Here is a 144,179-nt window from a genome sequence, read left to right on the forward strand (position 1 = left end):
AATCCAACATGAAGAGCAACTTCTGTCCAAATCCTTTCTGTGGAAAAGTGGGTGAAAAAATCCTAAAATATGACTCAGACGATAATCACATTTTGTTTTGTGAATGTCATGAATCAATATTTAAAATCTTTGAAACCAGTTTCTCAAACGTGTCCAAAGAGATTCATTGAATGCAACATTAAAGCATTTGTAAGCAACATTTTTACGAAGTTCGCATAACACAAGCAGATATACTTGAATATACAAATTGAACGTTTGGCATCATAGGCTCTGTAGATAGTTCACACTCCCATTGTTTTGAAATTAACAAGTCAGTCAGTTAAGATTAATGAATGTGCACCTGCTCCCTGTCTATGGCTTTAAAAACATACTGAATCCTCAAAAAGGATATAATTACCAAGATATCTTCAGGGCCTAATATTAATTCTATAATCATTATTTAAATGCTTGGTAAACACTTGAAATGATTGTGCTATTTTATGTTTCTATATTATGAACCTTTGTTGCAATTGCACTGTTTGAATTACTGCTGGATGGCATCTAATTTTTTTTAACTGCTGTGGCCAAACTCAATATTCAGTGCTTTTAATAACTATTAGCTATTAGTTAATATGTATGTACTGTCTCCAACACTTTCAGAAGAATTTAAATAGGCACATTAATAACTCGTGTTTGCTAATTGTGTCATATACACAGACACTGAACATTTATAACCAATGATGTGCTTTGACTTGTTATTCCCACATTACAATCATTGCATTGATTTGGAATTGCTGTACACTAACTAATGTGAAAAGCATTTTACATTTTAAGTTATAAATTAAAGTCAGCTGACTATTGCATTAAAGTATTGCAAAGATGACTTGGCAGACATTACAATGTAAAAGGTGGTCATTCCCTCCATCGTGTTCATTCCGCCATATCTTGTTGTCACAGCATCTTGAATGATTTCAGAGTTTTGAAATAAAAACAGAAAATGCTGGAAAAGGAGCTGGAAAAAGAGTCATATTGGACTCAAAATGTTAACTCTGTTCGTCTCTCCACAGATGCTACCAGTCCTGTTGAGTTTTTTCAGCGTTTTCTGCTTTTCTTCCAATTTCCAGCATCCGCAGTATTTTGCTCTGATTTCAGAGTTTTGCCTTACTACCCTAACTAAAACTACCCTAATGGAAGACATTTTCAGGTACTAGTCACCCTCTATGAAGAGTTGTTTCCTTATATCAATCCTAAAGTTACCTTTTATCAGTCACTATCTCTGTCTCTTTGTTCTGCAGTTCAAACTTAATTTAGAATATTGCTCTGGATTTATCTTATGCTTATCAAGGTGTTAGCCTTGGCTCAGTTGTACCCTTGCTGCCTTTGAGGTAGACAGTTGTGGACTCAAGCCCCACTACATATATAATCTAGGCTGGCACTTCAGTATACTGCTGAGCGAGTGCTGCAACATTGGAGTTGTCATATCTTGGCTGCAATGTTAATCTGAGGCCCTGTCTTACCTCTCACATGGTAAAATATCAGGCAGCACTATTTGAAGAAGAGCAGGGTGTTCCCCTGGTTTCCCTTCAATACAACAATTGTCTACACTTCAGAAGTGCTTCAGTGGCTCTCGAATACTTTTAGAACATCCTGAGGATCTGACAGGTAAATGAATGTAAATGAATATTTGTTTTTGTTCTGCATACATATGTCTCATTTATCCTCTTTCAAGGAGTAAATGTAATTTTCAGTATATAAATTGTTATGACCAGGAGAGAAGGGGTGAACTGGCTCCCCTGTATTCAACTTCCTCGGTTGGTCACAACAAAGAAAAAGCTAATTTCTTAACCTCGAAACCTGAGAAAAATAATAAAAGTGCAACATCAAGCGTTCAGCTGTGTTGCAGTCATTTGGACACACACACGCGCGTGAGTTAGGGTCCAATAAAAAAAGTAGAAGAATATATTGTTAAGTGTCTTTTGATTGTCCTTGAGATGTAGATTTTAAACGCTGCAGCTGATTTAGGTTAGCTGGTTTCTTGAACCTGGTCAGATGTAGAAGGTATTGCAATTATTATGAGATCTTGGTTCGCTGGTAAGTTTCTGGTGGAGTTGGCTTCTTGAACAGGGCAACACACTTATTCCAAAGGAGAAGGAGAGAGAGCAGCTTTCAACCTGTTTCCTCTGCTGAAGACTTTCTTGAGACCACCTGTGACACTTGTAATCTCTCTCCAGTGGCTGGTAATCTTGCCTTGAAATACTTCACTTATTTTGTATTTCCAAGAAGTTTTGGGTGTGCCTGTGACAGCTATTGTTTCAATATCCAGTGTTTTGCAATTTTAATGTCTCTTCCTTACAAAGCTATGAGTTTCGATGGGTGCCTGGATTATATGAAATGCCTCTCTCTTCACACTCCCCTGAGGGTGATTTGTTTGTTTCTCATCTTGGAATGTGGCCTTGCATTTTAATCAGTTTGCTCTATATGAGCTCAAATTACAAAATTTCTATCAGTTGAAAGTTGAAAAATCATGTCCCATAATTTCCAAGCCCCAGGGCATTGTACTTGGGGGGGGTACTCCAAAGATGCCATAGGGGCAACCCCCCCAGGAAGTTCCCATGCAAGGATTACACGACAATTGCCTGGGAAGTTCAGACTTCCCCTGGGTAATGGGGAATATCTGAAACTGCGACTTAAATTGCAAACTTTGGATGGTTCCAACTGTCTTGCAGCAATAGTCACCAAGAAAAAGTTAGAGGAATTAAAACCACTTCAGCAGCTGGGTAACTATAGCACTGACCCACCCTTATTCCCCACGGGACACCCCCCACCATCTACCCGACCCTCCACAGGACCCCCTGACTAACCCCGCTGCCCCCAATTAACCTGCCCAAGCCCCAAAAACAACCCCACCCCCTGAATATCCCCCTCCCCTCAACTACCGTCCTGACTACACCCACACTCAGACCACCCTCCCCACCCTCAGACTACATCCCACCCCAAACTACCCTCACCACATCCTGACTACCCTCCTCCTCAACTACCCTCCCCACCCTCCAACTATAACCTCATCCACACCTTCACCCCAACTCCCCGACTACACTTCTCACACCCCCACTGACCACTTGACCCCTCACTAACCTGACCACCTGACCCCCTCATCATACACACACTGATCACACCCCCACTAACCACCAAAAACCTCCCCACTGACCACCCCCTAAAAACCACACAACCTCCCCACTGACCACTCCCCACTAACCACCCAACCCCCCTCTGACCACTCCTGACCACCTGACGCCCACCCACTGACCACACCCCAGTGGCCACCCGACATCCCCCACTGACTACCCCCCAAATGACCACTCGACACCCCCGCTGACCACGCCCGACCACCTGAACTCCCCACTGACCAAACCACCACCGATGACCTGACCTCCCCACTGACACCACCCTGACCACCTGACACCCCCACTGACCTATTGACTCCCCCCCACTGACCATTGACCACCCACCCATTGACCCTCCCTGACCACCCGAACCCCCAAAGACCACCTCTCAACTGACCATCCCCAACCCCTGTCCGCCCTAACCCCCCTCCACCCCACCCACACACACCTCAACTTACCCACTTACCTTATACACTTACATTCTTCCTGGCTCAAAGTGGCTGGACCTTTAGAGCTACCTGCTTTATGGCAGCTATGCCGTAAAAAAGGGGTGTGGCCTCCTTACCTCCGACAGCTGCTGTTGACACAAGGCCTTGGGAATCCACTGCACTGCATCTTTCACACCCGGCCTGAGTCGGAAGGTCAGGTGAGAAAGGTGTGGTTGCATTTCAAGGCAATTGACTAGGAGTAGAGTGGCAATCCAACTGTGATTGTCACTTCACAGAAGGTACGGCTCCATATTCTTAAAAATAATGGGGCACAACCTCGTCACAAAACGTTGTAAAGGATGTGCCCTAGTTTTATGTATTATTTTCTCTCTGTCTCATTAAGTTCCCCACTCAACAATCTGTAATTAAAGAATGGGTGGGGTACTATAAAGATAATTGTCAATGCTACTCTTCATCCCTTTGTAAAAAGATGTGCAAGATCTTGTGGGTTCACTCCCTTCTAAGTTTCACACCTTTTCTTTTATGAAGTGCATTATTTTCATACTCGGCACCACCTTGAAGTGGAATGATTGATATGATTCTAACCCTCAAAACCAGGCGTGATTGGGTTGGCAGAATCTTAAAATGTAAAAATTGTCAATCCCGAACCCAATCTGCCTCAAACTTGTCCACTTCTGGTTTTAATGGAGGCAGGATGGGGGATGGAATATGAACTCGCTCCTAGGAGCCAGTTACTCACTTAACTACTTTAATGAGGCTGTGTGCCTCAGATTTAATCTGTGTTTTAAGTTTAAAACCCAGCTAACTGGCTGGGTTTCTCAGGCCTCGTGAACATTATTAGCTAAAAGGAGGCAAGGATTGCTGCATGGTAGAGTTAAGTGGGTTTTCCAGATTTCCTTGTGGGTCAGGAGAAGCAGGAGTGTACTCTCCCAGATCCCCAAATGAACCTGTATCCCATCCTTCCCATGATAGAATCCCCTTGATACCAGCTCCACCAGAATCACTGACACTGTGAACCCCAATCCCCTACAATCACTGAGATCCCTGCAATCACCAAAGCCCCAACTTCAGGTGATTTGTTCCCCAACTTCCCATCTCCCTCTGATTTCTCTTGAACTCCACTCTGTTCTCACTCCAAACCCCCAACATGCCTCCCAATCGTACAGTGACTCCCCAACTCTCTTCTGATCTCTCCCAGAGTCCCATCATTGCCTCCAATCCCCCAACCCCCCAAACCATTCTGTACCCAACCCCACCTTGTGATGCCCAATCTGCCGAAAATCTATCTGCTCCTGAGCTGGAGCCTCTTCTCGACCAGTACCTGTCTGATAGGAGCTAAGCCTGTCAATCAAGCTGGCTTCTGGGTGGAAAATCTTTTAAAAAAAGCCATTTGATTAAAACTCCAGTGTGTGATGGGACCCAGACTTCTGGGGACTTCTCCCCCTAACCCCCAACCGAACCTTGGAAACCTCACTCCAGTAAATATTGGAGCCTTTGTGTAGGGAATTACAATCTATTTCTACACCTGGCAAATCAGCTTAATGCGTTAGGTCACTATGAAATAACCTAACCTTTAGTCATTCTTCAAACAGAAATGGTCATCAACTGTAGGGTGTGCACATAGATTAATTCCTGTTATTAAGTTAAACCACGGGAGATGTATTTGTGAGATAAAATGCCTGTTCCCTTTGTCAGAGAGCCTTTCCATAAATCTGACTGTATTGGTGAATCTGGCCAATCGTTTTTGTCCTGAAATTAAACAACAATTACAAATCAGTCCTCACGTGCAGGAAGACAAGTCAGAATGCTTTGTAATAAGGAAGGAAACAACGCGCACTGAGCTAGTCAGTGTAAAATAATGATGAGGGGAAATTGAAGATATAGTCGATCAGGGCTTTGAAGAGGTTTTGAAAGCAAGGAGGCAAGTAGCAATGTGGAGGGAAATGGGGCAGAAAGCTCCAAAGCGCAAATGCAAGAGATGGGGAAAAGTCAGATGTGAGGTACCAGTAGGAATGCATTTGGATATGAGTCAAGAAGGGATCATGAAGGTAAGGGTGATTTGAGCAATTATATGCTTTTTCTTTAAGTTTGATACTATCTTTAACTGTTTTAGTTAACCACGGATGATGAGCCCTCATCTTAGAATTTTTCTTTCTTGTTGGAATGTATCTATTCTGTGTACTCTGAAATATCCCCTTAAATGTCTGCCACTGCATCTGAATTGACCTATCCCGTAACCTAATTTTCCAGTTCACTTTAGCTAGCTCTACTTTCATGCCCTCATAATTGCCTTTATTTAAGTTTAAAATACTAGTCTTAGACCCATTCTTCTCTCCCTCAAATTGAATGTAAAATTCAATCATATTATGGTTACCTTGGGGCACCTTCACTATGGGGTCATTAATTAATCCTATCTCATTGCATAATACCAGGTGTTATGTTGTGGCAGATGATATGTGCCAGACAGATCAAATCCACAAGGGAAACTTGATCACACAGTCACAACAGTTTTGCAATTTGTATTTTATTTCGAGATGTGCACCTTGGATTCAGTAGTAATAAGTCCACCAGATTTTTTAGAAAACTAAAATAAACATTTATTAACAAAAGAAAAGATTTCAAGCGCATACATAGGTCTACAAATTACCACTATAATAACTCCTAAAACCCCTAATTAATCTGGCTTCCAGTTACAGCCACATTAAGGCAATGGTTAAAAAAAAAGATTTAAATAGATCCAGGCCAGTCAATACAATACCCTGGACAGTAGAATTCAAAGTGTCTTTTTCTAGCTTCAGTTTCTATAGACAGCAGCTTAATGCAAAAATACTGGAGGCTCTTCACACTTCTGATAGATCTTACAATGCCTTCCCTGACACATAGCCTCATTTTGCTTTATACATGTTTCTCCCTTTTAATGCAAATTCCATTGTTCCCATATATCTTTGGAACTTTACCTTTCTCATAATATAAGTCTTTACATGGTGCTCATATTATCAGTAGCCTTTAGGAAAAATAAACATACTGCTCGGCCTAGCTTCTCTGGTTAGGCGTAACATCCTACCGTCTCTTTGAAATTCAAACTACCCTGATTTATCTAAAAATGCAAATTCTCCTCACCTCACATTCTAAAACTTCAGCCGTGTTTACTTATTTAACATTTCAAACCTAGCTTCTGTTGATGAGTCAAAGCCTCTAGACCAGCTGTCTCCAATTCAGTTAAATCACACACACTCACACTATCCAAACCCCTCAATTAACCTACTTTTACAATAAATCATAATAATACTATGAGACTTATTATACTTTTGTGACACAGGTCTAGTATAGCCTGCTCTCTGGTTGGTGCCAGAACATGCTGTTCTAAGAAACTATCCCAACATTCTATGAATTCCTTATCTAGGCTACGTTTGCCCACCTGATTTTTCCAAATCCCTCATGATTATCATCATACCTTTCCGACATGCTTTCATTGTTTCTTTATACTCTGTCCTACTGTGTGGTTACAGTGGCGAGGAAGGGGATGGTAACGCATAGAACTTAACATAGATCGAAACAAACTAGGATATTTCTCTAAGCAATGACTACTACTTTACAAAAAAGATTGTAATGCATCTTTTGGGAGCCAAGAGATTTTGAAGTAAAGAAGTTTAAAATAATTTACATGTCAGATATGGGGCTGGATTTAATGGTGGGAGGTGGGCTCCTGTTGGCTGAAGTGGAAGTATGCGAAAGCCCTGCTGCCTAACACTTTTCCCTCAGCTCCATTAAGCATTGGGTGGCCAATCAAAGCCCGCCTGGCACAATTAATACTGCAGAGTCACGGATTCCACCGAATTATGTCCCAAAGGTGGGACATCCAGTGGCAGTGGATTTGGCCATGGCCTGGAAAGACGTTCTGGCCTGTCATTTAAGGGTTAGCATTATTGTTCAGGCAGTCGCGTGGCCACATACTGCAATTAAGCTAAAAAGGTTTTAAATTGTCTGGTCACATTGAGCTCATGAGCTGAACAGGTGACTGATAACTTAACTTTGAAAATGTGTTATCAGCTGCTCTCCCATTATTTAGCAGTGCAGGATGAAAGGAACAGATCCACCAGGGCACAACCCCCACTGGTTGACCTGCAGCCAGTCTCACACTGAAAGCAGCCAGGCACCATGGAGGATTCCAGAACCTGGATGGCCCCATGGTTCAATGATGACTCCCTGCATGCCCTCCTCCAGGCTGTCACTGACAGCTGTGATGTGCTGATGCCGCAGGCTGGAACAAGAATACCTCCCAGACAGATCAAGCAAGCCTGGATGGATGTGGCAGAGGGGGTCAAGCAGCGTGGGTGACAACCAGAGGACATGCTTACCATGCCGCAAGAAGTTAAATGACCTTCTCCATTCCATGAGGGTGAGTGATTAACACTATTTGCACAGCAGGCACACACATTTGGGAGGTTATGTAAGTGATGGGCATATTGATTAGGAAATGGGCTAATTGATTTTCCTTGGTCACACAGCGTCATTAAGGTGCCTCTGCACTGAGTATAATGGAATTGGACAACTGGTTGTATGGAAAGAAGAAGCCAGAGCAGGGAATCATGCCAGTTGCTGTATTAAGGCAGCTCATGATGTGGTGTCAATCACAAGGGCATGGTCCTTTCTGAAACGATAATAATTCTTTTCCCATTTTCTGACCAGGGCCCATAATGCCAGGGAGAGGTCAAGGACCAGTTGGGGTGTGTCCAGCTTGGCTTAAGGAGAAAATAATAAAGTCTAAATCAGCATTACTGTGCATGTTTGTGAATGCACCGAGTGCGGCAAATAAGATGGGTGAGTTACAGGTTCAGATTTCTATGTGGAAATGTGATGTTGTGGCTATAAGAGAGACCTGGCTCAAAGCAGGGCAGAACTGGGTGTTAATATTCCTGGATACAAAGTGTTCAGGAAAGATAAAAATGGGAAAAAAAAGAGGGAGGGATGATGGTATTGATTAAGGAGAGCATTACAGTGCATGAAGAAAGAGGATGTCCCAGAAGGGTCAAGGACAGAATCTATTTGGCTACTGCTAAGGAACAAAAGAGGTACAATTACTTTGTTTGTTGTGGTCTATAGGCCACCAACTAGTGGGAAGGACGTAGAGGAACAAATGTGCAAGGAAATTACAGAGAGATGCAAAAATTATAGGGTAGTTATATTGGAGGACTTTAATTATCCAAATATAGATTGAGATAGGAGTAGTGTAAAGGGCATAGAGGGGCAAGAGTTCCGAGAATGTATTCAGGAAAATTTTCGACAGTGATATGTTTCCAGCCTAATGAGAAAGGAGGCATTACTAAACCTGGTTCTTGGGAATGAGGTGGGCCAAGTGGATCAAGTGTCAGTAGGAGAACATTTAGGGGACAAGGATCATTGTATCATAAGGTTTATGCTGACTATGGAAAAGGACAAAGAACAACCCAGAGTAAGAATAATTAACTGGGAGAAAACCAACTTCAATGGGGTAAGAATGGATCAGGGTCGAATAAATTGGTGACAAAGGTTGGCAGGAAAAATGGGAGCTGGATAATGGGGTACCTTTAAAGAAAAGATAATTTAGGCACAGTCAAGGTATATTGCTTCAAAAAGGAAAGGTAGAGCAAAAAAATCCAGAGCTCCCTGGATGACAAAAAAGATAGAAATTGACATAAAGAAAAAAAAGTGTGCTTATGACAGGTGTCAGGTAGAAAATACAATTGAAAATTAGGCTGCATATAGAAGGTTCAGAGGGGAGGCATAAAAGAAAATAAGAGAAGCAAAGAGTGGGTATGAAAAGAGACTGGCAGCCAATATAAAAGGTAATCCCAAAGTCTTCTATGGGCATATAAATAGTGAAAGAGTGGTAAAAAGATGAGTAGAGCCAATTAGGGACCAAAAAAAGGGAATTTATGCATGGAGGCAGAGAGCATAGCTCAGTTATTAAATTAAAACTTTACATCTATCTTTACCAAGGAAGAAGATGATATCCAGGCCATGGTGAAAGAGGGGGAATTCAGGTGCTAGAATGGTTTAAAATTGATAAGGAGGAGGTATTAGATAGGTTGTCTGTACTTAAAGTTCACAAGGACCAGGACTGGATGGGATGCATCCAAGAATATTCAGGGAAGTGAGAGTGGAAATTGTGGATGGATAGGCCATCATTTTTCAGTCTTACTTAGACTTGGCAGGGTGCCAGAGGACTGGAGAATTTCAAATGTTACACCCTTGTTCAAAAAAGAATGCAAAAGGTAGCAACTACATTCCAGTGAATTTAACTTTGGTGGTAGGGAAATATCTGGAAACAATATTTTGGGACAAAATTAATAGCCACAAAGGCAAATGTAGGTAAATTAAAGAAAGCCAACATGGATATCTTAAGGGAACATCTTGTTTGGCTAACTTGCATGAGCTTTTCAAAGAGGTAACAGAAAGGGTTACAAGGGCAATGCTGTTGATGTGGCGTATATGGACTTCCAAAAGGCATTTGATACAGTGCTGCACAACAGACCTGTGAGCAAAGTTATAACTCATGGCATAAAAGAAACAGTAGCAACATGGATACAAAATTGGCCGAGTGACAGGAAACAGAGCGTAGTGGTTAATGGATATTTTTTTTGGCTGCAGGAAGGTTTGTAGTGGAGTTCCCCAGGGGTCAGTGTTGGGACACTTGATTTTCCTCATATATATTAATTACCTAGAACTTGGTGTACAGGGCACAATTTCAAAATTTGCACATGATGGCCAGGGTTTTTCCCTCTGCGATTTGGGGGTGGGGCCCGCTTGCCGAGGGGAGAATGACGTGGGAAGACATCGGGAGGAACCTGCGACATCAACCCGGTCCATTTAAACCTTCAGGAAGGCAGGCGCACAGCGAAATCAGCCAATTAAGGCCATCGACAGGCTAATTAACCTTGTTAAAGACCCTGCCCGTCCAAGCTTAAGGCTGGCGGGCAGGCCAGGAGCCCGAGCGGGCTCCAGATTATTCATGAAACTTCATCCACTGGCGGGATGAAGTTTCATGTCCGTTTTTTTAAAATTTAATAAACTTTATGTGTTTCTTATTAACATGTCGCATCTCGTGTGACATTGTCACATGAGGGAGACATGTTAATAATTTTAATATTTCTCTATTTTTTGACATTTTGTACCTGTCAGTAAACTCCCTGAGACAGCACTTTGTCTCAGGGAGCAGTGCGCTCTTTCGCGCACATGCACGAAAGAGCGCACTTTGACAGCATAGCGCTTCCTGTCCGGCAGGCTGCTGGGTGGGCCTTAATTGGGTGGGCCTTAATTGGCCCGCCCACTCAAAATGGCGGCAGGCCCTGTTTCGGCGGCGGGGGTCAGCTGCCTGCCCACCACCGAGCTGGTGGGGCCCGCTTGCCCACCAAGGGCAAAATTCTGCCCAATATGAAACTTGGAGGCATTGTGAACTGTGAGGAGGATAGTGTAGAACTCCAAAAAGATATGGACAAGTTAGTGCCATGGGTGAACAGGTGACAGATGAAGTCCAATGCAGAGAAATGTGAAGTGATTCATTTTGGCAGTAAGAACATGGAGAGACAATATAAAATAAAGGTACAACTCTAAAAGGAGTGCAGGAGCAGAGAATATATATGTGAATAAGTCATTAAAGATAGCAGGATAGGCTGAGAGAGCAGTTAATAAAGCATACAGTATCCTAGATTTTATTAATAGGGGCATAGTGTACAAGATTAAGGAGGTCATAGATAAAAGCAAAATACTGCGGATGCAAATCTGAAATAAAAACAGAAAATGCTGAGTACTTGCAGCAGGTTTGCAAGCATCTGTGAAGAGAGAAACAGAGGGCAGAAATTTTCGCTCGGTGGGCAGGCACGTGCCCGACCCACTCAAGTGTGAAATGATGCGCATTGACATCGGCGTGCCGACATCAACGCGCAGTTGCATGGTAATTTGGTCAGCAGATGCGTACCGGAGTCGGAAGTGTGCCTGCCGACAATTAAAAGGCCTGTTAAGGCCATTAAATAATCAATTAAATTACATTTATCGCTGTCCGTCCAACCTAACAGTTGGCGGGCAGGCGAAAAGGCCAAGTGGCCTTTGCATTATTTTGGAAACCTCATCCACGGGTGGGATGAGGTTTCCAAAAGCAAGTAATAATAAAATAAAAGTTTTAAAATTTAATTAACAACATGTCCCTGCTCATGTGACAGAGTCACATGTTTTATTACATTTTTATTTACTTCATTTTCTTTTTTAAAAACGCTTCAGCTCCCTGAGGCACAGAGGATTATGCAGCATTCACTTGTGCGCATGCATGAAGTTCGCGCTCGGCCCTCTCGCCCGCCTCCCTCCCCCGCACTGGCAGCGCTCCGTGCTGCTGCTCACGTTTCACGCTGGGCGGGCCTTAATTGGCCCGTCAACATGAAATTGCAGTGCGATGCCAATCATGTGTGGCGGTCAGCTTCCAGGTGCAAAATTCTGCCCAGAGTTAATGGGCAGGATTTTACGCGTCAGCGAGCAGGGGCAGAGCCCACTCACCAACACGTAAAATGACGTGCGGTGATGTCGGGGGAACTCCTGATGTCACCATGCCCCATTTAAATTTTCAGGAAGGCGGGGGCTCAGTAAAATCGGCTGCGACCCTGCCGACCTGTCAATGGCCAATTGAGGCCATTGACAGGGTCAATTAAGTAATCAGTGGACCTGCCCGTCCAACCTGGCAGGAACTAGAAAAAACATGAAACCTCATCCACGGGCAGGATGAGGTTTCATGTAGGCTTTAAAAATTTTTAATAAAAGTTTTGTAAAAATTATGGACATGTCCCAACTCATGTGACATTGTCACATGAGGGGACATGTTCGGGAAATTTTATTTTTCTATTTTTACCTTTTTTACATTTACAGCCGAACTCCCTGAGGTAGCGCTTAGCCTCAGGCTGATGAGTGCGCTCTTTCGTGCGCATGCATGAAAGAGTGCACTCTTGATTTTGGGATTACTCCCTCACCCGCACAGGGAGCGCATAGCGCTTCCATGATGATGTCACGCTGTTGGGCCTTAATTGGCCCTCCCATGTAAAATGGTGGTGTGCCTCTGATCGGGGGCGCCAATCGGAAGCATGCCTGTATGCGCCCGCCCTTCAACTTCCCCCCCAATGGGGGGAAAATTCAGCCCAATGTTTCGAGTCCCTATGACACTTCTTCAGAGCTAAAGAGTAGAAATGTGATGGATTTTATACTGTTTAAGAGGGGTTGGAGCAGGTGGAGCAAAATAGAAGGTCAGGGATAGGTGGGAGCTCAGGAAAGATTGACAAAGATGCCATGGACACAAGAAAAAGGGAGTGTTAATGGTAGTGTTAAAGACTAAATAAGGTGCTGATAGTGGCACAAAGGTAAGATAGCAGAATGTGTTAATAGCAGAACAAGGGCCAGCACTCTGTGAAAGCACGCCATAGAAACAAGTGATAGATTGCCCATTGGAGGGGAGTGAGGGGAGGGGGGAGGGTTAAAAAATGAATGAATAAATAAAAATAAATAAAACTAATTTAAAAAATAAAAATTGGATTTAAAAATGGGTAAAGATGGAACAGAGTTCATGGTCTAAAATTGTTGGACTCAACGTTAAGTCCAGAAGGCTGTAAAGTGCCTAATCGGAAGATGAGGTGCTGTTCCTCCAGTTTGTACTGGGCTGCACTGGGACATTGTACCAGGCCAAGGATGGACATGTGGGCATGAGAGCAAGATGGTGAGTTGAAATGGCAAGCAACAGGAAGGTCTGGGTCATGTTTGTGGACTGAGTGAAGGTGTTCCGCAAAGCGGTCACCTATTCTAAGTTTAGTCTCCCCAATGTAGAGGAGATCGCATTAGGAGCAGCTAATATAGTAGATCAAATTGAAGGAGGTGCAAGTGAAGCACTGATTCACCTGAAGTGAAGCACTGATTCACCTGTTTGGGGCCTTGGACGGTGAGGAGGGAGGGGATAAAAGGGCAGTTGTTGCACCTTCGGTGATTGCATGGAAAGGTGCTATGAGAAGGGAATGAGGAGTTGAGGGTTATTGAAAAGTAGACCATGATGTCACAGAGGGAACAGCCCTATGGAATGCTGATTGAGAGGGGGCGGTGAGGGGAAGATGTGTTCAATGGTGGCATCATGCTGGAGTTGGCGGCAATGGCGGAGGATGATCCTTTGAATGCAGAGGCTGATGGGGTAAAAAGTGAGGACAATGGGGACCGTATCCTGGTTCTGGGAGGAAGGGGAAGGGGTGAGGGCAGAGGTGCGTGAGATGGGTTGGACACGGGTTGAGGGCCCTGTCTAGCACAGTCGGGGGAGCCCTCGGTTAAGGGAAAAGGAAGACATGTCAGAAGCCCCGTTTTGGAAGGTAGCATCATCTGAACAGATGTGACAGAGGCAGAGGAACTGGGAGAATGGGATGGAGTCTTTACAGGAAGCAGGGCGTGAGGAGCTGTAGTCGAGGTAGCTGTGGGAGTCGGTGAGCTTGTAATGAATATTGGTAGACGGTCTAGCACCAGAAATGGAAACAGAGATGTCAAGGGAGGGAAGTGTTGGAAATGGGCCATGTGAAGGTTAGAGAGGGGTGGAAATTGGGAGCAAAATTGATAAATTTTTCCAGTCCAGACGAAGCATGAAGCGGCACCGATACAGTCATCGATATACCGAGAAAAGAGTTGTGGGACGGGGCCCGAGTTGGATTGGAACAAGGAATGTTCCACATACCTCACAAAAAGACAGGCATAACTGGGGGGCTTATGTCGGAACTCATAGCCATACTTTTTATTCAGAGGAAGTGAGACGAGTTAAAGGAGAAATTGTTCAGTCAGAGAACAAATTTAGCTAGGCGGAGGAGAGTAGTGGTGGATGGGGATTGTTCAGGTCTATATTCGAGGAAGAAGCCTATATTCGAGGAAGAAGTGGAGAGCCCTCAGACCGTCCTGGTGGGGGATGGAGGTGTAGGTGGATTAGACGTCCATGGGGAAGAGGTGGTGGTTGGAGTCAGGAAACTGGAAATTGTTGTTCTGACGTAGGGCATCAGAGGAATCACAAATGTAGGTGGGAAGAGACTGAACAAGGGGAGAGAGAATGGAGGCAAGATAGGAAGAAAAGAGTTCTATGGGACAGGAACAGTCAGACATGATAGGCCTACCAGGACAGTCCTGTTTGTGGATTTTGGGGAGGAGGTAGAAGTGGACTGCATGAGGTTGGGAGACTATGAGGTTGGAAGCTGTGGAGGGAAGATCTCCAGAGGAGATGAGGTCAGTAACAGTCCTGGAAACAATGGTTTGATGTTCAGTGATAGGGGAGGTAGGAGGAAGTGTCTGCGAGTTGGCGCTCAGCCTCTGCAAGGTAAAGGTCAGTACGCCAGACAACAAAAGCACCATCCTTGTCGGCAGATTGATAACAAAACCAGGGTTGGACCTGAGAGAACGGAATGCAGCAAGTTCAGAAGGAGACAGGCTAGATTGGGTGAGAGGAGCAGAGAAATTAAGATGGCCGATGTCATGCTGACTGTTCAATGGAAAGATCAAGAGCAGATAAGAGGCCAGAGGGAGGGGTCCAGGTAGAGGGAGAATACTGGAGGTGGGTGAAAGGATCCATTGAAGGGGGGAGGGGTGGACCCCTGCCCAAAGAAGTGGGCATGGAGATGAAGACGATGGAAGAAGAATTCAGCATTCTGCAGAGCCCGAAATTCACTGAGGTGAGGGCTTAAGGGGATGAACTGAGTCCTTCGCTGAGTACAGAGCATTCAGCATCACAGAGAGGAAGGTCAGAGGGTATCGTAAATACACAGCAAGGGCTGCGATTAGAAGAAGGGATGGGGTCAGAGGGACAGGAGGGATGGTTGGTATCAATAAGTTGTTGGAGCTTGCTTTCCTTAACACCTGAACGAAAGAGAAAAAGTTTCTTGTTAAGGTATCGGATGAGATGAAGAATAAAATGAAATTGGAAACAAGGACAGCTTTGGGATAGGGGGATTCTGCTCTGCTGGTGAGAAAGGTCGAGTGTGTACATATGGCAGCGCATGGCACTGAGTGTGGATCTCAGGATGCGGCGAGAACAGCAGTCTGAGGAACGTTGCATGTCCCGGAGATACCTGTAATCCTGGGTAGGGTTCGAAACATGAAGGATGGAACTTCAGTTGGAATCCACTTGGGGTAGTTGAAGCTGGAGACAGTAACTGAGGAAGGAGTTGTGGTTGTAAACGTAAGTTTTAGTGAGCACCTTCAGGAGGGAAATGGAAAGCAATGAAGGCGAACAGGATGAAAGACACAAAAGGAAATCCTATCGGAGAGAAGAGCAGAACTTCTTCAAGGTAGGCATTCCTGGAAGAGAAGTGAGAGTGAATTAAATACTAAGGATGCTGCCAGACCTGCTGAGTTTATCCAGCAATTTCTGTTTTTATATCAAGGAGGTTCTGTTGAACATGTATAAGACACTAGTTTGGCCTTAACTGGAGTATTGTGACCAGTTCTGGGTGCTGCACTTTAGGAAAGATGTGAAGGCATTGGAGAGAGTGCAGAAAAGATTCACGGAATGGTCCCTGGGATTAGGAACTTCAGTTATGAAGATAGTTTGGAGAAGTTAGCACTGTTTTCCTTGGAGAAAAGAAGACTGAGAGGAGATTTGATAGAGTTATGCAAAATCATGAGGAGTCTGGACAGAGTAGATAGTAAAAACCTGTTCCCACTTCTGAAAGGATCGAGAATGAGGGCACACAGATTTAAAGCAATTGGCAAAAGAAGCAAAAGCGACATGAGAAAAAGCTTTTTCACACAGTGAGTGATTAAGTTCTGGAATGCACTGTCTGAAAGTGTGGTGGAGGCAGGTTCAATCAAAGTATTGGTAAAAGAGAATTATATTGTTATCTGAAAAGGAAGAATCTGCAGGGTTACAGGGAGAATGTGGGAGAATGGCACAAAGTGAAATGCTCATTCAGAGAGCCAGCGCAGACATGATGGGCTGAATGGCTTTCTCCTGTGCTGTAACAATTCTGTGATTTTGGAACTCCATGTTCCAGCTAACCTAACCCTCTTTAACCTAGCACTGTTGGACACACATTCAGCAGCAGGGAGGAGCTCCACCAGTGCTATTTAAAGGTATATTCAATTAATTTCATGTTATTTGCTGAGTGATTTCGCCTAGCTCTTGGTGTGATTATAGAAGTGTTTGGTGGTTTCTAGAATTATTTGAAGTTGCTGAAGTCTACAGGAAGTGATGTGGCAGTGTTGAAGAGCTTTGTCCTGACTTCAAGTATTCTGCACAAACCAGTTGCTCCCAGGCATGGGCTCATTAGTAGGTATTCCCTTAGACTATAGAATGATCGGCAGAATGAGCAGAGGTGACACAGAGCAGGACAAGCTGATGGAAGGGGGAGGAAAAGGAGGGGGAGAATGGCTTTCAACAGCAGGTCATTTCTGCCTGGAGTGTTCAGGGAGCAATTCTCCTACCTGAACCTCAGCGACGAAGAATCTGTCAGACATCTGACCTTCACTAAGTAGGTCCTCAATGATACATGCCATTTGTTGCCATCACATTTGCAGCTTCAGAGCAGAACAAGGATGGCAGTGGTTGCAAAGGTGACTGTGGAGATTAATTGCTATGCTTTTGGTTGATTTCAGGCTGGAACAGATGATATTTGCATCAACTTTTATGTGTTCACTGTCACCTAAGGGATGTCACTTAGACTCTGTATTCTAAGACAGCTGAATACATTTCATCTTTTTTGCAAAACTTATGTTCCTACCTTGCTAGCTCTGTATCATCAGCAAACTTGAATACATGGCTGCTGCTAATTTGCACACAACAAAACAATAATGGCCAAAAAGTTATTCATGGCTGTAAATAGAAACAACAGGCAGTGTCATTGGATAGTTAACAGGAGGAAGTTTTCCTCTCCTTAGTCATGCCACTCAGATAAGGCGTAGATATGCTTTGTGCATCAAAACACATTGCAACGTGGAAAACACAAAATTCCTGAATGAAATAAAAGTTGTCCATTTTATAAGTAGAATTATTTTAAAACATTCAATTATCTTTGTACAGTTTACCAATGCCTATGTCCCTTCATTTATTAAATTTAACTCTATCCCTTTATGTTTTAAAAATTGCATGGCCAATGAGCAAGGATCTTATTTCATGCCATACTAATTTAATTAAAACAAATATTAAGTATTTATAAAGTTCAATATTCCAACTGCTGACAGTATCAAAATGGAGAAAGACATCTGCAGACTATACCATTCTCTTTGGAAAAAAGTAGCTAAATCAATAATTTCGATGTTTTGCACAATATATAGTTATTAAAATTAAGCAAGTGATTATTGCAATTATTAAGGAAAATTGGTTGGAAAATGACTTTTTCTTACACACTCAAGTAGAATAATATAGATAAAGAGCAATGGAAGATCCCATTGGTATATAAATAGTTGATCACCTCCATTTTGTTACATGGTCACAATGGCTGGTTACATTAAACCTGTAGACAGTTACAAGGATGAAATTACTTGTTCTATCTGCCTGCAGGTATTCACATACCCAATAACTCTCACCTGTAACCACAGCTTCTGCCTAAGATGCATTCAAGATCATCTGAAGCACAAGTCGTCAGATGACAATTATATGTGTCCAGAATGTCATATTGAATTTGCTGAAAAGCCAAGGTTGCTTAAGAATGCCAAGCTTGCTGAAAAAGTTGAAAAACTGTCAACATTCCAGGAAAGGAAAACTGTCTGTGACTACTGCTTTGAAGAAGATGTACCTGCTGCAATGAGCTGTGTCCAGTGTGAGACTTTCTTTTGCGTAACCCATCTTCGCCCACACAGTGAGAAACCATCACTAAAGGATCATGCTTTGGTTGACCCCACAGAGGCAAGGGCTTTGCGAAAGTGTGAAGAGCACAAGGAAACTCTCAAGCTCTATTGTAAACAAGATCATGCAAGCATTTGCAGTCTTTGCAGTATTATAGGGAAGCACAAGAACCACTCCATCCTGACCATAGCAGAAGCAAAAAGTGAAATCCAGGTGAGGATGAATTAAGCTCGCTTGATATTAAGGTGACAGATTTGGACACCTACACTGACTGACTTTAGATTGTTCAGGCTATACAGGAAATATTTTGTCAGTTTTTGTCTAATAAACAAGATAGGGTGACATAGGCCAGGATCTTAACCGCTCACACGGAGGTGGGTTTGAAACTGGGACCAGGAGGGAAAATGGAAATTAGGGCACTGGGTTGGCTGGCTTACGCATGCTCGCATCTGGGAAGTCAGTTGGAGGCAGGGCATCAGTGGCAGCACTACCCTCCTGGCAGTGGCAGGTAACCAATAATTACCAATTAGGAAGCTAACGATGGGGGACGGGGAGGACACTGCTGGGATCTTCCCAGCTTCAGTGCAGCCTCCAGCTGAGGGCTGAGCTCGCACATCTGTGGAGATGGCATCCGGCAGCAGTCTGGGTGGGACCACCGGGGCTAGAAGCTCCATGCCCCAAAGATGGGGCTGTGGGCAGGAACTGCTGTACCCTTGGCCAATTCCTGCAGATAGGCTTCCCTTCCACTCTGAGGGCCTACTGACTTTGTCCTAGTCAGGTTTTCTATTTTATGCACGCGTCTGAGGTTGCCTGTTCAGCACTTGCCAAGGATTGGGGTGGAACTTCAGAGCAATTCTTTATAATTTGATTTGAATTTAGACTTACCATAAATCACAGTATATAAGCAAACCTCATTTTACTGCCCTCAAAGATCATGGCAGAATTTTCACCTCAGTGGGCGGGCGCGTGCCCGACCCGCTCGAGCGTGAAATGACATGCAATGATGTCGGGCGAGCGTCCCAACATCAACGCGCAGGCCCGTGCGGGAATCAACAGCGTGCCCGCCAACAATTAGAAGGCCTGTTAAGGCCATTAAAGTATTAATTAACTTAAATTTTTCGCTGCCCATCCAACCGTATGGTTGGCGGGCAGCCGAAAAGGCCAAGCAGCCTTTGCACTTTTTAGAAAACCACATCCACGGGTGGCATGAGGTTTCCAACATCAAATAAAAATAAAACATCTCATTCATAACACGTCCATGCTCATGTGACAGAGTCACATGAGGGGGCATGTTTTTTAACATTTAAAAATTCTTTATTTTTGATTTTCAGAACTCTTCATCGCCCTGAGGCAGCTCTGTGCCTGAGGGAGCTTTTCCAGCATGCACCCGTGCGCATGTTTGAAGTTCCCCACTTGCTCTCCTCCCCCCGTCGCACAGGCAGCACTGAGCGCTGCAGCACGTGTTTCACATTGGCCAGGCCTTAATTGGCCTGCCAGCGTGAAATTGCGGTCCGGCCCCGATTGCAGGCGGCTGTCGGCTTCCCGACCGACCTGCCCCACCCTGCTGAGCCCACCCAACAAGGGCAAAATTCTGCCCCATGTTTTTGTGTATTCACAGCTTATATGTTTATCACCCCCCCAATTCAGACTTACTATAAATCACAGTATACTAGACAAACCTATTTTTTCCAGCCCCAAAGATCACATTTTCATATACATGGCTTATAAGTCAACCCCACTTTTCAGCCATGACGTGCTATACAGATATTAATAGTCAGTCTCAATTTTTCACCCCATAAATGCATGTTTTGCTTTTTAACTGGGTGCAAGGGATCAAACAGGTGATGCAAGCTGTGTTGCGAAGATGCACAGGAGTTTAAGACATGCCCATTCTTTGCGTTGGATGCTGATGACATTTCAAAATGGTGATCACCCACACCCAGGTCAGTGGTTCACTTTTATACTGGGTGTATATGTTGACCCCACTATTTTGGAGGGATTTTCTGAAGCTTGAAAGATCGACTTCTGCACCGGCATTTATGGTAAATGTGCGTTCAGTGTTAGGGAGACCAGCCTCTTATACCTGAGAATGATAATTCTAAAACCTTAAGATCAAATAGCTATGAAATAATTTTAATTCACAGGACATAGGCATCGCTTTTATTTATTGCCCATCCCTAATTCCCCTTAACTGGCTTGCTAGGCCATTTTCAGAGTGCAGTTCAGAGTCAACCGCATTGCTATGTGGCTGGAGTCACATTTAAGCCAGACCAGGTAAGGATGGCAGATTTTCCTCGCCAAAGGGCATTAATGAACTTTGCAAGCTCTTACGATATCCTGATAGTTACACCATTACTGAGACTCACTTTTCATTCCAGATTTATTTATTTAATTAACTCAATTTAAGTTCCCCAGCTGCTGTGCTGGGAGTTGAACTCATGGACAGAATTTTAATTGCCGAGGGGAGGTGGGTTTAGGTGTGGGCGGGGATTAAAACCCCAAAATGTGATGTCAGGTTAGGAACTTGACATGTTCCCGCCCACTTATGTGTTTAACTTGGATGGGTTTGCAGGCAACAGGAAACTCCTGTGGAGTAGTCAGATAATTAAATAAAATATTCAAAGAGGCAATTATCTCAGGATTTCACAGAGAATTCTGGCTTTAACTGCCAAAGAATGGATTTTCAGAACTGTGTGGAACTCACCAGGGTCAACCTGATGAGTGCACAATTGTAGGGGGTGGGTGGGTTGGGGGGAAGCGGGGTACATCTTCAGTGAAACTGACAGGCTGGGAAGCCTTCAAACAGTGAAACTGAATAGCTGAGGGCTGAGCTGTCATATCTGTGGAGGTGGCTTCCAGCAGAAGCTTTTGGGGGGCCATTGCTCCTTAACACCAGGTGCCATAATTAAATGGCACCCCTGCACAGCGTTTGCACTCTCTGCCGCAGCTCCAGTGAAGACATTGCTCTCAAAGACAGAAAGTATGCTGTGCTCAAATTCAGTTACGTCTCACCGGTGCGCCTGTGCAACGCAGCCAAGGCCCACCTCAATGTCCTTTACCCCTGCTCTGGCCACAGGCCTTCCACCAAGGTAAGCAATTCGGCTTGGGAGGCAGTCACAGCTCAGCGGTGGCCAGTGCAAATGCCCTGCAGAAGAGATCAGTCACCCAGCACAGGAAAAGGATGGATGATCTCATCTGTTCTGCCAGGGTAAGTCAACCATCTCATCACTCTCAAGTCTCACACTCTCAAGCCCAGCACTTGTTACCACCTGAAGGGACACCACCACTCACTTCCACAAGCACTCACATCTCTTCTGGAGTTTGCATCCTAGTCCTGTCTATCTTCATGCAGGATAAGCTGGCTCACAATAAGGACAGGTCCACCAGCGGTGGAGTTCCCAATATCAAGGTTCTCATAGACTTCGAGAGCCATACAGCTGGCCACAGAGGATGTAGACTGTGCCTGCGTGACGGTGAGATTGGCGGCGCACACCCAACTGAGGATCCTGCACTAGAACATCCATCAGACAACCATACTGTGAGTGAATTCTCCTGTTTCAGGGTCACCTGCCATGCACTAATTGTCTCTCTTTGCTTTTGTAGGTGCCTCAGGGAAGCTGCAGAGGGCATCACAAGCCAGGCCCTCAACACCAGCCCCGACAACGCCTCGGATGAGGAACCTGATGACAGCATCTTTGAAGACCCATCACAGCGCTCACCCACACCCTCCACCAGCTCAGAGACATACCTCAGTGGGACCTAGATCTAGAGTAGCCTCGGGGTCACAATCTGGTGAGCCCAGCACACCATCTGCTCCACAATAGGCGGAGGCAGGGACTTCAGAGGTTGTCAACGCTTGGAGGACTGCTGGAGGCTACGATTCTGCTGAGTCCAAGTCTGATGTCAAGCCTCCGGACTCGGTATTAAATCAGTTGCTGGAGCTGCAAAGACAAGCACAGGAACATCAGGAAGGGATGTCAGCGGCACACCTCAGATCGCAACGCATGATGGAGGAGTCCATCCGCCTTTAGTCTGAGGTAATAGCGCCGGCATGCCAACACACCGAGGTCAACACTGGCAGGCTGCCATGGAGGTCCAGGGCATTGGTCCTGCAATGCTGCTGGAGCTGCACTCCATCGCGTAGCCATTGGTGGGATCCATCAGTGTCAACGTGAGAGGGCTGCAGGGCACCTCGATCTCACTCCAGCTGCCACCTCTCCTCAAGAAATCAGCCAGGGGACCTCGGCCACCGATAGGGAGGAGGACCAGCAGCTTGACACCCCGGGGCCTTCCACTCAGGTGACTCTGGGAGCGCCTGGCTGATCCAGATCCCCCCTTCCTGTGACCCCATCAGCTCCAGCTCCACAGGCCAAGGAGGGTGAACCTGCCCCACAGCAGGACACCTAAAGCAGGTCGGGGCCCACCAGGTCTTGGCTCTCCAGAGGACACCTGGCATGATCACCACAGACAACAGAGCATAGCAGGTAGCAGGCTACCTCCACCTCCTTTGTGGATGTCGGAGGAGCACCAAGACTTAGCAGCAGGGTAAGGAAAGTTAAAAAGATGTAGTGCACAATATTGGCACAGGGTGTTAACCACATGTATATAATGTTCACAAATGTAAATAGTCTCGCAACCATTTCATATCTCCTCTTGTCTATGCCTCCTTCTTATGATGAGCTGTGTTCCTGTCAATCACGTGTGATACCTTGGTTCTTGTACCCGCCTATAACAATTGTCTCTATCCAAGGCCTCTCTTCTGTGCAGTATGCGACCATCTCACCTCAGTGAGTGTCCCCTTTCAACACAATGCTCCATATCAGTAATGCCTGCGCCTTCATGTTAACTGTGCTTGTGGAACGAACCTCATTCCCATGCCTTGTAGGGTCCCGTCACATGCATTGTTGGCACTGAACAATTGAGACAGAGGTGTGCCTCTACCTCGTCTACATTCTTGAGAAATGAAGGTGTGGTGCTTAAGGCGAGATGTACTAACACATGGAGAAAGCTCATGTACCTTACAACTCCATCTGTCCGCTGTCTCTCGGCAGGGTTATAATGATATGAACGTATACTCAGAGATTATGTGCGCTGCCCTCAGCCAAACAGCTTTTTGATTTCCCTAGTGTCAATCTGCTGAGTTTAGCAAAAACTGGGACAAACTTGCCACCCCAAAGTAACGAAACAGTTGCATATTTGTATGCAGATGCTGAGATGTCCAACCTCAAGCCTTTCTCACCCTGTAGTTGTAACTATTGAGGGGAGAAGGGTCTGATCACAAAGTTGGTAGATAGCGGTGCGCATCCCATCACCTTGACATTCTAAGAGGTTACTGATGCTACTTCCAAATGCTGATTTCTGGAGGCCAAAACAGTCATTGAGCATGCTCTGGAATCGTACATCGTTGCCCCAGACAAGATGAAGGGGTGCAAAGGGATAGGAGCAAGTAAGTGACAAAGCAGAGCAGTGCTCCTCATTAACAATGGCACATGCCCTTGAGGGCTTCATGTTCTCTGATCATGTTGGACTTTGCTAGGGCCAGGGCTGGCCATGAGGGCACACTGGTTGTGTGTAAGAGGAGGTATGCGAGGAGGCAGGCGACTATGCCGGAGTGAGATGGAAACTGAGTGAGTAGCAAATTAGGTTCATGTGGGAATTCAGTGCTTGAGGGAAAAAGGTGCAGTATACATAGTAATTATTCTAAGTTAATTAAGTGAGTAATTAAATTAAGTTAATTGAATGACATATGTAACAATGACAGGACAGGTATTATGTTGCAGCTGTGAAATGCGGCAACTTTTGGAAGCCAAGGAGATCGATAACAAATAGATCTGCAGAAAGTGTAAGCAGCTAGAGGAATTCTGCGTCAGGATTATTGATCTGGAAGCTGAACTGCAGACACTGTGCAACATAAGGAGGGGGAGAAATACCTGGATGCTTTGTTCCAAAAGGCAGTCACGCCTCTTAGAATAGAGTCGTCTGTTTTGGTCAGGAGTGAAGGACAGGAGGATGTGACCTTGATTGAGGCAGGTAAAGGGACTGAGCAGACAGGAGTGGACGAGTCTTAGACTTTGCAACTGTCAAACAGGTTTGAGGTGCTCACAACCTGTGTGGATGAAAGTGAGGTCTGCAAGGTGGATGAGCAGGCTGGCCCTGGCATTATTGTACAGGAAGCCATTCAAGTGGTGGGTACAAGCAGGAATGTAGTGGTAGTATAATGAGGGGGATTGACACTGTTCTTTGCAGCAAAGAGCGAGAGTCCAGAAGGCTGTGTTGCCTGCCCAGTGCCAGGGTTCAGGACATCTGCTCACAGCTGCTGAGGAACTTGCAGTGGGAGGGGGAGGAACCAGTCGTCTTGGTCCATGTGGCCACTAATGGCATAGGCAGGCAAGGAGGGAAGTTCTGCATAGTCAGTATGAGGAGCTAGGTACCAAATTAAGAAGCAGAATCTCAAAGGTAATAATTTCAGGATTGTTACCTGAGCCATGTGCAAATTGCCATAGGGCAAATAAGATTAGAAAGATGGATGTGTGGCTCAAATACTGGTGTGGGAGAAGTGGGTTCCAGTTCGTTGGGCACTGGGACCAGTACTGGGGAAAGTGGAGGCTGTACCGTTGGGACGGTCTACACCTGAACCATGGTGGGACATGTTTTTGCAAATCGCATAACTAGGGAAGTAGAGAGGGCTTTAAACTAAACAAGGGAGGTGAGCTTGGGTAATTGTGGCAAATCAAGGGGTAGTTTCAAGGTAGGACACCTTCAAGGTAGTAATATGGGGAGTGGGGATCATGGAATAGTAGAAAGGGACAGAGAGATAAAACCTAAGAATACACCAATAGTCAAGACTAGATGTTTCAAGGATAACAAAAAGACAAAACTAATGGCTCTGTATCTAAATGCGTGTAGCATTCAACAAAGTAAATGAATTGATAGCGCTCATCGAAGTAAATAAATGTGATCTGATAGCTATTACGAAGATGTGGCTGCAGGATGAAAAGGACTGGGTCCTGAATATTGAGGGGTATATGATAGTCAAGATGAATAGGAAGATAGGTAAAGGTGGAGGGGAGCACAGTTGACCTGGGATGGCATTGGTGCGATAGTTAGAGATGACCTTGATTCAGGAGGTCAGGATGTAGAATTGGTTTGGGTGGAGATGAGGAATAGTAGGGGAAAGAAGTCACTAGTGGGAGTGATCTACAGGCCCCCTAACAGTAACCACAATTTAGGACAAAGTATACAAGAAGAAATATTGGGTGCTTGTGATAAAGGGGTGGCAATAATCGTGGGTAATTTTAATCTACATATAAACTGGAAAAATCAGATTGGCAGTAGTAGCCTGGATAAGGAGTTCATAGAATGTTTTTGAGATGGTTTTTTTCAAGAAGCACATTCTGGAACCAACCAGAGAGCAGGTTATGTTAGACATGGTATTGTGTAATGTGACATGATTAATTAATGACCTCAGAGTGAAGGCACCCCTCGGTAGCAGCGACCACAGCATGATTGAATTTTACGTCCAGTTTGAAAGGGAGAAGAATGGGTCTAAGACAAGCATCTTAAACTTAAGTAAGGGTGGCTATGTGGGCATGAAAGCTGAGCTAGCTGAAGTGAACTGGGATACTAGGTTAGGGTATACATCAATAGAGAAGCAGTGGCAGACATTTAAGCAGATATTTCAAATACTCAGAATAAATATATTCCTATGATAAAGAAAATTTCTAAGGTGAGTACCCACCATCCATGGTTAACTAAAGAAGTCAAGGAAAGCATCAAACTTAAGGAAAAAGCATATAACTGCACAAAGATAAGTGGCAGGTCAGGTGATTGGTCAGAATATAAAGAAAGGCAGAGAATGACAAAAAGCATAATCAGGAGAAAGAAATTAGAGTGTGAGAGGAAGCTAGCTAGAAATGTAAAAACGGATAGCAAAAGTATTTAAAAAGGAAAAGAGTAAGTAAAGTGAGTGTTGGTCCTCTAGAGAGTGGCAATGGGGAGTTAATAGTAGATAATAAGAAAAGGGCGGATGAAATGAAAAAATATTTTGCTTCTGTCTTCACTATAGAGGATATAAAAAACATTCTAGTAATAGCTATAAATCAGGAGGTGGAAGGGAGAGAGGAACTTGGTAAAATTACAATCACTAGGGAAGTGGCACTGAGCAAATTGATGGAGCTGTGGGCTGTCAAGTCTCCAGGTCCTGATGGACTTCATCCTAGGGTCATAAAAGAGATGGCTAATGAGGTAGGAGATGCTTTGTTGTTACTTTTCCAAAATTCCCTAGATTCTGGAAGGGTTCCATCAGACCTGGAAGTAACAAATAAAACCTCTCTATTCAAGAAGGGAGGGAGGCAGAAAACAGGAAATTATAGGCCAGTTAACTTGACGTCTGTCATGGGGAAAGAGTTAGAATCGATCATTAAGGAGGTTATAGCTGGGCACTGAGGGAAACTCAAGGTAACCGGGGACAGTAAGCATAGTTTTGTGAAAGGGAAATCATGTTTAACCAATTTGTTGGAGCTCTTTGAACTCTATGCGCTGTGGATAAAGGGGAGCCTGTAAATGTGCTGTACTCAGATTTCCAGAAGGCATTCGATATGGTGTCACATCAAAAGTTATTGTGGAAAATAAAAGCTCATGGTGTGGGGGTAGCATGGATAGAAGATTGGCTGGCTGGCATAAAACAGAGAGTATACATAAATGGGTCCTTTTCTGATTGGCAGGACGTGACAAATGGAGTCCTGCAGGAGTCTGTGCTGGGGCCTCAACTTTTTACAATTTATATCAATGACTTAGATGAGGGGAGTGAAGGCATGGTAGCTAAATTTGCAGATGACACAAAGATAGGTAGGAAAGTATGATGTGAAGAGGATATAAGGAGGTTGCAGATGGACATAGATAGGTTAAGTCAGTGGGCAAAAATCTGGCAGCTGGAGTATAGTGTATGAAAATGTGGGGTTGTTCACTTTGGCAGGAAGAATAAAAGAGCGGAGTATTACTTAAATGGAGAATGGCTGCAGAATTCCGAAGTGCAGAGGGATCTAGATGTTCTAGTGCATAAACCACAAAGAGCTAGGTCTTTTTAATTCATTTACAGGATATGGACATCACAGGCTAGGCCAGCATTTATTGCCCATCCCTAATTGAGAATGTGGTGTTGAGCTGCATTCTTGAACCGCTGCAGTCCATGTGGTGTAGGTACACATACAGTGCTGTCCGGGAGGGAGTTCCAGGATTTTGACCCAGCGACAGTAGAAGAAGGGCAATATATTTCCAAGTTAGGATGGTGAGTGGCTTGGTTGGGATCTTCAAAGTGGTGATGTTCCCATGTATCTGCTGTCCTTGTCCTTCTAGATGGTAGTGATTGTGGGTTTGGAAGGTGCTGCCTAAGCAGCCTTGGTGAGTTTCTGCAGTGCATCTTGTGGATGGTACACACTGCTGCCAATGTTCTTCGGTGTTGGAGGGAGTGCATTTTTGTGAATGGGGTGCCAATCAAGTGGGCTGCCTTTTCCTGGCTGGTGTCAAGCTTCTTGAGTGTTGTTGGAGCTGCACTCATCCAGGCAAGTGGAGAGTATTCCATCATATTCCTGGCTTGTGCCTTGTAGATGGTGGACAGGCTTTGGGGAGTCAGGAGGTGAGTTACTCGCTGCAGGATTCCTATCCTCTGACCTGCTCTTGTAGCCACAGTATTTATTTGGCTAGTCCAGTTCAGTTTCTGATCAATGGTAACCCCCAGGATGTTGGTAGTGGGGGATTCAGCAATTGTCATGCTATTGAGTGTCAAGGGACGATGATTAGATTCTCTCTTGTTGGAGATGGCAATTGCCTGACACTTGTGTGGCACGAATGTTACTTGCCACTTGTCAAGCTCCTATAGGTATGTAAATAGAAATAGATTAGTGACGACAAATGTAGGTCCCTTACAGTCTGAAATGGGAGAATTTATAATAGAGAACAAGGAAATGGCAGAACAATTGAACAACTACTTTAGTTCTGCCTTCACAGAGGAAGACACAAATAATTTCCCAGAAATACTAGAGAACCAAGGGTCTAGTGAAGAGGAGGAATTGAAGGAAATTAGTATTACTAAAACAATAGAGCTGGAGAAATTAATGAGACTGAAAACTGATAAATCCCTAGGGACTGATAATCTACATCCCATGGTGCTAAAGGAGGCGACCATGGAAATAGTGGATGCGTTGGTTGTCATCTTCCAAAATTCTGTAGATTCTGGAACAGTCCCGGCAGATTGGAGGGCGGTACATGTAACCCCACTATTTAAAAAAAGGAGGGAGGGAGAAAACAGTGTATTGCAGACCGGTCAGCCTAACAGCAGTAGTAGGGAATATGCTAGAGTCTATTAGAAAGGATGTGATAACAGGACACTTAGAAATACCAATGGGATTAGACAAAGTCAACATGGAATTATGAAAGGGAAATCATGTTTGACTGGAGTATTTTGAGGATGCAACTAGCACAATATATAAGTGAGAACCAGTGAATATGGAGTATTTGGATTTTCAGAAAGCTTTTGATAAAGTCCGATATAAGAGGTTAGTGTGTAAAATTAAAGCACATGGGATTGGGGGTAATATATTGGCATGGATTGAGAATTGGTTAGCAGACAGGAAACAGAGAGTAGGAATAAATGGGTCTTTTTCAGAGTGGCAGGTGGTGACTAGTGGGGTAACACAGGGATCAATGCTTGAGCCCCAGCTATTCACAATATGTACCAATGATTTGGATGAGGGAACCAAATGTAATATTTCCAAGTTTGCTGATGACACAAACCTTGGTGGGGATGTGAGGGGTGAGAAGGGTGTTAAGAGGCTTCAAGGCATTTTAGACAGGTTGAATGAGTGGGAAAATACATGGCAGATGCAGTATAATGTGGATAAGTGTGAAGCTATCCACTTTGGTAGGAAAAACAAAATGGCAGAGTATTATTTAAACAGCGATAGATTAGGAAATGTTGATGTACAAAGGGACCTGGGTGTCCTTGTACATCAATCACTGAAAGCAAGCATGCAGGTGCAGCAAGCAGTTAAGAAGGCAAATGGTATGTTAGCCTTCATTGTGAGAGGACTTGATTACAGGAGCAAGTATGTCTTACTGCAGCTGTACAGAGCCTTGGTGAGGCCACACGTGGAGTATTTTGTGCAGTTTTGGTCTTCTTACCAAGGAAAGGATATTCTTGCCATAGAGCGAGTGTGGTGAAGGTTTACCAGACTGATTCCTGGGATGGCAGGATTGTCGTATGAGGAGAGATTGGGCTGACTGGGCCTACATTCACTGGAGTTTAAAAGAATGAGAGGCAATCTCATTGAAACGTGTAAAATTCTGACAAGGGTGGACTGACTGGATGCAGGGATGATATTTCCTCTGGCTGGGGGGTCTAGAATAAGGGGCCACACTCTCAGGATATGGGGTAAACCATTTAGGACTGAGATGAGGAGAAACCTCTTCACTCAGAGGGTGGTGAACCTATGGAATTCTCTACCACAGAAGGTTGTGGAGGCCAAGTCACTGAACATATTTAAGAACGAAATAGATAGATTTCTGGACTTTAAAGGCATCAAGGGCTATAGGGAGAGCACAGGAGTATGATGTTGAGATTATGGATCAGCCATGATTATATTGAATGGCAGAGCAGGCTCGAAGGGCCGAATAACATACTCCTGCTCCTATTTTCTATGTTTCTAACCCAAGCCTGGATATTGTCCAGGTCTTGCTCGACTTCGACATGGACTGCTTCAGCATCTGAGGAGACGTGAATGGTGCTGAACATTGTGCAATCATCAGCGAACATCCCCACTTCTGATCTTATGATGGAAGAAAGGTCTTGATGAAGTAGGTGAAGATGGTGGACCTAGGACACTACCCTGAGGAACTGCTGCAGTGATGTCCTGGAACCGAGATGATTGACCTGGAGCTGAGATGATTCGTACAGCAAGTAATTAAGAAGGCTAATAGAATGTTATCCTTTATTACGAGAAGAATTGAACATGAAAGTAAGGACAAAAACAAAAATACCTGGAAAAACTCAGCAGGACTGACAGATCTTGTCTGGACCTGGAAAGATTTATTAATTTTGCTTCCAATTTCCACCCCTCCATCATTTTCAACTCTGACATTTCCCTTCCCTTCCTTGACCTCCCTGTCTCAATTTCTGGTGATAGACTGTTCACCAATATTCAATACAAGCCTACTGACTCCCACTGCTACCTTGACTACAGCTCCTCACACCCCGCTTCCTGTAAGGACTCCATCCCATTCTCTCAGTTCCTTCGCCTCTGTCGCATCTGTTCTGATGATGCCACTTTCAAAAACAGTTTCTCTGACATGTCTTCCTTCTTCCTTAACTGAAGTTTTCTACCCACGGTGGTTGACAGGGCCCGTGTCCGGCCCATCTCCCGCGCATCCGCCCTCACACCTTCTTCTCCCTCCCAGAAACATGATAGGGTCCCCCTTGTCCTCACTTATCACCCCACCAGCCTCCGCATTCAAAGGATAATCCTCCGCCATTTCTGCCAACTCCAGCATGATGCCACCACCAAACACATCTTCCCTTCACCCCCCTGGCGGCATTCGGCAGGGATCGTTCCCTCCGGGACACCCTGGTCTACTCCTCCATCACCCCGTACACCTCAACCCCCTCCCATGGCACCTTCCCATGCAACCGCAGAAGGTGCAGCACCTGCCCCTTTACTTCCAACCCCCCCTCACCGTCCAAGGGCCCAAACACTCCTTTCAAGTGAAGCAGCATTTCACTTGCACTTCCCTCAATTTAGTCTACTGCATTCGCTGCTCCCAGTGCAGTTTCCTCTACATTGGAGAGACTAAACGCAGACAGAGTGACTGCTTTGTGGAACACCTTCGGTCTGTCCGCAAGCGTGACCCAGACCTCCCTGTCGCTCGCCATTTCAACACACCACCCTGCTCTCATGCCCACATGTCCGTCCTTGGCCTGCTGCTATGTTCCAGTGAAGCTTAATGCAACGTGGAGGAACAGCACCTCATCTTCCGACTAGGTACTTCCAGACTTAATATTGAGTTGAACAACTTCAGATCATGATCTCTCTCCTCCATCCCCACCCCCTTTCCGATCCCCTTTTTCCCAATAATTTACATATATTTTTCTTTTCCCACCTATTTCCATTATTTTTAAATGTATTTCCATCCATTGTTTTATCTCTACCTTTTAGCCTATTTCGATCCCTTCCCCCCACCCCACCCCCACTAGGGCTATCTGTACCTCACTCGTCCTGCTTTCTACCCTTAATGTCACCATTAGCACTTTTCTTAGCTAATATCACCACCGTCAACACCTCTTTGTTCTTTTGTCTATGACATCTTTTGGCAATCTCCACCTAACACTGGCCCTCCATACAGCTCTACCTGTCCGTCCCCCCCCCCCCCCCCCCCCCCCCCCCCTTAAACCAGCTTATATTTTACCTCTTTTCTATTTTTCCTTAGTTCTGTTGAAGAGTCATACAGATTCGAAACCTTAACTGTGTTCCTCTCCGCAGATGCTGTCAGACCTGCTGAGTTTTTCCAGGTATTTTTGTTTTTGTTTTGGATTTCCAGCATCCGCAGTTTTTCACTTTTATAAAAGTAAGGATGTTATGCTTCAGTTATACAGGGCATTGGCAAGAACACATCTCGAATATTGTCTACAGTCTTTGGTCTCCTTAGTTAAGGAGGAATGTAAATGTGTTGGAGGTGGTTCAGAGGAGGTTTACTGGGTTGATACCTGGACTGAGTGGATTGTCTTATGAGGAAAGGTTAGACAGACTGGGCTTGTTTCCGCTGGAGTTTAGAAGAGTGAGGGGTGACTTGATTTAAGTATATAAGATCCTGAATGGCATTGACAAGGTGGAAGTGAAAAGGATGTTTCCTCTTGTGGGTAAGTCCAGAACTAGGGGGCATTTTTTTAATATTAGGGATGACCTTTTAGTACAGAGATGAGGATAATTTTTTTCTCTCAGAGGGTTGTGCAACTTTGGAACTTTCTGCCTCTGGAGGCGGGGTCATTGAATATTTTTAAGGCAGCGTTGGATAGATTCTTGTTAGGCATGGGAATCAAAGGTTATCAGAGGTAGATGGGAATGCGGAATTCGAAACACAAACAGATCAGCCATGATCTTATTGAATGCTGGAGCAGGCTTGAGGGGCTGAATGGCCCAATTCTGCTCTTATTTCTTATGTTGTTATGAGGCATCTCCATATCAGGCAGCCAAGTGTCTGACCTCGTCATGCTCAGCTGCTCCACCTCCATAGTAGGGTTTGGAGAATTGCAGCTCAGGGTCCCTCACTTTAACTGCTGGATGTCACTGACATTCCAGGGAGTGTATCACAACCAGCTGAGGCATCTCTAAGTGCAGTCACAGCAGCGGTATTTCATTGGCTGCCTTGTCCCACGTGCTCCATTTCTGTGTCACCATCAATGTTTGTGTGGATGCGTTGGTTCTGATGGATTTCCATGAGGAGCCTTGTCCAGATTGAAGGCATGCAGGCACTAGGCCACTGAGGATCGTGCAAGTGCCCCGACGTTGTTGCGACTGGGATGCTGGATGGATGTGTGAAGAGGTAACACTTTCTGATGTCTGCTGCCGGAATGCCCTCCTCTAAGTAGCACCTTATCTCAGTGCAGACACATGCCCTCAAGGCTTGCTCATCCTTCACAGCATCAGGGCTATGTGAGTGTGCTGTGCAATAATGCACTGTCATCTGGAAGTTCATGGGTGAATTAGAGGAGTAGTTATGCTAGTGTTCATGCTGGCCCATGATGGAGGAGAGTTGTCCAGGAGGATCCTCGGTGCATCTTGTCATCCTCCTCCTGAAGTCTGCTGGCAATGAGGGCCTCACGAATATACCTGCCTCATCTAGCCCGTGCAATGGCCTCTTCGCCTGCATCCTCGGTTTCCAAGACCTCATCACCACCATCCCCTTCAAGGGCCTCTGCAACAGAGGAGACGTGCAGCTCCTCCATCTCGTCATCTGCCAAGTCCTCCCCTCTTTGTAGCACCAGGTTGTGTAGCATGCAGCAAACCACGATGATGCGTGAGACCCTCTGGGGAGTGTCCTGGAGCACTCCATCAGATCTGTCCAGGCATCAGAATCGCATTTTCGGGATCCCTATGGTTTGTTCCACCAGTGCCCGGGTTGCAGCATAAGCCTCATTGTAACTTCTCTCTGCAGGAATCCAAGGCTACCGCACGGGCATCATTGGCCACGTCCCTTGCGAGTAACCCTTGTCCCCGAGATACCAACCCTGCATCCTGTGTGGTCCCTCAAAGATGTCAGGGATCTGAAATCTACTCAGGATGTATGAATCATGGAAGCTACCTGAGAATCTCATGCACACCTGCCTGATAAGTTTGTTATGGTCACACACCAGCTGCACGTTGAGCGAGTGGTAGCCTTTCCAGTTGGCATACAGGACTGCCAGTTGCCAGGAAGCTTTTATAGCTACATCAGTGCAGTCGATGGTACCCTGCACATGTGGGAAACCAGAAAGCTCTGCAAAGCCCAGTGCTCTTGCGCTCTGGCATGCTTGACCTCTGTTGAAGTGGACAAAATTATGGGCTTTTTCAAAAAGGACGTCTGTGACCTCCTGGATTCATTTGTGGGTGGATGCTTGGGAGGTGCCGCAGAGGTCCCCAGTGGAACCCTGGAAGGAGCCACTGGTGTAGAAGCTGAAAACAGCAGTTACTTTCACAGCCACTGGCAATGGATGCCTTTCAAGTCCCCTGGCGCCAAATTCTACAGAATTTGGCAAATGTGAGTCACTAGATACATACATGCAGAGGTGTCTGCAACACTGGTTCTCACTCAATTGCACTAACACATGCGATGTCTATACACCTGGGTCCAGCGAGGTGCCTACAAATTACGGCTCTCTGAGGAGCATCTGGAGGAGGACCCACTTCCCCTTGGTTTTCTGCTCCTTGCTTTTGCAAGCTAGGCACCTCCATCGCCTTCTTCTCATTCTTCTCTGCTGCCTATAAACAATAATGCAAGCAGCAATAACATCAAGATCCATCTTCCTGATGGTCTCCTCACTGCAGTATCAATGAGAAACACGCAAGAGTCAGCATTTGTTGTCAAAGGTCCACTTTCAGTCTGTGATTGTAGGGTCAAGTCCTTTTCATGCATGCCAGAGAGTACTTGCCCCTGAAATGATGCCCAGTGCAGGGTGCGCATGAATGTTCACCACAAACTCCACTCCCCAACTGGCAGCAGCTTCGGCTAGGCGACTGGATGTTTCGCTTTCAGCCCAGGCACTGGATCATCATTACTTGCACTCCAATATTGTGCTGTTTAGACTAAACATGAGCGTTAATGTTCAGTGAGTACATGAGATTAATTTATGGTCCTTAGGGTTCTCCTATGTGAGTGGTGAATGGCCACATTTCCAAGAGGATTCTCCACCTTGTCCAGTCGCCCTGTAGTTCTGCAGTTCCATAATACTCTGATGAATTTGAAGTCTGCAAATGAGGAGAACAATCATTTCCACTTTGAGGATCAGTTTGCATGAAAGAGCATTATTGCTTCACTTTACTGACTCCCTGCATGTCAATTGAACAGCTGCTAACCTGTCTCAACTATGCCTCTGTCCTCATTTTGGAACTATCAGTTCATTGGGTGGCCCTTTAGTGCCCCCCATCCCCCAAGTCATGTGTCTCAATGCAACCTTCCTTGCTCATTGTCTCCATTGGAGCCCATGCTCTGCAGCCTCCTCCCTTCCCTCATTTCTGTCTGGCCCCTTCCCCAGTGGAGGTCTTGCCCTGCAGTCCCTTCCCTTCCCTCATTTCTGTCTGGCCCCTTAGTGAAGCCATTGTCCTGCAGCTCCTTCCCTCCTCTCAGTCCCATCTGGCCCCTTTCCCAGAGGAGCCATTGCCCTGCAGCACATTAAAAGCCACCTCTGCCTTAACCCTGCTGTGGTACCTGTAGAGACTTGCTTTGAGACTTCCCTGACACCGATGTGGTGCAGTCTGTGAAGCCTGGCACTGACCCCCGGGAGCGTTGCGCAATGCAAGGTATTTGAACTCACCTTGGGGTCAGGAATGAAGTGCAGGTCTCCAGCTGCATGTTGTTTAAATCCTGTTATGAAACACATCATTCTAATTGCATGCTGACGTGGGCTCTTAATCCAGCATGGAGGGATGGTTCCGGCAAGCAGGCGTCATAATGAGATGCTGATTTATGCTAGTGACGTTTGCGATGTTCGATGGCTGGAAATGCGGTGCACCATTGTCGGCTGAAGCGCACAATCGCTTCCTCGTTTTATGTCGTCATAAAACCAGTTTTGGGCCTTCTCGCAAGATTTTGCTCTCATGCCTGCCATGATGCCCACCCCGATCGGGAGCAGAAAATCCTGGGCTAAGTCCCATAAAGGGTTAACTGTAATAGTCTGTGATGTCTGAGAAGGAAGTGACACACTCATGGGATGTCAGACTCTGGGACAGTCTAATGTGAAAATAAAAGGAGAGCAAGCCTTGTCAGAAGCTTGTAATAGTGTTCTCAATAACCTGTAGATACATTAAAATAAATGTTAGAATGTTTATAGCTAGCAGTTTTTGGAAATCATTGAAGCTACTCCAACCCAACAACACAATAATATAGCAATCACAGCTCTACTTATGAGACTGTACTCTTACTGTTTGACAGGCAATTTACAACCTCTTGGAAGTCACTTCATCTCTCTTGGACTTTATTCACTTTGATGTACACTTCCCTGCCATCAACCTTCACTGCAGTACAGAAGCAGCTTGTGCTGAAGAGGAACAAGAGGAGCAGTGCTAACAACACCAACAGCAGCAGGAGCAGGAACAGCAGCAACTGCTTCTCCTCACCCAAATACCACTCCATGGGCTTAACTTAATGTTGGCGGTGGCTGTGAAGGCAGGCTGAAAGCTGGGGGCGAAGTTCCCATCTTCAAGAGCTGCCAGCCAGGTTGGTGGCCACTGGGACTGCAGCTGGCCAGGACCAGCAACCATGGAAGAGGCCCTGGAACCTAAGTAAGTGGGTCGCATTTACTGGGACCAGTCAAGCAGGCCCTGGCAATGGATGTGGTTGTTGCTGAGGGCAGGGGATGCTGTTTCAATGGGGTGGCACTTGTTGCCTGGGGGTACCTTCTAAGGGCCACAGTATGCCTAATCAGGAGGGCCACCCCCGAGCCCACAAGGAAGACACCAGCTTTTACTGGTGGTGGGATAAGGCCCTTATTTGGCTCTTAATTGGCCACATAAGGGCCTCAATTGGCCTCTGGGACGGAAGGCCATCCTCACCCTTCCCTGTCCTGGACCAAATGGCAGGAAGCCCGCCTTCCCTCCTATTCTTCTGATTCTATAGCCCCACAACTACCTCCTGGCCTTCTCACATGGGCAGAATTTAATTCTGCCCCATAGGACAGAGAAAATGGACACAGAGATTCAGCTCAAAATAGGCTAGATCCCCAAAACAGGATCAATGAGGCGAGAACCAGCTCACTCAGCATGTTTGAGCACCAGTGTCTCTGGAGGCTCAGGTTTTTCCATCAGATCATTGCTGACCTCTGTAGCCTCCTGGAACATGACCTCCTTTCCCATGGACCAGATGGGCCCACAACGTAAGTGGTTGTCAAGGTGGCTATCACTGGAGGCCCCACCCTCCTCATTCTCTGCCTCTACCTGGAGTTCTGCAATCTCATCTGCCAGAAAAGAAAGTACAAAGTTCTGAATGTTCGAAATGGCTTGTGTGCAGAGGAGTGGAAGGACATCATTTGTGGATAGTGACTGTGAGGCATGGGTGTGAGGTAGCATGCAGATGAGATGGAATGTCATTGTTGGCTGTTCAGATGGGATTTAGAAGGTGCTTGGAGACACAGGAATGAATGGAGCTGCAAGGTATGTTGGTTTGAGCAGTGTTGTGCTGGAGAATGCTGGGAAAGTCAGAGTGTTGGGATTGGAACCTGGGAGTGTTATGCCACTCACCTTTCCTGCTCTCCTGAGATCCTTAAGCCCTCTTGGGCACTGTCTTCAGGTTTGAAGGCCCACACTACTGCTGCTCACTTCCTTGGCCACTTCCGTCCATGCTTGCTTTGTTGGAGAGGTTGGACTCTTTCTCCCATCCTTGGCAAACATCACCTCAGTTCAGCCCTTTAGATCCCATTGCAGAACATTCAGATAAGAGTGAGAGACCCAGGGGGCAGCCTTCCACATCTCCTTTTCATTCTTGTTTTTGCTGAAGCCACAGGAATCAATGTACAGTATAGCCATTCTGAGCCATATTAGTGTCTCTTTAATTAGAAATCATTTGACAGATTCAGTGCATCATTGCACCCAACCTCTCTGGTCAGGAAACCCAGAAATGGGATGTGATTGATGTAGCTGAGTTAAAGAGCCAAGGCAAAACCTTCTTCATTTGAAATGAGCTCCTCACTTGCTTTTGGCTTCCCAGCTGCGTGTGGGTCTATTGAGATGAAATTTGGTCTCATGTCCCTTGGATTATTAGTCCAGGACTCTGGATTACTAGTACAGTAACATAACCACAATACTACTGATCCTGATATATATATTGTTTTCAGTTTCCAGGACTGTGATGTACATAATTTCCCCTTTACTGTACAACATTTATTTATATATATATATACATATTTCAACAGGAATCTGTGTTGACTGGCCTGGGTATTTCTGGAAGCTGATTTCTGAAAGAATACTGCAAAGTGAGCAGCATACCCAGCTGGTGGCATGTTATCCAGGATTTCAACAGTTGTCATCCTACATAGGTCTAAAGTTGTGAATCTGAGTAAAATAAATGGCGACAGGATGGCTCCTCTCCATCAGTCACGTCATAGAGTGGCCTGGAGAACTTGACACTTGAAATGGTTGGTTACCCAGGAATAGGAGTAAGTCTCCTGCCCCTTAAGCTTTTCCACCACTTAATTAGATCAGGGCTAATGTGTAGCTCAACTCCATTTGCTCTGTTTTGTTTAATATCTCTTGATATCCTTATCCAACAAAAGCCTATTGATCTCAGTCCTGAAAATTTCAATTCATTTAGCATCTATCGCCTTTTGCCAGAGTGAGTTCCAGTTTTTCACTATTCTTTGTGTGCAAAAGTACTTCCTGCTTTCACTCCTAAATGGGATAGCTCAAAATTCAAAATTATGCCCTCTTGTTTTGGATTTCTCCCACCAGAGGAAATAGTTCCTCTATCTACCCTATTGAATCAATTTTTAATTTTAAACTCAATTATATCATCCCTGAACCTTCAAAACTGAAAGAAATACAAGTCAAATTTTGCATCCTCTGCTCATGAATTAACTGTTTAAGACTGGTACCATTTTGGTGAATTTGCGCTGTTCTCCTTCCAAGGTCAATATATCTTTTTTTATTTTTTCATGGGATGTGGGTGTCGCTGACAAGGCCAGAATTTGTTGCCCATTCTTAATTGACCTTGAACTGAGTGCCTTGCTCAGCCATTTCAGAGGGCAACTAAGAGTCAACCACATTGCTGTGGATCTGGAGTCACATGTATGCCATACCTGGTAAGGATGGCAGATTTCTTTCTCTAAAAGGACATTAGTGAACCAGATGGATTTTAATAACAATCGATGATGGTTTCATGGCACCTCATTTCTGAGACTAGCTTTTAAATTCCAGATTATTAATTGAATTTAAAGTCCACCAGCTCCTATGGTGGGATTTGAACCCTTGTCCCCAGAGCATTAGTCTGGGCCTTGGTAATTACTAGTCTGGTGACATTATCATTACACCACCGTCTCCCTCTCCATTTTTCCTGAGGCTCAATGCTCAAAGCTGAATGTAGTACTCCAGATGGGATACGATTGAGGCTTTGTACAAACCTGGTCACCCCCATCTGGAGGACAACATTCAAGTTAAGAAATCTATTATTTAGATCTAAATGTTCACAGGCCTCACCAACTCTACTTAGAATATTGGTGTAAAGTTGGTTATTAACCAATAGTGTCTAAAAAAGACCTGATCATGGTTTCATATATTTTTAATATTATAGCATAAAAGTACAGCAGCTGATGCACATAAAATATTTATCAGCATTAGACGTCTCACTGAACCTATTTATCCTTTTTAATGCTCTTTCATCTTCACGTATCTATCAATCAAGGATCTGTAGCAACTAAATGATTACTGATTGGCACAAATCCCTGTGACAGGTCTAGCCAGTGAAGCTATCAATTAATCTCTCCTGTTATACGTTTCATTTCAAAACAACTTCTGAATAATTACCAGCAGCAGACTTCTCAGCAGAAGTTCCTAAGGACACACAGTCCTTATAGACTGCTGTAAAATATTTTGCCCACATTAGTTGTCAGTGTGACTTCTGCAAAGGGTCTTTTGAATCAATTGGGGTAATTTTGACTTTGGGTGATATTGTAAACGGCATGAAATCAATTCACCTCCCATTATACAGCTCTTATGATTTTAATTTCTGGAAGTACCAATTTTAACCCGGGAAAGCAGTAAGTATGGAGCTGGTGGGCCAGGTGTCAAGTTTGGTCCAGTTCTCTGATGTAAGTCCCAGACAATTTAACAGGCTTCATTCAATCAACATCCATCAACATCTTGGGATTACCATTGACAAGATGTTTAACTGGACCAGCCACATAAATGCTGTGGTTACAAGAGCAGTCAGGGGCTGGGAATTCTGCAGTGAGAACCGCTCCTCCTGACTCCCCAAAACCTGTCCACCATTAACAAGGCACAGATCAGGATTGTGATGGAATGCTCCCCGCTCGCCTGGATGAGTGCAGTTCCAATAACACTCAAGAAGCTTGACGCCATCCAGGAAAAAAGCAGTCCGCTTGATCAGTATACCATCTATCACCTTAAATATTCACTGTCTCCACTACTGCACAGTGACAGCAGTGTGTACCATATACAAGATACACTGCAGCAACTTGTCAAGCTTCCTTCGACAGCACCTTCTAAATCCATGACCTCCGCCACCTAGAAAGACAAGGGCAGCAGATTCATGAGAACATCACCATCTGCAAGTCCCTTACCAAGCCACACACCATCCTGACTTGGAACTACATTGCCAATCCTTTGCTTTTGCTGGATAAAAATCCTGGAACTCCTTTCCTAACAGCACTGTAGGTGTACCTACACCAGATGGACTGCAGCAGTTCAAGAAGGCGGCTCACTGCCACCTTCTCAAGGGCAATTAGAGATGGGAAACAAATGCTGGCTTTGCCATCGACACTCTCATCCCATGAAAGAATTAAAAAAATTGCACCAGATCTGGCTCCCGATGAACTTGCTTTCAATGCTGCCAAGCTGGTGGGTGGGATTTGGGCATGCAAGGCAGGAGACAATGGCCAAGGCATCTATTCACAGTTTTGTAAAAATAAATGACTAAATAACACAATTTTTGAGACTAAAGCAAACAGCCTGCTTAGTCAGTGGAAAACTGAATTTTAATGGCAAACAGATCTTTTGACTGATTTTCCTAACTTTGATGATGTTGATTGTAATTGATTGTTTTAATACAATATCAAAACCCACCAATTATTAATGGTATATCTAATCAGCTTTAGACCTATTCTGATTCCCTGCTATGACTACAGCCTTGATCAAACTGTAAAATTCAAATTTACTATGAATAAGTCTGAAAATAAATAAATAAATTTCTGCTTGCTTTCTCAGTGTTTTGCAAAACAATTGGGTTAATTGTATGAGCTCACCCACACTGGAGACTACTACTTATACTACACTTAAATCAAAATATTACCACAGAAAATTCATTGGCATATTCCTCACTGTCTTGCTTGCATTGCCCTGGCCTTTGATCGATTTTGATTTACAGCTGCATACAGTTTTTCAGATGCTGAGACAAAACAGTTTATAATCCATTAAGAAGATTTTGCCATTTACCTTATGATTCCAGATTGTTCAGAAGTGTTAGTTTTATTTTTCCTCCTACTTTTTGTTCCTTGAGGCATGCATTACTTCTACCCAGTAAGGTAGAAGGCAAATCCTGCTTGGGAATCCTGCTGACACCAGCTCTAGAGCCAATTATGAAGCAGCAAGCAACTTGGCCTAGAAAGTTGCTACTTGATTTTCTTTATTCTATGTACGAGAGATTCATTAAGGCCTTGACATTAATTGATTATTTCTCTCCCTAAGCTGCTTTTCCTCCTCCACTCTTATTTTTGAAGACACTACAGCATGATCAAGACTTTGAAAAAATGCAAAACAAGCACCGTAAACCTTCCTCCATGCAATATAACTGACTAACATCACAGCTCCCCTGAGCATAATGACAACTTAGATAACTTACTACAGGATATGGTTACTATAGCAGCTAAAAGGACATTTATCAGGCTTGAACTAATGACTGAATGCTCTTTTGAAAATCTCTTCTATGACTGTGCACTTCATGAAGGCGTTATCATGAAGCAATTTGCCTTATGATGAGGCACAATATAATACTTCTCAGGACTTGTATAAATAACAGGTTACTGGTGAGTGCAGTAATTAATTCCCTTTTCTTTCTTATCAGCTGTCTTTCACGGAAAAAATGAAGGAGCTTAATGTGAAGCGGACAAAAACAGAAGAAGCTATAAAACGGCTTCGAGAATTGAATTCCCAGGTGTTAGTAAGTGTTATCTTAAAAGCTAATTATATATTTAAAGGAACAAATCTTTTTGTCTGAGAAGTACAGTTCGACATATAATTGAGATGATATTATAGAAATGTACATACGGGATAAGATGTAGGTAAAGTTGTGTACCATATGAATAACATATGTTAGGCTTAATTTGAGTGAAGTTGAAACTTTAGTGGTTATTATTGTCTTTTGAGTGAAGACAACCACATAAGAAATAAGAGCAGGAGAAGACCATACAGCCCGTTAAGCTTGCTCTGCTATTCAGTATGATCATGGCTGATCTTGGGCTTCAGCTCCATTTTTCCTCCTGCTCCCCATGTCCCTTGATGCCTGAGAGACCAAAAATCTGTCTATCTTAGCCTTAAATATATTCAATGATGATGCATCCACAACCTACTGGAGGAGAGAATTCCAAAGATTCACAACCCTTTGAGTGAATAAATTTCTCCTCCTCTCAGTCCTAAATGATTGGCTCTTTATCCTGAAATGTGCCCCTTTGTTTTAAATTCCCCAGCCAGGGGAGACAATGTCTGAGTATGCATCCTGTCAAGCCCCTTCATAATCCTGAAAGTTTCAATGAGCTCACCTCCGATTCTTCTCAACTCCAGAGAATATAGACCCTTTCAATGAAGGCTAACATGCCATTTGCTTTCCTAATTGCTTGCTGTACCGATATGCTAACTTTTGGTGTTCCTTCCTTTCTTAACATCAACTTTTACCAGTTTCACGCCTTTTAAAAAATCTTCTGCGTTTCTGTTCTTACGACCAAAGTGAATAACCTCTCACTTCCCCACATTATACTCCATCGGCCACCTTGTGCCCACTCACTTAACTTGTCTATATCTCTTTGCATCCTCTTTGTGTCCTTCCCACAGCTTGCATTCCTACCTAGCTTTGTATCATCAGCAAACTTAGATATATTACTCTTGTCTCTTTGTCTAAGTCATTAATATAGATTGTAAATAGCTGAGGCCCCAATACTGATCCTTGCGGCACTCCACTAATCACAGCCTGCCAACTTAAACATGCTCTATTTCTCCCTTCTCTCCATTTCATGTCCATGAACCAATCCTCTATCCATGCTAATATATTACTCCCAACTCCATAAGCCTTTATCTTGTGTATTAACCTTTTGCTTGGCACCTTACTGAATATATTTTGAAAATCTAAGTAAACTACATCTAGTAAACTACATCTACTGGTTCAACCTTATCTACCCTAATAGTTATATCCCCAAAAAATGCTAATAAATTTGTCAAACATGACCTGACTAAAGGAGGGACAAAACTGGCAGCTAAATATCCCTGGTTATAGAGTCTTCAGACATGATAGAGTAGGAGATAAAAAATTAGGGGGGGTGGGGTAGCACTAATGGTTAAAGAATCAATTCCAGTTGTGAGAAGGGATGATATACTAAATGGGTCAACAAACGAGGCTTTATGGATTGAGCTTAGAAATAAAAAAGGGGCAGTCACACTACTGGGAGTATATTACAGACCCCCAAATAGTGAAAGGGAGCTAGAAGAACAAATATGTAGGCAAATTTCTGCTTGTAAGAACAAGAAGGCAATAATAGTAGGAGACTTCAACTATCCTAATATCAACTGGGATTCAAACAATATAAGGGGCACTGAGGGAGAAAAATTCATGCAGTGTGTCCAGGAAATTTTTTCAATCAATTGGTGACAAACCCAATGAGAGGAGATGCAATTCTAGACCTAGTCTTGGGGAACGAAGGAGGGCAAGTGGGTGAAGTGACAGTTGGTGACCATATCGGGGACAGTGATCACAATTCAGTTAGATTTAGCATTACCGTGGAAAAGGACAGAGATAAGGCAGGAGTAAAAGTCTTGAACTACGGAAAGGCAAATTTTGCAGAAATGAGAAGGGACTTGGCTGAGGTGGACTGGACAGCACTGCTGGAGGATAAAACAATGAAAAACCAGTGGGAAGCACTAAAAAGCGAGATCCTAATTGTACAAAATAGACATGTCCCCTACAAAAATAAGAGTGGTACTGCCAAATCTAGACCTCCCTCGTTGTCTAGAGGAATACAGGGGAAGATCAAACATAAAAAGAAAGCGTACGATAGGCACAAAGAACTAAGCACTGCAGATAGCCTAGACGAATACAGGAAGTGCAGGGACGAAGTAAAAAAGGAAATAAGGAAATCAAAGAGAGGGCATGAAAAAAGATTAGCAAGTAAAGTTAAAGATAACCCAAAGATGTTTTACCAATACATTAATGCTAAAAGGTTAGTTAAGGAAAAAGTGGGACCTATCAGAGATGAAGATGGAAACTTGTGCGTAGATGCAGAGGCTGTGAGAAGGGTTTTGAATGAATATTTTGTCTCCGTGTTTATAAAGGAAAGGGAGGATGTAGATATAGTAGTCCAGGAGGAACACTGCGAGATATTGGACGGGATAGTCATAAAGAGAGAGGAAGTACTCGAAGGGTTGAAATCCTTGAAAGTCGGTAAGTCGCCAGGGCCAGATGGATTGTTTCCGAAGCTGCTGAAGGAAGTCAGGGAGGAGATAGCAGATGCTCTGAGGCTGATTTTCCAATCTTCACTAGATACAGGGGAGGTACCGGAGGACTGGAGAAATGCAAACATAGTTCCATTGTTCAAAAAGGGATCAAAGGAAATGCCAAACAATTATAGGCCAGTTAGTCTTACATTGGTGGTGAACAAATTAGTAGAATCAATCCTGAGAGATAGGATTAACTGTCATGTTGAAAGGCATGGACTAGTCAGGGATGGTCAGCATGGATTTGTTAAAGGAAGGTCTTGCCTCACAAATTTGATTGAATTCTTTGAGGGAGTGACAAGAAGGGTTGATGAAGTTAATGCAGTGGATGTTGTGTACATGGATTTTAGCAAGGCATTTGACAAGGTCCCACATGGCAGATTGGTCAGGAAAGTAAAAGCCCATGGGATTCAGGTTAATGTGGCAAGCTGGATAAAAGGTTGTCTTTGTAACAGGAAGCAAGGGGTAATGGTCGATGGATGCCCTTGCGAATGGAAAGTTGTCTCAAGTGGTGTTCCACAGGGCTTGGTGTTGGGACCCTTGCTGTTTGTGTTATATATTAACGATTTGGACGTGAAATGGTGGGGGGGGGGGGGGGGGGGGTCACGATTGGGAAATTTGCAGATGACACAAAGATTGGCCGAGTAGTGGATAGTGTAGAGGATAGCCATAATATCCAAAACAATATAGATGGGTTGGTGGAGTGGGCGGTAAAGTGGCAGATGGATTTTAACATTGAGAGGTCATACACTTAGGGAGGTCAAACAATTACAGGGATTACAAAATAAATGGGAATATACTAAGAGGGGTAGATGAAGTGAGAGATCTTGGTGTACAAGTACACAGGTCCCTGAAGGCAGCAGTTCAAGTAGACAAGGTTGTAAAGAAGGCATATGGAATGCTCTCCTTCATTGGCAGAGGTATAGAATATAAAAGTAAGGATGTAATGTTGGAATTGTATAAAACACTGGTGAGGCCACAACTGGAGTATTGTGTGCATTTCTGGTCACCACATTACAGGAAGGACGTAATAGCTCTGGAGAGAGTGTAGAGGAGGTTTACAAGAATGTTGCCAGGGTTAGAAAAGTGTAGCTATGAGGAGAGATTGGATAGGTTGGGGTTATTTTCTTTAGAACAAAGAAGGCTGAGAGGTGACTTGATTGAGGTGTACAAAATTATGAGGGGAATAGATAGAGTGGGCAGGATAAAATTATTTCCCTTGGTGGAGAATTCTAGAACCGGGGGACATAGATTCAAGATAAGTGGCAGAAGGTGTAGTGGGGACATGAGGAAGAACTTTTTTATGCAGAGGGTAGTGGGTGTCTGGAATTCGCTGCCCAGTTTGGTGCTAGGGGCAGAAACTTTAAACTCTTTTAAAAAGTACCTGGATCTGCACCTAAAGTGCTGTAAGCTGCAGGGCTATGGGTCGGGTGCAGGAAGGTGGGATTAGAAAGGGCACCTGGGTGTCCCTGGGCTGGCATGGACAAGATGGGCTGAATGGCCTCCCTCTGTGCTGTAATTTTTCTATGGTTCCATAGTTCTATGATTTCCCTTTTGTAAAACCATGTTGACTTTTTATGCCTTTCTAAGTGTATTGTTAAGACTTCCTTAATAATAGATTCTGGCACTTTCCTGGTAATTGATGTCGGGCTAGCTGGCCTGTAGTTCCCTGCTTTCTCTCTCCCTTCTTTCTTGAATAATGGTGTTACATTTGCTAACCCCCAATATGCTGGGACCATTCCAGAATTTAGTGAATTTTGGAAAATCATAGCAGGTGCATCCCTTGAGTTTCTCCAGTACTTTTCTCTGCTGTTAGTAATTATCATAATTTCCTCACTTTTATTAGCTCATAGGTTACTCTTTATTTCTGGTATGTAACTTGTGTCTTCTACTGTGAAGACAGCACAAAAAATTTGTTCAATACCTCTTCCATTTACACATTCCCCATGATAATTTCTCCTGTCTCTGCTTGCAAGGCACCAATGTTTACTTTAGCTACTCTCTTACTTTTCATATACTTGTAAAAGCCCTTACAATCTGTTTTTATATTTCTGGCTCTTTTACGCTCATATTTTATTTTTTTCCCTATTTTCAACTTTTGGGTGGCCCTTTGCTGATTCCTAAAAGGCTCCCATTCCTCAGACTTACTACTATTCTTTGTGACATTACTAAAGGCTTGTCTTTTAACATAATACTCTCCTTAACCTCTTTCAAGAGCCACAGATGGATCTTTCTCAGTGAGTTTTTGTTTTTCAATGGAATGTATTTTTATTGAATATTTTGAATTGTTTCTCTAGATGTTTCCAACTGTTTACTTGCCTCCATACCTTTTAGTCCATTTATCCAAACAATTTTAGCTAGATCTCCCCTCATCCCAATGTAGTTGGCTTTGAAAAAGTTTAAGATTCTTGTTTGTGATTGGAACAAGAGAGAGTCAGCCCATCTCCCCTTGACATTCAATAGCATTACCACTGCTCAATTCCCCACTATCAACATCCTGGGGGGTTACCATTATTACCACCGGGATGGGAGGAGTGCACTGTCTGTATCTAGTTTCATTGCTCCACAGGTCACAACATATATTTAAATGATTCTTCCAGCTAGCTATATGGCCAAAAGTTCTTTACCTATTAATCTCAGAATGACTACTCAATGCTCGGGTTTCTTCAATAAACAAAACAATTATTAGTTTATTATAAAACCAGACTTGTCGAGTAGAAAGGCAAAGTTTATTAACATACAGTATGAAATATGAAAGCTAATAGTTAACTCTTTCTAAATTCCCTAACACACATATAAGCACACACACGCACCAAAATAAAAAGAGGAATTCTGCCAAATGGTTAAAAGTCAATGGTTCAAGGGAAAAGGATGAAATGCATCTGGATTATGCAGTTGGTTTCTCAGCACTATTCTGGGAAACAATTGATGACTCTTGCACTACTTTTCAGACGGACTTCGCGGAAAACTTGTGGTCAGTCGTGGTCAGTCGATTTCAGAATGTAGAGTGACTTTGGAGCAACTTCCATTCATTTTTTGCTTTTGATTGAGTCTGTGTTCTTTACCCAAGCAGGTGATCCTTCTTATTTTCCCCCAAAGCAAAACAGCCAGCAGCTTTTTAACACAGTTTTCAAGAATTTCCCTGTAGCTTTCAGATATCTTGTTCACCTCCCCCACACTCACAGCAATGTTTGTAGTTGGCTTTACAGCTGCAGTCAGAGCTACAGCTTGGTCTGTTGTACTCTTTGTCTGAGCCCCTTTCTCTGCACCAATCTTGAGCACCCTGCTAAGTCCTATAGATTTATCCCATAGCTTCCAGCAATTCACAAGAAGATGTCCTACCTTGTGGCAATAGATACACTGAGGCCTTAAGACCTGACTGCCACACTCAGAACTTTCCTTTCTGTTCTGAGGAGCAGATTCCAGTGCATTCACAGCTAACCCTTCTTATTTCTGGCTGCTTGCCTTCCTGTCCCTCTATTTTTTATTAGTTCATGGGAATCAGGCTTCGCTGGCTAGGCCAGCATTTATTGCCCATCCCTAACTGCCTTTGTTCAGAGGGCATTTAAGAGTCAACCACATTGCTGTGGGTATGCGATCACATGTAGGCCAAACCAGGTAAGGATGGTAGATTTCCTTCCCTAAAGGACATTAGTGAACCAGATAGGTTTTTATGACAATCGGCAATGGTTTTGTGGTCATTGTCAGACTTTTAATTCCAGATTTTTATTGAATTCAAATTTCACCATCTGCCGTGGTGAGATTTGAACCCAGGTCCCCAGAGCATTACCTTGGATCTTCTTCCACCTTCTATCCTTCTTGGGGTTTGTGGAGATGATGGAAAAAGGGTTTGGGCTTGTGCACAAGCTTGTAATCATCAGCCATATTAGTTGCCTGGCTAGCTGTTGAAACCTTCTGGTTCTCTACATGGGGCAAAGTTTTTAGGTTGGCATGCGGGTGCAATTGGCGGTCCCAGGAGCGGGCAGGGAACAGACCGCCGGCTAGCCAGGGGTGTGAGGAGTGTGGGAGGCAGGCCAGTCAGGGAGTGGGAGCTGGGGGGTGTTTGTCCATTCGGGGGGAGTCGGCCAGTCGGGGGTGCTGTCAGCTAGTTGGGGCTGGTTTGTGCTGTCGGAGTGGGGTGGGTGGGGGGGGTGGGTGGGGCGGGGGGGGGCGTCAGGCAGTAGAGGGGGGTCGGGTTGGGCTGGGCCTGAGAAGGGTAGTTGGAAGTTGGGGGACATCCCGTAGGGGGCAGGGTGAGTCTCGTGGCAGGGTGGGTTCTTGTGGAGGACGGTTGTGGGAGACTGGTCTGGTCTGGGGGGTAGGGGGAATTCCCTGAGGATTCGGGGTTGTTAGGGGAGTCCTGTGGGGTGGTTGGTGTGGGTCTGTTCAATAGTTACCCAGAAGCTAGGAGTGGTTTTAATTCTTCTAACATTTTCCGGCTAACTACTGATGCATCATAATCGGAACCATCTGAAGTTTACGATTTAAATCGCAATTTATGGATAGCTCCATGGGGAGGGCACCTGCCTATGAGAAGTTTGCACTTCCCAGGCAATTTCCATGCAATCTATTACCTGGGAAATTCCAGGGGGGGAACCCCAGTGCATCTTTGGGGTACCCCCCCAAATACTCCTGGATCTCGTAAGTTACTGCCCAATATATCCTGGCGAAGAGCTACGGGTACAAGCACCTGTTTTCCATTGAAAATCACGCCCCTTGAAATACCTAGTTCATCTCTGTATGGCCAAAAATATCTGAGGATGTTTGCTGCTTCTTGCATCGCATCAGGCCAACCTTCTACAAAAACTCTCCATAATGCCTTCAATTGTGGATCATTTGCTGTTTCTTCCTGAAGTTGGCTGCACTTATGTTGACCAAAATTTATCAGATTGACCTTGAATATGTCTTCTATGTCAATGTTTACGCCATCTACTTGTAGGTCTAGCGAGACATCCGCAGTTTTTTTGGATTAGGTAACGTGCTCAGTGTGTGTGAAGCAACCATTTTACTACCAGGTTTGTAATGGACTTCGAAGTTGTAGTCCTGTATTTTTATCAGAAGTCGTTATAGTCTGGGTGGAGCATTTGTCAGTGGCTTGTGCCAAATCATTTCCAATGGCTTGTGATCAGTTTCCGCAATGAATCATTCACCAAATAGATATATGTGGAATCGTGTGATACCGAATACTAGAGTGAGTGTCTCAAGGTCTGTGTTTGAATAATTTGATTGAGCTTGCGATAGGCTTTTGGGACCAAGTGCAATTGGTTTGCCATCTTGCATAATGCGCACTCCTAACCCTTTTTGAGATGTGTTGACCTCTAAGATCGTATCCTTCAATTGTCTAGTGATCAGAAACTTGGAAAAGTAGTCAGTGAGTAAGAGAAAGCTGTTGCCATGCTGTGTCCTGGATGGTGTCAAGCTTCTTGAATGTTGTTGGAGCTGCACTCATCAAGGCAAGTGGAAAGTACTCCATCACACTTCTGCCTTGTGCATGGTGGAAAGTCTTTGGGGAGTCAGAAGATGAGCCACTTGTTGCAAAATATCTGCTCTTGTAGCCACAGTATTTAGGTGGCTGGTACAGTTGAGATTCCGGTCAATGGTGACCCCAAGGGTGTTGATGGAGGAGGATTGAGTGATGGTAATGCCATTCAATGTCAAAGGGAGATGGTTAGACTCTCTTTTGTTGGAGATGGTCATTGCCTAGCACTTCTGTGTTGCGAGTATTACTTGTCACTTGTCAGCCAAAGTCTAAATGTTGTTGCATGTGGGAATGGACTACTTCAGTATCTGAGGAGTTGTGAATGGAACTGAACACTGTGTAATTATTAGTGAACATTCCCACTTCTGATCTTATGATGGAGGGAAGGTCACTGATGAAGCAGCTGAAAATGATTGGGCTTAGGGCACTACCCTGAGGACCTCATGCAGCAACATACTGAGGTTGAGTTGAATGACCTCTAACAACCACAACCGTCTTCCTTTGTATTAGGTATGACTCCAACCAGTGGAGAATTTCCCCCCACGATTCCCAGTTACTTCAATTTTACAAAGATTCCTTGTTGCCAGACTCCATTAAATACTGTTTTGATGTCAAGGGCAGTCACTCCCAGCTCACCTCTGAGCTAAGTGGTTCTGGCAGAATCCAAACTGAGCATCAGCCAGCAAGTTACTGGTAAGTAAGTGCCGCTTGATATTACTGTCGACGACACTTCCCATCACTTTATTGTAGCCTGATGGGATAGTTATTGCCTGGATTGGATTTCCCCTGGTATTTGTGGAGATGACATTCCTAAGATACTTTTCGCATTGTCAGGTAGATTATTCTGTCCGTGACATTGGTAATGTCACACACAACAAATGATTGTGTCCTCAGTTTGAAACTGGGACTTTGTCTCCACAAGGACTGTATTGGGATGACTCCTACCAATACTATCATGGATAGATGCATCTGTGACAAATAGATTGGTGAGGATGTGGTCAAGTAGGTTATTCCTTTGTGTTGGCTTGCTCTCTACCTGTTACATGCCTAGTCTGGTAGATATGTCCTTCAGGACATGGTCACCTCAGTCAGTAGTGGTGCTACTGGGCTGCTCTGGGTGATAAACACTGAAGTCACCCACCCATTCCGTGCTCTTACAACCCTCAGTGCTCCTTCCAAGTGGTGTTCAACATGGGGAAGTACTGCTCCATCAGCTGAGGGAAGGTTGTAGGTAATAATCAGCAGGAATTTTCCTTGCCAATGTTTGACCTGAAGCCTTGAGACTTCATGGGTCCGCAGTCAATGTTGAGATCTCTGATGGCCACTTACTCCCGATTGTTTACCACTATACCAGCTCCTGTGGTGCCGATGGGACAGGACATACTTAGAAGTGATGGAGGAGTCTGGGATGTTGGCTGAAAGGCAAGATTCTGTCAATATATCTATGTCAGGCTGTTGTTTGACTGGCCTGTGAGACAGCTCTTCCAATTTTGGCAAAGGTTTTGTGAAGGACTTACGCAGGGCTAACTGAGATGGGCATTCTTTTATTGTGTTGCTGCCCAAGTCAACCCCAAGTCCGATTTTCTCGTGGTTTCCTGTTGTGGTTTGATACAACTGAGTGGCTTGCTGGGCTATTTCAGAGGACAGTTAAAAGTCAGCCAGATTCCTATGGGTCTGGAGTCACATGTAGGCCAGACTAGTTAAGGGTGGCAGATTTTCTACCCTTAGTGAAGTATTAGAACATTAGTCATTCAGATTGTTATTACGACAATCCAATAATTTCATGGTTACCATTATTGATGTTATGGTAATGTTAGACTAAATATTTTTCAAGATTGCCTGATTCTTTATTTTTGTTTATTTAAAAGAGTGCCCTTAAATGAAAATATAAATATCTAAATATTTATTTTTGGATTATTAATTCACATAGGCAGCATACTCTGGATATCTAGAAAAAGCTATGCAGCATTATAAGGGGATTAAAGCACTTATTGAAGATGATGAGCAGCAGACCCTGCAGTTCATTGAAGCTGAACGACTGGCTGCCACACTGTACATTGAAGCACAGACTAAAGACTGGGTGGAAGAGCTTGACGACCTAAAGAGAACGACTGAGCAGATAAATACCATTTTAAATCAGAGTGACTCATTCAGATTTCTAAAGGTAATTTATTTCTAATAATTTTCTTGGAGAATTATCCACTATTATTCTTAATGCATAACATTAAAAGATGGGTTATGCTCTCTTTGAACAGATTTGTTTAAGAGCAATTATTAAAAAGAATATAGAGGCACTGAAGAGAGATCAAAAAGGATTTACTAGGATGATACTAGAATTCCAATGTTATACCTATTAAGAAAGGATCAACAGTCTGGGTTCTCCTTTTTCCTGAAAACAGATGGCTAAGGGGTGATCTAATAGAGGCCTCTAAAATTGTGGAATGTTTTGGTAGAGTAGGCACAAAGAGAGTTTTTCCATGAGTGGTGAAGAGCAATATAGAGGCCATCAAAATAAGACAGCCACCAAGAAATCAAATGCATTTATTAGGACCTTTAACTTAAAAAAAAATGTTCCAGGGGCCTTCAAAGGACCATTCTTCTTCTTGAGGTCTCTATTGAAAGCAGGTCCAGCTGACAACGCCTCGGCCTCCACCATGCACGGGGCAAGGAGGCAGGTCCTGAATCCACCCCAGCCAGAATTGAACCCTGTGCTGTTGGCACCAATACGTTCCACGTTGGCCACCCAGAGGATTGGCTCCCCAAGAAGTCTGAGTTGCTGTGGCAACATATATTTTTACATGCTTGTAGCCTGGAGCTATTGATAGTGATGGTAGAGGCTTCAATATCCTTTCCATCACATGGCAAGAATTTCTCCTGCTCTTACCACCTGCCATTAGCATGGCATTGCATTGGCATTTGGTGGAAGGATTTACAAGTTGATATTCACCTTTTTGGCCACATTTATGAACAAAACTTCTTTAGCTATCAGCTCCTTGAGTGGGACTAGAACCTGGAGCTTTTGGCTCAGAGGCAGGGACACTACTCATTGCACCACAAGACCTCCTATACAGGATCATCATGGAATGAAAATCCACTGAATCACATAAGGATATATTGGGTGAGATAACCAAAAGTTTGGTCAAAGAAGAAGGTTTTCAGGAGTGACTTAAGTGAGGCAAGAGTTAGAAAGTTGGAGTGATAAAAGGAGGAAATTCCAGAGCTTAGGGCCTAGGCTGCTGAAGGCACAGTTATCAATGCTGGAGTGATTAAAAACAAGAATGCTTAAAGCCCAGAATTTGTGGAGAGTAGAGATCCTGGGAGTTTGTAGGGCTGAAGGAGATTTCAGAGATCTCCTACAGAGTGCATCCCTAAATGCCCTTGACAAGGTGGTGGTGAGCCACCTTCTTGAACCACTGCAGTCCATTTGGTGTAGGTACACCCACAGAGCTGTTAGAAAGGGATTTCCATGATTTTGACCCAGTGACAGTGAAGAAATGGCAATATAGTCCTGAACCAGAATGGCGTGTGACTTGGAAGAGAACTTGCACTTGCAGCTGTTCCAATGCATCAACTGTTTTTGTCCGTCTAGGTGGTAGAGGCTGCAGATTTGGAAGGTGCTGTCAAAGGAGCCTTGGTGAGTTGCTGCAGTGCATCTTGTATATAGTACACACTGCTGTCACTGTGTGTTGATGTTGGAGGGAGTGAATGTTTAGATTGGTGGATGGTGTGTCGATCAAGCGGACTGCTTTGTCCTGGGTGGTGTTCAGCTTCTTCAGTGTTGTTGGAGCTGCACTCATCCAAGCAAGTGGAGAGTATTTCATCACACTCTTGCAGATGGTGGGACAGGCTTTGGGTAGTTACTCTCCTCAGGATTCTCAGTGTCTGATCTGCTCCTGTAGCCACAGTATTTATACAGTTGGTCCAGTTAAGTTTCTGGTCAATGGTAACCTGCAGGATATTGATAGTGGAGAATTCTGTGATGGTAATGTCTCTGAGTGCCAGCGGGAGATGGTTTGATTCTCTTTTGTTGGAGATGATCATTGCCTGGCAATTGTGTGGCATGAATAGCGAGGGTCAAGGCCAAAGGTGTATTTGAAAATAAGTGAGAATTTTAAAAGCAATGCATTTTCTAACTGGGAGCCAATATAGTCAGTGAGCATAGGGTTGGTGGGTGAACAGGGCTTAGTGCACGTTAGGACATGGGCAGCAGAGATTTGGATGATCTCAAGTTTACGAAGAGCGGCAGATAAGACACCAGCAAAGGGTGCATTCAGGGGAATCTTAAAACCTAGAAAGTGCTGAGAATGTGGAACTCACTACCACAGGGAACAGATGAGGTGAATAGTATAGACGCATTAAAGGGGAATCTAGATAAGCATGTGAGGGAGAAGGGAATAGAGTATTATGCTGATCAAGTTAGTTGAGGAAGAATAGGAGGCGGCTCGAGTGAAGCTGTAGGGCTGAAAGACCCTTTTCTGTACTATGTAATTGAAACATTTTTGCTATCTTTCCTATAGGGAGCAAACTGCAATGAATATCGGTAAGTAAGAGTTCATTTGGTTTTTCCAAATTATAATTATAAGGGTTACACAATTTAAAGCCAATTGTGCAAACATTCTGATTTATTAAATATAATGCAAAGGGTTGTATATTTAACAGTTTTTTTCCAACAATTTGCAATGGTTTGGAAGACGGTATTGCCCAACTTGCCTAAGTGAAACTGAGGTTCCTCTTCTAGGCCTACCTCATTCAGGGTGGCTACACTGGCCATTTTGTACATGTTTGTAGCCTAAGTACAATCCTTTTCATGTAGCCAGTATGAAGGCATATATAGCCCTGAATGCACTGCAATTGTTCTGTCTGCATGTACATAGATCTTGCCTTGAAACAGGTGATATTGAGTTGGCAGCCTATTTTACATCTCTCCTGCGTTTTACCTTCACTGACTTTAATGGAAGAGAAGCAGCAACACATCCAGTCTGGACAGCAAAAGATCAGTCCGTCTATTTATTCATTTATACATTCACATGATGTGGGCTACGCTGGCTTGGCCAGCATTTGTTGCCCATCCCTCATTGTCCTTGAAAAGGTGGTGATGAGCTGCCTTCTTGAACCGCTGCAGTCCATGTGGTGTAGGTACACCCAAAGCGCTGTTAGGAAGGGAGTTCCAGGATTTTGACCCAGCGACAGTGAAGGAACCGCGATATATTTTCAAGTCAGGATGATGAGTGACTTGGAGGGAAACTTCCAGGCGGTGGTAATCCCATCTAAGTGGTAGTGGTCGTGGGTTTGGAAGGTGCTGCCTAAGAAGCCTTGGTGAAGTCCTGCAGTGCATCTTGTAGATGGTACACACTGCTGCTACTGTACCTCGGTGGTGGAGGGAGTGAATGTTTGTGGATGTGGTGCCAATCAAGTGGGGTGCCTTGTCTTGTATGGTGTCTAGCTTCTTCAGTGTTGTAGGAGCTGCACTCATCCAGGCAAGTGGGGATTATTCCATTACACCCCTGACTTGTGCCTAGTAAATGGTGGACAGGCTTTGGCGAGTCAGGAGATGAGTTACTTGTCGCATGATTTCTAGCCTCTGACCTGCTCTTGTAGCCACAATATTTGTATGGCTAGTCAAGTTCAGTTTCTGGTCACTGGTAACACCCAGGATGTTGATAGTGGGGGATCCACTATGATGGTAGTGCCATTTAATGTCAAGGAGTGGTGGTTAAATTCTCTCGTGTTGGAGATGGTCATTGCCTGGCCACTTGTGCGGCGTGAATGTTACTTCCCACTTGTCAACCCAAGCCTGGATATTGTCCAGGTCTCGCTGCATTTGGACATGGACTGCTTCAGTATTTGAGGAGTCGTGAATGGTGCTGAACATTGTGCAATCATCAGCGAACATCCCCACTTCTGACTTTATGATGGATGGAAGGTCATTGATGAAGCAGCTGAAGATGGTTGGGTCTAGGACCTATTGAATCCACTATCACTGAAGATGGTGGATGAGAAGAAACCAGACCCCAAGAAGGGAGCCAAGAAATCCTTGAAGAAACATGCAGCAAAAGGCGGCAAGAAGTGGCAAAGGTCGAGAAAGGAGAGTTACTCCATCTACATCTACAAAGTGATGAAGCAGGTTCACCCCGATATCACCATCTCCTCCAAGGCCATGAGTATCATGAACTCGTTCGGGAATGATATTTTCAAGCGGATCATGGGTAAGGCTTCCTGTGTGGCCCATTACAACAAGTGCCATCAGCTCCGGGAAGAACCAGACCGCTGTGCGCCTGCTGCTGCCCGGGGAGCTGGCCAAGCACGCCATGTCGGAAGGGACAAAGGCAGTGACCAAGTACACCAGCTCCAAATAAAACTCCACAATAGACTGAAAAACACTCAATCATTGTTGCATTCCTAGTTGTGTTTCTAATCTCCCTTCTCTTGTTTGTTGGTGTTGGCCCCATTGCTTATGTTCTATTTATTCAACATTTCATACATTACAACAGTGACTACACTGTAAAAGTTCTTAATTGGCTATAAAGCAGTTTGGGACCTCCTGAGTTTGTGAAAGACGCTCTATGTGTGATGAAGAAACAGATTCCATTGCACTTGGCCCTAACAGTATGTCACAGCATACACCATCACTCACCCTCTCTCTCCCAAGGTCAGAGAAATCCACCAGAGGGAATACATTCCATGTCCAAAAACTCCCTGCATTTAAAAAAACACCTTAGCCTCCCTCCTCGCTCTCTTAGTTACAATTTTAAATTGATAACTTTTTGTTACTGAGTCTCCAATAGAGGAAATAATATTTCTTTATTCAGCCTAACAAAACTCTTCATACTTGTAAAATACATCTGCTCTTAGCCATCTCTGCTCCAGTGGAAACGTTCCAGCATGTCAAGGTAACCAACCATAGATCTATCTCCAAAAAGATAAAGTTCTGTATAAGTTTTTTCTCAATCTGAAGTCTCAATCAAACAAATTACAAATTGTTAATCCAACTGTATAATCAATATTTACAACCTCACAACCTTATAAGAGACCAGAAAAATATTGGGCCACATTTGGTGACACCGCAACTGCAAAGGGCTCACTTCCCACCCATGCATTGTTGCAGTACCTGTATTAATGATATAACCCCCAGATCCCCTCCCTGAGGCTCCCAGTTCCTGCGTCGCGACTGCACTCATGATCTCCCCATGAAACTGGTGGCCCAGCTCCTAAGCCAACTGCAACTCCAGCAGTGGCGGCCTGGCCATTGGGAGACGGCGATAGGGCCCATGTAATATCATATACCCAATAAATGGGGAAACCTGCGCACATACAGGTGGATGCAATACAAGGCGTGTTTGCATGCATACATTTGGCTTCAAGTCAGCATCAGGAATTACAGTGAAAATATTTGATGTTAATATTTTTCTTTAGCATTTTTTTTATCACATCAAGAATTATTTTTTAAAAGGTGTTTTGAATTAATTTTAAAGCCTTTTTTAAGGTCTGTGACTTCCTCCAATTCTACAGTTCTCTAAGATCTCTTAGTTTCTCCAGTACTGGCCTCTCACACATCAATTATTCCACCAGTGGCGGCTGGGCCTTCATCTGCCTTGGCCTAAAACTTTGGAATTCCTGAAACCTTTCTACCTCTTTTTCCTTCTTTAAGATGCTCCTTAAAGCCTATTTCTTTGACTAAGCTTTTGGCTACCTGTCCTAATAACTCTATGGGGAGAATTTTCGGCTTGACGAGCGGGGGCAAGGCCTGCTTGCTGAGGCGTAAAATGACGTGGGGTGACATTGGGCGTGTGTCCTGACGTCACTGCACATCATTTAGGGCAGGGTTTTCCCCCCGTCGGGGACGAAGTTGAAGGGTGGGCACGCATAGCCTCGCTTCCAATCGGCGCCCCCAATTGGGGGCGCGGCGCCATTTTACGTAGGTGGGCTAATTAAGGCCCGCCCATCGTGACGTCCGCACAGAAGTGCTATGCGCTCCCTTTGTGGGCGGGGGGGCAATCCCAAAATCGAGAGTGCGCTCTTTTGCACATGCGCACGAAAGAGCGAACTCATCTCCCTGAGGCTACGTGCAGTCTCAGGGAGATCAGTTCTAAATGTAAAAAAGCTGAAAATAGAATAATAAAATTTCCCTAACATGTCTCCTCATGTGACACTGTCACATAAGTTGGGACATGTCCATAATTTTTGCAAAAACTTTATTAAAATTTTTAAAAACCTACATGAAACCTCATCCCACCCGTGGATGAGGTTTCATGCTTTTTCTAATACCCGCCGGAGCTCCCGGCCTGCCTGACAACCTTTAAGATTGGATGGGCAGGTCCACTAATTAGTTTAATTACTCTGTCAATGGCCTCAATTGGCCATTGACAGGTCGGCGGGCGCACAGCGGATTCTGCTGAGCCCCCGCCGACCAGAAAATTCAAATGGGGTGTGATGACGTCTGGAGTTCTGCCCGATATTACCGTGCGTCATTTTACGCGTTGGCGAGTGGGCCCCACCCCCTGCTCGCTGATGGGAAAATCCTGCCCTTAGATTTTCAGTTCGGCGAGTGCACAGCCGTCTCGGCTGCGTGCCCACCGAACTGTCAAAGGCCTGTTAAGGCTATTAATTAGCTAATTAAGGCTATTGAGAAAGCTGCCCGTCCAACCTTAAGGTTGGTGGGCAGGCGAAGAGCCCAGGCGGCCTTCGCATTTTTCATGGAACCTCATGCACGGGCAGGATGATAAATTTTTTCATTAAAGTTCATTGACATTCCCAACTCATGTGGCCCTGTCACATGAGGGGACAGGTCTTTAAATTTTTTTTTCTTTATTAAAATTTTTAAAACTTAAAACTTAAAACAGAGGTGCCTCAGGGAGATTTTTGCGCTCTTTCACCCGCATGCACACATGCAAAATGGCGGCGTGCACCGAATCTGGGGTGTCGATTGGGCCCGCACTCGCCCGTGCCTGCCCCTGCACAACCCCCCTGATAGGGGGAAAATTCTCTCCTATGTACCTCAGTGTCAAGTTGTGTCCGATAACACTCCAGTGAAGCGCCTTGAGACGTTTTCACAAAGGTAAATACGAGCTGCTGTTCTTCTTGATCATTTTACTCAAGCAGCTTTCTCCATCCAGTGGAATAAAGTGCAAACAAATTTAACATTTTAGAAATAATGTGTACATGTGAAAAGTGGTTCTTGCCTTTATGTTTCCTTTGATGAAAATTTATGTTTTGTGCGGTTTAGAATCTAACTTGGTGCTTGGCTGCCAGTGACAAAATTGTTCTCTGCATCCCTGAGATGGCCAAAGAACTGACTCCATCACGCTCACTGCTTAGTGGTAGCCTAGTCCTGCTTGTTTTCTAGTATAACCTGACTTTTTACTCTTACTGTCTCTCACGCCTGTAAAGAGTTTGGTTTGACATCAGCATCAGGAAGACAAAGGTCATGGTCTAGGATGTTGCCAAACCATTCATCAGCATTGACAATGTGATTCTGGAGATTATTGATCGCTTCACATATCTAGGCTCCACAATCACCAGCAGTTTGTCACTTGATTCTGTAATCAACACAACCCCTACAGCTTTTGTGATGTGTATTTCCAAGCTGAGTAAGAGAGTGTGAAACAACAGCAACCTGACTGAGAACACCACACTGCGAGTCTACCAAGTTTGCATCCTCAGTACACTGTACATTGATGAGACCTGGACAACATATACTAAGCAGGAGAAAAGGCTGAACAGTTTCCACCTTCATTGTCTAAGATGTATCTCCGGCATCTCTTGGCAGCAAAGGGCACCAACTCAGAGGTCTTGGGGTGTGCTAATTCCATCAGCATACACTCATTGCTAAGCCAACTACGTCTGCACTGGCTGGGCCATGTTCATTAGATGGGTGATTATCGTATACACAAAGACCTTCTGTATGGTGAATTTGTTCACTGGGTAACGACTTCCTGGACATACATATCTCCATTACGAGGGCGCCTGCAAGTGAGAAACGAAGGTGGTGGACATTGACAGTAACAACAGGGAGACACAGTCGTTGATGACCATGACCTCTGGAGGTTGTTTGGAAGGGTGAGCAGAAACTAAAATCTCAGCTAGCCGAGAAGAGGGCCCAGAGAAAACAGAGGCCAGTGAATCATGCACCTTCTCTTCCCACTATCTTCCTCTGCAGCAAATGCGGCAGAGACTGCCATGCCAAAGCAGGACTCCTGAGCCATACCAGGCAATACTTAACACAGAGTTGACCACCATGGTGCGAACCATCATCCTGTGGAAGGCTGTCACTGTCATTGTAGCTGACAGAGCAATTCAGGGTTGGATGCAACATTGCTTAGAGATGCAGCAGCCTCACCCACGTCCATCCCAATCGTGCCTTTGCTCCTCGTTACATTGCTTAACATGCCAACTGATCTGTGTGCAAGCTAATCCATGAGCAACAATGAAAGCACAATGATCCTCTCCATCCATTTCCCTCAGCATATTGACACCCTGTTGTAGATTGGAACTAAAGCATGCAGCAGTCAACCTTAAAGATACTGAGGGAGATGCTGGGGGATTTTTAACCCTCCATGATGAGTGGGGCCAAGGAGGGAAGGGGAGGAAGTGTTAAAATTTGAGAAATCTAAAAGCCGACCTCATGCATACTTCAGGTTTGAATGGATAAGAGTGGAGGGATGGGTGACTAAGGCACTCATGATGGGCACATCAGTTATTTAAATATTTTAATGAAGCTTTGTGCCTCAAATTTTAACAGACTTTCAGATTTAACTGTTGTGGGCTGGGTTTCCCAGGGGTCAGGAAATCTGGCAGCTGAAGGGTTATGTGAAAGGCCAGGTCCATTAGATAAGTGCCTTTACAACACTTTTTGTGGGCCAGGAGGAGTATGAGTGTTTTTCTAGGCCCCTCAAGCAACCCTGTTTCCCTCCCTGCAATTGGTTTCCTCCCCACAACCCGAACATCTCCCCACTGCCACCTGAAGCCTCCACCAAACATACGAATTAGGAACAGAAGTAGGCCACTCAGCCCCTCGAGCCTACTCCACCATTCAATAAGATCATGGCTGATCCGATTGTGGCCTCAACTTCACATTCCTCTTACCCATGACAGCTTCTGACTTACTCGTTAGTCAAGAGTTTATCTATCTCTTTCTTAAAAATATTCATTCATCCTGCCTTCACTGCTCTCTATGGAAGAGCGTTCCAAAAATTCATGAACCTCAGAGAAAAAAATTCTTCTCAGTTTTAAATAGGAGACCCTTTATTTTAAACCGTGTCCTCTATTTTTACTCTCTCCCACAAGGGGAAACATCCTTTCAGTATCCACCCCGTCAATTACCTCAGGATCTTACATACTTCAATAAGATCACCTCTCAATCTTCCAAACTCCAGTGGATACAGGCCCAGCCTGTCCAACCTTTCCTCTTAAGATAACCCTCCCATCCCAGGAATCAGTCGAATGAACCTTCTGTGAACTGCTTCTAATGTATTTATATCCTTTCTTAAATAAGGAAACCAAAACTGTACAGATGTGGTCTCACTGGTGCCCTGTACAACTGCAGCAAAACATCCCAACTTATATATTTAATTCCCCTTGCAATAAACAACAACATTCAATTTGCCTTCCTAATCATTTGCTGTACCTGCATACTAACTTTTCCTGAACATGTACCAGTACACCCAGATCCCTCTGTACCTCAGAGTCCTGCAATCTCCATTTAAATAATTTGCTGCTTTTCAGTTCTTCCTGCCAAAGTGGGTAAGTTCACATTTTCCCACATTATACTCCAATGCCAAATTTTTGCCCACTCACTTAACCTATGTCCCTTTGCAGACTCCTTATGTCCTATTCACATCTTACTTTCCTACTTATCTTTCTGTCATCAGTAAATTTAGCAACTATACATTTGGTCCCTTCATTCCGTTGATTTAGATTTGGGGCAACTGTGACTACACTCACTGGAGCTCTGGTGCAGAAAGCCCTGGACTTGCCATGGACACACATGGTGGTCAATAGTTATGGCGTGCAATCATCCAAGAGTACATTGGCTGGTCCACACTGGTTCTCAAATTTTGCTAGGTGCTTGGCACATCCAGTGACAACAAAAAGCATTGGCTTTCAAATGGCATTTTTCTTTGAAAAGTAGATCCTGTGTGGTTTGGATCCCAGGGTTCTACAACTGAGGAAGGACTCAAGCTGGTACATCATGTGAGGTGAGTTTCGACATGACACAGAGTTGAGGCTAGGGCACAAATTTTCTGCTTCTGTTTTCCTGGCATTTACCCTAAATCATCAGAAATGTCTTCAGGAGACAGCATGCATGCAGCCCTGATTTTTCTATATCTCATAGAAGGAAAACTTTGGCTGTATGTAGGTTATTTCCCAAGATGCAAATAAGGATGATACCAGCAGTGCACAGTGAAGTTAATGATTAGTGAATGAAATCAAGAGCTGATTAAAAAAAGAATCAAAATATTTGTATGGTTACAGGATCCTAAATTTTTCCACTGAATGTTCTCTGGTAGCCGAACTATAAAAGGTGTCACTCTTCCTATTTGGAGCTGCAGTTGATTTTTTAAAAATGGACATTCATTTGGCTATAAATGACATCCATTTTGAAAATGCAAAGTATATTTTCCAAACTGAATTGCAAAGTAGGTCAAACTGCATATTCTATTTTACACAATAGGTCTTTATCAAAATATATGTATAATATTCATGATTGTTTATGATTTTACATGTTGAAAAAGTGTTCATCTGTGCTTATTTTTCACTATTTACTTAGAACTATTCCATATTTTGTAGCAACTTGGCAGAGTTGCTTGGTAGAGCTCTCACCTCTAGGACAGAGGATTGTGGGTTCAGAGTTCGGGCTATGATTTTAGCTCATTATCTAATGTGACATTGCAATGTAGCACTGACAGCATATTGCAGCTTTGGAGTTGCCAATATTCCTTTCTGTGCATGTGGAAGTTAAAGACTCTATGATATAATTTGAAAAATAACAGAGAATCCTCCAGGTGTCAGTTAACTTTTCCCCCTCAGTGTTAGCCAAAATTACAAAGTAACACACTCATCTCATTGAAATCTATTGGGGTAAATTTTTATCTATACTACCCGGGCTTGAATGATTATCTGATTGCGAGCAAGGTAAAAAAAAACTGGGAGTAAGGGAGAGTTGCATGGCTGTAATGGCACCTGCTTCCCTTGATTTAAGCAGAAGGAAAAGTGGGTTGGATCTGTTCTTGACTCATGATTCTTTCCTCTTTAATTTCCCATTTTGTACTCTGCCTAAAAATTTTTACAAATGAAAACATAGCCCAAGAGGTATTTTGAGCCACATACAGAACTGATAAAGATAATTTTAAATAGAATAGTTTGTACCACACATGCAGACTCCATGCTACTAATCTTAACTTTAATTAACACAATACAGTGCACTCTATGACTACCTCCCAGAAAACATCCACAGATCCAACTGAAGTTCTGTACTTTTTCTCTATAATGCATATATACTGATACATAGAAAATGAGAAATTAGTTGAAGAGTTCACTTAAGCTGTAGACAATTTTAATATTGTAATTTAAGAAGAAAAGCTGTGATTGCCACCAATAAATAGTTGTTCAATACTTAAGCTATTCCCTAAAAATACCAATTCAATATGATGGCTGTTATCCCCTTCTGAACCCAGTTGCACTATGGCCCATATTGCATTTGAATTCAAGATTTGAATTTTGGAATCTTCAAATCCAAATTTAACTGCTGAACAAAATAAATCACAAAAGGACAAATGTTATGCCATCAGTACAATGCACTCTGTTTTAATTCACGAGTAAAAGAGAAATCCAGAACCAGTCTTTCCTTAACATAACAGATTTATTCACAAAACCAAGAGAACAAAAATACAAACACCTTTTCCTTCCCCCACACATTTGGGAACTGGTTCCATATATATATATATATATATTATACACACACTTAAGAATAATGCTCTCACTTACAACTAGAGCATGCACTTCATTGTGACAGGACTGCAACATTAACACACACTTTGGGTCATGATCAACTTAGGAACCACTCAATCAACATCATAAACCACACCCTCTCCATATGAAATACTGAATGTGTTGTGACAAGCTGGATGAGAATGGTTTGGGAGAGATGAAATACGGACTCTTGTCAAAACTAGTCTTTCCAGGTTAGCTCAGGTGAAAACAAAACTAGCAAAAGAAAAATCAATCAAAACAGTAAAATCAGGAAAAATCAAAAGAGGGAATCATGTGGTGCTCAATGCCACATGAGGAAATGAAAGGATCTTTTTTGAATGGCTGCTGGGACTAGACAAATTACATCAGGATGCAACCGGTAAATCCCCTTAATGGAGACATCACTGTGGCTTCAAGGAGCGGTGATTCACCCAAACTAACTTTTAAAATAAAACAAATGCACAGAAATAAAGCTAAAATTGTATAGTTGTGCCAAATCAATAAACTAATTGTGGATACAATTACCCACTGATGATCCACTGACTCTGTTTAGGTCAACAAACACAAAATCTGTTGAGTCTCCAAGGAAACACGTGCCACTAAATGCTCCTAAAAAAGGCCAACATGAAGGCAATATGGGCCCTATTTTGAGATAAACCAGTAGAATTGCAGAACAGGTCAAATCTATTACCAGTGAAAATCATACAGTATCTCAGCTTAACTGAGTAATGCTTTCTAGGACTTGGTTGGCCACCCAAGACAACTTGAAACAGAAATGCAACCGAAAGATTCTATTTTATGGTAGACTGGTGAATGTATAGGGAAAGGGAAGGTAGCAAGATCCCCAATTGTAGATGGTGGAAAAGTTTTTGGGAGTGATGATTGACCATGTACTGAAAGCAACTGGTCAGTGGGGAGCACTTGTGAGTACTGAGGCATTTATGCTGTGTTACGATCCTGTTAGGGACCAATAGCATTTAACGAGAAATCTGAACACCTTTTTTTAACCAACATTACTATGTCACAAGATTTCACTTTTTTTTTAAACAAAACACAAACTTACCTGTATATAGAACAAATTAAACAAAGCAAATACAATTAAGTTAACACTACAGCTTATATCCATATATGCTAGGTGAGAGGCAGAAATCCCACACTGCCTAAATTCAGTTCCTCCACAGGATTGTATGGCTGTGGGGCAGGCTGACTTGAAGCAGGTCGGCTCCACGCTGACTTTACTTTCCGGTGGGTGATCCATCTGTCCCCCCTGCTCCTGTAATACGCTGCCCACTATTTTATAACTCTACCTTTATTCTGACCTTTGAAATGTCATAACCTTTCAGTTTACTTATGTTGCATTTATCCCATTTTCTACAGTTAAAACATTAAATCTTAAAACTGCAAATTATACTTTAAAATTAAAAGGCACATTCTAAAACACATGAACTAGATACTTGCGCAACTACAGCTACTGGCTTCAGACGTTGTTTGGCTCCTGTCTGACTGTAACTCCAATTCTTCTGCCTAGGAGAGAGCTCTATATATGCATGGTTAAACACATGTGCTAAGCTCTATCCCAGCAGTTAAATTTTTTAATGTTTAGGCAGTGCTGGTAGGAGCATCTGTACTGTCTAATCCATTATTAATAGTAGGATTCCCTTGGGTAATTTTTAAACCTTGTTTGACACCAAGCTCCATGTGGTATCAAACTGAAGTGGTTAGAAACCACCCCCTGTGGAAAGTCTCACATCACTTCACAGTTGAGTGAGATCAACCATGACTGGATTTACATTACAACCTTAACACGACCTGGAGCAGAAACTTTCACAACAAAACTGAAGTTGTAGTTGAGCAAATCAGGTGCTGGGGATTACCAAAAAGGAATTAAATTGTCAGTCAGGATAAGTTTTACTGACATAAACAGAGTTACCAGTGCAGGTAAGCTTTGATCAGAGCCTAGAACTTAACTGACATTATACAGATCAATGGTAAGGTTATTTCTCGATCATGACATGCAGTTTGAGTCATCCTATCTTAAAAGGACATAGATACAATAGAAAAGACTCAGAGGAGTGATTAGTATGATTACAGGTCTTAGGGCGCAGAATCTCTTCTAGCTCCCACTTGAGAGACTTCTCCTGCCACAGTTTCAGGCAGATTCCTTTTCCCTATGATCCATGTCAATTACCCTTCACAGAGACATTGGGCCAGATTTTAATCCCCAGGTTGGGTGCGCCGAGTCAGGATATTTCTTGGCTCTGTGGACCCAACCTTTAAAAATGTGTGCACGCAGCTTGAATTTTCGTTCACTGGGGCGGTACAGATGGGCTGAAATAGGAGTCAGGGTTGGTGACCCCAGAACAAATGCGAAGGCTGCTAATTACAGAGGCAGGCTGGGCAGAAGGCCTGCCTCTGTGCTCTGGCATTGTGTTTAAATAAATAAAACAAAACACCCCTCCAGCCCTCACCCCCCTCACACTCCCTATGCCCCATCCATGCTAACCTATGGCAACCCATGACCCCCTACATACCTCCCCATGGCTGTTCATACTACTATGCCAACTTACTGCCAACTTGTGCCAATCCATGACCCCACACATCATACTTTGCCTTTACCCCCTCCATGTCAACTTACCTAGTATCCTTGGTCACTCCTGGACAGCGTTGATACTTCCTGGACAGCTGGACAGTTCCTTGACAGCTGGACACTTCCTTGAAGCTGGGCAGTTCCTTGTCAGTTCCTTGGCAGCTTTGACACTTCCTGGACAGCCGGACAGCTCCTTGTCAGTCCTTGATAGCTGGACACTTCCTTGACAGCTGGACAGTTTGTGTGTAAAAAGTGCATAATCATGTTAAATTCTAACAATTCCAAAGGGTACCTTACTTCTGCCAAAGGTATCCTGGGACCCTATCCAAAGGGGTCCTTACCTCTCCAAGGGGGTACCCTGGTGATCCAAAGAATCTACCATCAGAGCTCCTCTTTCCTGGTCTGCTATGCACACTCCAGAATTCATGCAACTAGGGTTCAAAAATCGGAAGTCAGTGGAGTTAGCTGTGGATTTAAATGGCCATCTGCATCTGTGAATTGAGCATGAATGAACCCTGGCCCAATTCCAGTCCAGCCCCCATGACGATGCAAAATGCCGGGTTTGGGGGTGGGACTTAGAAAATTTGGCCAGTTCTGGGGTTTTCATCACAATGTAGAGCCTCACTGTTGTGGCAAAAATATTGGCCATAATGTGGAATACACAGTAGGCTGTAATAATTTGTGATATCTTGTTCAGGCTTTGCAGGAAAGCTCCTTATACGCTGAGGCATCTGTACATTGGATTCAGCATCCCAATGGTCTGTTCTCCAAAAGCCTGGCATCTGTATGTGTCTCATTGTAGCCATCTTTAGGTCTGGCCCCTGATTTTGTGAAAGGTCTCCAATAGTTATCCTCCATTTCAAAGCAACCAATCCATGGGGAAAATAATGAAACCCCTGGTCTCGCGCTGTCAGGTGCATGAAGAAGATATACGTATTTCAAAGATTAGTCAGATACGTCCCATTATTGCTTGGAACAGTCCAGTAACTTAAAAATGCCATGGCAGCAGTCAACCATTGACCTTGCCCTTGAAGAGGTTTCAAAGTCTGGCTACAGGAGGTTGGACAGCTCTATTCCAGATTCTCTGTTTCTATATACAGATCTCCTCAGAAATGGGGAAATATGATTGCCTAGTCCTGTAAACCTGGTGCCAGTGGCTTGTTCTTGATCTCAAAGATGTGAAGATAGCTGCCTTGTGTACTCACTGATACCACTTTTCCTCCTCTAGATTGATAGAGAGAGAGAGAGAGATGCCTGGGGAATACCCATAGGTGCTATTTAGACTCTGTACCAATGCAGTTTCCTTCCAAACATCTCAGATGAATTGCAGAAATGTAACTTTAAGAAGGGGGAATGGCTTCAGCAGAGAAAAAAACAAAAAAAAAGCAATGAAATATACAAATTATTGCTACTACATACAGGTACCAAGCAGGCGCCTCTTTAAGAAAAGGCCCTGACATAACTAACTGCAGCCTACTATCCAGCATCTGTTTCATATGGCTAATAAGCAGCTGCAGTACTGTTCAGGTATTGAGGCTTAGCCTCAGTTTTGACTGGTTAACAAGCTCAGCATACAATTGGTGCCTTCAGTGTTAGGGGTTTGTCTCCACTGTATTACACTGTGCTATACACAATGGGCCCTCAGAAGACCTCAGTAACTCATTAAATAGCCTAAGATACTTTTAAATTTTTCTGTTTTTTGGTTTAAATGTTTTTGTTTCTGTGGTCAACGTTGTAATATTCTGATGACACAACCAGCATATTGACTTATTTTATGTTTTAGCATTAACTCCTTGCTAAACAAGCAGAATCTGGTTATCCATGATACAGTGGTTGACGATGCCAAGCTTTCTTCTTTGATTAAGTCAATCAGTAAGCTCTTCAACAGTTTGTCCAAGAATGATACCTCGGTCAGGAAAGCTCTATTGGCATGTGAGTCTGAGCATTTTGTTTTCCAATATGGCAATTTTGACAATTTTAAAAGATTACAGTAACATAATTTAAATAAGAAATTAAATGTTAATTTTACCACTGAAAGTAATAATATGTTTACACATTTTATTTATGAGTTTCTTATGCTGTGTTAGTTTTTACATGTATGTTGACCATACACAACTCTACCTTACCACCACCTCTCTCGACTCTCAGGCTACTTATCTGAAATCAGTACTGGAAGAACAAAGAATTCCTCCAATTAATTATAGGGTAGACCGAAGCCACTGTTTTCGTTCCTGCTCCAAACGCTGTTCAGTGGCTACTGGCTTCATTCCTCTCCCTAGCAACCATCTAAGATTAAACTAGTCTAGTGTAACCTTAGTATCACATTTGAGTCTGAGATGAACTTCTGACTTCATAATCATGTCATCACTAAGATTGCCTATTTTCACCTCCGTAACGTCGCCCAGCTTCACCCCTATCTCAGCTCATCTGCTGCTGGAGCCCTCATGCATGCCTTCATTACCCCTAGACTTGAGATTCTAATGTGCCTCTGACTGGCGTTACACATTCTACTCTCTGTAAACTTGAGGTCATCCAAAACTCTGCTGCCCATGTCCTAACTTGCACCAAGCCCCATTCACCTAATACCCCTGTGCTCCATGAACTATGTTGGCTCCCTGTAAAGCCACATCTTGATTTTAAAATTTTCATCCTTTTTTCAAATCCCTTCATGGCCATGGCCCTCCTTATCTCTGTCTTCTCGTTCAGCCCCACTGCCCTCCAAGATACATGCACTCCTCTAATTCAAGCCTCTTGATTATCCCTGTTTTTAATCCCAACACCATAGGAGGTCACATCTTCAGATGTCTAAGAACTAAGCTTTGGAATATTCTCCCTACATCGCTCTGCCTCTTTATCTTACTTTCCTCCTTTAAGACACTCCATACAACCTACTTCTTTGACTAAGCTTTTGGTCATCTGTCCTAATATCTTCTTATATGTCTTGGTGTCATATTATGTTTTGTAATGCTCTTGTGAAGCACCTTGGGAGGTTTTACTATTTTAAAGACACCATGTAAATAAAACTTGTTGTTGTTCTTGTTGAGTGTTATGGTCCAACAGATGGAGTGAGGTTGATGGGGTTGGTGGTCCTAAAAGGACCTAAAAGAAAGACATTATTTTGTTTAAAAGTAATTGGCCCAGATCTTCTGATCAGTGCTGGAGGGGGAGCATCCGACACTGCCTGTGGTTTAAGCTGCCCACTTATCATTTTATGCTGGAGCCTTTGCACCTTCCAGTGCCGGCTCCGGCAGGCATGCAGGGATGGAACCAGTCAGAAGGCAAATTCTCGAGCGTTATTCCAGGGCAGTCAAGCCCCCTTTTCTTGTCATGAACTGAAGAGATGCCCCTTATTGTCTGTCTTCAGTTTATTGACTTACATTGTTTTAAATGGAGCTGTCAATCTCTGAAACCGCATAGCCTGACCATGCTGGCAGCGCTAACTCCCTCCCACCCACAGGGCAGAATCGCCCCAGATTTGCACGAAGTGTGGTAGCTGGCGTGAAGAAAGCCAGCAGGTTTTCGTGTGTCCTGCCTCATTAATAAAACATTCACGGGAAACACGCTGGGTCGCTGGTGGGTGGGCTCGAGTTTGCCCACCACATCATGACCTCGTCACTCCCTCACTCTGGGCGCTGTATTTAAAACACACTGGAGCGCATGCCTACTTCATGTATACAGGCCAGGACTGCTCCAGGGGACAGGTAGCCCCGAAAGCCAGGAAGATGGTGGCCCCCCACATTTAGTGATGCCTCTCTGGGGTGCCTGCTGGATGCAGTGGAAGGTGACCACGATGTCCTCTACCCTCGCTCTGGCCACAGGAGGTCCACCAGAATCACCAATCCGGCCTGGGAGGTGGTGGCAGTGATGGTCAGTACCACCAGAGCACTGAGGAAGTCAGCCATCCAGTGCAGGAAGAGGATGAATACTCTCATCCGTTCCACCAGGGTAAGTCAACCACCTCATCACTCTCAACTCACAAAATTGCAAACCCATCACACACCTACAGGAATCTCACACCTCAAAGGACAACACCACTAACTCTCACACACACCCTCACATCTCCATCAGGCTCATATCGTCTGGAGCTCATCCCGTCCATGGCTCCACTCACCACACAAACATTCCATTCAGTGCCTTGTGTCCTGCTCTCACACTCTCCATCTGTTTTCATGCAGGACAAGCTGGCTCACAACACCAGGGAGAGTCCCAGACTGGGAGTGGAGTAGCCCCTATTAGACCCCTCCCTCACTTTGAGGAGTGTGTCTTCGTGCTGACTGGTGAGGACATGGACTGTGCCTGCGGCGATGGTGAGGTCGGTGATGAAGACCCACGTGATGATCATGCACCACATCATCCCCCTCTCAAAGCAACTGTGAGTGCTCTCTCTCCTGCTTTTGACTCTGCTGCCATGCACTAATTATCTCTAATTTGGTTCACAGGGAGCTCTGCCAAGTGACCGATGCCCTCAGCCAGTCAGTCCCTCAGCTGCGTCCAGGTCCTCACCTCTGGCCAAGAGGACACCTTCTCTGTTGAAAAGCTGGAAATGAGCAGCCTGGAAAACCCATCTCAGCGCTTACCCATACCCTCCAGCAGCGCAGAGATACGCACCTTGATATAGCAGGCTTGGGTTCACAATCTGGTGGTCACCGCATTGACACGTGTCCGCAGCACGAGGAGGAGGCAGGTTCAGCCTCGGAGGACTGCAGGGAAGAGGCATCTGTGAGATCCAAGTCAGATAATGGGCCTCTGGATTTGGCCTTCTAACTCATCATGGAGAGTCAGCAGAGGGTGGAGAAACATCACGCAGACCTGTTGGAAGCCCTCAGCAGAGTGGCACGCTAGTCGGTGAGGTGCAACCACCTGCTGTCTGATGAAGCGGTGCCCACATGTGCACGAATAGAGGTCTATATGGGGAGGATGGCAGATGCCATGGAGACCTTGGTCCAGCAGAACGCAGGGATGTGCACAGACCTGCACTCCAATCATGGTAGCCATGGGTGAGTTCTGACAGTGGCAATGTGAGGGGGTAAGGGGGCACCTCGATGTCTTCCAAATGCTCTTCCCCCTCAAGGAGTCAAGCCGGGGCCCTCGGGCACCCGAAGGGAGGAGGCGCGGCAGCTGGACACCCTTGGGTCATCCACTCAGGAATCTCAGATATTGTCCTCTCCCTCCGAGTCCCCTTTGCCTGTGACCCCCTCAACCTCGTCCTCTGCCACCACAGAGGGAGGAGCAAGATGGGCCCTCCAGGCCTAGACTCTCCAGAGGACGCACACCAAAGTCATCAGAGGCAACAGGGCCAACCATTGCACAGGCTGTCTCCACCCCTGTTGCGGATGTCAGGGCAGCACCTGGAAGAAGTGGTAGGCCTAGGAAGTTAAGAACTTCTGATCACAAGTGGTTGTACTGGTGAACACATTTTGTCACTTTATAATCTGAAAATATATTCACTTTCACTGAGTAATGGTGTCTTTCAGCTTCATTGAAAGGCTTCGCAAACCCTTCCCCGCATCTTCCCCCACACCCCACCATTGGCAGTTCAGCTGCACACAACTGAACCATGAGTGATTCTTGAGGGAGAAGTGTGTGTGTGGCAGGGCCTTTCGGAGCCTCATGCAAGCACTCTCCCACACACACAGAGCCTTCATCCATCACACTCATCTCACTGTCCTGAGCATTTTCAATGCTGCCTACTGGGGTTCTCTTTCAGTTGTCTATCTGAGCTGACCTGCATCTCCGCCCACCCACTGATCACACTCCCATGCAGCACCTGTGCCCGTCCAACACGAGGCTCCGCCCACTTTCGATTTGAAAACCATGGTCATAATCAAGTTTTTGATCAGCTACCTGGTCCTTTCCCCTCCCCCAGTCACCTATGTCCTTTCTCCCATCACTGTGCAGCCTCTGGCATCACCTTCCACCTCCCCACCAACCCCAACCATTGTCATTCCAGGATACCCAGGTGAACGTGCATGTTCGCTACCTCCCTGAGAACCCCTCGCCCATCACATTGAGCTCCCTGACCTCCTCCTTCCCACCCCCAAGGTCCATGTCTGCCTCCGTGTCCCCACCAACCACCCTTGCTGTCTCTTCAACTGTTACTAACAAACCCTCACCCTCCCACCTTATCAGCTCCCTCTGGCCCCTCTCATACTCACCATTCCCTCCTAGCATGCCCACCCTCAGCTCACTCCATAGGAGGCAGCCATTGACTCCACAGAGTCCTCCCTTCCACATTCACCTGGACATCTCCCCCCTCCTCCCTCCTTCACATTTACACCCTCCTCCACCTGGACACCTTTCCCTCTTTGAGCTCCCTCCTCCCCCAGAAACCTTCCCCTCTCTGAACTCTCTCCTACCCTGGACACCTTCCCCTCTCTGAACTCCCTCCCTCCTCCCCTGGATATCTTTCCTCCTCTGAACTCTTTCCCTTACGCCTTCCTCCCCCCTTACACCTACCTCCCCACTTTCTGCATTCTCCCCTGTAACACCCTGCCCCCCCATGTACTCCCTCCTCCTCCCAACACTTTCGATCCCCCTCCCAACCTCACTGTCCTGACAAACTCACTCACCTCCCCACCGCAACCTCCCCCCCCTCACCCACCGGTACACCTTCCTTTCCCACTCGCACCTAGACCTTCCTCTAACTCCCCTTCGCTGATGATCCGTAGCAGCCCACGGCCAAGGCCATGTTGAAGCAGACCAAAAGCATCAACAGAGACCATGGAAGATGGTGCGAGCTCATGGCTAAGACTGTGATATTCTGAGGCAGGCCTGGAGCATCAACAGAAGCCTGCCACCTTCCGAGAGCTGCTTCATGGCGGACCCATGTGCATGAGGATCCACCCAGAATGTGATGCACATGTTCCTCCAGGGTCCGCTAGCTGTAGGGCTCCAGCATCTTCTGCTCCTCGGATGTCCACAATCTGAGCAAGGCCCTAACGGTTAGTCCCGACTTCTGCATGTCACACTTGTCCAGACATGTTCTGGGACGGCATGTTTTCCTGCTGGCATAATGGTAAATCGGTCACTGGGGGACAATTCCGATCGGGTCTTACTTTGCATCCCATTAGCGAGATGCAAATCGTGTTCACACAGGCCCCCAGCGGGATTTGCGTTCCGACATGGCAGACACCAACAAATGATCCCACTGTGATTACATGCCAGCGTGAAACTGATTTCTGCCCCTCACGCTGAATTTTCTCCCACCGCCTGCCATGATGCCCCCTGCTGACGGGACCGAACGATTCTGCCCACGGCGTTAGCACCTCCCCAACCCCTGACAATGTTCACCCCCCCCCTCCCTCACCCCCTGGCAGTGTTCACCCACTTCCCTCACCCCCTAAGTGTTCACTCCCCTCCCTCATCGCCTGATAGTGTTCATTCCCCTCCCTCAACCCCTGGTAGTGTTCACTCCCCTGCCTCACCCCACTGACAGTGTTCACCTCCTCCCTCACTGCCCCCAACAGTGTCCACCCTCCTCCTTCACTCCACAGAAATGCTGAATGCCGCACTCCCCGACTATGCTGACTGTTCGGACATTGTCCGATCAGGAGCCAGGGATTCTGGAAAGTGAATAGGGGGTGAGCACTGTCCAGGGGAGGGGGTGGGTGATGAGCTGGTTGGGGGGAGGGGGGGGGTTGGTGGTGGTGAGGAAGTGATTATTGTTGGGCAGGTGAGTTGAACATTGCTGTGGTGTGGTGGGGGGGTGGGGGCGGAGGCACGGTGGTGAGGTCAACATTTCCAGGAGGGACAGGGGGTGTGAATATTGCTGGGTGGGGGATGAACATTGCTCAGGATGCTGGAGTGATTTGACTTAGACTGACACTGTTCAGAAGGCTTTACACCTGCTATAAAAAGCTCTAAGAAATCCTTGTAAATACCAGGGTAAGTATAGAGCAAGAAACAGTCCAAGTCTCCATGGATATGGCCATCTGATCCCACTGTAGTAGGAATTGCAAAGCAGTCTGGGAGGGGTAAACCTGGCAATCGTGACTCCAGGACTGTATGTTGCCTCCCTGATGCCAGGGTCAAGGCTGTCACAAAGTGGCTGCAGGACATTCTTCTGGGGGAAGGTGATCAGCCAGAGGTCATGGCCCACATTGGTACCAATGACTTAGGTAGGAAAGGGGATGATGCTCTGAAAGCAGACTTTAGAGAGTTAGGAAGGAGTTTGAAAAGCAGGACCCCTAAAGCAGTAATCTTAGGATTAGTCCCAGTCCCACTTGCAAGTGAGTATAGAAATAGGAGAATTAAACGATTAAACACGTGGCTGGAAAGCTGGTGTCGGAGGGAGGGCATCAGATTTTTGAGGGGCCGGTACTGGGGAAGTTAGGATCTGTACAAGCTGGATGGTCTACACCTGAACAGGACAGGGACGAATATCCTTGCAGGAAGATTTGCTAGGGCTGTTGAGGGTGGTTTAAGCTAGATTGGCAGGGAGATGGGAACCTGAGGGCAAATTCAGAGCAGGGAACGGGAGGTGGAGAATTAGTGAGTGACTCTGAAATGCAGAAGCAGCACAGGAATTTGCAAAAAGTATACTGCACAGGAATTTGGCAGTGTTAAAAGGCATATATGTTATAAAAGCATATAAAAGACAAGGGCAGCAGATAGATGGGAACACCACCTGGAAGTTCCCCTCCAAGTCACTCACCATCTTGACTTGGAAATATATCGCCGTTCCTTCACTGTCACTGGGTCAAAATCCTGGAACTCCCTTCCTAACAGCTCTGTGGGTGTACCTTCATCACATGGATTGCAGTGGTTCTAGAAAACACTTCACCACCACCTTCTCAAGGATGGGCAATAAATGCTGGCCCAGCCAGCGAAGCCCACATCCCATGAATGAATAAAAAAAAATGCAAGGAGCAGAATAAATAAAGCTGATGAGCTGAGATCACAGATAGACACATGGCAGCATGATATCATAGCTATAATGGAAACTTGGCTTAAGGAGGGGCAAAATGGCAGCTCAACATCCCTGGATATATAATTTTCAGGCAGGTTAGGGAGGGGGATAAAAAAGTTTGGGGTGTAACATTATTGGTTAAAGAATCAATTATAGCTGTAAGGAGAGATAGTATACCAAATGAAGCATCAAATGAGGCCATATGGATTGAGCTCAGAAATAAAAGGGGCAGCCACACTGCTAGGAGTGTACTATAGACCCCAAAATAGTGGAAGGGAGTTAGTAGAGCAAATATGTAGACAGATTTTGTAGTGTAAAAACAATAGAGCAGTAATTGTTGGGGATTTCAGCTACCCTAATATCAATTGGGATACGAGCAGTGTGAAGGGCGCAAAATTCTTGAACTGCATTGGAGAGAACTTTTTCAGCCAGCACGTAACAAGAGAGGGGGTGCAATTCTAGATTTAGTCTTAGGAAATGAATCTGGGCAAGTGGATGAAGTAGCAATGGGGGACCATTTTAGAGATAGTGACCAAAATACAGTTAGATTTAGCATCATCATGGAAAAGGACAAGGATAGAACAGGAGTGTAAGTTCTAAGTTGGGGGAAGACACATTTTACAAAGTTGACAGGTGAGCTGGCAAGAGTGGACTGGATACAGATATTAGAAGGAAAAACTGTGTCATATCAGTGTGAGGCATTCAAAGGCGAGATTTTACAGGCACAGAATAGACATGTCTCCACAAAGTAAAAGGGTGCTACTGCCAAATGAAGAGCGCTCTGGTTATCCAGAAGCATACAGGCCAAGATAAAGCAGAAAAAGAAAGCTTATGACAATCACAAAAGACAATACCGTAGAAATCCTAGGGGAGCAGAGAAAGTACAGGGATGAAGTAAAAATGGAAATTAGGAAAGCAAAGAGAGGATACGAAAAAATATTGGCAGGTAAAATCAAAGAAAATCCTAAGGTGTTTTACCAGTACATTAAGGGCAAGAGAATAACTATGTAAAAGGCAGGGTCTATTAGACGTGTGCATGGTAACTTGTGGGTTGATGCAGAAGATGTGGGCAGGGTTCTCGATGTGTACTTTGTCTCCCTTTTCACTAAGGAGAGGGATGATGCAGACCTAGGAGTTCTAGGAGTGTGAAATATTAGATACAATAAGCATAGTCAAAGAGGAAGTACTGGAGGGACTGGCATCCTTGAAGGTGGATAAATCAGCAAGATGGATTGTATCCCAGGCTGTTGAAGGAAGCTAGGGAGTAAATAGTGGAAGCTCTGAGGATCATTCTCCAATCCTCACTAGCTACAGGCGAGGTCCCAGAGGATTAGAGGTCTGTGAATATTGTACCATTATTTAAAAAGGGTACAAGGGATAGACCAGAAAATTATAGGCCGGTCAGTCTGACTTCGGTGGTGGGCAAAATATTGGAAACAATTCTGAAAGACAGGATAAACTGTCACTCAGAAAGGTACGGATTGATCAGGGATAGTCAGCATGGTTTTGTTAGGGGAAGATCGGGTCTTATTAATTTAATAGAATTTTTTGAGGAAGTAACAAGGGGGATTGATGAGGGTAGTGCCATGGATGTTGTCTACATGGATTTCAGTAAGTCATTTGTTAAGGTCCCACATGGCAGACTTGGCAGGGAAGTGAGATCTCATGGGATACAGCAGAAGTGGCAGGTTGGACTGTTTCATATGAACTTACAAATTAGGAGGAGGAGTAGGCCACTTGGTCCCTCGAGCCTGGTCCAACAAGCTCCCCAGTAAACCCCTTGGCCCCAGTAATCTTTCTGCACCCCGCCCATACAGCCATCTGCTCCCCGTCCCAAGTACCATTGGATCCCTGTATCGGGACTCCCCAGGGCACTGTGGGAATCCACCCATTCGCATTTAATATGCTCTCATGATCTGGACAACCTCCACCACAATAGGAACCCCCACTCCCTGTGCAATTATGACCCCCCCAAAATCCCCATTTCTCACTCCCCAATACACATACCCCTCTCTTACACTTAGTTCCTGTGAAGCAAGTATCCCAGCTGAAAGGCCTCCAGTCAGTCTTAATATCACACTTTGTAGCTCTATCCCTTAAATCTACATCTCTCGTCTCCTTCAACCTTAGAGTCTAATTTTCGATTTTGCCTTCGTACACCACCCACTGGCATGGTTAGAAAGATATGGATTAATCAAGGACAGTCAGCATGGATTTTTTAAGGGAAGGTCAGGTCTTGACTAATTTGATTGAATTTTTTGAGGAAGTAAAAAGGATGATTGATGAGGGTAGTGGCAGGTGATATGGTCTTGCATGGATTTTAGCAAGGCTTTTGACAAGGGCCCACATGGCAGACTGGTTAATAAAAATAAAATCCCATGAGATCCAGGGGAATGCAGCAAGCTGGACACAAGATTATCTCAGTGGCAGTAAACAAAGGGTAATTGTTGATGGATGTACTTGTGACGGGAAGGCTGTTAGGAGTGGGGTTCTGCAGGGCTCAGTATTAGGTCCCCTGCTTTTTGTGATATATATTAATGATTTGGACATAAATAAAGGGGGAAGGGTCAAGAAATTTGCAGACGACATTAAAATTGGCCGCACGGTAGATAGCGAGGAGGATTGCTGTGGACTGCAGGAAGATATCAATGGACTGGTCAGGTGGGCAGAAAAGTGACAAATGGAATTCAACCCAGAGAAGTGTGAGGTGATATATTTGGGGATGTATTTGTGGAGGTCAAACAAGGCAAAGGATGACACAATAAATGGGAGGAGACCGAGAGGAGTAGCAGAAACATAGGAGCAGGAGTAGGTAATTCGGCCCTTTGAACCTGCTCTGCCACTCAAAATGATCAGGGCTGATCCCCTATCTCAGCGCCAAATTCCCGCTTACTCTCCATATCCATTGACTCCTTTAGAGTCAAGAAATCTATCTATTTTCTTCTTAAATATATTCAGTAACTTGGCCTCCATAGCCTTCAGTGGTACAGAATTCCATAGGTTCTCTGCCTATTGAGTGAAAAAGTTTCTCCTCATCTCAGGCCTAAATGGCCTACCCTGTATCATGAGATTGTAACCCCTTGTTCTGGACACCCCAGCCAGAGGAAACATCACCCCGCATCCAGTCTATCCAGCCCTGTCAGAATTTTATACTTTTCAATGAGATCCCCTCTCAATCTTCTAAATTTCAGTGAATACAGGCCTAGCCAACCTAATCTCTCCTCATACGACAATCCTGCCATCACAGGAATCAGTCTGGTGAACCTTCTCTGCACACGCTCTATGGCAAGTATATCCTTTCTTAGGTAAGGAGACCAAAACTGCACACAATACTCCAGGTGTGGTCTCACCAAGGCTCTGTACAACAGTAGTAAGACATCCTTGCTCCTGTACTCAAGTCTTTTCACAATGAAGGCCAACATACCATTTGCCTTCTTAACTGCTTGCTGCACCTGCATGCTTGCTTTCAGTGATTGGTGTACAAGGACACCCAGGTCCCTTTGTACATCAACATTTCCCAATCTATCGCCATTTAAATAATACTCTACCATTCTGTTTTTCCTACCAAAGTGGATAGCTTTACACTTATCCACATTATACTGCATCTGCCATGTATTTGCCCACTCACTCAACCTGTCTAAATCACCTTGAAGCCTCTTAACACCCTCCTCACCCCTCACATCCCCACCAAGTTTTGTGTCGCCAGCAAACTTGGAAATATTACACTTGGTTCCCTCATCCAAATCATTGATATATATTGTAAATAGCTGGGACCCAAGCACTGATCCCTGTGCTACCCATTAGTCACCGCCTGTCACTCTGAAAAAGACCCATTTATTCCTACTCCCTGTTTCCTGTCTGTTAACCAATTCTCAATCCATGCCAATATATTACCTCCAATCCCATGTGCTTTAATTTTGCACACTAATGTCTTATATGGGACTTTATCGAAAGCTTTCTGAAAATTACATCCACTGTTTCTCCCTTATCTATTCTGCTTATTACATCCTCAAAAAACTCCAGTAGGTTTGTCAAATATGATTTCCATTTCAGAATTCCAAGTTGACTTTGTCTAATCCCATTGATATTTTCTCAGTGTCCTGTTATCACATCCTTTATAATAGACTCCAGCATTTTCCCTCCTGCTGATGTTAGGCTAACTGGTCTGTAATTTCCTGTTTGCTTTCTCCCTCCTTTTTTAAATAGTGGGGTTACATTTGCCTCCCTTCAATCTGCCGGGACTGTTCCAGAACCTATCGAATTTTGGAAGATGACAACCAATGCATCTGTTATTTCCATGGCCACCTCCTTTAGTACCCTGCAATGTAGATTATCAGGCCCTGGGGATTTATCGGCTTTCAGTCCCATTAATTTCTTCAGCACTATTTTTTTAATAATACTAATTTCCTTTGATTCCTCCTTCTCACTAAACTCTTAGTTCCCTAGGATTTTTGGGAAATTATTTGTGTCTTCCTCTGTGAAGACAAAACTAAAGTAGATGTTTAATTGCTCTGTTGCTTCCTTGTTCTCCATTATAAATTCTCCCATTTTAGGCTATATATACTTATAGAAGGAACTTTATGTTCCTTGTAAGTTTATTCTCATATTCTATTTTTCCCCTCTTAATCAATCTCTTGGCCCTCCTTTGCTGAATTCTAAACTGCTCCCAATTGTCAGGCTTGCTACTTTTTCTAGCAACTTTATATGACTCCTCTTTGGATCTAATACTATCCTTAATTTATTTTGTTAGTCATGGTTGGGCTGCTTTTCCTGTTGTGTTTTTGCACCAGGAAGGAATGCATGGCTGTTGCAGTGCATGCATTTGTTCCTTAAATATTAGCCAATGCCTATCCAGCATCATGCCTTTTAATGAAGTTCCCCAATCTATTGTAGCCAACTCACCTCTCAGACCTTCGTAGTTTCCTTTGTTTAGATTTAGGACCCTATTTCGGATTGGACTACTTCACTTTCCTAATGAATAATTCTATCATGTTATGGTCACTCTTTCCTGAAGGACCCTGCACAACAAGATTATTAATTAACCTGTTCTCGTTGCAAAATACCAAATCTAGGATAACCTGTTCCCTGGTTGATTCCTCGATGTACTTGTCTAAAAAAAAAATCTGTACACATTCGAAGGATTCATATATTGTTACTGCTAATTTGGTTTGCTCAGTCTATATGTAGACTAAAGTCACCCATGATTACTGTTGCGCCTTTATTACATGCATCTCTAATTTCCCACTTAATCGTCCCCTACCTTACCACTGCTTTTTGGAGGCCTATCGACAACTCCTACTAATGTTTTCCACCCCTTGTTGCTTCTTAGCTCCACCCAGAATGATTCTTGATTTTCTGAGCCAATATTCTCTCTCACTATTCCACTGGTTTCATCCTTAATTAACAACGCCACCCCGCCTCCTTTTCCTTTTTGCCTGTCCTTCCAAAATATTCAGTTCCCAGCCTTGGTCATTGTGCAGGCACATCTCCGTAATCGCAATCATATCATACCCATTAACATCTATTTGCACAGTTAATTCATCTACCTCATTATAAGTGCTCCATGCATTCAGAAACAGTGCCTCTAGACTTGTTTTTTTAACATTTCTACACATCTTTTTTTTGTACAATGGCCCTATTTGCTGCTAACCCTTCTTTTCTCTGCCTTCCGCTTTTGCTTTCTACTTTTCTGTCTTTCATTTCAATCTTTGTTTCCCTCTTCTGTATCTCTTCACTCAGATTCCCATCGCCCTGCCCTCTAGTTTAAACTCTTCCCCCACAGTACTAGTGAGTATCCCTGTGAGGGTATTGGTCCCGGTCCTGCTGGGGTGCAACCTGACCAGCTTGTACAGGTCCCAGCTTCCCCAGAATTGGTCCCAATGCCTCAAGGAATCTAAATCCTCCCTCCTACACTGTCTGTCCAGCCACCCATTCATCTGGTCTATTCTCCTATTCCTGATCACTAGCATATGACACTGGGAGTAATCCTGACATTACTACCTTTGAGATCCTGTTTTTAATTTATTTCCTAGCTCCCTATATTCTGCTTTCAGGACCTCATCCCTCTTTTTACCTATGTCGTTGGTATCGATATGGACCACGACCTCTGGCTGGTCACCTTCCCTCTTCAGAATGTCCTGCAGCTGCTCAGTGACATCTTGATCCTGGCATCAGTGGGGGCAACATACCATCCTGGTGCCATATCTGTGACTGCAGAAACATTTATGTGTTCCCATTACAATAGAATCCCTTATCACTATTGCTCTCCCTCTCTTCCCCCCGCCCCCCCCCCCCCCCGGCAACCCTCATGTAGCTGAGCCACTTGTGGTGACATGGACTTGGTCCTTGCTGCATTCGCCTGAGAAACAATCTCCCCCAGCAGTATCCAAAACAGAAGAGGGAGATAGACCCAGGGGACTCCTGTGCTACCTGCCTAGTACTTTTGCTCTGTCTGGCAATCACCCGTTCATTTTCTGATTTTCTGCTTGTGCAATCTTACCTGTGGTGTGACCAGTTTACTGTACATGCTATCCATGAAGATCTCAGCCTTGCGGATGCTCCACAGCTACACCAGCACAGCTCCAGCTCTGAATTGCGGATTTCAAGTAGCCGCAGCTGGAGACACTTGCTGCACATGTGGTCGCCCTGCACATTGGAAGTGTCCCTGACTTCCCACATTGCACAGGAGGAGCATTCCACTTGGCCGGGCTGCCCTGCCATGACTTACCCTTAAATTACTCCCTTTACTTTTACTTCCTCTAGTTTAAGGAATATTCGATACATACTAGGGGCCTTACTTCATATACTTCAAACACTACTTAATTTTAACTAAAGACCAATTTTTACTTTAAAGATTGGGCAGCAGAAATATCCACCAGATTCTACTTACCGAGGCAGCCGCTCCACTCGTGCTGGCTCTGAGTCCCACTCTCCTGGTCCCACTCTCCCAGTCTCTCCCACTGAGAGACCTTGGACTAAATGCCCACAGATCCCTGAAGGTAGTAGGACAGGTTGATAAGATGGTTAAGAAGGCATATAGAATCCTTGCACTTATTAGCTGAGGCATAGAATGTAGGAGCATGGAAGTTATGCTGGAACGTTATAAAACATTAAACATAAAAAATAATTCACCACCACCTTCTCAAGGGCAATGAGGGATGGGCAATAAATGCTGGCCTAGCCAGCTAAGCCCACTCCCATACACAAATTAAAAAAAAGGTTAGACCACACCTTGAGTACTGTGTGCAATTTTGGTCAGCTCATTACAGAAAAGATGTAATTGCACTACAGAGGGTATAGAGGAGATTTACAAGAATGTTGCCAGTACTGGAAAATTGCAGCTATGACGAAAGATTGGATAGGGTGAGGTTGTTCTCTTTAGGGCAGAGAAGGCTGAGATGTACAAAATTGTGAGGGGCCTGGACAGAATGGATTGGAAGGCCCTATTTACTTTAGCAGGGAGGTCAGTGACTAGGGGCCATAGATTTAAAGTGATTGGTAAAAATGTTAGGGGGGAGATGAGGATACATTTTCTCACCCATAGGTTTGGGGGTCTGGAACTTATTGCCTGAAAGGCAGAAACCCTCAACTCATTTAAAAGGTGACTGGATATGCACTTGAAGTGCTGTAAACGGCAGGGCTACAGACCAAATGCTGGAAATTGGGATTAGGCTGGGTGGCTGGTTTTTCAGCTGGCGCAGACACAATGGGCCAAGTGGCCTCTTTCTGTGCTGTAAACTTTCTATGATTCTAAATCTTCTCCCACTATTGCTTGGTGTCCTGTTATTATTGTCTCTGTGAAGCACTTTGGGATGTTTTATTATATTCAACTTCTTGTATCAGAATGTGCTGAGAGAACTGCTCTGCCCCATCGCACTACCTGACCTAGCATTCTGTTATTGATGAACAAGAATTAAAACATTACATTTAGAACATAATGCAATATAATGTTAAGTATGTTTGTTTTAACAGGCTTTTTTTTTAAACAATACAGATGCGACGACTATTACTTTTGATCCTGTAACTGCAAATGAAAACCTTATCCTTTCAGAAGACCGAACAATCGTACGCTACACTGATGCAATTATAAAGGCTCCATACAGCCCCAAACGATTTGATGACACTTTATATGTGCTTGGTTCTCAAGGGTTTACATTTGGCAATCATTACTGGGAGGTAGTGGTGAAGAGCAAGTCTGACTGGGAGATTGGGGCTGCTTATTCATCCATACCTAGGAAAGGCAAATGTTGGTTGGGCAGGAACAATGTGTCATGGTCTCTAGAGTGCAGCTGTGAGCAGTATACTGCTTGGCACAATAACATACCCCAGAAAGTTACTGCCAGGGGAAAACTTGAACGAGTTGGCGTTTATTTGAATTACACTGGAGGAGTGCTAGCATTTTATGATGCTCAGAAAATGGCACTTCTGGTTCCCTTTTATCACAAGTTTACTGAAGCCCTTTACCCTATTGTAAACCCCTGTAACAGTAAAGGAGGAAATTTTGCACCTTTAAGCATTTTGCAACTGAAAGGAATTTAGCCTTTGGCTGCTGTTCCAAAATTCAATTCATATAATTTCTGTGACATGAACCAAAAGGAAAATTACTTTGAGTGGGGATAATTTTAGTCTTACTTGCCCAGGAGGAAACCCATAGGACTGGGGGGAAGTCGATTTTACACCCTGCCTGATATTACTCACTATCAAGGTTAAAATTGAATGGGATGTTAAAGCAGAATTGCACCCAACCATTTCAATATCCTGTCACGACGAGAAGGCATGAAGAAACAAAAAATCTAATAGAATTTTTTTTCTCTTCCATATTCTCTTGTTTAATTTTTTTATTTAAATGGACAATTGCTGGGCTGATAAAATGGCCGCAGCTAATCGCATGCTGGCAGTTCTGGACAATTCTGAGCAGTTCCAATAGACAAAGGTGAACTCATCAACTTCCTAGAATGTGACTTGTGTTGTATTGTATTGAACATTCCAGCAAAGTCAACACAAGGAACTAGTAGACGAGATTTCTGCACCAGCCAGCTCTGGACAAAGGCAGAGCTATTTGTGACTCCTCGTCTCCAACATTGTGCTAATGGTTCAAAATGCAATGGATTGTAACAAGGGGGCCTTGTTAGCTAAATGGCTCAACCCTGTCACATGACTGAGACTTGAACTGTTTGAGTTGTTTTAATTATACAACTTCTATCTTCAGTTGCTGATTAACCTCAGAAGAGATAACAGGCCTCCAGGCTGTAGCAGCCTGCCTGTGACCTCCGACTCTCTCAAAGCCTGGTCTCCAGAAAGAATCCTGCATTTTGCCTATAAAGTGAACTAATTCCCAGAATGCAAGAACGCTTTTGCTGCATCTTCACCTGCCTCAGACTTCAACTGAGCTCACGGGAAAAGACCAGGATTGCTGCCAGACAAACCAACTAAAAGAACCTTCCTTTTACAGTGACTTACTGGACTCTGGTCTTTATCCTGTACCTTTTTGTTTCCCTTATCCCTCTTTCATTGTGTGAATATATTGGGGTTACGTAGTGACACCCCCTCCCCATATTTTGAGTGTGTGTAAAATAAACTATCCCTCTGATTTTACCCTATATCAATTTTGTTGTGGGGTTATTAATAGAGGATTGGATCACTCCAAAACTGAGGGGTTGGGGAAAATATGCCACCATTTATGAAGGGGGGAATCAAAAATCAAAAACACCTTTTCTGTTTAAGGACAGATAGCGAGAGGAGAAGTCAAGGTTGTTTTATATTTAACACCCTCTTGTCCATAACAATCCCGATAGGTAGATTAGGGGCAGAATATTGAGCTCGGCGGGCGTGCATGTGCCTGACCTGGCCGAGCGTAAAATGACGTGCGATGACGTCAGGCGAGTGTCCCAATGGCAGTACGTAGACCCACGATATTTTGTTTGGCGCACCCGCGGCAGTGCTCCCACTGACAATTAAAAGGCCTATTAAGGCCATTAAAAAGTCATTAAATTCAAATTTAAGCTGCCCATCCAACCTTATGGTTGGCGGGCAGGCGAAAACACCAAGCTGCCATCACTTACTAAACAGTGCGGTTTCCTTTGTATCATGGTTTACTTTCTCCTCTTAAAATGGACCTGTGCTACACACGGAATTCAGGCTCCTAACAATCTGGATAGCTATCTCGAGGATTAGATCTTCCTTCACTTGCAGTAAGTCTGAAAGTGTATCACTTGCTACTCCAAAACTATTTAAATCCTGATCAGTTCAGATTTTAGGTCTCCGTATTTCCAGATTTCAGCCATTCTGTACCAACCATTAATAAATGAGTCGACAGGTTCTCCTGGACACGTTTATTAAATTTAGCCCTTTTGAGCATTTTGTTACTTCTTAGGTTAAAATAAACATTGAATGATTTTAGTACTTCTTCAAATTGAGCAGATGATTCGTTGGTTCCTTGTTTATCAGTAATATAGTCTGCTATTAGGCCTACCGAATAAAGCAGTGTGTTAACATATTCAGCTTCTGCCTTTGTATCCAGACCTGAAGCAATCATGAATCTAAGGAATCTTTTTCTCCAAAGTCCCCAACTATGTGATTGACCTGGGCCTTGGATAAATCCAAACTGGTCTCTGGAAGAGTGGATTTTGGATCCATGGTTAAAAATTTTAAAGTGTATGTTCAGCTTTAAGAAGTTGCTGAAATCCAAGATGGTGCTGCCATTTGTTTGAAGACAAAGGGTTTACCCGCACTTGCCTGTTTTGGTGAGCTCCCACTGCAATGGCGCTTGTGCTCAGCCTTGAAAAAATTTCAACAATGGCTGCTTGGACCAACTAGCTGCACACTTACCCATTTCAGCGCTATGCTTCAGGGTTGCGAAAACATCGAATCTTGGCCTCTGCCAGTCCTTAAAGCTGATTCTTTAGTTACGATTCTTCCAAATTAATTAATTATTATTTCCTTCTCGGAGGGCGCTCGGATGCCATGTGTTCAGGCACCAACTTGGGAATATGGTTTTTGTGACAGAGTTTTTAAACAACAATTTCTGACCACTGAACCAGTGCTTTATTCTGGAATTTAAAAGCTATAGCTCCCCTCTGCTGGAGTGCTGACTTTGCACTCTGGGAACCAAAGCTGGACCTCTATGGAGTCTTCGGCTGCAGTGAGGAATTCTAAATTTCTGCCTTTAGCCTCCAAGCCTTTCTTTGTAGAGTTTCCCTGGCCATTTTCCTCTGCACCTCTGATCTTGAGCTTTTCTTCAGGCCAGAATGCTTCTTCAAATTTTTCTTTGGTCTTGCAGGATTTTAACTTTCCTCTGCGGTTTTTGTAATGTTTTAGGTTTTTCCATTCGCAGGTGCCATGTTGAAGAGTGTTGGATACTGTTTGGTAGGTCTCCATGAAGCTTTTGTAGTTTTAAGTAGGTCAACTGTTTGTATTTATTAATTACAAGAACTATGTACATATAGACAGTAAAGGGTTCAAGCTAGCAGCTGTCTCCATGCTTGCTTGGGCACATGGCTCTGCTCAACACTAGACTGACCCCCAGGTGTGGGTCATGTGTTCTCATACATCACTGTGTGGGCAATGCTGAACTCAGTTCCATACTAACTCTATATGTGCCAGATCCTTATATTACAGTGCAGACCAATGCTGGACCTTCTAGGCCCATAGCTGCTTGCGGTTGTCCTCCAAGATCTTCTGCAGTATTTCTTCACTGAAATCCAGCAGCCTTCTACCAGCTATGCTTCAGCCATTGGGGTAGCATGGTTAGAAACACTAGGAGAGGAAGACAGGAACTAAGGGAATGCACAAGGGTGATTAGTTGACTTTTGGATGCATCATAGTGGTTCAAACTAAGATCACACAGTGGATTGCCACAGAATGGAGGCATCAGAACTGCTTCCAGGATACCAGACATTGACCTGCATGATTCACTGTGTATGGTAACAAACCAGCTGTAGTGGTACATCTCAGACTTGACATGTGCAATGCAATATGTGTGCAGTCAATGGCACCTTGCACCACAGTGACTTCTATAATCCTCATAAAACTGCGTGCTTGCTTCATTTGCTGCTCTTTGGAAGAGAATGAAATGTAATCACCTATCTTTGAATAATGATAGTCAGTGATGTCCTTTATGCAACAGTTGATGGCAAACTGCAAGACAAAGCAAATATCTCCAGCTTCAGCCTGGAAGTATCCAGATGTGTAAAAGCTCATTGCCATGGTTGGCTTTACAGCCACTGGCAGTGTGGCCTCACCCTGCTCTGAGCCTGCAATTGTACCTGCAGCACAAGGTATATTTCAGTGGGAAAGTTCAGGAAGGAGATTTGCAGGGATGAGAAACTTCAGTTACAAAGATAGATTTGAGAGGTTGGGACTGTCCTCCTTGGAGAGAAGAAGGTTAAGAAGAGATATGATAGAGATGTTCAAAATCATGAGGGGACTGGACAGAGTACATAGGGAGAAGCTGTTCCCTCTCTGAAGAGGATCGAGAACGAGAGGGCACAGATTTAAAGTGATTTGCAAAAGAAGCTTTTTCACACAACGAGTGGTTTGGGTCTGGAATACACTGCCTGGAAGTGTGGTGGAGGCAGTTCAATCGTGGCATTCAAGAGGGCATTTGATAATGATTTGAATAGAAACAATATGCAGCAGTATGGGGAAAAGGCAGGGCAATGGCACTAGGTCATAATGTTCATTTGGAGAGCTGGTGCAGACATGATGGGCTGAATGGCCTTCTTCTGTACCATTAAAATTCTGTGATTCGGTAACACCAGGGATGTATATGATTTGCTGCTGCAAGTCCTTCTTTCCCTTTCTCCTCCTTTTTTTTCTACCAGCTTGCCCTGCTCTATGCCAACTCTACTTCTTCTTCCAATCATGCTCTATTCTAAGGGGAATGCCTGTTATTGCGCCCATGTCTGGGAGCAACTGGTTTGTGCAGAATCCTTGAGTAATAAGTCCTTCAGCACTTGGCAAGCCATCCCTGTAGACATTAGCAATTTTAAAGAACTCCAAAAGGCACCTCTTCTACAGCTGTAGCAACAGCCAGGAGAAACAATCAACAACTAACTGAAAGTAGTTGATGATCTCTTCAATTTGTGCAGGTGGGAGATCCTCACTGTTGGTTAATGTGCTCAGCTGTGATCAAGAGAGGATGTTCAAAATTGTGGGACTGGCATCAAAGCGGCGTTACATGTTGATTGGCATCATGATCTGCCTACTTTGCATATTTCCAATGGATACTTCCTGCGTGCATGTTAAAGTCCTAAACCAATATGACATTTGGTGCTACTTACCCTACAAGTGAGCACGTGTTGCAGCCACCCTTATGACTCTGTTAGACCACCTACAGCACCCAAAAGATCAAATCATGTGCATCTGAATTTTGCACAGTGGGTTGTATATTTATTTTCAGCATTTGCTGTTAAATTCCCACTGGAGAGTCCTGGGAGGCAAGACCTAAAACAGTCTCAGAATTAAAAAATGAAACCTTGTTACAAATATGAGATTTTTAAGATTGTTATGTTTCATGACTGTGTCTTTAATTTGGGATAAAATGAAGGAGGTCATGTGATCTCTTCTGCAGTCTCCCTGGCAACATGCCTGTGTGATGTAGCTGTTAAAGATTAAAGGGAGGCGCAGGTTGTTTGCTGGAAAGAAAGTGCAAAGCGTTCACACTTAGAGACAAAGGCAGCAGCATCTGTGTTTACAGCAGTTAGACTGCTTGCCTCCAAATCCCAGGAAGGTGCTGAGAATGTTGGGGTGTCAACAGTTATGCTTGAACTGTTCATTTACAGCCAAGATAAAGAGTTGGGGTCTCAAGAATAGCTAATCAACATTTCTACCTGGGTCCAAGGGCCATGTAATTCAAGTTGCCATGGAGATGGGATTTGAGAAGGGAAAGGTTTCTAAGATATCCCTGAAAACTCACAGACACAAGTCATCTTCCAGGGTCCAAGAGGGAGGGAGTAGAAGAAGGCCGACCAAATTCGTGAGAAATTGAAACGAGGCTGGGAGATTCACCTAGCTTGTGCTAGAGGGAGAGCAATCAGGAAACACACTTACCATGAAATATAATTCTGGGGTTAAAAGGAAAGGAAAAGAACAGAAGTAAAACTTCGGGAGCTAAGAATCGCTTTGAACTGATTTCAGGAAAATTGAATGTCTACCTAAAGGAGAGTATAAAGTATAATTATGAAGTGGGATTTTTAGTTGTATTAGAAGTAAAAGGGGAAATTTCTGTTTGGTAGTTTAAAGTATCCCACACCAATGCTGTTTAGTCAATGTTGCTCCTAGTTTGCTTATTACAGTAAAAGTCTTAAATGTGAAATCTTGTTGTGTCATCCTTTCAGATATGTACTGGAAGTTCAAATTTCATTTTGAAAGTTACAGGCCTCTACAAGGTTTGTAACAACCTAGAAAATACTGTTGTTTATATGATCACAAGAAAGATTTACATATTTTTGTGACATCTCTCTGTCAGCTATTTGAATGCTAGTGGTTGTCCCTTTTTTAAATGGGCCCACATGGCTAGAGAATAGGGCAGTGAAATTAGTTTTTGATTTCCAGAGCAAAGAGCTGGCATAAAAAATGATGGACTATATAAATGTGATTCTATAGATCCTCAAAAATAACAGACAGAGGAATGTTACAGGAACCTTTAAGTGTTAATGTGATAATGGGCGGAATTGTCCCAGATTTGCGCTAAGTGTGGTAGCAGGTGTAAATAAAGTTGTTTTACCTGCTGGCTGCAATGGCGGGTTTTTGTGTCCTGGCACGCCCTGCCTCATTAATAATGCATTCATGTGAAACACTCCGCATTGCCGGCAGGCGGGTTCGGATTTGCCCACCACTCCATGACCTCAGCGCATCCTTACTCCAGGTACCATATTTAAAGTGTACCAGAGCACAGCCTACTTCACGTCTTCAGACCAAGATGGCTCCAGGTGATTGATGGCCGCAAAAGCAAATAAGGCAGCAGCCCCCAAATTTAGTGACGCCTCTCTGGGGCACCTGCTGGATGCAGTGGAAGGCAACCGCGATGTTCTCTACCACTACTCTGGCCACAAGAAGTCAACCAGAGTTACCAATCCGACCTGGGAAGAGGTGGCAGCAGCGGTCAGCGCCAACGGAGCACAGAGGAGGTCAACCATGCAGTGCAGGAAGAGGATGAATACTCTCATCCTTTCTGCCAGGGTAAGTCAACCACCTCATCACTATCAACTCACACACTCACAATCCCATCGCACATTCACAGGGATCTCACACCTCAAGGAAAAACACCACTAACTCTCACATGCACCCTCACATCTATATCAATCTCATATCCACTGGAGCTTGCATCCTCATCCCATCCATGGCTCCACAGAAACATTCCATGCAGTGCCATGAGTCCTGCTCACATTCTCTCCATGTTTTCATACAGGAGAAGCTGGCTCACAGCAGCAGGGAGAGGTCCCAGACCGGGGTGGTGGAGTGGACCACATTAGACCACTCACTCACTTTGTGGAGCATGCCATTGCGCTGACTGGTGAGGACGTGGGCTGTGTCTACGGCGACGGTGAGGTCGGCAGCGAACACCCATGTGAGAATGTTGCACCACATCATCCCTCTCTCAATGCAAATGTGAGTGCTCTCTCTCCTGCTTTTGAATCTGCTGCCGTGCACCAGTTATCTCTAATTTGGTTCACAGGGAGCTCTGCCAAGCAACCGATGCCCTTAGCCAGCTAATCCCACAGCTTCAGCGAGGTTCTCAACTCCAGCCAAGAGGACACCTCCTCCAGTGAACCGCTGGAAATAAGCAGCCTGGAAGACCCGTCACAGCGCTTACCCACACCCTGCACCAGCGCAGAGACACACCTCGGTGGGACCTAGATCTAGAGCAGGCTTGAGTTCACAATCTGGTGGCCACTGCACAGACACATCTCCACAGCAGGAGGAGGCATCTGAAGCCGAGCTCCCCAGCACTTAGAGGACTGCTGGGGAAGAGGCATCTGTAAGGTCCGAGTCAGATGACGAGCCACTGGATTTGGCCTTCGAACTCATCCTGGAGAGTCAGCAGAAGGCGGGGGAACATCACACAGAGCTGTTGGAAGCCCTCAACAGAGTGGCATACGAGTCAGAGGAGTGCATCCACCTGCTCTTTGATGAAGTGGTGCCCACATGTGCTTGCATGGAGATCTCCATGGGATGGATGGCAGACGCCATGGAGACTCTGGTCCAGCAGAATGTGGAAATGTGCGCAGACCTGCACTCCATTGCAGTAGCCATGGGTGAGTTCCTACATTGGCAATGCAAGAGGGAAATGATGCACCTTGACATTCCTCCAGGTGCTCCTTCCCTTCAAGGAGTCAGCCTGGAGCCCTCGAGCACCTGAAGGGAGGAGGAGCAGCACCTGGACACCCCCAATTCATCCATTCAATGATCTCACAGGCTATCCGCTCATCCTGAGTCCCCTTTGCCTGTGACCCCCTCAATCTCATCCACTGTCACTGCAAAGGGAGTAGCTGGCCCACAGGAGGACAGCCAAAGCAAGACAGGACCCTGAAGGCCTTGGCTCTCCAGAGGACCCATGCCGAAGTCATCAGAGGCAACAGGGTCAACCATTGCACAGGCTGTCTCCACCCCTGCTGCGGATGTCAGGGCAGCACCTAAAAGAAGTGATAGGCCTAGAAAAGTTAAGAAATTCTGATCACAAGTGGTTGCACAGATAAACAAGTTATAATCTGAAAATAAATTTACTTTCACTGAATAATGTGTAATGTTGTCTTTCAGCTTCATTTACAGCCTTCGCGAGTCCTCCCACTGCATTCCCCCTCCACTAGCAGTTCAGCTGCACGCAGCCAGACCATGAGTGATTCTGGAGGGAGAAGTGTGTGTGTGGCAGGGCCTTTTGGAAACTTGTGCAAGCACCCTCCCATGCACATGGAGCCTTCATCCATCATACTTATCTTACTGTCCCGAGTATTTTCAATGCTGCCTGCTGGGGTTCTCTTTCAGTTGTCCATCTGAGCTGACCTGCATTCCCGCCCACCCACTGATCACACTCCCATGCAGCACCTGTGCCCGTCCAATTTGAGGTTCCGCCCACTTTTGATTTCAACAACAATGGTAGTAGTGATGTTTTTGATCAGCTCCCCCACTCTTTCCCCTCCCCCAGTCACCCATGTCCTTTCCCCCATCACTGTCGATCCCCCTGGCATCACCTTCCACGTCCTCACCTACCAACCCAAACCCTTGCCTTTCCAGGATATCCAGGTGAATGTGCACGTTCCGTACATTCCTGAAAATCCAACCCCCATCTACATTGTCCTCCCGACCTCCTCCTTCCCACCCCCAGGGTCTGTGTTTGCCTGCGAGTCCCCACCAGCTACCCTCGCTGTCTCTTCTACTGCTACCAACACACTGTCACCCTCCCACCCCAGCGGCTCTCTCTGCCCCCTCCCATACATACCATTCCCTTCTACCACGCCCACCCTCAGTTCACTCCCCAGGAGGCAGTCATTGACTCCACAGACTCCTCCTTTGCACATGCACCTGGACATCACCCCCCTTACTCCCTCCCCCAGCCTTATACCCTCCTCCCCGCAACACCATCCCCCCTCCAAATTCCCTCCTCCCTCCTGGGAACCTTCCTCCCCCCAGACACCTTCCCCTGTTCTAAGCTCCTTCCCCTCTCTGAACTCCCTCTCTCACACTTTCCTCCCCTCTAACACCTACCTTTCCACTTGCTGCATTCTCCCCCGTTACACCCTCCTCTCGCCACACTCCCTCCTCCCCCTCCCAACCTCACCACTCCGACAGCTTCATTCCTCCTCCACCAACCTCAGCACCCCCTGACACCTTCGTTCCCCATTCGCCCCCCCACCCCCGGTACATCTTCCTCTCCCAGTCAAACCAAGTCCTTTTTCTCCTCCCATCCCCTCCATACCCTTCCTCTCCCACTCACAGCTAGACATTCCTCTCCTTCTCCCTCGCTGATCATCGTAGCAGCCCATGGCCAACACCGTGATGTTCCGAAGCAGACATGAAGCGTTAACAGAGACCTCCCACTTTCCGAGTGCCACTTTGCAACGGAGCCATGTGCATGAGGATGCGCCCAGCATGTGATGCATGTGTTCCTCCAGGGCCCGGTAGCTGTAGGGCTCCAGTATCTTCTGCTCCTTGGATGTCCGCAATTTGAGCAAGGCCCCAACGGTTAGTCCTGACTTCTGCATGTCATACTTGTCCAGATGTGTTCTGGGCCGGCGTGTATTCCCACCGATATAATGGAAAATTGGCTGTCGGGGGGCGCGATTCCTATTGGGCCAAGTCGGATCTCCTGACATCGTCTGGCGTACATTCCAACAGAAGACCATAAGATCATAAGACATAGGAGCAGAAATTAGGGCAATCAGCCCATCGAGTCTGCTCCGCCATTTAATCATGGCTGATAAGTTTCTCAACCCCATTCTCCCGCCTTCTCCCCGTAACCTTTGATCCCCTTACCAATGAAGAACCTATCTATCTCGGTCTTAAATACACTCAATGACCTGGCCTCCACAGCCTTCTGTGGCAATGAATTCCATAGATTCACCACCCTCTGGCTAAAGAAGTTTCTCCTCATCTCTGTTCTAAAAGGTCTTCCTTTTACTGTGAGGCTGTGCCCTCGGGTCCTAGTCTCTCCTACTAATGGAAACATCTTCCCCATGTCCACTCTATCCAGGCCTTTCAGTATTCTGTAAGTTTCAATCAGATCCCCCCTCATCCTTCTAAACTTCATCGAGTATAGACCCAGAGTCCTCAAATGTTCCTCATATGTTAAGCCTTTCATTCCTGGGATCGTTTTTGTGAACCTCCTCTGGACCCTCTCCAGGGCCAGCACATCCTTCCTGAGATACGGGGCCCAAAATTGATCACAATATTCTAAATGTGGTCTGACCAGAGCCTTATAAAGCCTCAGCAGCACATCCCTGCTTTTATATTCTAGTCCTCTCGAAATAAATGCCAACATTGCATTTGCCTTCCTAACTACCGACTCAACCTGCAAGTTAACCTTAAGAGAATCCTGGACTAGGACTCCCAAGTCCCTTTGCACTCCAGATTTCTGAATTCTCTCCCCATTTAGAAAATAGTCTATGCCTCTATTCTTCCTACCAAAGTGCATGACCTCACACTTCCTCACGTTGTATTCCATCTGCCACTTCTTTGCCCATTCTCCTAACCTGTCTAAATCCTTCTGCAGCCTCCCCGCCTCCTCAATACTACCTGTCCCTCCACCTATCTTTGTATCATCTGCAAACTTAGCCAGGATGCCCTCAGTTCCTTCATCTAGTTCATTAATGTATAAAGTGAAAAGTTGTGGTCCCAACACTGACCCCTGCGGAACTCCACTAGTCACCGGCCGCCATCCTGAGAAGGACCCCCTTATCCCCACTCTCTGCCTCCTGCCAGACAGCCAATCTTCTATCCATGCTAGTACCTTGCCTCTAACACCATGGGCTCTTATCTTACTGAGCAGCCTCCTGTGCGGCACCTTGTCAAAGGCCTTCTGGAAGTCCAAGTAGATAACATCCATTGGCTCTCCTTTGTCTAACCTACTCGTTACCTCCTCAAAGAATTCTAACAGATTTGTCAGGCATGACCTCCCCTTGATGAAACCATGTTGACATTGCCCGATTTTACCATGCACTTCCAAGTATTCTGAAATCTCACCCCTAATAATGGACTCTAAAATCTTACCAACGACCGAGGTCAGGCTAATGGGCCTGTAATTTCCCATCTTTTGCCTCACTCCCTTCTTAAACAGGGGGGTTACATTAGCAATTTCCCAGTCCTCTGGAACCCTCCCTGACTCCAGTGATTCCTGAAAGATCACCACTAGCGCCTCCACTATCTCTTCAGCTATCTCCTTCAGAACTCTGGGGTGTAATCCATCTGGTCCAGGTGATCCTTGGAGTGTGATCAGAAGTAACACACTGGACAGTTTTTCTCTCCATAATGTTATATTGTGTTTGACAACATCATGAGGTTAGAGCATTAGGTCTCATTGGGGCACAAGTACTTATATAATTAAAATGTTGTCTTAATTATGCATATTGAAACTAGCTCCTCCTTGAAATGGTTGTTTATACCACCCTTCAGGCAAAGAGGCAAGTTTATATCTGAGTGAAACGTAAGCGATATAATGAATTTATCATAAGCTTTGTCACTTAGAAGAACAGTTTATTGGAAATAGTTCTGGGGGTCAACCAAATCCTTTAGTCTGTGTTTTAGAAAAATATATTGGATTGAGGGATTCTTACTGTTGCATCACATTCATGTATTGTTAGGCTTTACCTCATAGTCTATTTAATTCTATGATCCCGTTCAAAATTTTTGTTACTTCCTTCATTTTAACATGAGTATGGCCATGTAACCAAGTACAATTCTTAGGCTTGATTTTCCTTAAAAAGGAGTGTCTATATTATGAACTGATAACAAATGTACAGTGTCACTGACTCCCCTACTGGCTTAGTGAGTTCATCTTTCGAATAGACCAGGAAAGTGCCAGGTTTGGCCTCCATCCTGAGGTCAATTGGCTTATCTCTGCCAGTTTGGCATAAAGATGCTACAACTGACCTGAATGCTCTGACTGACAGCGAGGAATTTTTTTTAACTCAGATTCCTACTCCTGATAGCAACCTAGCAACCCCTGCCTGAAGTCTGCTTGAATGAGCATTAACGCTGGGTGAAGATAAGACTGCACTTGGCTGTGGCACCCATGGAGAATGCATAGTTCGCTGCCATTCAATGTGAAGACTCAAACATGGATAATGACCAGTTACCAGAGGGAATAAAGAGTTATGTAGAATGATACCCCTGCAAAGAAGAAATGCCTTCAGGTGGGAGTTGTGGGGGTGGGGGAGAAAAATAACAGTGACAGGAGAAACATACTATGTACTGTAACAAGCATCAATAACTAAACCATGCACAAGATAATGATCTCTATTAGAGCAGCTGTTCAGAAACACAGTTAGTAGAATCAGCCTGTCATGTTAACGCCTGTTGTGTGCTCACAGTGGAACGGTTATTTAGCTGTTAATTCTATTTTTTTTGTAATTACTGCGGACATTTTTCTTGAGGCGTTATTGAACAGCTGGTAGTGCATTATTGTGACTAAGTCACTAATTAATCTGATATTAAGAGCAATACCTGATAAAGCAGGAACTTGTATTTATCTCTTATCATAACCTCAAGATCTTCCAAAGCATTTCACAGGCAGAAGCGCTCTTGGAACGCAGTCACTGTGGTAGACCAACACAGCAAGGTCCTACAGACAGCAATGAAATAAATGACCAATTAGTGAGGTTTATTTTAAGTACCTCTATCTAGTGTATGGGCATCGACACACCTATCACCTCAGTAATGCTGACACTCCAGCTGCTGCCATCTTCAGTAAATCCAGAGAAGTGCAGCTGGAGCAAGCTTCAGACAATGAAACCTCTTATAATATACACATTAGGATCCTTTAACATGTTGTTTTACTCTTTTGTGGACATCCCATGGTGTGAGTGTCACTGGCAAGGCTAGTCCTTACTGACTTCTTCAGCTATTTCAGAGTGCAGTTAAGAATCAACCACATTGCTGTGGATCTGGAGTCACATGTAGGCTAGTCCAGGTAAGGATTCCCTCCCTAAAGGGGCATTAGTCAACAGATGGGGGTTTTAAACAAGCAGTTTTATAATTCCAGATTTATTAACTGAATTCAAATTCCACCAGCTGTTGTGGCAGGATTTGAACCCATGCCCCCAGAGAATTAGCCTGGGTCTGTGGATTACTAGCCCAGCAACATTACCACTACACCACCATCTTCTCTTTACATATGTAGGATACTGATTCCAATTTTGGAAGCTCAAATGCACAAAGTGTGCACTGCTGATGCTCCGGTCATTCGTAATGGCTTTGAGTGACTCAACCAAAGGCCTTAAGGGATCATTAAAGGCTGCTCAAGAAATGGCCCAACGATTTATTTAACTTTTGTTATTGTGGGGTCAAGAGGATTGCCCACACAATTACTCTGACCTGCAGTCTGTTGTCAATTTTCATTATAGTTAATCACCAAACCTACTTTGAGAACACCTCCTAGGCCTGAGGCCGCAGCCCTTAAGAAGGGGGAAGAGCAGCTTTACGAGGGGAACACCATCACCTCCAAGCTTCACCCTAAATCAGTTACAATCATGACTTGGACCACACCAGTATTCCTTCACTGTTTCTGGGTCAAAACTTGGAATTACTTACTTAATAGCATCGATGAAACACCTTTACAATAAATGATAAAGAGCCTGAAACTGGGGTCATTCATCCCAGTTTCTTGCATGCTTTGAGTGCCTTTAACACTTTAAAATGACAGCCACAGCACTTGTGGGCGAATCATACCGAACACCAGGCATTGAAATGTGTGCAGTGACTGCCAGCTGGAAGTACACAGAGCAAGCAGATCATGACATCAGACAGCATGCAGCTCTGATTTGAGGCTGGTGGTACCATTTTGGAGATCAATGGTCCAACTAATGCTCTCTCTTAACCTCACACAGTTTTAACATGTTCAACAACAGGAAAGGCCCCCACCAGTGATACTCAAACTGATTATCATCTACATACAGGTTACTTGCTGGTTGATTACTGTTGTTATGATCCTATAAGTGCTTCCTATTGTTTCTTCAAGTTGCAGAAGTCTGCAGGAAATGGCATGGCAGGTGCTGAAGGAATTTTTGCTGGCTTCAAGGCACCTGCACAAACCAGTTGCTGCCAGACCTGGGTGCACGAGTAGGCATTCACCTTGGAATGCAGCATGATTTGGAGAATGAACAGAGGCCACGCAGAGGAGGACAAGCTGCGAGAGGATGAAGGATGGGGAGGGCTCACAGCTGGAGGTCAAACCATCCAAGGTGTTCAGGGAGCAATTCTCCTGCCTGAACCTCAGTGAGGAACAAAGCGTGAGACATCTGCACTTTAGACAAGGACATCCTCACTGACATCTGCACCTGCTAGAGATATAACTGGAACCTCAGAGCATGTCAAGGATGGCATTACCAATGGCTGTGAAGGTGACTGTGGCAATAAAGTTTTATACATCTAGATCCTTCCACACTGGAACTGGAGATATTTGCAATATCTTGCGGTTTGCAGTACACCGTTGAGTAAGAGAAGTCATTGATGCTCTCTACTCATTAAGAGCTAATTACATTTCATTCTGTCTTGCTGGAGACAAAGGGCTGGAGTTTATGCTCCCCTGCAGTGGGTTTGAAGGAGGAGGGATTGTAAAATCCAGCACACAGCCTGCCCACCATCTACCCGCCTCCTCTGACCTGTCTCGAATTTTATGGGCTACAGTGGAGGTGCCGGGTGGCCCACCAGCTCTTAGGCTAAATAAGGCCCTTAAGTGGCATACAATGGCCACATCCTACCCTGCCACTATTTTACCTGTGGTGGGGGGAGGCCTACATCAAGCAAGTAACCCGACAGCTTTAGCTGCACATGCCTGTATTGGGCAAGGGCGGGGACCTCCTTTTTGGGTCCTCTATGCCGCTCCCTCCCCACCACCCCATCCCCCAAGATCACATTTTCTCTTTACTCTCTCCCCAGCCTCTCAAACCCGACCCCCCACCCTTCACAGCAGGCCTTGCCAGCTTAGCCCTGATGATATGCTGGACTTACCTTGGAGTCCGGATTCCTCTTTGGTGGGACTGTCTGTCGTCCCAGCAGTGGCCATCGCTCCCACCTGGTGCTGCTGGGACTACAGAGTGCAGGCCTTCTAATTGGCTAACAGCTTTCTAAGATGGGACTTCCTCCTGAGATGGGCCGGAAGTCTCGCCTTAAGGCAATTAACGCTGCTCGCAATGTTAAATTGCTGAGGGGCAGCTGGCAGTACCGTGGACAGGCTCCTCTCAGACTTTTTAGCTGGTGGCCCGGGGACCACGATGTCCCGTGAAATCCAGCCCAAACACAGGCAGAGTGAGCATGCAGCTTCACTAGGATTTCTGGCTTCCCTATGGTGCAGGGTGCCATTGGCTACATGCATATCACTTTGCAGGCACAGCAAGACAACTCTTCCCTATACCAGAACTAAACGAGATTCCACTTTCTCAATGTCCAGCTTGTGTGTGTCCATAAGCAACAAATTAGTATGCCAATGCCCTGTATCCTGGCAGCAGCCATGATGCCTCCATTCTGAGACAGTCCGCTGTCCCAGCTGCATTTGAGCCAGCACTTCAAACCAAAGGGTGGCTACTGGGTGGCAAAGGCTATCCACTGACTGCATGGCTGATGACTCCATTGCGCCGACAGGTAACAGCATGGGCACTGACAGAGTGGCAGGGGTGGGAGCACAAATGCTGTCATGAGGGAACACCGGGTTCATGCTCCATGAACCCACTGCCACACTCTGGGCATCACCTCCACAATCCTAGTAATCTGTTGAAGGATAGATTGCTGAACTGCTATGAGATCCTGCAAGCTACCTTGCACACTGAAATCCATACACATGATGGCACCAATCTGAGCTTGCAGTCATTGGATGTCTGCTGTTTATGTTGCAATAAAGGCTGCAACATTGACCACCAGGTTCTGCACTATAGTTGGGTTTACAAGTGTGCAGGCAGAGTTGGCCACCACTTCTACACTGGAAGGGCTGTGCTCCAAACACTATGTAAAACTCATTGCCAGGCTAGTGCTGGATTCCTCTTTGCTTCTTGACATTGACCACAATCTTTCTGACAGGTTTTACAATGCATAAAGCATTTTGTTGTGCATTCCCATCAGTGTCCTTGTATAGACTGCCCAATCAAAGTCTTCATCTGAGTCCTCTGCAATAAAACCGTGTGACCTTTCTTCTAGTGAGCTGACATGTGTGCTACCCTTGTCTCCTGCCCTGGCTACAGCCCATTTTGCCTGGTGTCGCATCACATGTAGATCCCATCTCTAAACTACCCTTTGAGTTATGCACAGTGTCAGTATCTGAGCTGGTGGGAATGAATGTAAATTCAAGTGCTGTGTCTTCATCATCACTCTCCTCTTGACTTTCCTGCACTGCATAGTCAGTTGACCTCTTGGGTATGTGAAAGAAAAATGGTATAAGGTTAAGGTTGTGGTACAGGGTTGGCGGGGGGAGCATAAGATGTGCACACTTACACCATCTGCAACTTGTAAATTAGGAGTTTGTGGGATGAGGCTGTACCGGGATCTGAGAATGTTATGTTCCTCCTATCAGGTCACTTTGCTCAGTAAACATGGTTGCACGCCTATCTACTGATGAGTGAGTTGGTAATCAAGATGATGCAGATGAAAAGACCATTATAAGATGAAGTACATGCTGTTTATTAACATAAGTAACGGAACACTAACACCAGTGTCTTCTCAAACCAAACCCCATTTTAAAACTACTGATTAATGTAGCCTGAGCTACACAGCAATTGGGTAATACAATCACGTGGTCAAACTGCTCACATTCTCTTAAAGGTGCATTGCACCTCAGATTACCACATCCCACCCCCTCTACTCAGAGGTATAATTTACAATCTTTACAATGTATCGACTATTTTACATAAATAAACTATTTACAAATTCATTCTCTGTGGAAGTTTCTTCAAACATGTTGAATATTGTAGTTCTACGACTTTGGATAGTTTATCCAAGGCCGCCCTCTCAGGAGTTATCTGTCTACTAGGTTTTCCTCCAGTTGGAACCTGTAAGTCTGTTTCTTCAACTCTCTCAGGCTCAACGGATCCTACAGGTACTTCCAAACCAAGGGGAGTTCCTTCCACATGTGGTGTAGGCTCAAATGGGAAGGCTTGGCGCATCCTTTCTTTTGATCTGTTTCCCTTTTCCTGAGGTGATCTACGTGTCTCCTAATTATCTGACCTTTCAGCGATATGTGATAGGGAAGAGGTCCTGTCACTGTACTAACTTCACCTGAGAGCCATTTGGGCCCATTTACAAAGTTCTTCGCAAAAACTGTGTCTCCAACAGTGAAGTTTCTTTCACAACTGTGATAATCGTGCCCATTTTTCTGGGCCTCCTGACTTCTCTCTACCCATCCCTCTAAATTTGACCCTATGAGACTCAAACGTGTCCCGAGACGTCTCTTCATCAATAACTCGGTGGGGGCTGATACCAGTGGTCGTGTGTGGTGTCGTCCTACAGTTAAATAAGGAACATGCTAATCTAGTTGCAATAGAGTCTCCATCTAGTTTTTTCATTCCGGGCTTGAAGGTCTGGACTGCCCTCTCTGCCAACCCATTGGTTGAAGGGTGGTATGGCGTGGTCTTAAAATGTGTTATGCCACTGAGACTTGCAAATCTTTGGAATTCCCCATGGTAAATGCCGTTCCATTATCAGACACTATTATCTCCGGTAACCTGTGTATCGCAAAACTCTGATGCAATCTGTCTATGGTGGCGGCAGATGTGGGTGATCTTACTTTGTATACATCCATCCACTTTGAGTGAGCGTCTATTATCAAGAGGAACATTGTGCCCAAAAAGGGCCTCACATAGTCAACATGGAGCCAGGCCCATGGCCTTCCTGGTCATTCCCAGGGATGCAATGGAGCCAAAGAGGACAATTTCTTTACCTGTTGGCACTGTATGCAGTTGTTGACTAAGTTTTCGACTTCCGTATCCATCCCTGGCCACCATAAGTAGCTGCGTGCCAACATTTTCATTCTAGAGATGCCGGGGTGAGCGCTATGCAATTCGGTCGATAATGGCTTTCTTCCTCTTGGAGGCACGATAACTCTAGCTCCACATAGCAAGATGCCATCCTGGCAGGTGCGCTTGTATCTCCTATTAAAATAAGGCTTCATTTCGTCAGACTTTGGCTTGTTAGACCATTCCTGTAAACTTGTTCCCTTACGTGAGACATAATTGGATCGCTTTTCCACTCTCTTATTTGTTCTGCATGTACTGGTGACGAATCCAGAAAGTTTAATAACAAGACGAGTTCTTGGGTAATTGGGACGTTCACATTGCTGTCTTTTAGAGGTAATCAGCTCGGTGTGTTGGCATTTGCAATCTGGCTTCCCAGCCGATGGATTAAAGTATGTTTGTAAGCAGCTAGAATCAGTGCCCATCTTTGGATATGTGCAGGGGCAATTGGGGGTATTGCTTTATCTTCGCTGAACAAGCCTAGTAGTGGCTTGTGGTCGGATACAATGGTAAAGTTGGGACCGTCGATGTTTTGGTGGAACTTCTTAATGCCAAATATAATGGATAAACCTTCTTTCTCTATTTGTGAGTATCTTCGTCCTGTAACACTGAGTGTTCTTGAGATGTAACCAATGGGCTGTTCAGAGCCATCCGCCATTCGGTGGGAGAGTACTGCCCTAACCCTAATCCTACTCCATAAAGGGATGCATTGCGGGACAAAATTAATTCTTTCTTTGTGTCGAAATGTACCAAAAGGGCCGATGAATGTAGCAACTGCTTTACCATTGTAAAAGCCTCTATTGTGGAGCCTGCCAAGTCCACCTGTGGTTTTTCTTGAGCAAACCGTATAATGGAGCCAGTACTGTTGACAAATTTGGGAGAAAAAGGCAATAATAGTTAATAATTCCAAGAAGGACTTGAGTTCTATGGCGTTTCTCGGTGCTGGTGCCTCACGAATAACTCTCACCTTGTCTTCTACTGGGTGAAGGCCCTGCAAGTCGACCCTATGACCCAGGCAAACCATTCCTTTTGCTTGGAAGATACGTTTTTCTCTTTTCAAACGTACTCCAGCTTGTGAGAAATGCTTCAACACCTCTTCCAGGTTAGCCAGGTGTTCCTTGTCAGTTAGTCCTGTTACTAGGACATCATCGAGATAAACCACAACATGGGGCAGGCCTTGAAGTAAATATTCCATGGTCCATTAGAAAATGGCACAAGCCAATGAGTCTCTGAAGGGTAACTGGGTATATTGGTGTAACCCCCTATGTGTGTTGATAGTCACAAAGTCCCGAGAGGCCTTTTCTAGTTCGACTTGCTGGTAAGCATGGCTTATGTCGAGCTTCATATTTGCCAGCTTGGAGTAGGATTAATTGGTTTTCGGTATAGGATGCATGTCTAGCCTGGCCACTTTATTAATGGGCAACTTGTATTCCCCGCATATTCGTACACTCTGGTCAGGCTGTATTGGAATTATGGCTGCTGCCCATTTAGAAAATTGTACACGTTGTAAGACTCGCAAACTTTCCAGCCTAATTTGACAGCAACTTTTTCTCGTAATGTGTTGGGGACCGGCCTCACCTTCATGAATCTGGGAGTCGCCTCAGGATCCACGTGGATTTTAGCTTGTAGCCTCTGAATCTTCCCAAGTTCTTCCCTAAAAATGGAGGCATATTTCTGTAATAATTCTTGCAAATCCTTCATTCTGAGTTGAAAAATCTTGTCCACTCAAAGTTTATTTCCTTAAGCCGGTAGATTGGACCTTCCCCCGCTACCACTATTGGGAGTAGATTAACAGGCTGATTTCCATACTGTACTGGAACCCTGCACATACCCCTTACTCATATGTCTTCAACAGTATATGTCTTCAATTTAGCATCTGAATTTCCCAGATTTAATGGGTAGTTTCCTCCATTTAGATATTTGAATGTACGTTCCCCTATAACTGTCGTGGATGCTCCTGTATACACCTCCATTCGGATGGGTTTCTCATTGACTTTCATTGTCATGTAGATTGGTTCTGCTTTACCCATTTTTAAGTTGTATAGTGAGTAAATACCTGACTCTGTTTCTTCTGGCTCCCGTATTGCGGATTTCATGAGTTCTACCTTTTTGCTTGAAGTTTTGTCTTAACAATGTCGAAAATGTGTCCAGTACGATGGCAGAAGAAACATTCAATTCTTTAAAATTGTTGTTCATTTGCAGGCTGTCTGGTTCCATTTCTGTTATTATTATTGTATGTTTTCTCTGTTCAACCATTGCTTTTTGCTAGTCTGTTAATGGTGGCTGTTTTGCGCCTTTCCATGGAGCCTTGTGCTTTTGCATCATTTCTGACCGGTGTTTCCCTCCTGACATGAAAGATGGCGCCATTTTTTGCTCCCTTGATTGCTTCTGAATCCCTAACTGCGCTTTCCATTGCGAGCGCCAACTCCAGCGCCTTGCTGAAGTCTAAATTTGTTTCTGACAACAACCTTTTTTGAATGGCGTCTTCGTTAATCCCACACACTAATCGATCTCTTAACATCGTTAATCAATGTTCCCAAACTCACAATGCTCTGTCAGTTGTTACGTAGCAAGCAACTGTCTCTCCACGTTTGTGGCTGGAAATGCCATAAAGGATTGATCTGTCTTTTTTATAGGACTGGCCTTTGTAGTCAATCATCTCAATTGTTTAGAATGTTTATTAAGTTACCTCAGGCCTATAGTACTATAGTTGTTGTAGTATGATATGTGTCTGGATTCCATGGGCACACACCATCATCTCCAATGGTTGGGTTATCAGAGCTGCTTTGTTCTGCAGGATATTCTGGGAAAGGGGGCTGATTAACAGCTCCATGTCTAGGCAGAGGAATATATTTGGGAAGCTCTGTCCCACTCAGCTCTGCCTGCTTTGTCATTGGAAAATTAACATGTGAAGACTTCCTGAGGCAGGTTCAACATTGTGTGTATGTTTTGTTTTGCAGACCCCGGTCCAGTTCCATTATTATTAGAAATACTCAGCAGGCAGGCAGCATTTTTGGAGTCAATGGGTGGGCTGGGAGGTGGGGTGGTTGTATAATAGGGCAGGAAGGTACAGGGTGGAGAGTTTGTCACCTTCCCGACTCCCACCAATCGAGCTCAGGACGGGAAATATGGAGAACGGCCTATCCATCCAAAGGCCAACTGAGACCCTTAAAGGCCACTTATAGGCCTCATTTTGCCACCATTGGATTCAACCAGCAATGGCTGGAGATGATACCATTTGGACAAATCCTGGTGGGTATGCCAGCAGCCTGGTGGGGGATGGGGATCTGGGTGGGCTTCCTACCTTTTCGGGCATCCTGTGGCCAAAAGAGGAACCCTTGAACAGAAAGGGAAGGCATCCAGGGGACAACACCCTTCTGCCCTTTATAGAGATTTCCGCTCCCTCCCCTCATGTCCCCCCTACACCTCTGACTGGCCCTGGTGATCCCACCTCACTCAGCTGCACTCTGGAGCTCTAGCGATAATCTTCATCCCCCACCTCCTGCAGTACTGGCAGTGACCACAGCTCCCGGTGCCAGTCAGAGGCCGGCAACTCTCAGAGGCAGGATATCTGCCCCTCAGAAGAAAGTCTGGCGAGAAATTACACCTGGTGGAGCCAGTAATCCCAACAGCAGCCAGCAGGTAGCCTAATTGGGACTTAATCCTGACAAAGTTCCCAGAAATTGCTTCAGCAGGGGTGCCACTGACCCTCCAGTCGGTGTGCGAGCCCACTGCCGTGACCATTAAATTCAGCCCAACGTCTAGGTCGATGATGACCCCTGATCAGAACTATTTCAGATTTCTTGTATCTGCAGTATTGTGTTTTTCTATTGTCGTTAGGATAGTTAATGAGACATCACTTTGTTTATTGTTTTGCAAACATGTGTTTTAAGTTGTAAGTTCTAATTAACTCTGCTGTTGAAATTCTTGGTAATATTTGTCTTTTATGATTCATAGGAAAAAGCCAATGACCATGAATAATGCTATGATTCACATTACAGGAAGGATGTAATAGCTCTGGAGAGAGTGCAGAGGAGGTTTACAAGAATGTTGCCAGGGTTAGAAAAGTGTAGCTACAAGGAGAGATTGGATAGGTTGGGGTTATTTTCCTTAGAACAAAGAAGGCTGAGAGGTGACTTGATTGAGGTGTACAAAATTATGAGGGGAATAGAGTGGACAGGATAAAATGGTTTCCCTTGATGAAGAATTCTAGAACCAAGGGACATAGATTCAAGGTAAGTGGCAGAAGGTGTAGGGGGGACATGAGGAAGAACTTTTTTATGCAGAGGGCAGTGGGTGTCTGGAATTCGCTGCCCAAGTTGGTGGTAGAGGCAGAAACTTTAAACTCTTTTAAAAAGTACCTGGATCTACACCTAAAGTGCTGTAAGCTGCAGGGCTATGGGCTGGGTGCAGGAAGGTGGGATTAGAAAGGGCACCTGGGTGTCCCTGGGCTGGCATGGACAAGATGGGCTGAATGGCCTCCTTCTGTGCTGTAATTTTTCTATGGTTCTATGGATTCATCTGACTTTGTTCCTTGGTATTTCTGTATGCACTGATTTTCCTATTTAGCAGCTGTGTTGCTCACACAATGATGCTGTTGCTTTAAAGAGGAGTATTTAATTTGTTGCTTTAAAGAGGAGTATTTAATTTGAAACACTAGATATTTTAAAAGAGCTTTTACCTCATGACCCACTATCCTCAAAGGTTTCACTTTGAAACAAATTGTGAGCACTCACGGCTAACATCTTTTTGTGCACTAAATTATCAACAGGCTTTGTTCATGTACTGCATAAACAGCAAATGTTAAGAGACTGTCCCCATTTTACTTAATGTACAGCTGGCTCCACCACTCCTGCTGCTGCACCAGCTAAGATTGCACAATAGTGCACCCTGAACTTCACGAATGAATGAATGTTCCTAGCAGTGATGTGATAATTACAGAAATCCATTATGAATTCAGGCTTGCATGTCTCACATTGATTTATTCACACATGACGAAGCTACATAGCTCTCAAAACAACACGAGAAGTGGTGAAGGAAATGCATTAATTTATAATTTCATGTAGCATTTGACAGTTTGTTAAATAAATCTAAAATGCTTGTTAATGTTTAACAGGACACTAACAGAAATTAGTTATTTCCAGTCTTATATAATTCAGTGAAGATGTTATATTTTTTATTCATGAAAGTAATATTAAAAATTGCCTTTGTGATAGAGAAGAGAAAGCTAGTAACGTACATCAATGCACTTTCCATTTTCCAAAAGCTTTGGAGTTGGAAAATTCTTTATCCCAACAGGACTGAACTAGATGCAGAGCTAATTCAAAAAGTGCTTCCATTAATCTAATTGCTCAAATAGTTCTTAATCAATATTACAGCCCTGTTTGGCATTAAGCCTCAAGCCTTCTCTTGCTGCTAGACTCAGCATAGTCCAAACCCATGTGAGGCAGATGACCTGCTAGTGAATATTTTTCCAAGCACCTGAATCCATTCACTTCTTCACCACTGTGCTCAGGCTGTCAGTCCTCTGCATTACTACTAGAGATACTAGTAGTTGCTTTCATTTAAGTTAATTTTAATCACTATGTTTTGATGAGGGCCACAAATCCAAATAGTGACTTACTCGAGGAACACTTTCACAAACATTCCAGTATGATGTGTTACACTGTCACGGGTTGCAGATCTGTGTAATGAGAAAAATGACCAGATAATCTCTTCTGGTGGTGCTGGTTGAGGGATAAATATTGCCCAGGGCACATCATGAATAGAAGTATATGCTGAAAGAATTAGGTGGAGTGGAAGGAGGCTCATGTGGAGCATAAACGCCTGCATAGACCAGTTGGGCTGAATGGCCCATTGCTGAGCGTTAAATTCTATGTATTCCTCCTTGCAGTGAGCTTGTGATTTCATAATGCTACCATGAGCAATTGCTGAGGGTGGGGGAGAGAAGAGGGGTGGTGGGGGGTGGGGGGGTGGTGATGGTGGTGGTGGGTAAGCAATTTCCCACAGGAACGGGGAGAAAAGTAAAATTATAGGACCAATAATTCTATTAAAACTGGAGGTATTACAGTTTATTACAGCTCCACTGTAGATATTTGAAATATCTACCCCCTAATAACATTTCTTTGTTTTTAAAATAAGCCTTTAGGCTATTTTGACTGTCTTACTCAATTGATGTTGTCTTGGTAATTTGTTCCTTTTTCTCACATGGTTTTACTTCCATTCTACACTCTGTTAAGGATAGTTTTATGAAATCAAATTTTACTTTGTATGTTTTATTTTCTAATTCCCCTTCCCAAGTAATTCTCCCTGGATCTCCGTGCATTGAAATGTAGGACTTCTTTCTGCTTCCCACCAGCTGCTGATCTGCTACAGCCTGGTGGGAAATGTGCTGCGTTCTCTTCTCAACCCTCAGTTAAAAAGCCATTGGGGTTCAGTTGGGCATAATGGGACTTTGATCAGCATTTTTCTAGGAGGCTTCTGCCTGAGTCTGGTAGGTATCTCAACCGCCATTAAAACCAATGGTATTAAAATAGCAGATCAGCAGGATGGACAAGGGAAATGGAGCCACTCCATTTTAACTGCCTTACTCCATTCTTGCCCCATAGGGAGAATTAAACCTCTCCTCCATCCCAGAAATACTTAGCAAGTTAACGTTTTGGTTGGAACAATCATCAGAGCAGCTTTGAAGAAAGACCCCACCATGAGTTCTGAAGAAGAGTCATATTGGAGTCAAAACCTTAACTCTCTTTCTCTCTCGCTGCCAGGCCTGCTGAGTTTTTCCAGTGTTTTCTGTTTTTATTTCAGATCTCCAGGATCTACAGTATTTTTCTTTTAGGCAACATTCATTGTGTTGCAAAGGCTGCCAGACCTTCCTTGTATTTCCAGTCTTTTGTGCTTTTATGACAGGTTTCCACCGTTTGCAATTTTTATTTTTATGTCGAGAGAAGCTTAGTAAGTCTGGTGTTTCCACTGGGAGATACAGGACTCCCAGTATTCAGACACTCAGCCACATTAGTTGCAACACAGACAGTGAAGCATTTTTTCATTCCCATTGGGACTACAGCTGTCTATTAAAACACACTTCACTGTTATAATTAGGAAATTCTGCAAAATATGAGAGTAACGTCAAAGTAGATAAGCCACTGAAAGCAAAGATCTCACGTGTCTAATCTCAGGTGTAATATTATCTCTCAAATGCTTCTGTTATGGACCGAAGGGGGACTAATTTAAAGAGCCCTGATTTCTCCACTCATTACCCGTCCGTAAACAGAAAGGTGTTTTTGATTTTTGATTTCACCCTTTATAAATGGTGGCGTATTTTCCCCGACCCTTCAGTTTTGGAGTTATCCAATCCTCTATTAATAACCCCACAGCAAACTCGAAATAAGATAAAATAAGAGGGTTGGTTTATTTTACACACACACACAAAACACTTGTAAGGAGTTTTGCAACGTCCGTCCTTTTCTGCATTCATACCAATAAAACAGGGATAAGGGAAAGAAAGGGGTTCAGTGCAGAGACCACGGTAAAATAAGAGTTATGGTTTCACTTGAGTCCAGAGTAGTGAGTTCAGAGTCCAGAGTCAATGTCCTAGGAAGGCTCTTTCAGGTGGCTTTGTCTGGCAGAATTCCTGGTATTGGTCCCAGGAACTTGGTTGCAGGTTGAGTCCTTTGAAGTTGCAGCAAAGTATTCTTGTATCCTGGGTATCAGTTTACTCTGTAGGTGAAATACCGGAGATCAGACTCTGAGAGAGATGGAGGTCAGACACAGGTCCAGTTTTCTCTTCTGAGGTTAAACTACAACTGAAGATAAAATTCAAAAGCTATAAAATTAAAGGAATTCAAACAGCTCAAGTCTCATTCATGTGACAGGGTGGTCTTGGGTCGAGCCATTCAGCTAATGAGGTGCCCTTGTTAATACCCATTGGCCTGAATTTTTAGGGCGGCGAGTGGGTGCGATCGGTGGGCCCGGGAGTGGCTGGGAAACAGACCACCGATTGCGATTGGCCCCCGACTGCGATTTCACGCTGAAATACTCAGCATTGCCAGGGTGGGAGCAGGAGGAGGGTGGGCGCTGACATCAGCGTGGGCACGGGCGAGCGCTGTCAGAAAGCTCACTGAAGGCAGAGGACTGCCTCGGGGAGCTGAAGACCTGAAAAGCATGAAATAAAGTTCTTAAAATCAGGAAAAAATGTGCAAGCATCACAATCAGTCACTTGAACACAGACATTATAAAAATGCTTTCCATAGATGTTTTATTTTCCTTTCATTTAATAACGGGTGCCTCATTCCGCCCATGGACGAGGTTTGAAGAAAAATGCAAAGGCCGCCTGGCCGATTCGCCCATCCACCAACCTGAAGGTTGGACGGGCAACGTATAATTAAAGACAATTGCAACTTTAATGACCTTAATTGGCCTCTTAAATGTTGCAGGCGTGCTCCCGACCTTTGTGTGTACCCACTGACCAAAATATCGTGCAAGCGCGGAATAATGATAGGACGCTTGCCCAATGTCGTCTCGCAAGATTTTGTGTCCGATTGGGTTGGGTGCCTGCCCGCCCACTGACCTAAAAATTCCGCCCATTATGTTTTGAGCAGGTAACTGAAGAACCATTAGTACAACGTTGGAGATGACGAGTCCCAAACAGCTCTGCCTTTGTCCAGAGCTGGCTGGTGCAGACGTATCTTCTACAAATCCTTGGCTGGAATGTTTATACAATACAAGTCACATTCCAGGAGGATGTTGAGGTAGCCTTTGTCCATTGGAACAGCTTAGAATCTTCCAGAACTACAAGCATGTGATCAGCTGCAGCCATTTTACCACCCAGCAATTGTCCATTTTGAAAAGGAGAAATAAATAACTTCATAAAGTGGTCAGGCTGATGTAGATATATATATATATATATATATATATATATATATATATATATATATATATAGATTTTTCTTCCTGTCTCCTGGATGGAACATTTCCTACTGTAGCCACAGCCTTCTCTATTTAACAAGAACAAATGTTTACTGAAAACACATATCACAAACATCCTTCATATCCAGAAATTGCCACTGGAACATGAATTAAATAACATTATAATACAATGGGCAGAATTCTCCACTCCAGAGACTAAATGCAGAGGTGGACGAGATTAGTGGTGAGTTTCCCGTTGAGCGGCGGGTTGGGTTTCAAGCCTGATCTTCTGCTTGAGACTCATTAATTATGCATAGGCTTACTGCTCGCTGAAACTCGAGGCAAGGCGGGCACTGATCTGTCCGCCCGCCACCACCTCACGGGGTTGAAGTTCCTGGCGCCATATTTAAACGCCACCCGAACACACGTTATTCTCTGCAGCCCAGAGTGTGGCCGGAAGTTCTGGAGATGGCCTCAAGGAACAAGAAGAGAGCACCAAGGTTTAGCCACGGCTCCCTGGAAGCTTTAATTAAAGATGCCCGCCAACACCGGGGGGGGGGTCTTTTTCCCAGGGATCGATCCAGGAAGTCTGCCAACCTCAACTGGCTGGCTGGCAGCCAGTTGCAAAGGGGGTCAGCTTTGCGGACAACTGCCAGAGAGATGCCAGGAAGAGGATGAATGATCTCATCGACTCCACCAGGGTAGGTCCACCAACAGCTCACTCCAAACTCTCACTCTCAGCATGGCATTATGCACTCACACAGCTCAGGGATCTCACACAACATTAGTGGGGGAAGATATCAACATTAAAAGCCTATTCACCAGCATCTCATCTATCATCATGCATAAACAGAATCTTCAACCCTTACTGGGAAGGGCTCAGCACATAGAGCAGGAATGCATGCTTCCCAACCTCTGCTCCATCCCTTCTCATCACATGCCATCCATTTGTCTTCATGCAGGCTAAGCTTGCCCACAACAAGAGGGACCAAGTTGACAGGGCAGGACCGAGATTGCTCCTGTGGTGAAGGTGAGATCGGCCTCTCCCAGCACGCCAGTATGGATGAGCCCTCCATGAGTTGATCACATCCTGACATTCACAGTGGGTGACTGCAATGTTGTATTCAGCCTGTTCATGAACTAAATCTATCTTCTCTCTCTTACAGGCAGCAGCAGGTTCAGGCAGACCAGCAAAGGTAACATAAGCCCCAGCCCACAGGCCACCTCAGAGGAGGATGATGAGGGTCCATTTGAAGAAGACCCATCACTGCGTCCATCTGCACCTTCCACCAGCGCAGAGGCAAACACCCTGGTGGGTCATAGATCTAGATTACGCTCGGGTTCACATTCTGGAGAACACCTCACTGACACGTCTCCACAGCGGTTGGAGGCAGTTTCAGTCCAGGTCTCTGGGACTCAGAAGACTGCTGGAGAACAGGCACCTTCTGAGTCTGAGGCAAAAGATGAGCGTCTGGAAAAGGCTGTCACAAACATGCTGGAGATGCAAAGACTGGCAATGGAACATCAGGCAGAGTTGTGAGAAGCAGTCAACAGACTAGAGTGAAGGACGGAGGAGTCCGTTTGTGTTCTGCCTGACGTTATGGCTGAGACATGCAAGCACCTCGAGGTCTCCATGGGAAGGGTGGCGGCCATCTTGGAGACCTTGGCCAGCAATTTTTGCCGGATTTGCGCTCGGATCTGCATTCTATCACTCTAGGCCTTGGTAAGATCCATCAGTGGCTAGGTGAGAGGGGGGCAGGGCACCTCACCCTCACTCCCATTGCCCCTTGCCCTCTTGCTGTCGATGTCACCGCTTGTAAAGGCCTGTCCGATCACTGACATGGCACTAAGGGACAGGAGATATGTGCTCAGTTACCCTTGCCTGGATCTTACTCCTCCTAGGACCTTGTGGCTATTAGTGTTTCACAGGCACATCTTCCACGTCGTGCCGCTTTGAGGGCATCAGCACGTGGAAGGCAACCCTTATCGGCCTCTTCAGGTTCCTGCCCTTGCAGGTCCTCATCGTCCGAGGTGTTCTTTGCCTCCTGCATGTCTCCCTCTGGCAAATGATTTCCCCTTAAAATTGCCAGGTTGTGCAGGGCGCAACAGACCATGATGATGCGGGACACTCTCTCTGGAGAGTACTGTAGTGCCCCATCTAAGCTGTCCAAACATTGGAAGCACATCTTCAGGATGGAAATGGTCTGCTCCATGATAGATCTTGTTGCACAGTGTACCGCGTTGTATCTCTCCTCCAAGGCAATTTGAGGATGACGCATAGGTGTCATGAGTACTCCTTATCACCCAGCAGCCAACCCTATAACCGCTGCAGCCCTTTGAATATCTGAGGCACCTGGGAGTGGCTCAGGATGTCGGAGTCATGGGAACTCCCAGGGTACCTGGCACAATTGTGCATGATCTGCTTCTGATGATCGCAGACCAGTTGAACGATCAGGGAGTGGAATCCTTTCTTGTTAATGAAGATCAGGGGCTGCTACCAGGGTGCTCTTAAAGTGACATGTGTGCAATCAATTGCACCCTGCGCTCTAGGGAAGCCTGAGATCACCACAATTCACTGAAATATAGCAGCCTGGCTAGCGTCATCCAGTGTGAACTTAATATAATGATGAGCCTTACTGCAGAGTGCATCTGGCACCTCCTTGATATATTTATGTGTTGAGGACTGAGAGATGCCACATAGGTCCCTAATTGATTCCTGGAACTAGCTGCTTGCAAAATAATTGAGTGCGTCGGTGACCTTCAGGGGCAGTGGCAGAGGACGGCCTCCCAGTCCATGCTGCGTTAGCTCCTCCCGCAGGATGTGAACATATGAGCCACCACATCTTTTGATGAGTGTTTATGTGTGCAGCACTGTCTTGCTCAGCTCCAAATTAGAAGGGTGTCTTCGGTAGACCCTTGATTGTGTCAGTCTCCTCCTTGGGATGCAACTGACCTCCTCATCCTCTGGTTCTTCCTGGGGCTCCCCTGGACCAAGAGCCTCAGGCCGAGTCTCCTCTTGAAGCTGTGCCAGGTGGTACTGGGCCCTTCTTCTCCTTCTCATTCGGATCACTGCCATGAAGAATGCAGCATTGAGCACAGCCTCCACCCTGCAATCCTCCTTCTTCCTGTGTACAGAGAGTACCAGCTGATTCATGAGAAATGCCCAACTATAGCAGACGTCTCACTCTCAATCAGAAAACCACATGTCATGCTCTAGTGATGCGCCTGAGGTACTCGCCTTTCCCTGATCCAGTCTTGTAGCTGAGGTGTTACCTCACAGATCTAGGTGCCTAAGAAGCCACCCCAGCAGCTACACATCTCAATCCCATTGAGGTTGGAAAGGCTTGAGCACAGCCCTACTATGTTCACCCTCACTGTGGGCACTCACACGATGCCTGATTTGGTATATGATGATGCCAAACATGTACTTTTGGAATGAGTGGATGCTCTTTGGTCCATGAAACGTGTCAATTGGACAATGCACTTTACAGCGTTTCAGTGATCATCTTGCAGATATCCAGCAGCAATGCTCTATTAATGGCATCTTCTATTCTCGCATTCCTCCCTTTAAATGGTCACATTGAATGTGACCCCAATAACATTTGCAGTCTTGTGTTAAAGTGCACCATATGTGAGTGGTTCCACATCTACATTCTCAATAAAATGTTTATGAGTTATATCAGGTGAGACTTCACCTCTATGTTAGAATCTAAGAAGTATGAGGGTGCCCCCTACAAGGGCCCGAGTGCAGCTGTGGACTCCTCCCTCACCGCTTCAGGCCCTCCTGTGGAGAATTTTTTCCAGTTTCAAATTTAAACTGTGACATTACTTCAGGATCTCAAGATGGTGGTGATGCCTTTCTACTCAAGACAAGCTTCAACCCTTCCCCTGTTACAGTTTGTGTCCCTCATCCTGGAACCCCATGATGTGCAGGTAGACCTCCCTCCGGTTATTCTGCAGCCTCCAACAGTAATCCTGGATCCCACAGTTATTGTTGTGGACATTCCTGCCCTCCCCACTGAGCCCATCACTGTTGTGGCCCCATGCGGACTTCATCCCTCCCCATCTTGAACATACAAGCATACAAAACAAAAACAAAAATACCTGGAAAAACTCAGCAGGTCTGACAGCATCTGCGGAGAGGAATACAGTTAATGTTTCGAGTCCGTATGACTCTTCATCAGAACAACCTACGAATTAGGAGTAGGACTAGACCACTTGGCCCTTCAAACCTGCTCCGCCATTCAATAAGATCATGGCTGATTTGACTGTAACCAACCGTCTCTCCCCAATAACCTTTCACCCCCTTGTTCATCTAGAATCTATCTAGCTCTGCCTTAAAAATATTCAAAGACCCTGCTTCCACTGCCTTTGAGGAAGAGAGTTCCAAAGACTCACGACCCTCTGAGAGAAAAAAATTCTCCTAATCGCTATCTTAAATGAGTGACCCCCTATTTTTAAACCATGACCCATAGTTCTAGATTCTCCCACAAGAGGAAACGTCCTCTCCACGTCCACCCTGTCAAGACCCCTCAGGATCTCAAAGCTTTCAATCAAGTCACCTCTTACTCTTCTAATTTCCAATGGATATAAACCTAACCTGCCCAACTTTTCCTCATAAGACAACCCGCCCATTTCTGATATTAGCCTAGTAAATCTTCTCTGAACTGCTTCAGTGCATTCACATCTTTCCTTAAACCAATACTGCACACATTACTCCAGATGTGGTCTCACCAGTGCCCTGTACAACTGAAGCATAACCTCCCTACTTTTGTATTCAATTCCCCTCGCAATAAATGGCAACATTCTAGCTTTCTTAATTACTTGCTGTACCTGCATACTAGCCTTTTGTGATTTATTCACTAGGACAGCCAGATCCCTCTGAATCTCAGAGCTCTGCAATCTTTCATCATTTAGATAATATGCTTCTTTTTTATTCTTCCTGCCAAAATGGACAATTTCACATTTGCCCACATTATGCTCCATTTTCCAGGTCTTTGCCCAGTCACTTAGCCTATCTAAGTCACTTTGTAGCCTCCTTACGTCCTCTTTAAATCTTACTTTCCTACCTATCTTTGTGCCGTCAAATTTAGCAACCATACCATCTGTCCCTTCATCCAAATTATTTATATAAATTGTAAAAAGTTGAGGCCCCAGCACTGATCCCTGTGGCACACCACTCGTTACATCCTGCCAACCAGAAAAAGACCCAGTTATGCCAACTTTCTGCTTCCTGTTAGCTAGCTAATCATCTATCCATGCTAATATATTATACCCCACGCCATGAGCTTTTATTTCCTGCAATAACCTTTGATGTTGCACCTTATCAAATGCCTTCTGGAAATCTAAGTAGAGTACATCCACTGCTTCCCCTTTATCCACAGCACATGTGATTCTTAGAGAGCTCCAATAAATTGAGAAAACATGATTTCCCTTTTACAAAACCATGTTGACTATGCCCAATTGCCTTAAACATTTCTAAGTTCCCTGCTATAACATCTTTAAAAATAGCTTCCAACATTTTCCCTATGATAGATGTTAGGCTAACTAGCCTATAGTTTCCTGTTTTCTGTCTCCCTCCCTTTTTGAATAAAGGGGTTACATTTGCTATTTTCCAACCTAATGGAACCTTCCCCGAATCTAGGGAGTTTTGGAAAATTAAAACCAACGCATTAACTATTTCACTAGCCACTTCTTTCAAGACCCTAAGCTGTGTGCATGGTGAGATACAGAGATCTTTGGGTACCTCCCCCCACCCAACCCTTTATGACCTTCTCCCCATTTATAGGCTACAGATGCCTCCCTTGACCATGACCATCCCATCTGCAGCTCTGTACCGAGGCAGCCACCCACAGGACCACCGAGTATGAGACAATGACCACGCCCTGCACTCCAAGCTGTGCCTGATCCCCATTAAGCACACTGGCCTTGGCCCTCCCTGGAAGGGGACCAGGACGTGTTTGCCATCCATAGCCCTGTAGCATAGCCCGTGAAGCCCCAGGACTGCCTTTAATCTCTCACCCTGACTATGTGGTCCACAGATCCCCAAGACTGCCTTTAATCTCTCATTCCAACCTTTTGGCCTCAGTCCCTGGACTATGACTGTCTGTCACTCAGCTCCACGGTTCCTTCAGGACTGACCACAACACTGTCTCTCTCCCCGCTTCAATGAGTCTTAGTGCAACCCATCCCTTATATGCAAGCCTTCATCCCCCCCAACTACTCATAAATCTCTGAGTAATCCTTCCTTCTTGTGCCACACTAATCTCCCCTTTCCCACTCTAGAGACTGCGTTTATCCCCTCCCATTCCTGCCAATTGAATCCAACCCACCCTTCCTGGTGTCTGCGTTCTAGTATTCCAAGTCGGGCTCCAGCATTCCCAACCCCAGTGTTTCCTCTGCCTGCCATCGTTCCCTAACCCCACCTTCCCACCATCCAACCAAGACCACCCTCCCCTGCACCCTCATGTCTCTCTCATTTCCCACCCCATCACCCCATGCTGGTCTCTTAGAACAGAGTACAGTCCTGCCTGAGAACAGAGTACAATCCCGCCACAATAACCACTGTGAGCTGCCCTACTGCACACCCACGCCACCCTCCATGAGCTGCCCTACTGCACACCCACGCCACCCACCATGAGCTGCCCTACTGCACACCCATGCCACCCACCATGAGATGCCCCACTGCACACCCACGCCACCCATCATGAGCTGCCCTACTGCACACCCACGCCACCCACCATGAGATGCCCCACTGCACACCCACGCCACCCATCATGAGCTGCCCTACTGCACACCCATGCCACCCACCATGAGCTGCCCTACTGCACACCCACACTACCCACCATGAGATGCCCTACTGCACACCCATGCCACCCACCATGAGCTGCCCTACTGCACACCCACACTACCCACCATGAGCTGCCCTACTGCACACCCACGCCACCCACCATGAGCTGCCTTACTGCACACCCATGCCACCCACCATGAGCTGCCCTACTGCACACCCACACCACCCACCATGAGCTGCCCTACTACACACCCACACCACCCACCATGAACTGCCCTACTGCACACCCAAGGTACCCACCGTGAGCTGCCCTACTGCACACCCATGCCACCCACCATGAGCTGCCCTACTGCACACCCACACCACCCACCATGAGCTGCCTTACTGCACACCCACACTACCCACCATGAGCTGCCCTACTACCCACCTGAGGCACCCACTGTGAGCTGCCCTACTGCCCACCTGAGGCACCCACTGTGAGCTGCCCTACTACCCACCTGAGGCACCCACTGTGAGCTGCCCTACTGCCCACCTGAGGCACCCACTGTGAGCTGCCCTACTGCCCACCTGAGGCACCCACTGTGAGCTGCCCTACTGCCCACCTGAGGCACCCACTGTGAGCTGCCCTACTACCCACCTGAGGCACCCACTGTGAGCTGCCCTACTGCCCACCTGAGGTACCCACTGTGAGCTGCCCTACTACCCACCTGAGGCACCCACTGTGAGCTGCCCTACTGCACACCCATGCCACCCACCATGAGCTGCCTTACTGCATACCCACACTACCCACCATGAGCTGCCCTACTGCACACCCACGCCACCCACCATGAGCTGCCCTACTGCACACCCACACTACCCACCATGAGCTGCCTTACTGCACACCCATGCCACCCACCATGAGCTGCCTTACTACACACCCACACTACCCACCATGAGCTGCCTTACTACACACCCACACCACCCACCATGAGCTGCCCTACTACACACCCACACCACCCACCATGAGCTGCCCTACTACACACCTGAGGCACCCACTGTGAGCTGCCCTACTGCCCACCTGAGGCACCCACTGTGAGCTGCCCTACTGCCCACCTGAGGCACCCACTGTGAGCTGCCCTACTGCCCACCTGAGGCACCCACTGCTGCCCTACTGCCCACCTGAGGCACCCACTGTGAGCTGCCCTACTGCCCACCTGAGGCACCCACTGTGAGCTGCCCTACTGCCCACCTGAGGCACCCACTGTGAGCTGCCCTACTGCACACCCATGCCACCCGCCATAAGCTGCCCTACTGCAAACCCACGCCACCTGCAATAAGCTGCCCTACTGCACACCCACGCCATCCGCTGTGAGCTGCCCTACTGCACACATGAGGCACCCACCGTGAGCTGCCCTACTGCCCACCTGAGGCACCTGCTGTGAGCTGCTCTACTGCCCACTAGAGGCACCCACCATGAGGAGCCCAACCTCGGTCAGTCTGACCTAACACTGTAGCTTTGGCATCACTGATGACCCGGAGCAACGCTGTTACAGGTAGACTTTGAATATTTCACTCACTTCGAAGTGATGAGCGAAGTGAAGGTGGACAGCTGCATGTCACTTATATCTGGTCATGATTCAGACCAGTCTAATTTCCTGCTGGTGTGGTATGTAATTGGGAGGGAGAATGTGATTCCAGTGACTTGCATTTTTAATAAGTATTCATGACATGGTAATGCATGCAGATGGGGTCCCCGACATGGATCAGCATGAACCCCGGCCCGCCATCAGCCCACCATGGAAGTGCTGAGGGGAAAATTCCAACGTGTTTTCCCGCAGGCGGAAACCCAATTTTTGGCCTTTCTCTGAATTTTCTACCATGAAATCAGCCCCTGGCGGGACCAGAAAAATCTGCCCAGTATACTTAATATACAGTATACCTAATGAACAGACAAGATTGCTCTCATTGATTCTGCTATCACAGCCGAAGTACCAAGTTAGAGATCAAATAAAACCAGAAGTTGTTTTGACTTTGCGTTTTGAAAGTAGCAGAATTCTTGCTTTCATCTGAATTCTTCTTTTCACAAAGGGATGTAGAAGATTATGTGCAGAAGTGTAACTGAATAATGAAAAAACATAAGAATAAAAGGGAAAAAGGCCATTCATCTCACCTAGTTCAATGTATTATTTACCAATCATTTTCAGCTCCCTTCCGTGGTATATGCTGTTTGACACATATACCTGTATACACATGAGTTGCCATTTAAAACTGAGTCCTATTTGATGTATTGTCAAGGCAGTTACAATTCCTCATGTATCTGATGTGTGCTGGACCAAGAGTTTAATCTTGCAGACCATTCATAGAGTGAGATCACTTTGAAGCATTGATGGAGGCAGTGTGTCTGGAAAATGGAGGCTTGGTAATGGTGACTCAGGGGAAGATAGGAGCCTGAATTTCACCTTTATGCGGGTGTGCGTGATCGGTGGGCCTGGGAGTGGTCAAGAAACGGGCCCCCGATCCAGCCCCCAACCATGATTTCACGTTGGCTGGCCAGTTAACAGCCAGCCAGCGTGAAATGCTTGCTGAAAAACTCAGCGCTGCCGGGGTGAGGCGTTTCTGCAGGTGTGGGTGAGCGCTGTGAGAGAGCTCCCTGAAGGCAGACAGCTACCTCAGGGAGCTGCAGACCTGAAAATGATCAAATAAAGGTTTAAAAAGCTGCAAAAAAATGTCCATGCACCACAATCAATCACCTGAAAATATAGCTAATAAAAATGCGGTAAGCAGATATTTATTTTAATTTTACTTCATAACGGAAATTTCAACCTGCCCTTGGACGAGGTTTGATGAAAAATGCAAAGTTCGCCTGGCCGATTCGCCCGTCCGTCAACCATAAGGTTGGACGGGCCATGAAAAATCGGAGACAATTGCACCTTTAATGTGCTTATTGCCCTTTTAATTGTCAGAGGAGATGCTTCCAACTTTTGTGTGCGCCTGCCAAGTGAAATATCGTGTAAGTGCGTGATGACATTGGGATGCTCGCCCGACGTCTTCTCGCGCGATTTAATGCCCGATCGGGTTGGGCACGCGGCTGCCTGCGGGACTTAGAATTCTGCCCAGGGAGAGTGAAGAATTGGGAAGATAGTTGGGAGTAGGGAGGAGAGAGGAAAAAATTGTAAATAAATCATTTTGCTCTTCATTTATATACATATTATTTGGCAGGTGGAAAGACTGCTATTTATTTTACATAATATATAGAGATCAATCTTTTCATATTATGGTAATCTGATGTGTAATATACCTTTAAGAAGAATAGTAAAATGGAATATCACATGACCTTATGTAATCAATAGCAGAGTAGCATGGGCTACCTCTGTAGTCAAGAATCTGTAGTTAGGTGGTTAGAGACTGTAGTGTAGAGACAGGGTTTGAGTTGAAAGCACACAAATGTAGCTGCTGAGTACCTTTGTAAATAAGCAAAGTCTGTTCACTTAAGAAGTGTCTACTGACCTACTCTGTCTATTGCATCAACTCGGCCATCCAAAAACAAATGTGCAACTTAGATCCATAAGTCCCAACAAAGTGGTGACCAAACTGGCAACGAGGAAAAAGCAAGAAAAAGAGCAAGGAAAAAGCAAAGATACAATAAACTGGCTTCGAGAATAAAACAAGTTAACGAAAGAAATCAGCAGAAACAAAATCAGGCTGTACCTCACCCAGTAATTGTTAGTAGAATTTCCGTCCTAATTGTCGAAGCAATCCCCTCACAGAATGCTGCAATTCAGAAGAATGGATCCTTTCGATCCAGCCATGGATGATTGGTCTCATTATATGAACGCCTTGCGTTTTTTTTCCAAGTTAATGACATTGCAAGGGAAGAGAAGAGGTGAGCAATCCTCTTCTCGACGTGTGGTAGTAAAGCCTACGGCTTGATTTGAAGTTTGATGGCACCTGGTGCCCCTGATTCGAGAAGTTTTGAGGAACTGGTGGACCTTGTAAAGGGTCATTATCAGCCAAAGCCCTGGGTGATGATGCAATGGTTCAAATTTAACTCAAGAAATAGAGTCCTGGAGGAGACAGTTGCTTGTTATGTGGCACGTTTGAAACAGTTAACAGAACATTGCGAGTTTGGTACATCTTTTAATTACATGCTCAGAGATTGTTTAATGTGCGGTGTAAATGATGACACAATTCAGAAGACATTACTGTCTAAAACAAATTTGGATTTGAGGAAGGTGCTAGAGATAGCACTGGCCATGGAAAGCACAGTAAGGGATTCAAAAGCCACACAGGGAGTGCAAAATGACTCCGTCCTCCACATTGGGTTGGAAGCCCAGTCAAAAAGGATGCGAAAATGCAAGACTCTGCTGAGAAGTGTGAAACAGCCACCGCTAGCAGACAAATAAAAAGAAATGACTTAGCAGCAAAAACATGGAATAATGGCACCAGAGGTGGAAGCAGACAACCCTATAATGATTGGCAGTTTAAAAAAATCAAATGTTTTTATTGTCATCAAAGACGGTGCAAGGAAAGAATCAGGCAGACTTTCAAACAAAAGGAAAAACCTCTTGAGATCTATAATGTAGAAGAGCCTGAAGTAACAAACTCAGATATTCATGCATTGTATAACTTGAAGGTTGGAAGAACAGAAGACCTGAAATAACCAGCCAGGATGGTATCTTATTGTGGGGAGCATGAGTGATTGTTCCTTCAAAAGGAAGAAAGCCATTGTTAATTGAACTGCACATCCAAGAATTCCCCGAATGAAGACCATAGCATGGTGCCCTATCTATGGTGGCCTAGGATAGATGGAGAAATAGAGAGCTTAGTGAAAAATTGTATGCAGTGTCAGTAAGTGCAAAAGTTATCTTCAACAGCTCCATTACACCCTTGAGAGTGGCCAGGAAGGCCATGGGTATGATTACACATTGACTTTGTGGGATCTTTCATGGGAACAATGTTTCTGCTCATTGTTAACGCCCACTCAAAATGGATGGGCACATATGAGGTGAAGTCACCATTGTCTTCTACTACAATTGAGAAGCTACGTCAAAGTTTCGCCAATCATGGACTACCAGAAGTGGCTGTATCTGATAACGGCATGGCATTTATGAGTGCTGAGTTTCAGCGATTTATCAGCCTTAACGGTATCGCGTAAAAACTTCACAGTACCACCCTTCCTCAAATGGACTGGCCGAAAGGGCAGCACAAACATTCAAGGCTGGCATGAAGAAATTAACTGGATATTCCATAGCAACCAAGCTAGCACACTTTCTTTTCCATTATAGGACCACCCCTCACACAGCAACAGGTGTCACACCTGCAGAATTAATGATGAAACGCTGTCTCAGGATGAGATTGAGCTTAATAAAACCGAATTTGGGGGGAAGATGGAAAGGAGGCAGGAAAATCAGAAGACTAGACATGACTGGCATAGTCATAACAGGAAGTTTATACAGTAGGAGAGACGGTATATGTGAAGGATTCTGGAGAATGAACAAAGTGGTTATTGGGTGAAATAAGTGCAGTGGCTGGACCTCTTTCTTACCATGTGAAGGTGGAAGACCGAGACATAAGGAGACATTTGGGTCATGTAAGGAGGAGAGAAACAAAGCACCAAGAAATGATACCACCAGTGTTCATGACTGAGTCAACGTTTCCTGTTGAGAGAAGTCAACTGAGTACAGACATATCTGAAGGGTTGGCTGTACCTGCAAGAGTTGAGGAAACAGATTTGCAGGTGCCCACCGAAGAACCTGATGTTCAAACTCCAGAAAAGGAGGTTCCTGACAAAACATCTGAAGTTGTAGAGCTGAGACGTTCTACACGCATAAGGAAACCCCCAGAAAGACTGACTTTGTAAATAACGTGAGTGTAAATAATTTGATATTTTGAGAAAATTGTAATTGTAACTGTAAAATGTATTTCTGAGTAAAGGGGAAGGGATGTGGTAATCTGATGTGTAATATACCTTTAAGAAAAATGTTATAATGGAAGATCACATGATCTTATGCAACCAATAACAGAATAGTGCAGGCTACCTCTGTAGTCAGTAGTCTATAGTTGGAGTCTGTAGTGTAGAGACAGGGTTTGAGTTGAAAGCACACAAGTGTAGCTGCTGAGTACCTTAGTAAATAAACAGACTGTGTTCCACCTAAGAAGTGTCTGCTGACCTACTCTGTCTATTGTACCAACTTGGCCATCCCAAAACAAGCGTGCAACCCGGATCCATAAGTCTTAAACTGGGGACCAAGATCCAACACATACTCATAAATAGTACTGTGCTGATTTAACTACAATTTCATTTTATACAATGCAAAAATAAGAATTATTTAAATTACCTTTGAAAACACCATTCTCTTTCTCTCCCCACCTGAGACCCTATTTCAACACTATATTCCTCAGACTCCTTCTCTTCCTCCTGACTCCCATATTGACCCTCATTCTTCAGTCTCCATATTTCCTCACGTTCTGCTTCAAATTCCTGTATCTGTCTTCTCCAAGTTCCCATCCCATGGCCCAAATTCTTTCCTCCCTCCCTCCTAGGCCCCATCCTCCAAACCACTTTCTCTAATCCAGGGTAATGCTCTGGGGACACGGTTCAAATCCCACAATGGCAGATGGTGAAATTTGAATTCAATGAGTTTCTGGAATCTGGAATCACCACGAAACTATTTCCGATTGTTGTAAAAACCCATCTGGTTCACTAATGTCCTTTAGGGAAGGAAATCTGCCATCCTTACATGATCTGGCCTACATGTGACTCTAGGTCCACAGCAATGTGGCTGACTCTTAAATGCCCTCTTTACAAGGGCAATCAGGGGTGGGCAGTAAATGCTGGCCTAGCCAGTGACGTCCACATCCCATGAATGAATAAAAAAAAATCTCCCTTTCCCACCTGAACCCCATTCCAGATTTCCCCATACCCTAGTCTCCCTCTCACCTGAGCTCTCACCTTGACCCCTCATTTCCCAGTCTTCCTCTTGAACCCCCAACATTGAGACGGTCTTATCCTCAGATTATCAGTCCACTGTCTCTTTGTCAATCTGCCAAGACCTCCAATCCTTGGTCATCTTAGCGCCACACCTCTCCCTGTTCCTTCTGTCATCCCTCCCTATTGCCACTCAAGCTATGTCTCTCTCTCTACCCACCATCTGATCCTTAGTCCAGTCACCCCAAAGCTGATTCCAACCCTCTGCAGCACCAACTGGGTGACTTTACTGAATTGGAGCCTTCACTGAGAAGCAGCTGGTGACATCCGCCTGCTGCAACAGGAAACTAAAAAGACAAATATATCCTGGACAAATAACAGCAGCAGCAAGAGATCCATGTTGTCCACATCCCAACTGCAATTTACAAAAGTGCATGCATTGTAAAATTATAATTTCATATAAACATTACCTTCATACATCAAAATTTGTCCCAGCAATTCACCCCCTTCACCAATGCCAAACTCTTCATATGTGGCTATCATTTTAAAAGGTAATATGTCAACTGAATGCAAAAAAACAAACCATTTGTATAATTTAGCTTGGCAGGATACATCAGGATTATTATATTTCATCTCAAAAACATTATGTTTAGCTGCAAAACTATGAAGCAAAATGTTGTAATTTTTTTCATCCAAGTGTTGCAGTGTATGTAAATTTGATCTCTCCACTATTAGATGTGTGAAAATTGTTCCTTCATCCAAACATAAATCGCAGAGTGGGTGTTAGCCTGTTCCATCTGTGGTGTACAAGCTCATAACTCTTCACAAACCCACTGAGGTGTGAGATATTTACAGGCCTGTTATTGCTTGATTTGTCTATCTAAACACCATTATGATCAGAACATCTCTTTCAACCAATCAGGGCTGACGATTGTGTTCATGAAAATGCATTATGCAACAGCATATAGTGCAAGGTACTCAGATCTCTCTCTCTTACGACTCCCATGTGACTGGTAACCCTGTCAACCAGACAGCCATTCAAGCAACATTCTAAAGTGAACTTAAAGATGTACAATCCTCAGAGGCAGACTCTTTGTTCCCTTGTTTATTTATAAAGACTTGCCAAGATGATGTAAAGGTGACACTTCTGATATTACCTAATGAAAAGATGCACTGCACCTGATTCTTCTGCCCAAAGAAAATAAAGTTTTGAAGAACACTTCTTTTCATAAAGAAAATTCCCCTATAATGGTTCAATCTATTTATTCTGGTTGATATGTGTATAACACTTTTCATGTTTGTTCATGCATATTTCTTGAACAAAAGTTACAAATTCAGTGTACACTCGGTACTGGCCTTTTATTGCTAAAGCAGGAAATGGGCCTCTATACAAAGAAATTAATTGTCAAAAAGTATTTAAAATACCATCTGCTCTTTAGAATATTCAAATGTGGTCGTGTCAGATCACTCAGGGAGTACGAGTTGCTGTGGCAACATACACTTTTAGATGCATGTTGTAGTCTAGAGCTATGGAAAGTGACGGTAGAGGCTCCAACTTTTTTCCAATCACATGGCTGACCAGGAATCTCACCTGCACTTACTGCCTGCCATTGGCATGTGTTGGAAGGATTTACAGGCTGATAATCAACCTACTTGGCTGCATTATGAACACACCTTCCTTGACCATCAAGTTCTGATGTGGGACTTGAACCTGGAACTTCTGACTCAGAGGCAGGGACACTACCCACTGACAACACCTCCCTTTCAAACATGGTAGCATTGACAAAAAAAGAACTTTCAACATAAGTGGGATACCTTGCTGAAAAAAGATGTTTCCACTGCATCGAGTCATGCTGAATAAGCTGATTTCCAGTAAAATTATTGGTAGAATTGGAGATATAGATTAGTTCAATTATTAGCCAAGTCAATAGGAGTTGGAACACTAGTACAATATGTTATTATTTTCAAGGAGTTTCTTGTTAATTGTTGCAATTAGATTGGCAAAGAAATTGCTGCACAAGCTTCACAATCAACCACAGAAGCAATAAAGAGATATCAATCAAGCAAAACAGTTTGAGGCAAGACCAGTGGCAATTTCTTACTTGACTCAAATCATGCTGCATGTTTCTAACGTAATTATGACAGACAGTCCACTAATTCCTTTAACTTTTGGAAAGACCATTGCATTTCTGCCGTCATTTTTCATTCCACTGCTTCTCACATGGGTGCATTGTTTGCAAAGAATCCAAGCTCCCCTGATTTGTTGCTAATCCAATCTGTGGGATGCTCAGGGAGATAACAAGTTACATCATATAACCTCCTCGAAAAGATCAAATTGATAAGATTTAAGGTGCAGTACTGGTGCTGAAAGTGACAAATTTTGATTTTGTATCATCCATCCTGCAGTGCGGCGATCCCAGAATCACTCTAAGTTCTCAGACCAATTACCATCCATATTCTTGGAAATAGCAAGAAGATGGCAGTAAGTTTCTGAAAAACATTGGCCTTTATAAAATCCTTGGAGAAGTGGAGGTTGCCATGAATCCCCAAAAAAGGCCATGTTGAGCATGATTCTGGAGTACTGCATTAACTAAGGATGCCTTGGATAATTGTAACAATTTTTCAGGAGTGGCGAAGTTGGGGTAAATGGAAATAAGAGTAATTAAAGGTAAAAAATGAACTTATACATAGCTGTGATTCGGAATTTCTAACGTCGAATTATAGCACTCCATTTGCTTCATTACATTAGAAAAAGGATCACATTGGCTCAAATATTCTAGCTTCAGGATCGTTGGAGACTTGGGTCGTACACCCAAGATGCATGTCGGGACCCTGTGGAAGTCCTGACACTCTGACCTCCGTGGAATTGCACAGGAATTTTCCACTGAGAAATTCCCCTGCTCCCCAAGACCCTCCACAAAAGACCCTGACTCTAAGTGAGAGTCAGAGACTTTGGACAGTTTGGCTTGCTTACCTAGATAGTTATCCAGGAAATGTTAGACAGATTAAAACCTAGTCCAACTTCTGGGTAACTACACAACTGACCTCTCAATCACCCAGACTGACCCCTTCCTCCCCAACCCTAGACTCCCCCCAGTACCCCTGGCTACCCACCCTGACCCTGCGACTTCGCCCTGACTACCCCACCCGACCACCTGACATTCTGGCTACTCACAATCTGACCTGACTACCTCTCCCCAACCATCCAACTATCCCCTGACAAGATCTGACTATCCCCCACCATCCAACTGCACCCCAACCTGACCTGACTAGCCCCTGACCTGATTACCCCCCGATCCAATCCAACTACCCCCCGACACACCTATCCACTTCACCCATCTCACCCACCTCCCACCCTACCCACCTACTATCTCACCCACAAGCCACCTCAAACACCCTACCCACTTACCTCACCCAGGGTGATCAAAATAAGAGCACTTCGCCCTGTGGGTGCTGGCAGACCTGTGAGAGTGGGGTTTGATAGCAACCCTATGAGAATGGGGAGGGGCATGCAATTTGCCCCGATTGTGGTGCTGCCGCCTGTCAAAGCCACCCTCCCCAAGACACCAACAGGTCAGCCCTGAACACAAGCCGTGAACCTGCCACACCCGACGCATGCACAAAGGATAAGAGAGACTGAGAGACCAGTAATCTGGGACAAAACACATCCAGGATGAAAGGCTGAATTATGAGATTCTGCCAGAAAATCCGGGACAGTTAGTCACCCTGCCTCACCCACCCTACCTAACTTACCCACTTACGTCACCCAGCCAACCACCCTCCCACCCCACCATTCACTCATTCACCCATTCACCAACATTCACAATGGGCATTCAAACTTACTAAACAGCAGCCGCTGTCACAAAAAAAGGGTGTGTCCTGCCTCCCCCAAACCCCACCCACCCCCCCAACCCCCCAGCTTTGCAGTGTTGCGACAGAGCTCTTGGGGGGATGCTGTGCTCTGCACTCCTGGTAAAGCCGGGCCCAGAAGACCAGGCAAGAAATGCAGAGCAGCATTGAAACCGGGGAAAGTTCAAACGGAGTGGCAATCCAATGGGGTGGTAGTTGGGGTTTGGGCGGGTGGTCGGGGTAGTGGGTTGGTGCGGGGATGGGGGAGATGGACGCGTGGTCTGGGGTGAGTTGGTGGGGGCGGTGTTCAGTGGGGGGTTTTGGGGGGGGTCAGAACCATAGTTATACAGGAATTAGACGTGGTTTTAAACCTTCTAACTTTTCCAGGGTAACTATTCTACTAAGAGATTCAGAACCATCCAAAGTCTCCAATTTAAATTGGATGGTTGCCAGTGCAGAATCATTGCCTATCAGAAGTTTAAATTTCCCGGGCAATTGCTGTGTATATTTATTATTCATTCATGGCATATGGGCATTGCTGACTAGGCCAGCATTTATTGCCGATCTCTAATTGCCCTTGAGAAGGTGGTGGTGAGCTGCCTTCTTGAACCGCTACAGTCCATGTGGTGCAGGTACACCCGAGTGGTGTTAGGGAGGGAGTTCCAGGATTTTGACCCAGCGACAGTGAAGGAACGGCAATATATTTCCAAGTCGGGATGGTGAGTGGCTTGGAGGGGAAATTCCAGGTGGTGGTGTTCCCATCTATCTGCTGCCCTTGTCCTTACAAATGGTAGTGGTTGTGGGCTTAGAGGTGCTGTCTAAGGAGCATTGGTGAGTTTCTGCAGTGCATCTTGTAAATGGTACACACTGCTACTACTGTGTGTCAGTGGTGGAGGGAGTGAATATTTGTGGATAGGTTGCTAATCAAGCTGCTTTGTCCTGGGTGAAGCCATGCTTCTTGAGTGTTGTTGGAGCTGTGCTCATCCATGCAAGTGGGGAGTCAGGAGGTGAGTTACTCACCACAGGATTCCTAGCCTATATACTGCTTTTGCAGTCATAGTATTGATATGACTAGTCCATTTCAGTTTCTGGTCAATAGTAACATCCAGAATGTTGGTAGTGAGGCATTCAGCAGTGGTAATGCCATTGAATGTCAAGGGACAAAGGTAAGATTCTCTCTTGTTGGAGATGGTCATTGCTTGGCACTTGTGTGACACAAATGTTACTTGTCACTTGTCAGCCCAGGCCTGGATATTGTCCAGGTCTTGCTGCATTTGGACATGGACTGTCTCAGTATCTGAGGAGTTATGAATGTTGCTGGACATCCTCAATGTGAAGACGGGACTTCGTCTCCACAAGAACTGTATGGTGGTCACTCCTACCGATACCGTCATAGACAGATGCATCTATGGTAGGTAGGCTGGTAAGGATGAAGTCAAGAATGTTTTTCCCTCTTGTTGGTTCCCTCACCACTTGCTGCCAACCCAACCTAGCAACTATGTCCTTTAGGACTCGGCCAGCTTGGTCTGCAGTGGCTACCAAACCACTCTTAGGTCCCTAGAGCATTACCCTGGGTCTCTGAATTACTAGGGCAGTGACAATACCACTATGTCATCACCTCCCCACTCCCAGGGGTCATCTCCTTTGTTTCATAATGCTCCTATGAAACACTTTGGGATGTTTTACTCTGACAAAAGCACTTTATAAATGAAAATTAGTGTTGTTATTTGGTTCACTTGTTGTTTCATGCATTTAGAAGATTATTTTTTTTTTATTCATTGGACATGGGCATCACTGGCTTGGCCAGCATTTATTGCCAATTCCTAATTGCCCTTGAGAACTGAATGGCTTGCTAGTCCATTTCAGAGTCAACCACATTGCTGTGGGTCTGAAGTCACTTGTAAGCCAGACCAGGTAAGGACAGCAGATTTCATTCCCTAAAAGGTATTTGTGAACCAGATGGGTTTTTACAACAATTGTTTCATAGCTTTTAACTTCAGATTTTCTATTGAATTCAAATCCCACCATCTGCCATGGTGGGATTTGAACCTAGGTTCCCAGAGAATTACCCTGGGTTTACTAGTCCAGTGACAATACCACTATTCCACCACCTCCCCCTACATATAGCTAGCACTTGCCATTCACAATTTCTCCTTTGACCTTCAAAAATGGCATCAATGCAATTTTTAAATACTCTATAATTGATATATCACCAATACATATGACACACCGCAGCAAACTTATAGGTTATGATGCCTCATATTAATTTAGTACAGAACTGAAGTAAAATAAAACACTAATAACTACAATGTGAACAGTGTCCAACAGGTAACAATTTTTTGAGAAATAAAAATTTAATCGATTCGAAAAAATTCACTTGCTTTACGGTTAATAACGCTTAAAATATTTACCAATTCCAACTGGAGAACAGATTTTTTTGAAAGCATAAATCTCTTACAACTCATTTTTTTGAAAAGGTGTTGCACAATGAATTTGATTTGTTTGAGTTTACCACATGCACAGCCTCTTTCCTTGAATGCCTGTGGCTGTGGCCCATCTGTTAGACTCAAAGTAAATTATGTGAATGGGCCATTTCCCAGCATTGCTTGGCTGTCAGTAAATCAGGAGTTCAATCGCTATGTGAAACAGGTACATGATACAAAAAGAAACTAAAGTTTAAATCAAAATATTTTTAAAAATGCATAATATATAAGTGGAACACCAGCAGAGTTTGAAAGATAGGATACAATTTGGAGGGAATAACCATTTCTTCCACTATTTTGGAGATTTCAAATTGCAAAATATATTTAAAGTGTGTGCGAGGGAAACGTTTTTGCACAAGGAATTTTTATCCCCATCGCAGCTACCTAAAACTATAGATTGGGAATGTAGCATTAGGCATTCCTGCCAATTTGTGTACTCAGACTGATCGCACACAGTACTACTCAACTGTTAAAGGCTTTTTTAAATGGCTGACCATTTTGGATCAGCATAAATCTGCAGAATTAAAGAACTCTATTGATGGATCCAAATGGCTGAGCCAGTGGCTATCCAAGCACTGAGACAAGACCCACTCCTGGATTTGAGCTAATACTCTAGGATGTGACTCTGATACAACTATTGGATTGTTGATGATGCTGTCCTTTGGATAGGTTGTTAAACTGACGCCCTGTAGGTTCAGGTGAATGTTAGAAATGCCATGGCACTATTTGAAGAAGAGCAAAACTCCCCAGGCATCCTGGCTGACATCCTTAGATTAACCAAAGCCGCTACAAAAAGGTTGACTGGTTATTTTTAACAAGGCGGGTGGGGAAAACAACTTTTTACCCGACGACCGTAATAGTGGCTTCTCACGCTGTATTGTCCCAAACCTGTCACATTAGTTACGCATTCCCGGGAATCACGCCATTTTGATGGGAGGCAGGCTCTTGTTCACCCACCATGCCATCAACTTATTGCTTCATCACGCCAGGCGCCACATTTAAAGTGGAGCCGCGCACACACCTCTTGGTGCTCTGGCCCAGGACTGCTGCACAGAAGACAGGATGGCCCTGAAAGGCAAAAAGAATGCAGACCCCCCGGTTTAGTAATGTGTCCCTCAAGCACATTTTGGACACAGTGGAAGCCCGCCGTGATGTCCTCTACCCCTGCTCTGGACGCAGGAGGGGCAGTGAATTACCAACCCAACATGGGAGGCAGTGGCAGCATTGGTTAGTGGCAATGCCCTGCAAAAGAGGTCAGCCAACCAGTGCCAAAAAAGGATGAATGATTTCATCCATTCTGCCATGGTGAGTCACTCTTTTCATTGGTCTCAACTCACACACTCACAAACCCATCACGCATCCACGGGGATCTTCCACCTCAAGGGCCAACACCACTAACTCTCACACACATGCTCACAACTCCATCAGGCTCATATCTTCTGGAGCTCATGTTCTCATCCTGCCCATGGCTCCGCTCACCACACAAACATTCCACGCAGCGCCATGTGTCCTGCTCACACTCTCTCCATCTGTTTCTATGCAGGAGAAACCTGCTCACATCAGCAAGGAGAGGTCTCAGACTGGGTGTGGAGTGGCCCACATTAGGCCCCTCACTCACTTTGAGGAGTGTGCCAGCGCGTTGACTGGTGAAGAGGTGGATCATGCCTGCGGTGATGGTCAGGTTGGCGGCGAACACCCTCGTTACGATCCTGCCACATCATCCCTCCCTCAATGCAAATATGGGTGCTCTCTCTCCTGCTTTTGACTGTGTTGTCCTGGGCTAATTATCTCTACTTTGGTTCACTACTTTGGACCTGTGCCAAGCGACTGACACCATCAGCCAGCCAGTCTCTCAGCTCCATCCAGGTCTTCACCTGGAGCCAAGAGGACACCTCCTCCATTGAAGGGCTGGAAATAAGCAGCCTGGAAGGCCCGTCACAGTGCTTACCCACACCCTGCACCATCTCAGAGACACACACCTTGGTGGGACCTAGATCTAGAGCAGGCTCAGGTTCACAATCTGGTGGTCACCACATGGACACGTGTCCGCAGCAGGAAGAGGCAGGTTCGGCTGAGTTCTCCAGCACTCGGAGAACTGCTGGGGAAGAGGCATCTGTGAGGCCCGAGTCAGATGACGAGTCTCTAGATTTGGCCTTCCAACATACTGGAGAGTTGGCAAAAGGCACGGGAACATCACGCAGAGATGTTGGAAGCCCTCAAAAGAGTGGCATGTGAGTCAGAGGAGTGTGTCCACCAGCTCTCTGATGAAGTGGTGACCACATGCCCTCATATGGAGTTCTCCATGAGGAGGATGTTGGACGCCATGGAGACCCTGCTCCAGCAGAACGCAAAGATGAGTGCAGACCTGCACTCCATCGTGGGAGCCATGGGTGAGTTCCAGCAGTGGCAACGTGAGTGGGAAACCGGGCACCTCGACATCCCCTGAGGTTCTCCTTCCCCTCAAGGAGTCAGGCAGTGGCCCCCAGCACCCGAAGGGAGGAGGGGCGAAAGCTGCATACTACTGGGTCATCCACTCAGTAATCTCAAAGGCTGTCCTCTCCCTCCACGTCACCTTTGTCTGTGAGCCCCTCAGCCTCGTCCTCTGTCACCGCAGAGGGAGCAGCTGGCCAACGAGCAGAGGGAGAAGTGTGTGTGTGTGTGGGTGAGGCAAGGCCTTTCGGAGCCTCGTGCAAGCACTCTCCCATGACTACGGATCCTTGCTGTATCACACTCATTTCAATGTCCTGAGCATTTTCAATGCTGCCTGCTGGGGTTCGCTTTCAGTTGTCTATCTGAGCTGACCTGCATCTCCGGCCACCCACTGATCACACTCCCATGCAGCACCTGATCTCACCCACCATGACTCTCATTTCACTTTCGATTTAGACAGCATGGTGGTGATTTAGATTTTTATTCACTCCACTGTCCTTTCCCCTCCTCCAGTCACCCATTTCCTTTCCTCCATTGCTGTTGACCCCCCCAGCATTAACTTCCACCTCCCCTCCGTGACCTACCAGCCTTTTCCTTTGGGGATGCCCAGGCGAATGTTCCCATTCCCTTCCTTCCTGAAAATCCCATCCCCATTCACGTTAACCCCGTCGACCTCTTCTTTCTCACCCCCAAGGCCCATGTTTGTCTCTGAGTCCCCATCAACCACCCTCTCCATTCTTTCTACCGCTACCATTGAACCCTCACTGTCCCACCCTACCGCCCCACCCTGCCCTTGGTCATTATCACCATTCCCTCATACCACACCCACCCACAGTTTGCTCCCCAGGAGGAAGTCATGGATTCATCAAAGCCTTCCCTTGCATGTTTGCCTGGACATTCCCCCCTCCGGACCCCTTCCCCTCTTGGAACCCCTTTCCCCTTTGGAATTCCTTCCCCCCCACCACCCCACCCCACCGGACTACCCCCTCTTAGTCCTCCCCCCATGCCCGGGCTCCCCCCAACTTAATCCTTCCCCCTTCCTGACTCCTTCAGACACCCTTACTTCTTCCTCCAGCATTACTCCTTCCCCCTTCCCGACTCCTTCCTCCACCCTTATTTCTTCCACCCTTACTCCCTCTCCTCTCCACACTTCTTCCTCCCCCTGGACTCCCTCCCTTCTCCACACTCCTGCTTCCCGCTGGACTCCATCCCCTCTCTGCACTCCTTTCCTCCTCCGAACTTCCCTTACACCTTCCACCCCCCTTACACCTACTTCCCTTGTTACCCCACTCCTCCCCCTGTACCTCCTCCCCTTCCCCCTCCCAACATCACCCCTCCCAACACCTTTGTTCCCCCCTCCCAACCTCATCCTCCCTGACACCTTTGTTCCCCAACCCCCCAACAGCCTCAATCCTCTCAACATCTCTTCCTCTCCCAGTTGAACCTAGACCTTCCTCTCCCACTCCCCCGGTACATCTTCTTCTCCCAAACTCAGCTGGGCCTCCCTCACCACCCTCTCGACAATCATCTGTTATGATAAGACCCAAATGGTGAATTTCCAATTTCCATGAGCTGCTTCGCAGCAGAGCCTTGTCCATGAGAATCCACCCCACACAATATCTTGCTTGGCAATCACCCCCTTCAACACTGAGCTGCAATGGCTCTTTACATGTTATCACCCTTATCTACCTTTTATCTACAGTAAAACCCTCTTCCCCAAAATCTTTGGATGGGATTTTCCCATCCATGCTTTAGGTGCGATGGCAGGCGTGAAAATTGGCGTTTTTGCCACCGGCCGCAATTTTAACGCCGTATCATCCACTACCCACCTCATTAATTATAAACACACGGGAAAAATGTTGGATCACTCCAGGCGCCATATTGAATGACCAGTCGTGCATAGCAGTGTCACTGCATGCAGTGCAGGACTGCTCCACAGAAGATACGGCACCGAAAGGCCAGAAGACAGCAGCCCCCAAGTTTAGTGACGCCTCCCTGGGCCACTTACTGGATGCTGTGGAGGCCCGCTGTGATGTCCTCTACCCCAGCTCTGGCTGGAGGAGGTCTACTAACATCACCCCTCTGGCTTTGCAGGCAATGGCAGAGGCGGTCAGTGCCAACGCTGCACACAGGAGATCAGCCGTCCAGTGCAGAAGGAGGATGAATGATCTCATCTGTTCCACAAGGATAAGTCAACCATCTCATCATTCTCAACTCACACACTCACAAGCCCATCATCCATTTGCAGGATGACACTCCACAGGGATCTCACACACTGCCAGTTCACGGGACCTCACCACTCACTCTCTCACACACACCTTCGCATCTCCATCTGGTCTCATATCCACTGGAGCTTGTGTCCTCATCCTGTCCGTGGCTCCACTCAGCACCACACATGGCGGGCATCCTTATCATCTGCCTTGGCATGCATCTTGCTCACACTCTCTCCATCTGTCTTTATGCAGGAGAAGCTCGCATATAATTGGAGGGAGAGGTCCCAGACTGGGGATGGAGTGCCCGATACCAAGGTCCTCATTGAGTATGAGAACAAAGCCATTGTGCTGTCTGAAGAAGACGTGGACCGTTCCTGCGTCGATGGAGAGGTTGACGACAATCACCCTACTGAGGGTGCTGCACCAGCTTATCCTTCAGACAACCATACTGTGAGTTCATTGACAGTTTTCTGAGTCACCTGCCATGCACTAATCATCTCAACTTTCTTTCTTGGCACCTCTGCCAAGTGCCTGATGCCCTCAGCCAGCCAGGCCCTCAGCCCCAGCCTGATGACTCCTCAGATGAGGAAGTTTAGGAGAGCGGCATTGATGACCCCTCACAGCATGCACCCACACCCTCCATCAGCGCAGAGACACACACGTTGGTGGGACCTAGTTCTAAGGCAGGCTCGGGATCACGATCTGGCCCACAGTGGGCGGAGTCAGGGACCTCCGAGGTTGCTGGCATTCGGGGGGCTGCTGGAGGCGAGGATTCTGCTGAGTCCAAGTCAGTTGACGAACCTCTGGACTCGATCCTAAATCAGTTGGTGGAGCTGCATCGAGAATCACGGGAACATCAGGAAGGGATATCATTCATCAGATTGCAACATACGATGAAGGAATCTGTCTATGTTCAGCCTGAGGTGATAGCGCTGGCATGCCAACATACTGAGGTCAACACTGGTAGGATGGTGGCCACTTTTGAGACCTTGGTCTAGGACATTGGTCCTGCACTGCAGCAGGAGCAGAACTCCATCATTGTAACCATTTGCACCCATCAGTGACTACACAAGACGGGGGCGGGGCGCCTAGATCTCATTCCAGCTGCCCCTTCTTCTCAAGGAGTCAGCCAGGATCCCTCAGGTGGTTGAACATCGTCATCTTCAGGTGGTCCACATACAGAGTAAGGTGAGGATAAAAGTGGCCCAGCATTCCTAACTGAGAGTGCTGAATGTCAATGTGATTGAGAAGAAGGTGGCACAGAAAACCGAGTCATATCTAAATGGATTCACAACTGCGGAAAGTCCTCGGCTGCCTTGGCCCAAGTGTCACCGATCAGCTTCACAATCAGGGTTACACAGAATGCATTGTCCCGTTGCTGGAGATGGATCTCCTTGAGGAGCTTTGCCACATTAAAGGCATACAGCCACGAGCCCACTGAGGATAGTGGAACAGCTCCTGGATCTTGTAGGCTGCTGCTGCAATTGGGATCCTGGAGAGACGCTTGAAGTGGCAGCACCTTCTGATGTCTGATGCTAGGACTCCCTCCTCCAGTTAGCGCCTCATCTCAGTAAGGACACTGCTCCCGAGACTTCATCATCCTTCAAAGATCAGGACAATGTGAGTCTGATGTATAACTATTCACTCTCATATTGAAGTACATAGTTGATATGAGAGGAATAGCAACGCTGGTGTTCACGTTGGCCCATGATGCAGGGCACTTGTCCAAGAGGTTACTCAGAGCAATTTGTCATCCTCCTTGTGGAATCTGACGGCCTCACATGCATGCCTGCCTCGACTGACCTGTACTATAGCTTCTTCCCCTGCAGCCTTGGCTTTCTTGAACTCAATGCCCTCATCGCCCTTCAACATCCTCCTCATCAGAGGAGATGTGATGCTCCTTCATGTTGGCATCTGTCAAGTTCTCCCCCCTTTTCAGTGCCAGGTTGTGCAGTGTGCAGCAAGCCACAGTGATCCATTAGACCCTCTGGGGAGTGTACTGGGGTGTTCCATTAGATCTGTCCAGGCATCGGAATCGCATCTCTAAGATGCCTATGGTCTGCTCCACCAATGCTCAGGAAGCAGCATGAGATTCATTGTACCTTCTCTCAGCAGGATTCTGTGGCCGCTGCACGGGCATCATCAGCCGCAAGCTTTGCGGGCACCCTTTGTCACCGAGAAGCCAACCCTGGATCCTGTGTGGTCCCTCGAAGATGTCAGGATTCGTGATCTACTCAAGATGTATGAGTCATGAACGCTTCCTGGGTATCCGGCGCAAACCTGCATGACATGTTTCTTAAGGTCACAGACCAGCTGTACATTGAGCAAGTGGAAGCCTTTCCTGTTTATATATTGGAGTGCCTGTTGCCAGAGAGCTTTTATAGCCACGTGAGTGTAGCCGATGGTGTCCTGCACCTATGGGAATCTGGAAATCGCAGCAGAGCCCAATGCTTGGCGTCCTGGCTTGCTTGATCTCTGTCAGCTCGAAGCTGACATAATTGTGGACCTTGGAAAAAAGGGTGCCTGTTACCTCATGTACACATTTGTGCATGGACGCTTGAGAGGTCCACGCAGAGGTTCCCACTGGAGCCCTGGAAGGAGCCACTGGTGTAGAAGTTGATTGTGGCAATTACTTTAAGAGCCGCTGGCAATGAATGTCCTTCCAGATCTGTGGCATCAATTCCTGGAGAATGTGGCAAATGTGAGTCACCAGATCCCTGGACATGCAGAGGCATTGGTGACACTGTCTCTCACTCATCTGCAAATAAGACATGTGAGTTCTGTAGACCCTTGGTAGGCACCTACGCATGATGTCTTTGTGAGTCTCATGCTCTGCATCCGGAGAGGGCTCTGCTGCCCCTTGGTCTTGAGGGTTTTGCTCCTCCCTTTGGTGAGCCAGGCACTTCCAACCCAATCTTTTCCTTCCTCTCTCCTGTCTGTATGTGATTATGCAGGAAGCAATAAATTCAGGATCCATCTTCCTGATGGTCTCCTCTCTGCAGCATCAATGAGAAAGAGGGATGAGTCAGCATCAGCCTGCAAAGGTCCTATTTCCGTCAATGACTTGTCAGTGAATGTGGGTTCAAGGGCTTTGTTCCAGTATTGGCAACCATTCACCCCTGAAATCCTGGCCAGCACAGGGTGCATTTCAAGGTGATCCTCCCCACCCACCCCTTTACAGGACCGACTGCTATGAGACTGTTTTGGCCAGGCACTTGGATGTGCTGCTTTCTGCTGGGCTGTTCATTCACTGCAGTCTCATACCACACTCTTTGGAATAAACATGAGGGAAAATGTTTAGTTAGGAAATGAGATTATTTGAGGTGGGCCTGAGGTTCCTCTTCTGTGAACATGTCAGCACCACGACTCTAACACACTTCTGAAGCTTGTCCAGTCGCCCAATTGCACTGTAGTTCGTTATCGCTCTGGGGAATTTCCATGCTGTGAACAAGGGGTTAATACAAGGAGATTGATTAGTGCCACTTCGTGGGATTAGTCTTGCATGAATGCGCATTATTGCTTCACTTTCCTGATTCCCTGCATTGTCATCGAAAGGCTCCTAACATATCTCAGTTATGCATCTCTCCTCATTTGGGAATGCACAATTCAGTTGTGTGCCCCTTTAATTGGCCCCACAGTGCAGTGCACCAGTCCCCCAATCCACCCTCAGAGTCCTCACTGGCAAAGTTTCTCCTTATTTTAATTTTGTACTGCACCATTGCTGCAGGGTAGAAGATGGTGGTGCTGAGCTCTCACTGCCAGAACAGCTTGGACCCTCCCTGTTGAGCGTGGAAACCCCTCCCATCGTCTCGGAGGAGCTTAATTTTCAGGATTCTCTCCCTCACAGACCTCTCAATCTTCTCCCTGTATTCCTTGATCCCATCATGATTGTGGTGGATATCCCTTTGTTGCCCCCTGAACATTTTGAGGTGGATGTGCCTATGCCCAGTGTGGACCTCACCCTTCCCCATCTTGAGGCCACTTGCACAGTCAAAAATATACCCACCCCGCCCAACACCTTTGAATGCCCCCGCAATAACTTTTCCCCATCTGTATGCTGCAGAGGTCGCCCCCGATTGAATGTGCCATCTGCAGCCTGGATGGGAGATCTGCCTGAAACCCCATGGACCGACACGCATAATGTTACGAAAACCCCAAGAGCACAAAATGCTGGGCACGACTGAGACTGGGCTGACATGCCCTCCCCCTCTCTGGACTGGGACAAGGACAGTCCTTGCAAGCTCAACAATATAAACAGAGATGTTTCTTCACTTAGCGATCCTCCCATCCTGGCCCTAAGTGGCTTGTGTCATTCTACAACATACTCTGTCCCCATCCTGGTGCTGAGTCCACTAACCCCCACAGCACTCCCCTCCCAGGCATGTGTCTGAGTGCAACCTTCCCCACTCTTCCCCCCCTGTGGAGGCTTTGCCCTGCAGCTCCTTCCCTTGCCTCAGGCCAGTTTCCCCGTTTCTCCAGTGGAGGCCTTGCCTTGCAGCCCATTAAACACCACCCCAGCCTCACTGCTGGTAGATTGAGACTTGCCTGTGACACCCCACTGAAAGTAATGTGGTGCTGCTTGTGAAGCCTGGCGCTGATTATGGCGAGCACTGTGCGATGCAAGGTAGGCGAACGATCCTCGAAACCATGAGCAAAGTGCAGGTCACCTGGTGAACATCGCTTATATACTGTTGTGAAATACGTCGGATAACTCATCTAAATCAACTCATTTAAAAGGTACCTGGATCTGCATCTGAAGTGCTGTAACCTGCAAGGCTATGGACCAGGTGCTGGAAAGTGGGATTCAAATGAGCGGCTAGTTTCATTTTTCTCTTTATGGTCAGTGCAGGCACGGTGAATTAAATGGCCTCTTTCTGCACTGTAACTTTTCTATGGTTCTATGGTTCGAATTGGACACTGATGTGCCCTGTTGATCCAGTGTGGGGCGGATGATTCCAGTGGGCAACCCTTTTAATGAGATGTGAATGCACTGAAATGACATTCCTGATGTGCTACAGCGGGAAACTTGGCCTGCCATTAAAGGCTGCAGCACTCGATTGCAAACTGGTTTTACAGCAACGTAAAACCAATTTTTGGCCTTCTTGTGATACATTCCGCTCTTGCCTGTCATGGTGCCCGCTGCGGGAGGGAGTGGAAAATCCTGGCCTTTGTTTTTCTGACTTTGGCCTCAGTGTCATTCTCCCCTGCAGTGCACCATTAATGGCCATACCTTCACCTGCGTCATGCTCTACAATTCCCTCCCTAACTCCTCTGCCTCTCGGGCTCCCTCTCCTCTTTTGAGAACCTTGTTCAAACTTCTGCATGATACCTCTTTCTTTGACTCAATGTCCTTACACTTCTATGAAATGCCCTTCAATATTTTTCTAAGTTCAATGCACTATATAAATGCAGTTGCTGCTATTGTTGTTACCCATAGTGCTATCTCAAAAACTGGAAGCTCTTCAAGATTGGTCAGGACTCACTGATTCTTTCATTTTTCAAATTGCTTTAACACAGATGTACACAGGAAAGAATGACAGTTTTTTAAATCTATAAATCCTATTTCTGTCAGATGCAAAACCCCTTTGGCTAGCTGAATACTCTTACATAAAAGCTTTCAAGTGTTCCCTATAACATTATTTCCACCTTCTTATTACATTACTTTCCTGAAGGTGATAGTCAACCTTAACAACATGCCAATCCAGAAAAATAGCATATGCTCACAAACAGCTGAAAAAGCTGACACAGCACCAAAAAGAGTCAAGAACACGAAACAGCCCTGCATAAAAGCCTTTGACGTGTGAAAGAAAGTAATTACCTTATGAGCATTGGGTCACAAACTTGCAATTTAAGCTGTGGGTACACGAAACATTCCTTGACCATAACTACTTAAAAGCTCGAAATGTTGATGCAAGTGTTGAAGACAAAAAGGGATTGGATTTTTCTATTGAGCATGTTTTGGTGGAGCTGGTAGATCCTACCCAGTAATCCCAATGGATGACCCCTGATGCGCATGGTCTCGCTACCAGTTAAGTAGCACTTTGCAAGAACCTGGTGTTGGGGACTTTATTCTGCCACCTAATGTTGCAAATAGATATCAGACAGTGAAGATGGAATGCTTCTAGTTTCTTTATGTGATGCCAGCAAGTTGTCCAAGTCTCACACCTAAAAAGAAGTGATGCAAGAACTACTGCCTGGTAGACTTTGAATCTTTGTTCTGAGACAAACTCTTTCCAATGTCTGTGAGTGGGCCTGCCAAACTTGCTTTTGCCCAAGGTAGAAAAACTTATGTGCTGAACGGAGGGGTATGTTGTTGATAGTGACTGTGGCTAGATTGTGTTCCAGTTTTTGACTCTTGGTCATGTCGTTAAGAACAGTTACATCAAGCTTCCTTTGTGGCTTGACTCTGTGTTGAAGCACCTTATGTTTTATCTTCAAAGTCAAATACCCCTGACAACCCTATGACCAGGCCAGCATTCTGCACCTTTAAGGGAGCAGATAGAGTGCGTGCCTTTGAGATCTCTCTGTTGTACAATGACCTAGTCCAACATCTGCCAGTGTTTGGATCTGGGGTGCATTCGGGAAGTTTTCAGTTTGTCTGCTTGCTGGAAGACTGTCTTTGTAAAGGGCAGGTCAAACTTGCTGAGAGAAGGAGCTGGCCATTGGAGTTTGCTCTGGCAATAGGGTGTTGTTCTCATACTGCTCTCCATGTATTAGAGTCTGTGCCCACTCAGGCATTGAAATCACCAAGAATAATGATTTTGTCCTGATGGGGTACTCCTCTAATTATCTTGCTGAGGTCCTCATAGAATGCTCTTTGACCTCATCTGTATGTGTCATTGTTGGAGAATAGACACTAATGAGAATTTTATGCTGATTATTGGCAAGACTTAAATGAAGAACCATGAGTCCATCTCTGATCCCCTCAGGAAGTGAGTCAAACTTATGTGCCAGTTCAGATCGAATGGAAAAGCCCACACTTGACTGTCGAGGCTGGTCCTTGGACTTGCCAATCCAGTAGAATGTGCAGCCTGCACCAACCTCCTCAAATTGAGAGTCCTCAGTGAGCCTTGTTTCGCTTAGGGTGGCTATGTCGATGATGTACCTACCCAAAATCCTGGCTATTAAGGCTGTTCTTATCTCGTGTTGTTTCTAAAAGTGTTCTGACATTCCATGAAACGAGCTTTGTACAATAATTAGTGGTCTTGTTCTTTATATTTTGACTGCGGTAAATGGTTGACTAGCCAGGAGTGGTAACCTGTCAGGAGCAGGGAAAACAGACAATGTTTAGGGTTCCTTTTCTTCACCTTCCCCCAACTGGGGACAGCAGTGTTGTAGCAGAAAAGGTCTACTGTGGTCTACTAATGAGTGCCAAAAGTGGAGAAGCTGAAAGGATGCAGGCCTAAATTTTGGAGTTGTCCTTCACCTAGATGAGCTGCTGAACAGCTGAAGAGCATCATTTACACGGCCTCGCCATCCAATCCATTGGCATCATTTATGATCTTCCACACTGTCAGCCAATGTATACCTTGCAAGTTAACCCAAACCACGGGAAAGGTGTGAATGGCAAGGAAGGCATTGGGAAAGCTAACACCAACAGAGTTCTCTATCTGACAAAATGCCTACAACATGATCTGATCATAACTAACACCTTTTTTTGTCAGAGACAAATGCAAGACCTTATGGCAACACCCTCGCTCCAGACATTGGCACTTGCTTTACTATGTCATCGTCTGAGCGAGGGACTGCAAGGATGCTTGCATCACCCAGGACAGGGGCTGATGACTGCTAGACTGACCATCGTCTAAACTGGGCCACTATCTCCATCAACCTGGCCCAAAAACGGCAGCTGCAGCAGAAGTGCAGCCACAGGAAAATCAATGTTGATGGACTCAAGGATGCTGTGAAGAAAGACCTACTCAGACAGTGCCTCACAAGCTACTTGGCGACATTCAATGAATCACAGAATGTCCACAGTGCCTGGTCTACCCTTGGATCTACCATAATCAGCACCTGGAAGGATAGTCTAGTTTTCTCCAGTTGCTGAACTGGAAGCACCACCAAAAGTCAAGGGAAAGAAAACAGGTCTATAGGCAAATGAAGGCCGAGGTCCAACAAAAAACCTGTGACCTAAAAAACAGATGATGGGTAGAAAGAGTGTAGGAAATACAGCAACTCGCTGGCAGCCTTGCCATGCATGGATTCTTCAGCGCAGTCAAGACCATTTACGGCCCCAACACCCAAGGACCTACCCCACTGAGAGCCAGGAATGGAGTGGCACTCATCAAGGACAGAGAGGTAGTCAGCGCTCGTTGGAAGGAGCACTTTGAGGATCTCCTCAACTGAGACTCAGTTCTCGACCTGAGTGCCCTCAATCACATCTCACAGTATGATACCCACCACCACCTCAGCACAATCCCAGCTCAGCAGAAGGTTGAAAAGGC

At 45.3% G+C, this 144,179-nt stretch overlaps 1 protein-coding gene across 1 annotated transcript; it reads left to right on the forward strand.

Annotated features, from left to right (window-relative positions):
- The first annotated feature begins 7,888 nt into the window (after nt 1–7,888).
- LOC144683108 (E3 ubiquitin-protein ligase TRIM62-like) lies at nt 7,889–85,105 on the forward strand. The gene is made up of 7 exons (XM_078546125.1): nt 7,889–7,991; nt 18,117–18,614; nt 41,931–42,026; nt 51,976–52,209; nt 54,563–54,585; nt 68,384–68,532; nt 83,502–85,105. Exons 1-7 carry the CDS (start codon nt 7,899–7,901, stop codon nt 84,044–84,046), a joined length of 1,638 nt encoding a protein of 545 aa, XP_078402251.1. The 5' UTR covers nt 7,889–7,898; the 3' UTR covers nt 84,047–85,105.
- The last annotated feature ends 59,074 nt before the right edge of the window (nt 85,106–144,179 follow it).

This window comes from Cetorhinus maximus, chromosome 7 (assembly GCF_964194155.1).
Source record: "Cetorhinus maximus chromosome 7, sCetMax3.hap1.1, whole genome shotgun sequence".
Taxonomy (NCBI): domain Eukaryota; kingdom Metazoa; phylum Chordata; class Chondrichthyes; order Lamniformes; family Cetorhinidae; genus Cetorhinus; species Cetorhinus maximus.

Bases quoted from the DNA above. Each gene is read 5' to 3' on its own strand.
- LOC144683108 (XM_078546125.1), top strand. From the start codon at position 7,899: ATGTGGCAGAGGGGGTCAAGCAGCGTGGGTGACAACCAGAGGACATGC. The intron at 7,992-18,116 runs GTGAGTGATTAA...ATCTGCCTGCAG, and splicing joins ACCTTCTCCATTCCATGAGG to GTATTCACATACCCAATAAC. The intron at 54,586-68,383 runs GTAAGTAAGAGT...TTTATGTTTTAG, and splicing joins GCAAACTGCAATGAATATCG to CATTAACTCCTTGCTAAACA.